The sequence below is a fragment of the Phacochoerus africanus genome, chromosome 11 (assembly GCF_016906955.1).
Source record: "Phacochoerus africanus isolate WHEZ1 chromosome 11, ROS_Pafr_v1, whole genome shotgun sequence".
In the NCBI taxonomy this organism is placed as follows: domain Eukaryota; kingdom Metazoa; phylum Chordata; class Mammalia; order Artiodactyla; family Suidae; genus Phacochoerus; species Phacochoerus africanus.
Window position 1 is genome coordinate 2,837,892 of NC_062554.1, and position 132,405 is coordinate 2,970,296.

At 42.9% G+C, this 132,405-nt stretch overlaps 3 protein-coding genes and 1 non-coding gene across 4 annotated transcripts; all 4 read left to right on the forward strand.

Moving 5' to 3' along the window:
* The first annotated feature begins 20,781 nt into the window (after positions 1-20,781).
* LOC125111668 (interferon-induced very large GTPase 1-like) lies at positions 20,782-24,282 on the forward strand. The gene is given in 4 exon segments (XM_047753691.1): positions 20,782-22,057; positions 22,059-22,612; positions 22,615-22,877; positions 22,879-24,282. Coding segments are annotated over 4 exon segments (1,452 nt in total). The 5' UTR covers positions 20,782-21,776; the 3' UTR covers positions 23,233-24,282.
* A 4,000-nt stretch (positions 24,283-28,282) lies between these two features.
* Positions 28,283-28,389, forward strand: LOC125112235 (U6 spliceosomal RNA). Its single transcript, XR_007131043.1, has one exon. It is a non-coding gene; the product is annotated as a U6 spliceosomal RNA (small nuclear RNA).
* A 32,848-nt stretch (positions 28,390-61,237) lies between these two features.
* On the forward strand, positions 61,238-104,088 carry LOC125111665 (interferon-induced very large GTPase 1-like). The gene is given in 5 exon segments (XM_047753688.1): positions 61,238-61,325; positions 93,614-96,427; positions 96,430-96,498; positions 96,501-96,878; positions 96,881-104,088. Coding segments are annotated over 4 exon segments (7,257 nt in total). The 5' UTR covers positions 61,238-61,325; positions 93,614-93,615; the 3' UTR covers positions 100,879-104,088.
* A 4,381-nt stretch (positions 104,089-108,469) lies between these two features.
* Positions 108,470-110,387, forward strand: MRPL17 (mitochondrial ribosomal protein L17). The gene is made up of 3 exons (XM_047753694.1): positions 108,470-108,684; positions 108,969-109,037; positions 109,866-110,387. Exons 1-3 carry the CDS (start codon positions 108,511-108,513, stop codon positions 110,130-110,132), a joined length of 510 nt encoding a protein of 169 aa, XP_047609650.1. The 5' UTR covers positions 108,470-108,510; the 3' UTR covers positions 110,133-110,387.
* Positions 110,388-132,405: the final 22,018 nt, after the last annotated feature.

Consider the following 132,405-nt stretch of genomic DNA (forward strand, 5'->3'; position numbering starts at 1 on the left):
CATGATAGGAGTACTGTCCTTGGAAGAAGAGTCACCAGAGAGATATCCCTCGCCCTCCACCAGCATGAATCAAGGAACACTCTTGTGAGCACACTGCAATAGCACAAGCCTGGACGAGATCTCATCAGGAGCCAAATCACCTTGAGCTCAAAGGCTCCATAACCATAAGACATAAATTTCCATGGTCTAAGACACCCCGTCTATGGAGTTTTGTTATGGCAGCTCAAGCTGAGATTGGGTGTGTTGAAAAAATCCCCTTCCCCATTAAGATGTGGGATGCTTTTCCCTTAGACTATGGAAAAGACAGAGGAGACACACAACTATTCATTCTATTCAACTAGAATGAATAGTTGTACATCTCTTCAATCACTCCCCTGCATCATTCTGACCCTTCAGGAAGGTCTAAAAAGGCCATACAGTCCTTCCCATCGCAGTGGTGCCATGACACATGGGTGGACAAGACAGGGAAGGAAAGTGTGAGCACTACCATTAATGGTACCATGACAACTCCGAATCCTGGCATCTCTGCAGTAGTGGTGCCTGAGTGCCTGAGACATCTCGGGCAGGTAGTTTTACTTCTCCGTGTTCACCTGCTCTGTCTGTAAGAGTGCATTTCTCATTCTGCTCTGGGGAAGATTTCCCATACAAAAGCAGTTAAGACAGAAGCATATCTCAGGAGTTTATAAGCAGAAGCTATTATCATGTTACACCATCACGCCCAAGTTCCCTCTTACTTTGCATTTGAGTAACATTTTATTAGGACTGCAGTGATGAGTTGAGGCAGGCTCATCTGAGATTCACTGACATGGCCCCTTAGGAAGTCACAACTGAGAACATGGTATGTTCCCAATAAACACGATGATAATACATAGCTCAAAATGCATCTCAATATATCCATGTCCTGCCACACTTTATCTGTCGGCACGACTATTTCAAACACTCATCAATCAGTCAGACACGTACGCAAGGCACCTTCGCGATTCTTTAGCAGCATGGAAGATGATATGTCTTAGGTTCCTCCAATGGCCCGAGACATGACTTCACATGCAAGTGATTTCTTAGAAAAGCTTTCCCAGTAGGAAGGCACAAGGGGAAGCAACAGGGAGAAGGTCACTTCAAGTGAGGGAATAAATTAGTAGGGACGCAGGTCTTGAGAGGTACACAGTGTCATCCTGCAGTTCTAGTTATGACAAACACTAAATTCAAAATTAGGTGGTTCTATTTTGAATAGGACGTCCAACATTTAGTAGCCATGTGATTTTTAAAGAGTTTCCTCACCTGTCTCTGCTTCATTTTCATCCATAAAATGGGGCCACCTTACAGAGTTGTAAAGGTTACTTGAGATATGCCAGACACAGAGGATATCTTCCAATAATGCTGGATGCTTGCAGTAATAACAGTATTAGCAGTAACAACAGCAGCAGCAGAAAAAGCAGAACAAGTCTTGTTAACAGAAGAAATTACTCTACTTATTAAAATTATCGTTGTCATTATAAAGAAATGTGGTTATGCCTGCAACCCATTCTCAACTGGCTGTTCTCGAAGAGGATTCATGTCTTATTCATGTCCGTATGTTCATCATCTAGAATGGTGTTTACCCCAATACAGGTGATGAATCACTGCTCTTAAGTACAATTAAGGACAAGCTTACTAGATATTGAGTTGGAGGTGGAGACCTTCCAAAGGAAAAGAGAGAAATCAAAGATGATGCTGGTATTGCAAACCGGGATAATGCAGCTGACATCAACTCAATAAAGGTCACCAATGGCCTCTAGGCTAAATCCAACCTTTCATTCTTAGTCATCTACATGACCTACCAGCATCATTTTGTCACCCTCTCCTCCCTGAAATGCTTCCTTTACTTGGATTTGAGAATACTGCCCACTTGCCTCTGTCTTCCTAGGCCATGCTCCTTTGCTGACTTTTCCTCTTCTATCAGTCTCTCAAGGGTAATATACCCCAAGGACTTAATCTTTGGGCTTCCCTCTATATTAAGTCCCTCTCTCCCTCTTGTTGCAAGACATGTTTCCTTGAAAACTCCATCTTGTCCTTCTTTACTTTATCCCATCTTCTTGTCTTACTTTATCCCATCTTCCTTCTTGGAAAAACAGTCACAGTGCTGGTAAATGACTTAAGCTTAAGAACAAAGACCTAAAGGCATAAGTGACTTAAGCTTAAGAACTGTTATGTGCCTAGAGGTCAGAGTAAGAGCTTAACCTTTTACCACCTAAGTGGCTTTTTAAATAGTAAAAGGACTTATATAATAGTAAACAAACCCTGTATCATCCACCCATAGCCACTCCTCACTTGATCTCATCTAAAGAGCACAATAAAAGCAGTGTGGATGCTTGAGGGCACTCTTGGTCCCTGAGACCTTGAGTCCCCCGGCTCCCACCTTTACTTAAGATAAATGTCTCTGTGTCTTGTTTTATGTTAACTATTTTTCCTTAAGTTCCACAGCACCCGTTCTTCAGCCCCATCCTGCTGAGCTGGCCCCCGCAAGTGGCGCCCAACGTGGGGCAGGCTCACAAACAGGCAGGCACAAGGAACGAAGGACCGTGACTACAGCAGAAATTTTATTCACCGGAAGTGCTGTGGAGCCCTGAGAAGAAGGGAGGAATTTTGTGTGGCCACGCTAAAGAAATCCTGCAGATAAGTTCCCTCTCTCAGGTATTTATGGGGTAAAATGGGAAACTATAATCCTTACACTTGTTTGTTTGGACAACTCCTTAAAAAGGGGGGTGCAAAAACAAGTGAAAGTAAGCTTTTGGAACTTTTTCAGACTATTGAGAAACATTGTGATTGGCTTTTTACATCAGAAACATTATATTTAAAGATATGGGAAACGATAGGAATGGAACTTAGGATATTGCATGATGAGGGCATTCGAATTCCTGTGTCCATTTGGAGTACATGGAACTTAATTAAATCAGTTTTAGAACTTCCAGAGACCACAGAGGACTTAGAGGAAGAAGAAGGGGAGTTTACACCTTTGTTGGAAGAATCTAAATATGCAGTCCCTGAACAAAATTATCATAGAGAATATTTGGCTCCTAAGCCTTCGGCTCCAATTGTTGATTCTGATATTCCTCAATTGCCTCCTATTAGGAGTAAGGTGACGAGTACTCATCAAGCCTCTACTTCCAGGGTTGTAAAGAAAGTGAGCGCTATCCCTGAACACCACCTATCATCCATTCAACAGGGAATTTTACAGGCTCAAAGGGAAGGCGATTTGGATGCCATACACTTAGCCTTCCCAGTAACTGTCAGGGAGACAGTGGCTCCAGGCATTGATCCCGCCAACCCTGATGGAGTTTACGAGTTCATTCATGAGCCCTTTCCTTTTAAAATTCTTAAGAATTAAAACAGGCCATTCAAAACTATGGTGTTAATTCTCCCTTTACAAAAGGAATTGTGCAGGGCGTAGCTGAAGGAAATCGTATGATTCCTGCTGATTGGCATAGCTTAACCCATGCTGTGCTATCACCTAGTGAATATTTACAATTTAAGTCTTGGTGGCAAGATCATGCCCAAATTACTGCTAGTCGTAATCAGGTTCGAAATCTTCCAATTACAATTGAACAATTGTTAGGGATTGGTCCTTGGAGTAATCTTCAAGATCAATTAAAAATGAATGATTTGGCTATTGAACAGATTAGACAATGTTGCTTAACGGCATGGGATAAAATTGAAATAAATATTTCTTTTCAAAAGATCCTACAAGGCCCTAAGGAACCTTATACTGAATTTCTAGCTCGTTTACAAGAGGCATTAAAACGTTTACAAGAGGCATTAAAATGACAAGTTACTAACTCTGAGGTGTCTGATACTATTTTTCAATTGTTAGCATATGAAAACGCAAACATTGATTGCAAAAAGGCCATAGGATTTTTAAAAGGAAAAGCTAACATAGCCAAATATATTAAAGCCTGTCAGGGAGTGGGGACAGAGTCCTTCAAGGCCTCAATGCTAGCCCAAGCAATGGCTAATTTAAAAGTTAAAGACAAATTTTCAGGAAAATGTTTTAATTGTGGCAAGACAGGACATATTAAAAAACAATGTCACGCTCTTCCATGAGCCCGACCTTTCTTTCACGGAGCTTCAGCACCTTCTAGTAACAATAGTAAACAGCCCAGACTATGTCCAAGATGTAATAAAGGAAATCACTGGGCTAACCAGTGCCGGTCCCTCTTTCATAAAGATGGAACCCCCTTGTTGGGAAACTACCCTCGGGGCAAGCTTCCAGCCCCATCAACCAAGGAAGCTTTCCCCATTCAGAACAAGAGCCAGACTCCCTGAGACTACGCTCTGCACCAGCGTTCGACATCACAGTAGATCTCCCTAGTTTACACGATTTAATTCTCCTTCCTAGGGAAACTCCTACTTCTATTACAACCAAGTTGGAAAATCCATTACCATCAGATACAATAGGATTGATAATAGGAAGGGCAGAGCTAACAGAACAAGGAGTTTGAGTTCATACCAGGATATTGGATAATAACGGGGATGATAAAGTACAAGTGATGGTTTCCACTGCGATTCCTTGGAAAATTAAAAAAGGGGATTGATTGCTCAAATCTTAATTTTACCTAGAGTCCAGAAGAAAAAAGACAGGAATAATTTTAGACAGAAGAGATTCAATACCACAGGAGGGGCAGGAGTGTTTTTATCAGAAAAGGTCCTAGAGGAACGACCCATTTGTCAAGTTATCATAAATGGAAAGTCTTTTAGAGGACTGATTGATACTGGTGCTGATGTTTCAATCATTAGCCATTTACACTGGCCAGACACGTGGCCTCTTCAGCCAGCTGATATTGAAGTCACTGGGTTAGGAAAAGCAGAGGGTCTCAAAAAGAGTGCCCAATGGCTTAATTGTGAAGGACCAGATGGGCAGCCAGCTAGATTGAAACCTTATGTTGCTCAACTCCCTATCAATCTATGGGGGAGAGATTTATTACAACAGTGGCATGCAGACATTTACTTACCACCAGTAGATCAATATAGTCATCAAAGCCAAAAAATGTTGCAGAAACAGGGTTACATTCCTGGATTGGGATTAGGAAGACATCATCAAGGGAGAGTGGAACCTATTGAATCTGAGGTTAAAATGGACAAATCTGGTTTGGGATTTCGGCCTTTTCATTAGCGGCCACTGCTTGTAAAAATAATTGTTTCTCCTGAACCTATTCGACTGAAATGGACTACAGAAAAACCAGTTTGGGTTGAGCATTAGCCTCTTTCTTCAGAAAAATTTAAGGTTTTAAGTGATCTTGTCCAAGAACAATTAGAGAAGGGCCATATAGAAGAATCAAACCATATCATGAGCAAGCTTGTGAAGCATCCCTCGACTCCAGACCCCAGAAGGAGGATGATAAGGGCTCATCTTCCCACTTGGGGTCAAATCAAACATCTAACCTGAGAAGCTGAAACCTAGCTCTCCATCGCAGTGAGTATTCTCACAACTGGCATAGAAATCATTTTATTACCTGTATAGTACAGGGATTAAAAGCCTCATGAGTAAAACCCATTAAAAACTATTGAAGGTTTAACAAGAGAGTCCATCAGCTTTCTTAGCAAGACTCAGAAGGCATTGAGAAAACATACAAAGGAACCCGGAAACAATGGAGGGCCAAATAATTCTTAAGGATAAATTCATAGCTCAGTCGGTGCCAGATTTATGGAAAAAGCTCCAAAAATTGGCTTTTGTCCCTGATCAGGATCTGGAGCACCTCCTCAGAGTATGTTATAATCGGGGCCAGGAAGAATGAAAGGAGAACAAGAAGAGAGACTGAGAAAAGGCTGAGGCTCTAGTTATGGTGCTACAGGGAGTCAACCTGGGAGTTTCCAAGGTAACAGGACTAGGGCAGAGACCTATGCCCAGAGTCTGTTTCCTCTGAGGAAAAGAGGGACCCTTTAAATGGGAATGCCCCAAGACACAGATCACTGGAAGAGGGATTGCCCCTGAAGACGAAGGTCTCTGTGGTTGACCCCTCAGGTCCAGGATCAAGACTGATGGAACATTTCCATAATGGCTCCTGTCCTTATCACCACTCAGCCCTGGGTGACTCTAAATGTAGGAATACAGAGCCACTTTTCAGCCCTCCTCTCCAATCCTGGGCCCCTCCCTCATGAATCTGCCACATTTATATTTCTGGCAAGCCGGTTACAAAATTCTTTACACAACCTTTGAGTTGTGACTGGGAATCCATTTTCTTTTCTCAATACTTTTCTGATTGTTTCAGAGTCCAACTCCTCTTTTAGAAATTCTTAAAATATGGAGGGTAACTACATACACGTTGTTACAGTTGTCAACATTAGGTATAATATCTTATCGTACCTAGGTTTAATAGAAGTCAAATGAGACACTGAAACATCAGTTACTAAACAGAAACTCAAGGTCTTTAGAATGATGAAACAATATGATCAGTGCCACCCTGAGATGGTCTCTGTAAGAAATTATAAAAGTCAGTCCGTGGTTGCTTTAGAAAAGTAGGATGAGTGTGTTTCCAATATAGAAGGAATGAGGAATGGAATTGCATCTCATTAAGGCAAAAGAAAGATAGTCTGTCTTCAGCTGATTGCTCTGGTTGGAAAATAAGGGACAGACTAATATGGATACAGAAAAATATATAAGGTGTGTGGCAAGTGGACATTGAGAAGAGAATTTTGAACATGGTGGGGACTGTTTAGAATATATTTGAGTAAGTTAACTTTAAAGTGATGCCATAAATCATATTGTTCAAAAGGACATAAGGTAGCTTTCCATTGCATGCTGACCAAGGCATACAAATATTCCATAACCAGCCAGAGAAATCAGAAGAATCATGAGTTACCTGTGCTATTATAAAATCTAAATGTTGTATTCACAGAATGTGTCTAATTCCCTGCTAGATCATCATCAATAGATTCATTAGCTGTCAATCCAGCTCCAGCTTTTGGAGCTGCCCTGTGGAAGCAGCTGACCTCCTCCTGGTGAAAATATTTCTTTGAGGTATCCAAAGCAATGTTATCAAAGCCCACTTGACCATTCCATGAGTGGAGACCTAACTGCTTTCCCTAACGATGCCCCTTTTCAGCAGGAAGAAGTTAGAGCGGTCGTCGCCCCTTTTCCCACAGTTAGAGTCTCCAACTCAAAGGGGGGGAATTAAGGCAGATTTTTAACTCAGGTAGTCAGTGTAGGGATATGGGCTTTGATACATTCTTTGTGGCTATTTATTAACATTTGTAAACTGAGGGTCGCATAGCAAGCCCAACTGCTATAAAGGTTGCGGGTATTGCCCCATGATCCATCACATCAGAGTGAAGAAGGTTGCATCTGCTGCTGACATGGACACCGGGGAGGCTGTACAGCACCTCGAGAATCTCTTCATGGTCAAGTTCGAGACTCCCTTTGCCATCATCAGAGTGCTAAGCCCTGCTCTGGCCACCCCTGGAAGCTGGTCAGTCTATGCACAGCGGAAGCCAGAAGAGTTCCACGTGAGACTTAACTTGAACTCTGAGACTTAGCTTGGACTGTGTTCTGTCTAAGCAAATAATTCAAGAAGAAATGAAAAAAGTTTCAAGACCTATTTTTGTCTGCCAACAAAAACAAAAAGGGGGAGATGTTGCAAGACATGTTTCCTTGAAAACTCCATCTTGTCCTTCTTTACTTTATCCCATCTTCTTGTCTTACTTTATCCCATCTTCCTTCTTGAAAAACAGTCACATTGCTGGTAAATGACTTGTTTAAGAGCAAAGACCTAAAGGCATAAGTGACTTAAGTTTAAGTACTGTTATGTGCCTAGAGGTCAGAGTAAGAGCTTAACCCTTTACCACATAAGTGGCTTTTTAAATAGTAAAAGAGCTTATATAATAGTAAACAAACCCTGTAGCATCCACCCATAGCCACTCCTCACTTGATCTCATCTAAAGAGCACTATAAAAGCAGTGTGGTTTCTTGAGGCAGGGTGCTCCTTGTCCCTGAGACCTTGAGTCTGGCTCTTGGTCCCTGAGACCTTGAGTCCCCCGGCTCCCACCTACACCTAAGATAAATGTCTCTGTGCCTTGTTTTATGTTAACTATTTTTCCCTAAGTTCCACAGAACCCGTTCTTCAGCCCCATCCTGCTGAGCTGGCCCCGGCACACTCTCTCTCCCTCTCTCTCTCTCTCCCTCTACCTATCTCTCTCTGTCTGTCTCTGTCTCTCTGTCTCTGTCTCTCTGTCTCTCTCTCTCAAGGTCACCCTCACACTACATTAAATACCACCTACCTATCAAGGATTCCTAATACATTTGTCACACCACACCTCTCACCAAGTACCAAACACCTGCCTACTCATCATCTCCACTCACATGTCTTAAAGACATCCCAAGCTTACTATGCCCCAAACTGAATTCTGAATATTCTCTCACCCAAACCCTGCTCTTCCTCTTCTCAGTTAAAGGTAAATCCATTACTTCAATCCCCTGGGCAAAAAAAAAAAAAAAAAAAAAACTCTAAATCACCCATAGTTCTTCTCTCTCACTCACTCATTGGGAAATCCTGTGGAATGTACTGTCAAAATACATCCAAAATCCAACCATTTACCACCACTCGACTGCAGGCGCTGAGCTACATCACACTTATCATAGCAGTTGGAAAGCTTTCTCAAAATGTAAGCTAGATCAGGAGTTCCCATTGTGGCTCATGGTAATGAACCTGATTAGCATCCATGAGAATGCAGGTTGGATCCCTGGTCTCGCTCAGTGGATAAGACACTGGCATTGCCATGAGCTGCTGTGTAGGTCACAGACATGGCTCGGATCCTGCGTTGCTATAGCTGTGGTGTAGGCTGGCCGCTGACCCCTAACCTGGGAACTTCCATGTGCCATGGGAGCAGGAATACAATGACAAAAAAAAAAAAAATTAAGCCAGATCATTCCATTCCTTTGTTCAATACACTAGTTTAGCTTCATTTTTCATCCAGCGTGAAGGTCAAAGTCATCACAAGAGTCATCAAGGCTCCATGGGTCGTGACGTGATGTGATATGGCCCTGTATTACCATTCCAGTCTACTTCTACCCTTCTCGGTAACTCACTACAGCCATTCTCAAAACCACTGACTAAGAAGACAACTTGAGTCCCAAGGTTTAAGGACTCCCCAGCACTGCACCAAATACACACTTTAATTGTCCCTAAGGAACCTGGAGATACTAATTCAGATAAACATACACTGGGGGAAGGAGAGTTTCCAGACATTTTCGGAAGTACATTGAAACAGAGTTCTCAGTTGATATTGACACCTAGAGAAACAAAGTATCATTTTTCATAATTGGGGGCTAGGTAATAACCAGGGTCCTAGCTAAGCCAGGCACACATTCAGTCAGCAGAGTGGTCTGTCCCCATTCCCAGAATGTATAGTCAAGGAATGACAAACTTGGCAATTAGACTAAACACTACATGGAGTCCCTGTCCTGTGTGGTAAGTGCTATAATAATGAGAAAAGCTAAACAGAAGCCTGCAAATTTGCCTTCCACCCTGACATTTTAATAAATCTTTTCTTAAAAAAAAATCACAGTGCAGGGGGTGGTAAAGACGAATACCAGCATTAAAGACCTAAACCGATGGTCCTCCCCATCACATCTCCATTTAATTCACCAGTCTGGCTTCTGGAGTAACAGGGGGATCCTAAAAAATTCTTGTAAGTGGCTGCACGTTCAACCAATGGTACCCCTGCTGCAGGTTCAGTACTGGCCAGGTAATACCGCTAGCGCTAAGAACTAAGGCACAACGTACTTGCCACTGACTAGACAAACGCATTCTCTTCCACGTCGTGGTGAGAGACTACTAGAAACACTTCCCATTCATGGACAAAGAAATTCATTTACAGTTTTGGACAGCAGAGCTTTCTCTTCTTTTTTTAACAAATAAACCTAAAGGAGTTCCTGTTGTGGTGCAGCAGAAATGAATCCGACTGGGAACCATGAGGTTGCGGGTTTGACCCCTGGCCTCGCTCAGGGGGTTAAGGATCCCGCGTTGCCATGAGCTGCGGTGGAGGTTGCAGAAGCGGCTCAGATCTGGCATTACTACGGCTGTGGTGTAGGCTGGCAGCTGTAGCTCAGATTCGACCCCTAGCCCGGGAGTCTCCATATGCCGCGGGTGTATTCCTAAAAATAATGCTGCTGATGATGATAATCATCCTAAAGAAAGGGGACCATCCCACAGAACATCACGCGGATCAGTTACCTGAGGACATCATGTCAACTGACTAGGAAATGCAAGAGGCGGATAGAAGCTGGTGGCCTTCTTAAGACACACGCTTCAGAGAGTAGGAGACACACCTACACAAGTTCAGGGACTTGCCATAACAAAAGATTTTAGGTCTCCAATGGTCACGCTAGCCCCTCCAAAGTCAAAGACAAAGAACTGCATCTTGCATTTTAACTACAGTAAAAAATAAAGCACAGCACCTGGTAGGCCTCCTTAAGTTCTGGAAGCAACACATTCCACATCCAGGAATACTCTGCTGACCCATATGTCGCATGACAAGGAAGTCTGACATCTGTGAACAGGTCCAGGGGAGGAAAGGAGTCTCCAACTTGTTCAGGCTGTGATGCAAGTCGACCAACTGCTGAGCTACGGGAGCCGGCAGAACCTACGGGCCTTCAATTTTGATAGAAGATCCACTGTGGAGTTCATGGCAGGGATGAGAAAACCATGGCCCATGGGCTGAACTGATATGCCATCATTTTTGAACAAAAACATGTATAAATCTACAGCCATGCTCATTCATTGAATATTGTATAGAGATGTTTTCACACCACAAAAGCAGGGTTAAGTAGTTGAAAGAAAAAGAATGTATGGTTGACTAAGTCTCAAACACTTAGTATGGCTCATCTTAGAGAAGTTTCGTTTCTGCTCCGTTTATGGTAAGCCCCAACAGGAGAGTCATGGTGCAGTAGTTCTGGAGTAAGGCTGTGTCATCTGCACCAGAGAATGACATGCATTCTGAGGAACAGCTCCCCTCTGCCACTGGTCCCTGGAAGTTACGGCACGCTTGACCATGAGGCACAAAGAGATCATATGACTGAAACTGCCACATGAGCTGGGCCACGTTGGGCCCACCTAGGCATACTGTCAGAAAGACCCAGCAGCAATCCATGGAAAGATGCAACTGGTATAGCCAAGATCAAATTTGTTCAGGAACAGAGGACACTAGTAATCATGAGTAGAGAGCCTGAACCCACGTCACCGACAATGGCTGCATCAGGACCACTGTCCCAAATCACATCTGTAGCTTTATGGGGGTCACATACAAACAGTTAAAACAAGAACAAAAAGCTCAAGCTTCATTGGTGGCAAGTCAGCTTGAGACTGAGTACAACCGGAGACTTGAAGTAGCTGCATTAACACCGTATTTGTAAATAGCCTTGAAAAGCAGTAGAGAAAGGAAAATCTTCCCTTTAGAAAAATCCAAATGTTGTTCTTAGTCCTTGGCTTTGTATGCAGGGCAGTGGCAGGAGGCGAGAATTTGTGTAGATTCCTGGGCAGGCGCCAGTAATTTTGTTGGCAAGCCCATGGCCTAAAAAGAACTAGATCAGAAATAAGAAGGCTTTGGCTAGAGCATGTGCATGGATACACAGCAGTGGGCACAAACAGCGAAGATCTTTATGGCACGCGTGTCCACCAGAAAGCACCCATCACTGAAGAGACCTCGCACAATCGGGTTGGAAAAACGACTAGACCAGTTCATGTTATCTGTTCTTCCTCATCAGCCCCCCAGGACCTGACACGCCAGGCACATAAATGAACACTTACAACAGGAGATATGTAGGCTATGCATGGACCCAGTAACAGGAACTTCCACTTAGCAAAGCTAGTGTAGCTACTGTGGCTGCTGCATGTTCAACGTCTAAGAAAAAAAGACCTATGGGGAGCCACCAACAGGGCACTATTCCTCCGAAAGGTCAAATGGATACATGTCAGCAAGTCAACTGCATTTTACTCGCTCCATCCTGCAAGGCCCAACACTTCATCAACATGGGAACTGATACCTATTCTAAGTGTGTGTTTGCTTTTCCTGCTTGCAGAGCCTTGATCAGCACCACTCTCTAGAGAGTTGCAAAATGCCCGATCCATAGCTACGGCATCCTGACAACCGAGGGTAAGGGAAATCTAGAACTCATGATAGAAAAGGGAGAGATCGCCTCAGGTCACATCCCAAGGACCAGCTGAGGTAGTGTCGGCTAGAGGTCACGTCTAACCCTCCTCTTCTGAGTTCCTTCTCAGGAAGAGAAGACCCCGAGCATCAAGGAAGAACTGCCCCCAAAGATGTTTGGAAAAGTAAATCCACATGGCCTGAGAAGGAGACGGTGCTGGTTGTGGAGATGCGCCACTTAGCTCTTCCAGAAAACCTCCTCACATGAGAGCTGACCCAGAGTCGCCACCCGCCACCTGTTTGGATCTACAGACTGTTCACGCTGAGGCCACACCTCCCCCAGCCTGGCCTCAGTCAAGGACTCAGCACCAAAAGGCCCCATCCTGCCCATCATGGCGGTCCCTCAACTAGCAATCCTTGCTCAGGATTCCCTAGAGGCCTCCCCAGGAACTCCCCTCAACTTGCTGTGGCTTAAGCCTCTTTTTACCCCATCCTTCCTTCCTCTCGGCTTCCTCGGCTGTCAGACCAGCCCCGGGTCTCAAGGATCTCCTTGCCTGTTACTGCTTTCTCCCCTATACTCCTCACAGGCATTTCCTGCAACAAATCTCTTACCTGTCTAATCGCATCTTGGCACCTGCTCCTTGAAGGACCAAACTGACGTACAACCCCTCCCATTTTTATTCACTTAAACTATTTTGGAGATCTTGCATTAGCAACACATGACGAGCTGCTTCATTCCATTCCCTGGCTTCACTGATACACAGTATTTTATTTAACCGGGTGCTGATGAGGTCATCTAGATGTATCTCCTAATGCGACTGCAATAACATTTCAAGTGCTGCGATGGTGAATTCATCTGAAGAACGGTTTTCATTTTTTAGGTAAAATTGGTGAATCACACGGTGAGCGATTTTTGATTTTCATAGATATTACGGTTTCTAACACATCCTTCGGCTTCATCCATTTTCACACCCTCATCAACCCCTGTGAATGATCACAGGTTTTAAAAATAATATCTCACTTTTTAAGTTTTGCTGTTATTTGTTAGTACTACTAGGATCTTTTCACTTATTTACAAGACGCTTATATTCTTCCTACTGTCTGCTGTTGTCATTTGCTTTTTATATTGAGCTGGTGGGATTTTTTTTCATTTGTAAGACCTTTCATATGTTAAGTAAATTGGTACTCTACCTCACACAGCAGTTGAAAGTATTTATTTTACAGTTAATACTTTTCTTCTGGCTTTGTGCAAAGCATCTTTTAGCTTACAGAAATGAGTTTTACAGTCACACGCACGGGTCTTTTCCTTTCTGACATGGAGTCGTCTCTTGCTCAGAATGTCATTCTCCATATCAGTAATAATAACACCACTCACAAGAATAACAATGATACATTTCTTTTTCTTCTAGTACATTTATCAATTTTTTGACTTTTTTTTGAAATGTTAGCTGTCTGCAAAATAAAGAAGGTAGATAGTCAATATTATTTTCTTATGGCCATGTAGTTTTTGAGTAAGCCATTTAAATATTTTTTCAATATACCAATTTTAAATAACATTTTAACCATAGAGTCAACAGGACTCCCTAATGGTCTTTTAAGTATTATTTTATTTCAGGATTTAACTTAACTATTGCTTTTTCAGAGTAACCTAAACATCCCCTAACCCCCAGCCCCGACTAATGTATGACCAAAACACCATATTCCATCATCGTCATAGAAGAAAAGTCATTTGAATATTTTTATTTGGGGGATATTGTCCTTCCCACACAGCCCAGTACCCCAGCTTGTCCTGGAATGACAGTTCTTTGTAGAAAGGGATTCTGACTCTCTTGTTCACAACTGAATATCCAGCACATGGATTACGGCATGGTGAGTGGTAGGTACTACACAATTATTTGATATACTTTTTGGTGCTGAAAATAAGAAAGAAATAAATGAGCTTTAAGTGATATTTTTCAGAAATGTTTGGGAATAAACAAAAGTTAAATCTTCTGACAATTATGACTATTTTTAAAAAGCATTCTGCTATGAACTGAAGCATACACAATGAGAAGTAATACACTCTCCATTGGAAATGTGGGAAAACCATGGTTTTAGAATTGGAAAACTTCAGTTTGTGTTTTCATTCTTCCACAGACCAACTACGGAAACTTGGAAATCTTATTCTGTCTCACTCTTGGTTTTGTTACCTATACAATGAGAGAACACCTCATTTTTTGTTAAAAATGAATGAGAAAAGCTGTGCAAAGGACCTGCCAGAGTGCTCATAATGCCAACGATGCTCAGTCTAGGAGTTCCCATGATGGCTCAGCAGAGGTGAACCTGAGGAGTATCCATGAAGATGTGGTTCAATCCCTGGCCCCGCTCAGTGGGTCAGATGCAGCATTGCTGTGAGCTGCGATGTTGGTCACACATGTGGCTGGGATCTGGCATTGCTGTCGCTGTGGCGTAAGCCGGCAGCTGCAGCTCTGATTTGACCCCTAGCCTGGGAACTTCCATATGCTGTGCCTGTGGCCCTTAAAAAAAAAATGATGCTCAATATATGTCCGCTGTCCATTTAATTAACAGTGTTCTCAATCTAACAGAGGAAAATAATTGAAGTACATAGACAACGACAATAACAAGACAAAAGAGAAGTGTAATAAGAATTGTGAGAGTTGAAGACGTTAGGTAGTGTTGGCGAGGAGGAAATATCACCCTCTATCCCTCCTGCGTTCTTGTGGCTGGACTGATAATAAGATCAACATAAGACAGATTAACAGGAGAAAAAGAAACAAATGCTAATTTGTGTTAATGAAGGTCTCATGGAAATGGGACCTAAAAAGTGGCCAAAGCAGGTAGTTTCTATACAAAGAAAGAATAAACTTGTAAGGAATTGACAAGACAAAGAAAATTAGGTTCAGGGTGGTCAATTTCTAAAGAATCTAAACAGATTTGTGGCTTCAGGTCGTAAATTAAAGAAGTTACAAGGTTCGTTTATACAGGCTTCTTGGCCCCAATTCCCCTTCTCTGGCAATAAGGTCGTTCTTCTACCCCAGATACAGGGAGTGTACCTTCCTCAAGAGGGGTTTATTCTCTGCTTTCAACAGGGGTGGAGGGAGGGACAGAGCGTCCCTCTTGTACTGGCTCTTTCTTAAGTAACCTTAACTTAAAATAACAATTAATACATCATTGTGACATATTTTGCCCTGAGCCCCAGAGAAGCAGCACAGTTTTTGAGGAAAATCCAAACAGCTGTTGGAAAGGAAATGACGTTCAGGAGTAACTTCAAGAACAGCCAGGCTTTTCATGGAGAGGGATGAGATATATTGGAGAGGACAGAGATTTTGCTGATCCCCTAGATGGTGATGGTAATAATGGCATTAGCCTCAGATACTTGCCTACCTAGAAACGTTATTTTGCAGGATAATGCAAAAAAGTGACTGAAAGAAATAAGAGGCAGAGATAAAGGTTGAGGACCTGATGGTTACAAAAGAATTAGAACAGTGATTTTTCATATCCCTATCATTTGCACTAATTTGCATGAGTGAATTAAAATCTTTCAAAATATCTCTAATCCACCTAAAACACACAATGAAGTATTCAGTCCTCTTTCAAACTTTATTTCACTGTAACTGCCTATAATCCCCTCTTTTTTCCTACCTACTGGAAAACAACGTCTACCTTTCTCCTTCCTTTTTTCAGCATAACGCACACCTCTGTATTACTCCTTCCCACACCTTCAAACAGAACAGAGAATCTTGGGAGCGCCAGAGGTGGAGAAGGAGTGCTTTGAGGAGCATCCTGTGTGCAGGGAATATGAATCACCTGCACACACCGGGGGGCCCGGGGGCGGGAGGGGGGGTGGTCCAGCAGGACAGTCTCTGCTCTCACCTCCTCTTCTTTCTCTCGCTTCTCTTACACTGTCTACCTTACACATGTTTTTCCATCATTTTCCTGTGATTATCCATAGTCCTCTCTCCATTCCAGCTCAGTCACTGCAGGTCATCGGTTTCCCAGCTGCACAGAATGAAAAGCACATGGAGGGCACACCTGCTTCACATCCCTGAGGATCTTTTAGAGGAGGAGTTGATAAAGTTCAAGTTCCAACTCACAAACATAGCTCTTGCTGAGGGATACGACCATCTGCCTTGGAGCACCATCCAGCATGCAACCCCAGTGAGACTCGCTGGCCCACTGATCCAGGATTACAGGGAGGAACACGCCAAGACTGCGACTCAGGAGGTCCCGAAAGCTATAAACGAGCAGCCTTGCAGAGAAGCTCCATCAGGCAACAGAAGAATGTTAGTCTAGACCTAACCTACCCCTCTCTTTTCTGGACATGACTCAAGACTTCCCCTGAAATCTTCCTCTGAATTAATTCAATACAGACATTGAGAGCATAAAGGATAAAAGGAGTTGTGTGTCACGGTGCTTGTAAAAATTATTTTGAGATAAAATTCATATCTATAATTCCAATTTAACTCCAACATCTTAGCCATACCGGAGTTTGAGTCTGATGTTTGCACTGCCTCTTCAAACTGTGGGGTCTTTTCTTTGTTTGCTTGCTTGTTTGTTTCTTTAGCATGCCTTGCAATTTTTTGTTGAAAGACAGCCATAATGTACTGGGTAAAAGAAACTGAGGTGGACAGGCCTTTAGAGTGAGGTTTTATATTTATCTAGCTAGGAGTCAGGCTGTGCTTACTGCTTGCTGTTTGTGTCAGAGACTAAAACTGCCTCTAGTGACTTTGTTTTTTGTCTCCTGTTGTCTTTGGGTCTCCCTGGAATTTTCTTAGATAAGGTCTGAGACATGTAGTCTTTTCAGGTGTGTTCCCCTATTATGCCACAGGAAATTTACTGACGTGGTGGGAAGGCAGGGAGGAGAAGTATATATTCTACAGTCCAGTGATTAGGGCTCAGTCTTCAGCGAGCCTGTGCCACTTGGCTGTGATCTCTACAGTCTTCATTTCTGCCCATTATTCAAGCCCCAACTGAAAAGCTACCTCAGGAAGCCATTCCCGTTTCTACCTCGACTGAAAGTACTAGCCTTTTCACCTAAACTCACTGTGTGCTTTTCTCTTTAGCTCTTATTGACCATGTGGTTTTTTAACTGTAAAAATAATTTGTGTTCAATAAACATTGAGAACAATTTGAAAAAAAAAAAAAAAACAGTCATGTCCCCACCAAGAGACTCACACAACAAACAATGTGGCACACGTTATCTTTATCTAGATTATTTTTTCACCTAGCTTATACTTTCTATATAATTTTATATCATTAGAGATTGGGGGGGCTTAAAACATATAATAAGCTTTCCCCATAGTATTAAACAAAAATTCTTAAGTTCTACTTTAAACCCTTTTATTATCGCATTCTGTTGGTGCTCTGTAAATAATTTTGCCAGAATGCCATTAAGACATTTTGTTGGAGTTCCCGTCATGGCTCAGTGGTTATAGAATCCCACCAGGAACAATGAGGTTTCAGGTTCAATCCCTGGCCTTGCTCAGTGGGTTAGGGATCCGGCATTGCTGTGAGGTGTAGGTCGCAGACGTGGCTTGGATCCCACATGGCCGTGGCTGTGGCGAAGGCCAGCAGCTACAGCTCTGATTAGACCCCTAGCCTGGGAACCTCCATATGCCAAGGGTGCAGCCCTAGAAAAGACAAAAAAAAAAATGTTTTGTTGTTTCCAAAATATAAACATTATGAACATTTTCAACATTTTGAGAAAAATCATCTTCATGTAGATCTTGATGCTCGTTTTATTTCATTCTCTTAAATTCCTAAACTTGAAACAAGTCAAAGGGTATGAATATATTCATTAATATTCATATGTGAATATATATATATATACATACATATACACACACACATATTACCAAGTAATTTTCTAGAAATACTATGCTAACTTAGTTATATACAGTATATGAGCACGGCCCTCTTATTGCATGCTCAACAGCATGAAGCATAGAAATTTTTAAATCTTAATTTGTAAAGGAGAGTGTTAATACTCAAATTTTTTTTGGTTGTGCCCATGGCATGCAGAAGCTCCTAGGCCAGAGAGCAAACCCACTCCACAGCAGCGATAATGCTGGCTCCTTAACTGCTAGGCCACCAGGAAACTCCTAAAATATTTTTAAAATATATTTTTTCAATTTGCTTGGTAAAATAATTCATGAATGCAGTTAAATTCGAAGCATACAGAACATTACCTTGACCTTTCTCTCACAAAATAAATCCTTTCAATTCAACTTTTCTTTGGGGATGACTGCCGTCTCTCTGAATAGCAGCTTCTACCGCTCGTGATAGCTTTATAATATTAGGTCTGTTAGTGCCATTACTATATCATTATCAATATTATCCATTGACATGCTGCCATTACTCAGGTAAGCCTGCTGCTCAGTCATGCCACCTCTTGCTTCCTCTAATCTCAGTCATTAGCTGGGTGTTAACCTTATTCTCAACCAAATCTTAATCCGTATCAGCCTGACTCTCATTTTTTCCCAAGGACTGATTATCACATGGCCCATCCTGATCCAGGAGACTCTGGGAGAATCTGTGGGCAGCCTAGAAATATGAGGTGCCGATACAGAGGATGCTCAAGATTGGGGAGTGGTGTGGGAGAAACGTCTGACCACTTTAAACCACCGTTTTTAGCAACAACAACTACAACAAATATATATGTATGTGTATCTTCATCCAGAGGGGAGTCTCTCTGACAGCTTTACTTAGACCTCCCTTCTCAGTAAATTTAAAAGTATGGAGATGAAAAGAACCTAATTATTAAAAGCCATCACACCCCTATCCAACTCTCACTTACCCCCAGGTCAGTCAGTGTGCTACGACTGCCAGCGCTCTGTGCATCAGCAATACTCTTAAGAGTTACCTTGACTCATGCCCTTTAATCACTTTTCTCTTTGTGTCATTTTACACCTCAGACTTCTCAGTCCATGAGGTAGTTTTCGCTATTTCCCGCTCATTCCCCTAGCGAAATAGCCCTATCTTTTCTTGGGTCACACCCAGGACAGAGACGCTAATGTGGAGCCTACTGATGTGATGCTGCTGGCACCAAACTAGCGGCTGCAAGTGGGAAAGAGGCTAAGCTTCAGCAACACTACAATTCTGACGTCATGCTTTACTAATGATGAGAATAAGGAACATTATTTTCCCTCCAAAGCTGGATCTTCCACTGAAAAAGGTGCAGAAAAGACAAATAAAGAGGAAGCAGGAGAATGAAGCAAGACCAAATGAGGATACACCACAACTAACACTGTCGAAGGTTTGTAATCTGCCCTGGGGAAGGTATTTTTGGCTTGGAATAGAGTGGAGTGTCCAGATCACAGGCTGCTCAGAATCTCGGAGGTTCACTGGCTTCCTAGCCCATGTCACAGCATGGTCTTTCCACATGAGCACCAAGATGCCTCCAAGGTGCTTTGGAGAAGAGAAGGATCCCAGAGGGATCTGGCCAGGACTCCTGTCTCTGTTGCTCACTTCTGTGTGGCCACGGACAGTGGCTTGATTTTTATGAGCAATTCTTCTCCAAAATGGGAATAATAACCATAATAATATGGGCATTGTGAAAAGTAGTGATCATGCAATAAAAAAAAAAATTCATTTTCTTTTTACTTCCCCTCACTGTCCTCATTCTCTGCTCTGCTCATATATACTAGATTACTTTCTGTTTCCTAAATACACCCAACTTTCACACTCCTTTGCCTTGGCTTTTCTGTTCTCTTTTTCTAGAATGCACCCATCTACCTGCTCCTTTGCCTGATAAAATTCTATTGATTCAAAAATGTAGTATGTACAAAGCAGTCAACATAATATCCACCTTGTGGCAATTTCCTTTCTATTTCTTTTTAAATTCTCTTTTCCTCCTAGCTCCCTTTCATGATACATGTTTTATCAGTTTGGTAATGCTTTTCCTCATTTTGCATCCCAAGAAGGTCTATCAACTTCTTCAAATGTCCGGCTAATACATCTTGAACTTGCTACCATGTATATAACTTCAGACTCATATCACAAGGCAGTATAACTGGCTACTTATCTCATCTCTCTAAGGTGGGCCCGGTATTGTACCCCACTGCTTGGTCATCTCATGGCCTCCCACATAAAAGGACTCAAGTTATTTGGGGGAAACTGATAAATATACTCATGCCTACTCATAAACGATAAACAATGAAACCGCCTTGCTATAGAGAGAAGAAAGTCTTTATCATTATCTCTTTTTCCTTCCAGAAACTTAGAAACATCTTTCTCCCTAACTCAAAGGAAACACCCGATGAAGCCTCTTCTTATCCCGGGGATCCTCAACTGGGCAATAAAAAGGAAGAAATAAGCAAAAATCAACACTTTTCTGACTTGATCAAGTGGCTTAATCTGGAGAGTTGTTATCCCAAGAAGATGACCCAAGTCAATTCTCTTTTGATAAATAAGACCTCCCTCCATGGCACTCAACCAAGAGGTGAGGAGGAGCTACTATTTTGTTTTCTAGACAAACGTTTGGTATTAGATTACCATTTGTGGTGTCTAGTTTACAGAGGTAATATAGACAGACTACCTACTGTTTCCCAGACACTAAGAGCCACAGAACTAGGAAAAACACTTGAGGACTTTTTTTATTGCCAAGGAAATACAGTCAACTACAGCATCAACTTGCATCTACCCAATGGACTATACAGATGGCAGTTCTTCACTGCACAGATGACTTTACAAGACATATTTTAAACAAACGTTCCATTTGTCAGTTTGCTCTCCCAGTTTGGGTGCCAAATCCTTGCAGTTCCCTAACTGAATTCCCTCTTTGGTCTCTCAGGCAAATCAGGAGATGCTGGGGAGAGGTGGAAAAAATAAGATGAGAGAAAAATATCAGGAGTTTTAATAACCAGCTGATCAGTTGGCCACCTACACACACTGTACCTTTCATAAGGACTGGAAATCCTGTCTCTACTTCCAAATCACAGATTTTGGATTCACTCCTAAGTAAAGGCAAACATGACCGTTTTTTCCTCCATCACTCTCGGGAAGACAATAATAGATGTCTGTTGAGAGAAGGTGTGGTGGGAACTGCTGGTTCTGCCCAGGTGGGAGAGCTGAGGACAGATCTGAAAACTACGGTGCCTTCACCAGCCTCCACGGAAATGCTGAAATACATGAGAGGCAGGTTAAGTTCCTGCAGGAGGTCTCCTCGGTCATGGTTATTCCCCTAGCAACTTCCGATTTTGACGAAACGAATAGCTCCCTTCTACTTGAATTTTGGAATTCACCCAAACCTCTCATCTGTTTGTTTGAAAATGTAGAAAATTTTACAGATGAGAATCCTGCTCACAAAGGGAGAACTGGAATCAAGAATCTAAATAAAATAGAATTAGCTGATAAAATTGCAGCTGCCTTAACCCAGTTGCTGAAAAAAACTCTGGATCTCCCAATATTGACTGCGACAATATTGCTAGGAAGTATGAGCTTATTATTGATGAGGACCAAAGAGATGGCCAAGAAGCAGGAAAAGCAGCTGACATCCTTATGGACATCTTGAGAAAAGTAAAATTATCTGAGATAAAGTAGAAGTTAATATCTCTTCGGAGAAGTCTATGGCATGATTGGTGTAAGAAGGATGCGGAACTTCATCAGCTGAGGAAAAACGGAAACAGGAGTACCAGAAAAAGACTGAGGAGGAAAAGCTGAAAATGCACCGTGAACAGTATCTCAAAGTTATTAACCCTAATGACCTGATGAAGTCCCTGCTTAAAAGTCTTCTGTCTCCTTTCTGCAGGGCTGGGTATGTTAATGGACCAACTAACCACATCAGAGCCAGAGAAGCTCCACCAGAGACACAGTTCCCTGTTGGCTCAGGTGCGAACAGAGAAGCAGAAGCGTCAAGGAGAGACTTCCTCAGATGCTGGGAGGCTGAGCTAGAAGCTGTCTCCAAAGAGATCAGGGACTTTGCCCTAGGAACTGAACATCGCTTGAGAGGTGGGTCAGATCTCTGAAGCTCTTGAAGAAGGTTCCTCCACAAAAGACACCTTGTTTCTCTCCCTTCCCCACATGGCTGCAGATCTGATGCTATCTGGTGTTCCCACTGAGTTGGTGGATGGCGATGCTTCATATGTGCCCCTGAGGTGGGTGGCAGCTGCTTCTGACAAGGTCTCTGAGAAACTTGGAGACAAAAAGGTGTTTGTTCTCTCTGTCCTTGGCCTGCAGAGCTCAGGGAAGTCCACCCTACTGAATGCCATGTTTGGGCTGCAGCTGAGCCACAGGGCTGGGAGGTGTACTTGGGGTGCCTACATGCAGCTTCTGAAGATGGACGAGGCACTCAGAGAACAGCTGGGCTTTGATTTTATGCTCATTGTGGACACAGAAAGACTTCAGCCTTTGGAGCTCGTAAACAAAGCACAGAATGAGGAAAATGAGTGGGCAACTCTTGTCATTGGACTTGGAAACCTAACTGTAATCAATATTTTTGGGAAGGATTTATCAGAAATAAAGGATCTTCCACAAATAGCTGTCCATGCCTTTCTCAGGATGAACAACTGAGTATCTCACCAAGGTGCTTATTTGTTCATCAGAACATAGAAGAAACTATAGACACAAATCAAAGTATGGAAAGGGAGAGGTGGCTGCAAGAGATACTAGAGGAAATGACAATTGCAGCAGCCACATGTGAACAGTGCTCAGAGGTGCGCCACTTCAGTGATGTCATTACGTTTGATGCCAAGACCCACACCCATTACTTTGCTCACCTCTGGGAAGGTTCTCCCCCAAGGGCACCTCCTGATGTTCAGGAGCTGAAAAGGCAGGATTCCTAGAAATGCCAAAGAAGAATCCAAAGGAAGTATTTTGAAGATATCAGAACTTAAAGTCAGGGTTCGGGATTTACAGATGGCTTTAGTGAATCAGAACTTCATTTTCAGGTTCAAGAACACTCAAGAGGTCACAGCCATGAATAAACTGGAGATCAAGTACACCAGCTGGACCTGGGACCTGAGAAGCCAAGTGCTAGACTTGCAGAATCGGCTGACCAACCAGATTCAGAACAGAGAAGTCAAAGAGATCAAGAGACGCTCAGTTGAGATTCGAGTCGTGGAAAAACATGGAGTCATTAAGCAAGAATTTAAACGGTATTTTCGAGAAGACAGAAATTGAGATATCTCGGCTCAGTGGAAAGGAGTATTTGACGTTGATTTGAAGAATCTTAAAGAGGATCTTATAGTAGAAACTATGAAAAATGTGAGGATTTCATTAACAGAAAGAAAACACAAGACCTTCTGAAGGAGCAAAAAGTAAAACTGGAACATAGGTTATTGGAAAAAGTCAGAGGGACGGCTGTGTCCCCCAACAGGAATGAATTCCATGATAAGGAGCTGAGAGGTACATTCAACACGATCTGGGAGAAGAACGTGCCCATTCAGTTGCCTCCCACACTCCCACATCTGACGACGGTCCTGATACTGATATTGAGCTAGAGAACATTCTCCTGGAGCATTTTAAACAGCATCCCAATATTGTGAACAAAATACAGTATCACCAATACAAAGAAGCCATCTTCTATCAATTATCCTAAACACTCCATCCCCTGTCAAAAGTCCCAAGCGTACTGACCCTCTGTGGAAGAGTTTGAAGAGGATATCATAGAGAAGACAATAGCTCAGATTAGGAAGTTGGTTAAAGATATCACACACGGAAGAGAAGAAGAGAATGAGGGTTGCAGTTGTAGTTACTCATATGAAATTCTGCAAGTGATCCATACTGAGGCTGAGGCTGCATCTCAAGGAGTCAGATTTAGGCTGACAAACAGATACAAACTAGATCTTGCCCAAGAGCTACTGCAAGAGGCAGCATATCATTTTAAAAAGATGCACATTGCATTCAAGGGAGCAAACAACCCTGTTCTGTATTGAGAAAGCAAAAGAGAAGAATTTTTTACTAATTTTAAGTTGACCTACAAAAGCTGCCACCATATTGACTGACTTCCTTTGGTGTAAGGAGTTTCTGCTACTTTATGAATTGGGATAAACAGCCAAGGAGTTTGTTCCTCACCTAGCTTTTCTCTTCCTCTATTGCACTGCTTTCTGTAAAGAGCACTTTTGTAACACAGATACTCAAACCCATCCAAGTAAACACTACAGTTTGCATCTTCTCTGGGAGTTTTACAATTAATACATGGTTCTGTAAACAAATCTCCAAAGTAGTGTTTTGCCAAAAACTTAAATATTTGCTAGAAATAACATAAAATATGTAATTAACTTTTTCGATTAACCAACATCTCAAGTAACAAAATCATGGAGCAAAGGAAAATAAAAAGGAAAATTTAAGAACTGAGACCATAATGGACTTTTTTCCCTCCTTCCTTCTTTCCTCCCTTCTTTCTTTCCTCCCTTCCTTTCTTGATATATTCCTTCTTTCATTCTCATTTTCTTAATTATCAACTGAGTCCCTGCTATGATCCAGGCACTCTGCCAAATGCTAGAGATACGAGCAATAGAAGACATGGCCTCTGGCAGTTATATAATGAGCAAAAGATAACCTCTTTATACTGGCTCTTACAGGTTGTTTATTTCTTCATGGCAGCCTGAGACCCATTAGCTCAAAATCCACCGGTGCCACACTAAAAATTTTACACAGTCAGTTGTTATTATAGCCCCAATATGCATAGTTTTAGCCATTTAATGACTGCCTGCTTTGCAAAACTGTACAAAATTGACCCCCAAATCTGGAAATTTCATTCGCTCCGATTCACATAATATCCAGGAAATAAGCTGACTCCGAGTAAAGTTTGGGGCCTCAACAGTCTCTCTGAGAGCCTCCAAGAGCCATGGCACAACTGGGTCCTTTGCAACACCACAAGTTTCATGCTCCAATTCTGAATGTGTCTAGAGCCACCAGACAAGGTGCCTTTGGCAAAAGCCCACGACTGCCATCTAGCGGCAACAACAGGGAGTTTGGACTAGAAAGCTACCTACTGGCTCACTTGCAAGGCCTGCTGGCCTGTTATTACGCTTTAACCGAAACCTCTTCTGTTGTGAAAAAATGTAAAATATTTTGAGATGTGAAATATACATTAAGTCCTAGGTTATGACGATCATCAGTCCAACAAGGAATGAAACGCATGAAAGGTTTCTGTCATTAAATGGGAATGGTATATCCAAGAACTCTAGCCGCGGAGTTGACGGGGAAGACCCACGTGTACTTGAACAGGGGCTTCCTTGACGGTGGCCCCTGCCTTGCATCCCCTAAGGACTGCCTACCCTCAACGGAATAGGTCACTCTCTATGATTTTCTTCAGACAACTGCAAATAAGAAGTGTAGTTAGCAAACGGTAGCTCAGTGTTGGAAAGCCAGACCTCCAACCTAGAAAGGTTCTACACTGCAGGTGGTTGATGATTGTACTTCGGCTGAAAAGGGTAGAGAAAAATCTGCTCGATGGGCAAAATTAAGAATAATTTTCCAGGAGTTCCCTGGTGGTCTAGTGGTTAGGGTTTGGTGCTCTCACCGCTTGTGGCCCGGGTTCAATGCCTGGTCTGGGAACTGAGTGCCCACATCAAGCCACGGTATGTTGCAGCCAAAAAGAAGGAGGGGGAGGAGGAGGAGAACGTTCTTCTGGCATCAGAGGAAATAAATAATAATAGTGATCTGTTGTGGATTCCTGAGCCCACTGAATTGACCGAGTTTTCTGGTGGCTCATTCAGTTTCCTCATGTCAGTCATTTTTAGTTCTCTATCAGTTAGACTGCAATATTCTGTGACATTAGATTTGGTTTCTGTAGAGCCGTGTGTGTGTGTGTGTGTGTGTGTGTTACAGTGTTACCATGGTTCTTCGTGGCGCTTGATGAGTTGTTCCTCTGTCTATGCATTTAAAGTAGTGAACACTTTTCTTCTTTAGCAAAAACTGTAAAAAAAATTGTTTTTACTTGATTCTAACAATTCATTAGGTTAGAAATAGCGGGATTCCTTTGCTCTTTGGTAGGTGACACCACAGCCCAAGGTCACCTGGGCTGCCTGTGGTTATCGTCGAGAGTAGGTGGTTTGCACCCTCCATCGCTCACCGCCTCTACCAGAGCCGCTGCCCAGCACCCTTGTTATTGTCGCTGGGGGCATCATTTGTGTTTTGTTTTGCTGATGTCACTGGCATCACACAGGGGGTTGGTGGGTGTTTTCACCCCGAAGCGCTGTGGTGGGCCGCAAACAGGATCTCGTCAGTCACAGGCTCCACTGCCCCGGGGGATGGGGGCCAGGGTCATGGCCGCTTCTGCCATGTCCAGAGCTGTTGGGTTTGTGGGCTCTGCCTCGGTGGGCAGGGCTTGGGGGCTGGAGTCACGGGCTGAGGGATGGGATCACAGGCCCTATCGCTGCTGCTGCCGCCTCCCAGTGACTTGCGGCCGTGGGCACTGCTACGGCCCAGAGGCTAGAGTTGTGTGTTTGCTCTCCCTGCTACTGCCAGGGTTTCTGGGCTTCGGCTGTTTCCTTAGCTGCCACAGCCAGAGGAAACGGCTACCAGGACTGCGGGCACTGCCTCTGCGTGCGCTCAGTTCTGCTCCTGTGACTTCAGCCCACCCACCTTTAGATGCAGGGATATGTGGGGCTCTCCAGCATCCCTGGATGTTGGACAGAGGCACCTCTGTTTAGTTAGGGATGTTTTACTGGTTGTAGGTTGAAGAGGAGAGACAAAAGGAGTGCCTCACCACATCATGATGCTTATAGCACCCATCCCAACAAAATTTGTTTTATAAGGCCACTAGAACCTAGCCGATGCAAAACATAAAATCACCCTATAAGACAGTTACAATCTATGACTCTCAAAAACCTCACAATTAAAATCTACAAACATCGGAGTTCCCGTTGTGGCTCAGTGGAAACGAATCTGACTAGTATCATGAGGATGCAGGTTTGATCCCTGGCCTTGCTCAGTGGGTTAAAGATCCAGCATTGCTATGAACTGTGGTATAGGTCAAAGATGCAGCTTGGATCCCACATTGCTGTGGCTGTGGCGTAGGCCGGCAGCTGTAGCTCTGATTCAGCCACCAGCTAGCCTGGGAAACTCCATATGCTGCGGGCGCGACCCTAAAAAGATAAATAAATAAATAAATAAATAAGTAACCACAGCTGAAGATGAGCACAAACTGAAAAATGTAATTTGGAACTACATATTTAAATTAACCACCATGAATGTATAATTACCACACACAATGAAAAGGCGAAACATACATACTAGAAATAAAAGAAAACTCCAAAATGATCGCAGATACACAGGTTTAAAATGACTAACATGTAAAGATGAAAATGTTAACAATAATGAATAAAGAAGGGGGTATTAAAGCAAAATGATCTTAAAAAGGACCAAAAAAGAAAAAAGTGAAAAACATTACTAACGAATCAATGGGGCAGGAGATAGCATGAAAACTAGCCAATGTGCGAAGTGATCACTGCCGAGAATTTTCCAAAATTAAAACAAACAAACAAACCAGAATTTCTCATTTTCAAAAAGCACACTGGGGGTAAATTATAAAAACAAAAGTGATACAATTCAGAAATATTTTAGTATAGTGGGAGCGATAGTAATAATCCTAGTATTACTACCTAATATTTTAAAGCATTTGGTCTAAGCCAGGTATTCCTCTAAGTTGCGTATACATCTGACTGATTACATACTGGCAACACCGTAAGAAGTAAGGCCACTGTTATCTCCCTTTACAGGTGAAGAAACTGAGGCACAGATAGTTTAAGCCATTTATCCAACCTCCGAAAGTACAGTTGCCACATATTGAAGACAAAGAAAACCTTTACGTACAAAAAGAAAAGAGCAGTTCTCTCCAAAGTAAGGGAAATTAGGCTGAAGGCAGACTTCTCCTTAGGAAAACAGAGGGCTGAAGACAATGAATAGTGTTTTTAAAGAACTGAGATAAGACAGAGATCAATATAGAAATTTATACTCTATTTGGGCTGAGAGAGAAACTGCACTTAAAATTTTTAAGGACTTGTGTCGTTAAAGAATAGAATGGAAATATTAATTAATTTTAGACTTTACTGAAACAAACAGCTATATTTAAAAACGCAAGCATGGATATTAAAAGAACGAGCAGAGTTTGTAATTTCAAGTTAGTAGACATAAAAGGGGATATAAGGAAAATCTGACCCACTCAGAAACCAAGACGTAAGATTTTATGCAGAAAACTATGTGACAAAAAATTCAACCCAGTGCTTCCAAAAATACTAAATTTATACTTAAACTGGGACCACACAGAGACGATTAGCACAGACCCTGTGCAAGGACTGAACACAAATTCATGAAGCATTCCATGTTTTTCTGCTTCTGATCGAGAGTCATATTCACAAGTCGACTCCATATAAAACCAAACAAGTCCTCTCCCTCAACTGAAAATACCAGTCCTCCACAGCCTCTTCCCTGGTGCATAAATCTGTCTATGTACACACGCAATAAAACCATGATTTAACCAGAAAAAAAAAATCAACACGATTCATAATAAAATTAACACCTTGAGAATATAAAGTGTTTAACAAGGAACAAACATCTACCACAAATAGAGCAAACACTGCATTTAATGATGAAAGTTGAAAATAATCTCCTTAAGGTCAAGACTATTAAAATATGCCCTGTATCAGTATTCTGTTCCACAATGAATTATAGCTCTGGTGATCACTGTAAGATAAGATAAAAATTTTAGCACTAAGGATTAGAAGGCGAGAAACAAAATATCCATTATTTTCAGATAGTATGATTACTTCCCCAGAAAATCCAGTAATATCTACAACAAAATTATTATAATTAACAAAAAAATTCAGCAAGTTTATTATGAAAAAATCCTGATGCAAAATGTGCGAAGCTGCCCTAAGAAGCTGCTCCTAACAAACGGCACCGGGAGAGAGACTGTCGCAGATATTTCATAATTAAACTCACAGGGGCTTTTAGGAAAATTCATAAACCAAATTTTTTTTTTTTTTTTTGGTCTTTGTCATTTTAGGGCCACACCTGTGGCATATGGAGGTTCCCAGGCTAGGGGGTCTAATCAGAGCTACAGGTGCCAGCCTACACCACAGCCACAGCCACGCAGGATCCGAGCCACGTCTGCGACCTACACCACAGCTCATGGTAACACTGGATCCTCAACCCACTGAGCGAGGCCAGGGATCAAACCCGCAACCTCATGGTTCCTAGTCCGATTCTTTTCCACTGCGCCATGACAGAAACTCCAAATTCATAAGTCAATTTTGATGATTCCAGGGAGCGACGGGCCTCTTGGCTTGCTAAAAAGCTAATTTTTTTATTAATAAAAAGAAAAGCAAGACTTAAGTAATACCAAACTTTTATAAATCTGCTTTTGAATTTGCTCACTGACAACAGTCTAATAATTGTGTCTACCACATACAAGTAAATTTGCATGTGAGTAAATAAATTACCTAAATTATTTTTTCCACCTGGACATAAGCTAAATTTACTAAACTGTATGCAAACATACATATGCACACAACCACACAAAACGGAATCCTAAACCGTGTTATTAATGTTAACCAAAACAAAAACAGCTAAGCATCAATCCGCCAACATTAGAACTTTACTCAAGAAAACTGTGCAACTTCATCGACGTATACAAAGAAACGTCTAACTACTAGGAGACAACCACATTCATGGAAGAGAAGTAGCAATAACAAAAAGTGGCCGTTTCCCCCCAAATTAATTTTTTTTCATTTTTAGAAGTTCTATGGAAACGTAGTTGATTTACAAGGTTGCGATCATTCCTGCTGAACACCGAGTGATTCGGTCACACAGGTACACACACCCATTCGGTTTCAGGTTCTTTTCCCACGTACCTGATCACAGAAGACTGGGCGGAGCTCCCGGTGCTATGCAGCAGGTCACTGTGGGCCCTTCCAGCTACCACCATGTGCACAGGCCAGTCCCAAACCCCAGTCCATACCCCCCCAAGCCTGCCCGCTTTGGAAACCGTAAGTTTGTCTTCAAAGCCTGTGAGCCTGTTTCTATTCTGCAAATACATTCATTTGTATCTTTTTTTTTTAGATTCCACATATAAGTGATAAGAGACGATGTTTGTCTTTCACTGCCTAACTTCACTTAGTATGATAAAGACAAAATTAATTTTTAAACTTGATGTAATTATAGCCATAAACCTAACAAGCTTTCCATGAAACTAAAAGTTTATCTTTAAATAATGATGAATTATGAATTTCCAACTAAAGAACCAAACATAGCCAATACTGCTCGAAGAAGAAAGATTGCCCAACCAGATAACCAAATCTTTTTTTAAAAAATTCATACTATTTAGAATAATTTACCAATGACAGGGAGTAGACAAATACAGCAAAGGCACAGAACAACAGACTAGACCCTTGCATGTAACACAAATCTGTATATACAAAGGTAGCATTACAAATCAGAAGGGGAGCATGATGCTTAGATAAATGAGGCTGGAAAAATCAACTCTGTGGAAACTCAAGTTTTTCTGCCAACAAGAGGCAGGGACACATACCGTCCCTTACCAGATTGTAAGATAATTGAGAAACTGTACAATACCTCATATATTTTCAAAAGTATCATCATAAAATGCGCACGACAGACATTTAAGAAATTTAACAGTTTGCTGTACTGCTTTATGGATTTTTATAGAACTAAACATTACAGATACTTTTATAATACTTTTGTATAACCCTAGAGTTCCTTTCCTTTCACGTCTGCTTATTAGCCACTCTTGGGAAGTTTGTATGTGTTTTTCCAAGTTGAGATACTTTTACTACGTACACACTTGTCTATAATAAGTGCAGTGCTGTGTTTATGTTTCAAAATCGACATACTGTTTCCATGTTTGTGCAGCTTCCTTTTGGAACAGCATTACATTATGGAGATTTATCTGTGTTCATATACACAGATCTCACTTGATCATTTTCTCTGTATGAAAACACAGTGTCTGAATTTCACTGTACGAACATACCACGAACATGCTGATCTGACAGAAGTTCTCTGCATGCTGACCACAGCGCACAGACCCCAGACCAGCTGGTACCAGAAGATCGATGGTGTTGACTCCCAGTTACCTGAACACCAACCAGTCTGCCTGTTCACAAGCTGATCTGGCACCCTGCAACCCTCCCACTCACCCTGTCTTTAAAAACCCTTCCTTAAATCCACCGGACAGCTCTGGTCTTTTGAGCACTAGCCACCCATACTCCACGCATGGCTTTGCAATAAATGCTGCTCTTTCCTTTACCAGTCAGGGTTAGGACACTGACTTCCCTGGGCGCAGGCAAGCAGCCCCAAGTCTGCTTCGGTAACACCAGTCGTACCTAGCAGTAGTAAACGTCCTGCTCCTCACCGCTGCTGGTGACACTGCTGTTCTACTGACAAAACGACAGCATTACCAGTGGTGGCAATTACTGACAAGGCTGCCCAGAGTGTCTGCCTCACTCGTCCCACCTGGCCAAAGGACAATGCACGAAGCCATCTGAACTGCCCCTAAACAATTCAAACTGCCAAACGGATCAGGTGAGCTCTGGCCAATATATTTCAAACCACTTTCTCTGTCTAATGAACAGGTGTTTTAGTCAAGAGCTGGATCTATCCACACCGGACTGAAGCCCTCCCTTGAAGACAGGCTCTTTCTGTGGCCAAAGTCCTTGGTAGGGAAAGGATAATCCCTACCCAAGGAATTCCTCTCAAACTTAAGAGCCATCAAGAAACCCGATTTTACTGGCCAGGTACTTCAGCAACTCTGTGTTTTGTGGCCAGCTTTACAACACTTTCACTGTGTTTAGCACTTTCAACCCTCTGGGTGAGTCAAACACACTAATGGCATGATCAAGACTCAACTGGCAAAATGTGCAGAAGCCTCCAATTACCTTGGCCAACAACACTGCCACGAGTCCTTCTACATCTCAGACCCACCCTTTCTGAACTCATAACCTCACTCTTCGAGATAGTCACAGGGTGTCCGATGCTTCTTTTGACCCCAAACTGATAAAAACAGAGACACTCTTTCATTACAAAGGCCTAGTTCTTTCTAATAAAAGTAACCCTGTTTTGGCACATCGGTCATTTCACAGGGCACTCTCAAGCGATGAAGAACTTAAGCATCGCAGCCAGCACACTGGAGATTTCATCTCCTGGAAAAGATGCCTCCAGAAGAGGTCTGCTCAAGCTAGTTGGAGAGACCTCTCTCAGACCCTGCTAACCACCCCTATCCCACCAAGCTCCAAGGAAGAGATAGACTCTTGAATTCACACGACATGCCTAAAGAGGCACTGAAATCTGACTGGATCTGCATGTGATCTGGGGACCTGAAATAAAGATTTCCCAGAACTGAAGCAGATGACATCAAATGAGATGATTCCCTCAAGAAATCCAGATTAGCTTTGTTGGAATTTTGTCACCAAAACCGTTGATGATGATATAATGCTTCATATGATCCCCGATGTCTAAATTCTTGATAACATCTGGGGTCTATATAAAAAGTGCCAGAGAGTTCTCCCTCCCACTCCTTGTTACTCAAATGTAACTCCAACAGCTTTCCAATCTGTGCACTTTTTCTCCAACGTGACACTCAACTCAAGAGAGGCCCTTCCTGGCACTGATGGACCAAAAAACTACTGAAATTGGAAAACCTAACCCCTGATCAGAAACGCTTTCAGAGGAAGACGTTGACAAAGAGGGTGGAAAGTGGGGAGTTCCCGTTGTGGCCCAGTGGAAACAAATCCCACTAGGAACCATGAGGTTGCAGGTTCCATCCCTGGCCTCGCTCAGTGGGTTAAGGATCTGGTGTTGCCGTGAGCTGTGGTATAGGTCATAGACTCGGCTCGGATCTGATGTGGCTGTGGTGTACACTGGTGGCTGTAGCTCTGATATGACCCCTAGCCTGGGAACCTCCATATGCTGTGGGCGTGGCCCTAAAAAAAAAAAAAAAAAGGCTGGAAAATGTAAAAAATTAAAAAAACAGAAACCTCAATTAAATAGAGTCAAGAGACCAGAGAGGAAGCTCTCACATTCTGGACAACAGCAGAGTCCAAAAGCAAGAAGGTTCTTCTTTGTTCCTGGCAAGGACACAGACATGAAACGCCATGGGCTCGTTGTTTGCTCTGGCCTCTCAACCTCCTTACTCCTTTATACTCCTTTATTCTCCTTCCTCTGCTGTGAGGGGTCTCACACATGGCCTGCCAAGCTCTTAGACCCCAAATTACAATTCTCTGGTGATCTTGAATAGACCCATCCTTCCTGGAGAAATGGCCAACAGTCTGTTTGTTTCGGGTTAGCACTCTTTAATAATCCATTTATCATTAGGTGTTTATATCAATTTTATACTACATCTTAATGAGTTTTTTCCTTTCAAATAAAGTAAATAAGTTATAAATCACATTTGATGGTGAAAAGTACTAAGGTAAAAAATACATCAGGAATAAAAAGGGTACGCGATTAAGAGATTCAAACTACTGCGTATAAAATAAATAAGCAAAAAGGATATATTTTACGGCAGAAGGAAATATAGTCATTATTTTGTAATAAGATTAGAGTATCATCTATAAAAATATCAAATCACCATGTTGTACACATGAAACTAATATAATATTGTAAATCAACCATACTTTAAAAAACACATCAGGGAGGGTAAGTAGAAGTAGAAAACGGAGTAGCAACTTCACATAAAGTGATTAGAAAGATCTTCCTAAGCTATGCTGGGTCCAAGACCTCAAGCATTTGAAAGAGGAAGTCATTCAGTCATCTGAGGAAAGCGTCTTCTAACAAAAGTCACAGCAAATTTAACATTCTAAGGAATTTAGGAGTTCCCCTCATGGCGCAGCAGAAATGAATCCGACTAGGAACCATGAGGTTGCGGGTTCGATCCCTGACCTCGCTCAGTGGGTTAAGGATCCGGTGTTGCCGTGAGCTGTGGTGGAGGTCGAAGACGTGGCACGGATCTGGCGTTGCTGTGGCTGTAGTGTAGGCTGGCAGCTGCAGCTCCAATTGGACCCTTAGCCTGGGAGCCTCCGTATGCCACGGGTGAGTCTCTAAAAAGACAAAGGACAAAAAAGAAAAAAAAGAAGAAGAAGGAGCATGAGATACAGTCAGAAGGAGGCTGTTGAAACTGTATGAGAATTAACACGTCGAGGTGCGGGCTGAAGGGTAGGTCGTGGGTGTCTCCAGTGTGTGACCCCATCTTCACTAAGTACATCTGCAACCGACTATTTCCAAATAAGGTCCCATTCTGAGCATCCGGGGGTTAGGATTTATCAACATATCTTTTAGGGGACGCAGTTCTACCTGAGGTCAACCTTTCAGGCACAAAGTGTACAGTGTGAGCTGTGAGTTTGGGAAACTGTGAGACGCAAAGGGACCGTGTCAGGCAACAGAGCTCTGAGGCTCCCTCTTCACTCGTGCAGGTGGAAGCACGGAGGTCAGGAGGACGGAAAGTTTTGTCCACATACTTGGTAAAACCTGAGCACGCCCAGAAGAGATGGGGACTCTCCATGTTCCAGTTTGCAGGAAAATGATTGCTCCAAGTCATCCTTTTAATAGAGAAAGATTTATCATTTCAATAATTTATACTTCCCAAGAAAGCTAGTAACCACAGTTGTCTATGACAGTTTAAGGCAGCTACTTCTCAGGGCTAAAGACACGACTTCATCATATTCCAAATACGTGTCGGGAGACACATCTCTACCATCTTCTCTTAGCCTCTCTGCTTCTATTTTCTCTGCTGAAAACTCCATCTTGTCCTGCTTTACTTGACCCCACCTTCCTGCTTGAGAAGCAGTCGCAGTGCTGGTGAAGGACTTAAGCTTAAGAACAAAGACCTAAAGGCATAAGTTACTCATAGGGTCAGCTGAGTGAGGACATTATGCGGTGGTCCCGGCACGCTGGACCTGTGCAGATTGCAACACCGTTTGCACAGCATGATAGGTCCTGTTAAAATAAGAGAAAGAGAAGCCTCATGGCCCCAGGGGGTTTATGAGCGGCCGATAGCGGGATATACATCAGCAAGGAGAACGAGGTGCAAACCTAGGCCTGCTGGGTTGCTGCAGAAAGGCTTGCGGGTCTGAGGAATTCTCTAGATGCTCTGCAGAGACAGCTGACACCAAGCTTCCTCAATGCTAATGACTGTTAAATGCCTAAAGGTCAGAGTAAAAGCTTAACCAGCTGCCAGCTATGTGACTTTTTTTTTTGGTCTTTTTGCCTTTTCTGGGGCCGCTCCCTCAGCATATGGAGGTTCCCAGGCTAGGGGTCTACCGGAGCTGCCGGCCTACACCACAGCCACAGCAGCCCAGGATCCGAGCTGTGTCTGCCACCTCCACCACAGCTCACGGCAAGGCCGGATCCTTAATCCACTGAGCAAGGCCAGGGATTGAACCCGAAACCTCATGGTTCCTAGTTGGATTCGTTAACCACTGCGCCATGACAGGAACTCCAGCTATGTGACTTTTAAAATAATAAAAGAACTTTAAAAAAAAAACAAAAAAAACCCATATCCTGCACCTCCAACCCCCTCCTCACTTGACATAGGCCTAAAGAGCACAATAAGGGCAGTGTGGTTTCTTGAGGCGGCGCTCTGGGTCCCTGAGACCTTGAGGCCCCCGGTTCCCACCTTTAATTAAGATAAATGTCTCTGTGTCTTGCTTTGTGTTAACTTTTTCTTAAGTTCCAAAGCACCCGTTCTTCAGCCCCGTCCTGCTGAGCTGGTCTCGGCAAATGTGTCTCTGAACCATACTGAGGAAGAGGTCACTTCTTGGAAATCCTCCTAAGTGTGTTAATTCCATGCATGGAGTACAGATTCAACCAACGTTCGCCACCTCCGACATGGCTCGTCTTAGAGTAGTCTGTTCCTCCTCTGGTTTCCTTCTTTCCTTGGATTGTTCCTCAAGTCTTGAGGTACCCATAGGCCTTAAATGATCGCTATAAATGTAAGGCAGCCGTCTGAGATAAACTTCCTAGCTTCGGGCCACTAGCGTACCTATCTGGCCTTTAATTCCTTTTTAAACTTCTCCTATTCTCCTGAGAATGATGGAATACAGACTCACCAAAGAGAACTTTTTTAATTTTTATTTTGTTGTCTTTTTAGGGCCATACCCACGGCATGTGGAGGTTCCCAGGCTAGGGGATGAATTTGAGCTATAGCTGCAGGACGGCGCCATGGCCACAGCAACGTGGGATCGAAGCCGCGTCTGCAACCCACACCACAGCTGACTGATGGCAACACCAGATCCTTAAACCACTGAGAAAGGCCAGGGTTTGAACCTGTGTCCTCATGGATGCTAATCAGATTCGTTTCCGCTGAGCCACAACCGGCATTCCAAAGGAGAACTTTTGGGACAGAAAGAAAGGACACCCTTGGAGTTCCCTTGAGGCACTGTGGGTTAAGGATCCAGTACTGTCACTGCTGTGGCTCAGGTCGCTGCTGTAGTGTGGGTTTGACCTCTGGTCCCGGAATGTCTGCATTCCATGGGTGTAGCCAAAAAGGAAAAAAAAAAAAAAAAAGGACAATCTTACTTAGCAAAGGAAAGATCCACTGAACTCAGGAATTTCCAACCACCTATCTCTGTTCTGAAAACATCTTAGAGTCAGATGCTCCTCTGAGATCAAAAGCTAATTAAAAACTTTCAAATGTGAATTTGAAAAAAACTCAGCTTTTAATCACCAAAAAAAGGTGATGTAGTTTACGTGAACTCCAGAAATCATGGTGCCCCCCTCAACTTAAATTACAAGTACACTAAATCTACAGACTGATTTAAAGACATCGACAAAGACGCTTAAATTCATTTAAACGGAGAGGATTCCATGGGGAAAAAAGGCAAAAGTCAATGGAAAACAGAAAAATAAGAAAACAATATATGTAGAGCTCATTATTATAGAGACCATCAGAGCAGAAGACTTTAAAAGCCAGGGAAGAAATTTTGGTTGCCATGGAAATGTGTCTCTTTAATACGACTTAGCAGAACGTCAGGGTAGGATTACAGCAAATAAGAGTACGCCTGACTAGCATCAAATACTGCACTTAAGGGAAATACTCTGAGAGGTCCAATCTAGAGCAGATAACTTGCAGGTTTAGAGTTCGAGTCCTGAAACAGAGTCTGGATTGGTGTGAGGACTTTAGCACCTGCTTCATCGCCGTTCACTCTCTGAAGTGCCTGAGTTTCAAAGCAAAGTATGTGGTCACTCTAGTTTTATGGGTCTGGAGTTCAAGGCCTTGGGTGGATTTGTCCTGTGTCTACTTAGCTTAACTGAAACTACATTTTCTCGAGCTTTCTTCCCTGGGTAGTTCAAGGTTAGTGTAGGCCACGAAGACATTCCGTTGGGATTTAGAAAGCAGAGGTGAAGCAACAGCTATCTTCTTCTTAGTCTCCTCTGCCCAGGGAGGTGATAAGGGACACTGCTGCAGCTCGCAGACGTCCTCGCTGACTCCCCTGGTGGCTGTGGGGCACTGGTCCAGCCGACAACTCCTTCAGTTTCCGGTCAGCTCCCCTCCTTCAACCTCCCTGATTTGAGGGCTTGGCAGGAGGTGAGTGTTGTGAGAAAAATCAGCAGCTTCTTTTGCAGCTCACCTGCAACATCGAAGTGAGGTGACTGGATGATCGGAAGTAGTAAGAGACCAATGCAGTCCCCCGCTCATCCTCATGGGTTTCAGTTCCTCATTATTCTCCCCAAGTCTTCTTGTTTGTTTGTTTGTTTTGTTTTGTTTTGTTTTTTTAGGGCCGCACCTGCAGCATATGGAAGCTCTCAGGCTACGGGTCAAATCGGAGCTGCAGCTGCCAGTCCACGCCACGGCCACAGCAACACAGTGTCTGAGCCACATGTGTGACCTACACCACAGCTCAGGCAACACCACATCCTTAAACTGAGCGAGGCCAGAGATCACACCTGCATCCTCATGGATACCAGTCAAGTTCATAACCCACTGAGCCACAACGGGAACTCCCTCTCCCACGTCATATTCATCCTACCTCCCCACATGCCGGCCCTGATGACTGCAGGCCCAGCACCGATCACAGAGAGAACAGTCATATTATTGCATGAGAGCAAATCCCTATAATCGATCCCAATTCCTTATTATTCCAAGTAACAGTTCTGCTTCCTGGATAGAACTCTGATACAACACCTGACAGACAGATAAGAAACTAACTTCCACAGGGTTGGCCACGTAAGCCAAGGGGTCATTCAGAGTGAAAGAATAAAGTAGATAAGGAAGGTTTACAATGAGGCCACAGTGACTTACAGCAGTGCATGCCTGTGTAGAGTAGCATGAACCCGCAAGGCCCACAGAAGGGAAGTGCAGCCAGAGTTGTAAAGGAACAGAAAAGGTGCTGTGTCATGAAATTCAATGGAGTTTTCAAGAAGAAAAATACTGTTACATGTGCTTTTATATATTCTATTTTATTTTGTCTTTTTTAGGGCCACACCCACAGCATATGGAGGTTCCCAGGCTAGGGGTCCAATCGGAGCTGTAGCCACCGGCCTACACCACAGTCACAGCAACTCGGGATCCGAGCCGCGTCTGCGACCTACACCACCGCTCATGGCAACGCCGGATCCTTAACCCACGGAGCAAGGCCAGGGATCGAACCCGTGTCCTCAAAAAAAACAAGACAGTAGGCCCAGAACTGAGTCACTCATGCTAAGCCCACATCACCAAAATGAAACCTCATTATAATTTTGATTCTCAGAAATGAGTCTAATACCAGTCACTAACCTGATCAGCGCAGGTTAGTTTACCTGCCAGATAAATCCTTGCCATCTCCTATCAGGACAGTAACTTTAGAACAACCCGCCTTCTTCTTTGCCTGGTACAGCTTTCTTGTTCCTTCTCCCCTCTGTCTATAAAATTCATTCACTGTATAGCTCGGCAGCAATCCTTTCCATCTACTAGATTTGACTCTGACCCACAAACGAATCCTTGAAGAAAGCCGCGAAGATTTTTAAAATGCACTCGGTTGAATTTTCTTTTTTAGCATTTCCTAAGGGTAAGCAGAACACTCTTAAGATGCCTTTTGAGCAATACGGAAGCTACTGCTGGCCGTTCAAGTACAGTGACATGGCTAGATATCCGCCAGGAGCACGCTGGAGAGAGTGGGATGTGGAAAGGTAAACAGAGTGGGCGGAGTAATGCTCTCGCCAAGTCTCTGAGACGCCGGGGACAAAGGCAGAGCCGTATGTCAAGGTATGTGAGGTGGAGATGAAGGGATTTTTTAAAAGGAGAGAGATGCTGGCCCGTGTGATGGTCACAGGACTCCAAGGAGAGATAATAGCAGGTCGGACTCACGTAAGTGTTGCCTTCCCCTTCAGAGACCCTGCGAAACTGGATAGTAAAAAACAAAGAAAAAAAAATCTTTTTAGTGTAAATTGGTAGCAGTGAGAACAGAAGAGAGTCTGTGAGGGGATGGGGTTTTGAAAATGGATGGAAGACTGATGACGGGTAGAGCGGCCAGGGCAAAAGCCACAACCCAAGCCATCTTCTTGTTCACAGAAGATGAGCAGATTCACCCACACACACATACACATAAGAGAATCAGCTGAGTCAGAAACTCAGGGACAACCCATCTAGTGAAGAATGGGCCCTCCTGCTCAGAAAGCCTGGAAGCAGAAGTTCCACAATGTGAATTCTAACCCCTACCCAACACAATCTTCTAGCCCCCCAAATCCTGGCAGTGGATGCGGGGAGGGTGTGATGGAGGAAGAGAGGCAGGTGAAAGTCCAGGGACCCTACGTGTGAGACAGCTCATGGCTGTAGTCTTCTAACACCATCAAAACCACAAATGGGAAATGACTACACTACCTGGTGGCTCAGATCACAATGTCCATATTTCACATATTAAATGACATAGATAATCTCCATCTTTCCAGATGCAATAACCTTTATCTTTCCAAACTCTAACTTGGTAGAAAGGCAACTATCACCGGATCAGTGTTTGCCGTTTGTTCCCTTCTCCGAGATGTTCTGGGGTTTATCAGCTGTGAAGGAAAAAGCCCTATCTTAGAAAAATAATTTCTGCTCTAGCCAAAATCCCCACAGACAGTAAAAGTTGGCTTACTTCTGGACAGGGATGGAATATACACTAGAGGGTCCTTTAAGCAAGACTTGAATGGAAAGAATTAAATTTTTGAGCCCCTACTTCATGTTGGGCACTAGAATTGTCTCCTTTGATCAACTCAATGAAAACCAGTGACGTGAAATGTGCAGTAAAGCCAGTCTAATGACACCACGTTGTGGCGAAGGAAAGGGCGGAGCTTATTGCAGGGCTAAACCAGAGTATGGGCGCTTAAGGCTCAAGAGACCCAAACTCCCCTGGGGATTTCAGGAAAGGCGTTTTTTTCAAAGGCAAGGAGAGGGAGAGAATCACAGGGTGGGTGATCAGCTCATGGACAGTTGTCTGACTGGTTGACAGTAGCAGGGCCGCGTCACGGGAGTGTCACATCATCAATTTCCAGGCTCTGGCTGATCTGGGGAGCTGCGTGCTCGTGGTCCTCACGCAGTTAGCTTCTTCCGTCCGGTGGGGCTTTCAGTATCCGCAAAGCAACTCAGGAAGGTGTTATTTACACACTTCAGGGAGGAACTGAAAACTGTGTGCCTCTGCTCTATGGCTGTTCTATTGTTTCCATTGTCACCAGTTCTCCTGGCCCAGCTGCTATTTTCACTACCTGCTCTCCTTCTTTCAATCGCTAATTCTTTTTTTTTTTTTTTTGTCTTTTTGTTGTTGTTGTTGTTGTTGCTATTTCTTGGGCCGCTCCCGCGGCATATGGAGGTTCCCAGGCTAGGGGTTGAATCGGAGCTGTAGCCACCGGCCTACGCCAGAGCCACAGCAACGCGGGATCCGAGCCGCGTCTGCAACCTACACCACAGCTCACAGCAACGCCGGATCGTTAGCCCACTGAGCAAGGGCAGGGACCGAACCCGCAACCTCATGGTTCCTAGTCGGATTCGTTAACCACTGCGCCACGACGGGAACTCCTCAATCGCTAATTCTTGAGCCAGGCTTTTGTGACTACGGTGAGGCCTGGGAGACTAAGGGTTCTCTAGAAACAAGAGGCGGGGGAGGACATGCAGAGGGAGGGCATTCTGTCCCAGGAAGGCCCCACAAAGTCTCTCCTGGTTCTAGAAGAGCTGAGAGACTCAGCGAATGGCCCAAGGTCACAAGTTAGAAAGTAGGGACAATGGCGTTCGAGTTCACTTTCCACGTAAACACATGACTTTAAGGCAAGGAATAGCAATGGCTGTCTCGTAAGCAGACACATCAGCCCAGATTCTCACACCATCATCTGCAAGGCATGAGGCCACCTGATAGTCTACTCAGACACAGGTATTTTCTAGCAAGTAGGATGATCCTGTAGGCAGATAAGGCAGAGGTTCCCTGCACAGAGAGTCGGGAATGGCTTTCTTCATGTGAGAGAAGCCCTCTCAGCCCTAAACCCTTTGGATTTCGAAGCCACAACGCCTGCCCTTGCATCCAGCATCAGTAGTTAATAATCTTCAGGGAACGAAAAAAGGAAAGCAAAGGAAAAGCAGTCAAGAAACAGTAATTCAATGATAAAGCAGCGTCCTAGTTCTTCCACAAGGGACATACGTCACAATTTGATACCTATCTTCGGGTTGTCCTATGGGAACTACGGCCCCCACCAAAGTGGAAGACGGTGGCTGCAGGCCAAGGTCCCAGAATGCTGGGATCCCAGGCGATGCGGATCTTTCCTGACCCTCATGATTTCAACCGACCCAAGTCTGGACTCTGGCAGCCTTTGCCCCTCCCATGCTACGCACGCCTCTGCTCAAGCCCATTCATGAATATACACAGACCCTCAGCTTACAAGTTCCCCGCGCTCTCCTTACTACAACAGGTCAGGATAATAAGCGCTTCCTTCCTGCTTTGTGCCTTTGGCGCAACATTCACCAAAAGGTAAACTCGGCTTTTCAGGTAACGGCAGGAAACTCTCAGGATTCGGAGAAGAAAAGGAGGCCCTTCCTCGCTGCCTCCTCTGGCGAGGACCGCCCTCCTGCTGGCAGCCGGGTAACGGCCTGAGAGGGAGGGAGAGAAGTCCACTGGAGGCAGGATCTAGTGTGGTGTGATGTCGTCAATTATAATACGAAATACGTACTCCATCTTCATCTCGTTGACTAAAAAATAATATTCACAACCTAAAAGTTGAGAGGTATGAGATTTATTTGGTGAACAAGACGGAGGACTTAATCCTGGGAGGCAGCACCTCAAGCAACCCTGAGGAAACTGCTCCCAGGAGGTGAGAGGGCAGCTCAGACAAATAGGACTTCTGCAGCAAAGGGCAGGTAGTAAGAGCAAAAGATCACTGCTAATAATAAAAAAACCAGATATCTCGGAGTTCCCGCTGTGGCACAGCGGAAACAAAACTGACTAGGAACCATGAGGTTGCGGGTTCGATCCCTGGCCTCACTCGGTGGGTTAAGGATCCGGCGTTGCCGTGAGCGGTGGTGTAGGTCACAGACGAGGCTCGGATCCGGCGTTGCTGTGGCTGTGGTGTAGGCTGGCAGCTACAGCTCCGATTAGACCCTTAGCCTGGGAACCTCCACATGCCTCGGGTGCGGCCCTAAAAAGCAAAAACAAAACAAAACAAACAAACAAACATATTTTCAAGCTAAGGAATTTAGCACTTTTCTATGTATGGGAAGACGCAAGGGTCTGGGCTCAGTGACCTTAGATATGCACCCCAGTTATCTGAGGCCAGCATCCTCAGGACTCACAGTTGGGGGGGCTGCGGTCTGGTGGCTGCTAGATGGCAGGGATTCTGTGCTTCCTTCCTGAGTTCCCTCAGGGCTCCCAGCTCTGCCCACTGGCAGCAATCACTAATGACTGTGACATCCTTTGTTTACTAAGACGGCAGGCAATGTTTTATTTTTCAGTCCCATTTCCTGACACAGGGTTCCTCAAACTCTCATAAATTCCTTAGTTAAGAGAGCAGTAGAAGCATCTTTGGCTCCACTCACGCAGCTCTGGGTGGGCTCCCCAATGGGGGATGGTCACCTAAAGACAAAGCCATGATGAGAAGGTTTGTATTTTCAGGCCTCCACTCCACCCTTCTCCAGAGAGGAAGGAGAGAGGGGCTGGGAGAAACAAATCCTATGTGAGAAAGCGCCCATAAAATCTTAGTAGCATAGGGTGTGGAGGGCTCCCAGGTTAGTGAGCACGTCCGTATACCAAGAGGGTGATGGCCCCCCACTCCACAGGGACAGAAGCTCCTGCACTCAAACCTACCCAGACCTCAACCTCCACGCACCTCCTCATTTGGCTGTTCATCCACGCCCTTTATTATTCTTTCATTAACTGGTAAACAGAACTACAAATTTCCTCCGCTCTATGAGCTGCTGCTCTAAGAAATTCAACAAACCCAAAGAGGTGTTTGCGAACTGGAAACTGGCACTTGCCGTCACTCGCCATCTGCCCCTGCACGAATTGAATCATGAGCCACTGCAGCTGCCCACCCACAACCCCCCCTGAAAGGAGCTCGGGGCAGAGGTCAGGAGGAAGACCCTCTGTGCTCTGGGACGACTGGCAGGACAGGTCCTCAGATAGTCAGATGTTTTTAGGAGAAGATTTCATGAGCCCAATTCCTGCATCTCCTCGTATCTAGAAAAGCACCATCCTTCATGGTGATGTCTGCTCCTTGTGACTAGTGGTGACCTCAACAAGACCAGCAGCAAACGTCTGCAAAACGTGAGCATGACACCTGCCATCTAGCAGCCACCAGACAGCAACCACTCCTCACAGCGAGTCCGGAGGGAACTCTGGCCATAAAAGCACAGGACACTGGCCCTGGAGAGCTGGGGTGTGTATCAAAGGAGGGATTTCAGTGAGCTCAGACCTTTGCACTTTCCCACAGAAAAGCACGAAACGCCTTAACTTGAGCTAGCTAGGCTTCTGTTGGCAGCAGTCATCTTTTGTTCCTACTACCTGCCCTTTATTGCAAAAGCTCCTAAATATCCTAGCTCCCCCCATCAGGTCCCACAGTTTAAGGGCTCAGTCCCAAGTCTGAGACCTACACCACAGCTCACAGCACCACCGGATCCCTAACCCACTGAGCAGGGCCAGGGATGGAACCGAGTCTCATGGATTCTATTCGGGTTCGTAACCCACTGAGCCACAAGGGGAACAACATCTTTCAGTTGTTGAGGGTTTCAGTTCTGCAGAAGATCTTGAAGACATTACTAAGTGTATCTCTTGTGGAGCGGGTGGGGGGGAGCCAGGACCCTGCCCCTAGGCTGCACTACTATGTGCCGGCTCCTCCCTGGCCTCAGCGTCCTCTCCCTTCTCTGACGAGCAGCTCTTTGAAGTTACCCTTTGGAACTCAGGGAAGGTCGTGCGGCTGAAGTTTATTCCCTAAAAATAAGTTGGGGGATGCAAAGGCTTTTGTGCCCGGGATCCCCACAGGGCCCTGCTCGGTTTCACCAAGGAAGACAGGGTTTTTACTCAAACACCTGGGTTATCTGACTTTTCTTCCTCTTCTCCTTCTCTTTGGATGGCACTCAGGCCAGGCCAGGCTGAGCCACTCTGGCATGGAGACTGCCTCGAGCTAAGAACAAACAAGGCCAAAAGGCCAGAAAGAACCTTGAACTTCCACCTAACTGCTTAAAAGAACTGAACACAGGATTGAGGATTAAGGTGGCGGATAGAAGGACTGGAGCTCAACTTCTCTCCTAAAAACAACAAAATTCACAACTAAAAGCTGAGCAATCTCCACCCAAATGGACCAGAAACCTTAAAAAAGATACCCTACTCCAGAAGACAAAGAGGAGGCCACATCAAGAGGTAGGAGGGCCGATTTCGTGATATAAACAACCCCATACCTTCTGGGTGGGAAGCTCCACAGACTGAAAACTAACTGGTTCACGGAGACTCACCCATAGGAATGAGAGTTCTGAGCCCCACATCAAACCCTCATGTGCGGGGATCTGGCACTGGGAGAAAGAGCCCCTGGAGCATCTGGCATTGAAGGCCAGTGGGGCTTGTGCACAGGAGTGCCACGGGACTGGGGGAAACGGAGACCCCATTCTTAAAAGGTGCACACAGATTTTCACGTGCACTGAGTCCCAGGGCAAAGCAAAGTCTCCAAGGGAATCTGGGTCAAACCTGATCGTAGTTCTTGGAGAACATCCTGGGAAAACAGGGGTGAATGTGGCTTGTTGTGAGGGAAGGACATTGAAAGCAAAGCTCTCGGGAATATTCAGCAACCTTGCCTTTCTCTGGAGGGGGCCATTTTAGGAAAATCTGGCCCCACCCATCAGTGCTGAGAAGCCCCAAGCCAAACAACAATCCAGGTGGGATCACAGCCCCACCCATCAGTGAACAGGCTGCCTAAAGAACCCACAGGCACACAGCTGCCTCTAATCTCATCCAAAGACAAAGCCCAACCAAGCACAGAGGGACAGGAATCAGCTCCACCTACCAGGGGGCAGGCATCAGCGCCTCCCATCAGGAAGCCCACAGCAAGCCCCCACACAGACTTCAGCCACAAGGGGGGCAGACACCAGAAGTAAGAGAGGCTACAACTTTACTGTCTGCAAAAAGGTCACCACACCAAAACCTATAAAAATGAAAAGACAGAGACCTATAACTCAGATGAGGGAGAAACCAAAAACCCCAGAAAATAAGCTAAGTGAGGAGGAGATTCTCAGCCTCCAGGAGAAAGACTTTAGATTGTTGATGCTGAAGATGATGCAAGGCATTGGAAATAACCTGGAGGCAAAGATGGATAACTTACAGGACACACTGAGCAAAGAGATACAAGATATAAAACTTAAGCAAGAAGAAATGCAAAATACAATAACTGAAATAAAAATTCATCAGAAGCAGCCAACAGCAGAATACAGGAGGCAGAACAATGAATAAGCAAGATGGAGGACAGATGGGTGGAAATCACGGATGCAGAACAGAAAAGAGAAAAAAGATTGAAAACAAATTAAGAGAGTCTCAGAGAACTCTGGGACAACATTATACACACCAACATCCGTATTATAGGGGTGCCAGGAGGAGAAGAGAGAGAGAAGGGGACAGAAAATATACTCCAAGAGATAATAGCTAAAAACTTCCCTAACATGGGAAAGGAACCACTCACTCAAACCCAGGAAGCACAACGAGTACCATAGAAAATAAACCCAAGGAGGAATACACCCGAGACACATATTAATCAAACTGACCAAAATTAAAGACAAAGAGAAAATCTTGAAAGCAGCTACAGAAAAGAAACAAACAACATACAAGGGAACCCCAAAAAGGTTATTGGCAGATTTTTCAGCAGAAACTCTGCAGGCCAGAAGGGAGTGGCATGATATACTTAACAGGATGAAAGGAAAAAACCTCCAACCAAGATTACTTTACCCAGCAAGGCTCTCATTCAGATGTGAAGGAGAAATCAAAAGCTCCCCAGATAAGCTAAAGGAACTTCTCTAGGCAGAAAAGAAAAGACAGCAACAGGAAACAAAAATACCACAAATGACAAGGCCCACCAGTAAAGGTATATATACAGTAAAGATACAAAATCATCCATGCACAATTATACCACCAAAATCAGAAATCATGAGAACAGGTGGGTACAAACGCAGGACACTGGAGATGAACTTGCAATTAAGAGAACAACTTAAAACAATCTCATATACATATAGACTCTTATATCAAAACTTCAGAATAACCACAAACCAAAAATCTACAATTGATACACAAACAAGGAATCTTTGAAGAAGTATATCTCATAGTAAATAAGCGCATAATCCACCATGAAGGGGGTCATTTGACATCATTCTGGGAATGCTGAAGTCTTCTTAGATCTGATTCTGATTTCCTCTCCATCAAAGAATTTATGATAAAAAAAAAAGAACTTATGACAATTATAATTATATAATGCAACTGTACAATTAAATAATACAGTTCTGCAACTGTATTATTCAAAACCATTTCTCTCCATGGTACAATGTAAGGTCTATAATGTCTTGTTTATCACATCACCTAGAATGGTGTAATGCCTACATTGAAGAATCAATAAGATGGAACAAATTATGAGGACATATTTATATAGTTACACTATTTTTTGACCAATTTATGCATTTTATATTTTATTCTCAGAGGGTGTATTATTTTTGTTATTCTTACCAGTTAAGTTATTCTTTTCACTATGCTATATAAAATATTTAATGGTATATATAGGCCTTTCTTCTTTATAAATTTTAGTTGCATAATATACACAATTTTAATATAATGCCAATTTTTAAAGAAAAATTGAAATGTAATAGATAATACTAAATAGTAAAGATGAAAGCCATACAAAATGGGATAAAGTATAGAATAAATTTCCTACTTGTCTCAGGATATTTTCCATTCCCCTTCTCCAGAGGGAGTCACTTAATCTGTTTCTTGAGATCCACGATATAATAATCTGTGTGAATGTAACTGTGTTTAAATATATGTATTTTATTTTGTAAAAAAATAAAAATAAAATTTCACAGAAAAAAAAAGAAAAAAAGAAAATTAAATCAAAAGATGGTTTAAAAAAAAAAAGAAAAGAACTGAACACAGGGAGTTCCCGTCATGGCTCAGCAGTTACGAACCCAACTAGTATCCAGCAGGATGGGGGTTCAATTCCTAGGCTCGCTCATGAGTTAAAGGATCCCGTGTTGCCGTGAGCTGTGGTGCAGGTCACAGACGAGACTTGGATCCTGTGTTGCTGTAGCTGTGGTTGTGCTGTAGGCTGGCAGCGACAGCTCCGATTGGACCCCTAGCCTGGGAACCTCCATATGCTGTGGGTGCGGCCCTAAAAAGACAAAAAAATAAAGGAACTGAACATAAACAGCCTGTTCCACAAGGGAACTATCGCCATAGCTCATGTTCTCATGCTCATGTTAATTCTCCTAAGAATGCCATATATTATCACAGTGATGTTCTACTGTTTAATCTGTCTTATGTCATTTAAATTATTTTACTAGCCGAAAGAACCAAGAAGGGAAGGGGAACAATATTCCTGTCCGCACACTTTCTTTGTTGGCCAGGATCACCAGAGATTTCAGAAGAGGTTTCTATAGTCCCATGAGAGATATATTCTCTTAGCTAAAGATGAGCCAGCTGGAAGGAGAGGGGTGGGGAAATGCCAAGCACCAGAGACCCAGGGACCTCCGCTGCCCTCCTCTCTGGAATCAATGGATTACAAATGGCTTGGCCAACGCCTTGGGATTTCCAGTCAAAGCTGAAAGGAGGGCTGCAGTTAGGGTGAGGAAGCACCTAGACTGCAAAATTGAAACACTCTCATTGTAAAGTTCCCTGGGACCCTAGGCTCCCCTCTGGCCTGAACCAGTTAGGACCCCTGGATGGGTCACTGTCTCTCTCTAGTCTCACTGGGGAGGGCTGGGTCAATTGTTTTCCCTCAGGGTTTTCAGAAAAGGGTTAGAACTTTTCGAAGAGAACTCAAGTTAAAAACTGGCAGTAAGAAAAGAAACCAAAGCTCAGAAAAAAAATCTCACAAAGAACATTCACTAACCAATGTTTAACCAATGTTCATTTAAAAAAAAAAAAAAAAGCATTTCTTAGAAGTGAAAGAAAACCAAGAAGTGAAACTGAAGGTGTGCTGGCTGTATTGGGGGTCGATCTGAGCATTGAGGGTGGAGCCGCGTGGTGAAAGGAACTTGTGGGTGAAGCTGATTCTGAGCCCATGGGATTGCTTTACCACCTTTCTTAATTTATACAGTTACTGAAACCTTGCCACACACGGAAAACTGCTGACGCTGTGGGAGAACCCGAGGTGGCTCAGACACAGACTGTCATCTCTAGACCCAGAGCACAGCAACAGAGAAGACAGGGGTGCTGATACAAGGCCCAGCACACGAATGCAGAAGAAACTGTACTCAGGTCCCAGGGAAACACTGGGGGGAACACGGCAGCTGCACACACTCCACTTGGCGTCCCGGGTTCTGATAGATTTGACCTTCAGACCAATTACGCACCCGGGAAAAAAGAATTCATATCTGACTATCTGCTTTCGGCTACGTAAGCACTGGGCGAGATGAACTGGTTTTATCCGCGTTAACATCAGGGGTGGTAGCCAGTGCCCCTGGCACACACTCATGCCATCACTTGGCCGCTTCTCCCTTATTTAGCTCACCCTCCCGCCCAAGACTCAAGCAAATGTACCAGTAACTGTCGGATCCTGAACTCAAACTAATGACAGACATTAAAACTCTTGCTTATTAGAAAACAGCTATGCTCTTAATCTAAAAGTAGGAAAAAATAAGTCTTATTGGAAGGACACCATGCCAGCCCCCCTATACCTTCTTTGTGCCTCATGTCAACTCACTAAAATACCTATTAATATCCGCACATATCACTGAGGAAACAAGCTCAGCAAGATAAGCTAATTTCCTTACTTAATCACCATACCTTTTGTTCATCTATATATTTCATGTCTGGGGTATAAAGACGAATAAGACTGACCCCGCCCCCCCCAACTGGCTGGAGCATAGGGAGGTAGGATGTTTGAGGTTTGGGGGATGGGAGGATATAAGAGACCATCGAGGGCTACCACGCAGCACCACGTGGTGGGAGCACCGTGCGAGCGTGATAAATGCTCTGAGAGGACAGCAGTGAAGCGATCGGGAGCGGTCCACGCAGGGGGAGTTTTGCAGGTGTACTGGGAGCAGGAGGGGGAATTATGGGGTGATATGGGTAGGACTTCCCGGAGAATTGGAGAAGATGAATGTGGGTTTACCCGGAAGACTACATGTGTCAGACCTGGAAAGCTTAAAACAGAAGAACAAGGAAGCAGGAGGTACTGATCTATGAGCAACATTATAATGAATTAGATCATGGAGAAATTTAATAGTCAATGAAACATAATGCTTTACATAGGATTTAGGTGTGAGAGAAAACAGTCAGATTTTTAACATTACTAAAAACTCTAATAGGAAACGGAAGAGTGAAATTCTCTTTCCCACCATAAACACACAAACTGCTTTCAAGAGTTTAGCTCCCTTTAATGCTGAATCGTCCAACTCTAAACACTGTCGGAAATTTGTTAATTTTCAGATCAACCACAAGGAAAACAGCTAAGTCTAGCAAGAAGGTCTTTTATGGGAAATAGAGAGGAACAAGTTTCACGAGCCCTGGGCACATGCTTCCCTGTTTGTCCTCCGGTGACTGGCTTGAGAACTAAAAAGAGTTACAGCAGGTTCCCTGAGGAAGACAGCCTAATGCGCCCGCATCTCTTCTCCCAAATTCTTTCCCAATCTTGTTTCTGCCATGCTCTTCATGCAGAATTCACCCCACCCCACCATTCCCTCTCTCTCTCTCTCTCTCTCTCTCTCTCTCTCACACACACACACACACACACATTACTCTTCCATTTGCAGTAATTTCAACACCTAGGAATCATAACATAAATAAATAAACAGCAACCGATTCCTTTAAATCAGCTGATTTTTTTTTTAAAGACAATAAAAGCAAAAGTGAAACCAGTTTTTCACTTCTGGCTTGGAGGGGAAATAAGGCTCTGTCAGCACAGAGGGAGCTGAAACTCCCAGACTCCAGGAAGGAACCTTCTCTGCTTTCTCTCTAGTCTCTTTGGAGCACCTTGAGGACAGGAGCTTGGCTTCAAGAAGACAGGTAGGTGAAGGCAAAGGAGGGAAATGAGGTGGACAGAGAGAGAAAACGGCATACTCAGAGACCAAACCAGAAACAGAGCTCGATGGAAACAGGCATAGAGACCATCAGAAACACAGGAAACACAGGCAGGTTAAGGCATGCCAAGAACAGAAATATGAATCTGGCATTCTCAGGACTCCAATAAGCAGCTCCGAATCTGGCGGAAAGGGAGTGCGCTATCGAAAAACAGATTAACAGCTTGGTAAATTAAACAATTTGGTAATTCATACTAAAAATAAAAATAAATCTAGACAGGGAAAAAGGGACTTTCAGAGAATTATTGCAATACGGGGAAGGAGACCATTGCAATAAATAAAACAAACATAGAGCTGCAAGCATCTCAAAGGCCAGGCAGAAGGAATCTTCTTCCACTATGGGAAAGGGGCATCAAAGAACATACCTCTAGGTAGTGAGATGATCAGGGGCTGTTGTACTCTTAGGAAGAATCACGAAGGGGAGGTTGTATGCTGGGTCAGGAGATGGGGCTCAAATTAAGGGGACTAGAGAAAGGAGAGAAGCTTTACTTATGTTTAGTTTCAAGCACCTTGTAATTGATCAGGGGGGCAAACAGCTCAGCTAATCCTTTCTGAGTCCAAGAATGGGACTTCAAAGGTCTGCGTCTGGCCTCAAGATAAGAAATAAAGGGACACGTGCGTGAGTCTCATCTAAGTCTTACGGGGAACAGCGGTTCTTTGCGAGAAGCTAATTCTTAGAACACAAAAGGGTGGATGGACTTCCTTAACCATCACTGCTTTCCAGGAGTAAAGGATTCAGGAAAAGTTTCACACTGTCCTATGATTCATGAAAGGAACAGGTGCTATGGTAAGCACAGAGAAGAGGGCTATTAACGCCATCTGAAGATGAAGGCTTCACAAATAAGAAACTTGAATTACATTAGGGGTATAGGGTCCTGGGAAGCACTCCTGTAATATGTTATAGCAGAGGGAAAGAAATTCCCTTCTAGATTTCTTTTGGCTAGTCTAACAACTGAACTGATATAAGACATTAACAGGAAGGAGTTCCCGTCGTGGCTCAGTGGTTAACGAATCCGACTAGGAACCATGAGGTTTCGGGTTCGATCCCTGGCCTTGCTCCGTGGGTTAAGGATCCGGCGTTGCCGTGAGCTGTGGTGTGGGTTGCAGACGCGGCTCGGATCCCACGTTGCTGTGGCTCTGGTGTAGGCCAGTGGCTACAGCTCCGATTGGACCCCTAGCCTGGGAACCTCCATATGCCGCGGGAGCGGCCCAAGAAAATGGCAAAAAGACCAAAAAAAAAAAAAGACATTAACAGGAAAAAGCCAAATTTAATTACATGCTCACAGGAACCCCGCCAAAACAGGAAGGTCAAAGGCACTCAGGCAATTGAGGCTTATGTACCATCCTGAGCTAAGGAGAAGGAAGCTTCAAAGGGGAGGATGGCCATTCACAGGAAGAGGAGAGACCAGCACAGGACTGGTAAAAAATGTTTACCATGCCATGCAGACAAACACCTCTCTGATATCAAAAGTTATCTCTGGTGATAGCCCTTTATGGACATTTAGGGTACTTCCAGTTTTTTGGCTGTCATGAGAAAAGCTGCTGTGAAATCCATACATAAATCATTGCGTGGACATATATTTTCGGTTTTCTTAGATAGGTATCTAGTAGTGAAGTGTCTGAGTTGTGTGGTATATGCATGTTTCACTTCTTAAGAATTGCCAAACAAGTTTTTAAAGGGGTTACTAATGGGAACTCCCTGGTGGCCTAACAGTTAAGGATCAGCATTGTCACTGCTGTGGCTTGCCTTTGATATCTGGCCCTGAGAACTTTTGCATCCCCTGGGTGCACCCCCCCCCCAAAAAAAGTGGTTACCTCCAACAGTGATGCATGTTCTAGCTGCTCTGTACCCCCTCCTGCTACTTGATATTGTTAGTCTTTTTTACTTGAGCCTTTCTGATGAGTGTGTACCATTTCCTTGTCTATTCAAACTCTGCCCCTTTCTTTCTGCATTATCTCACATTTTATAACTGTAAGAATCTACAGAACCTAGATACCAGTCCTTTGTCAGATATATGCATTGAAAATATTTTCTGGATTTCCCGTCGTGGCGCAGTGGTTAACGAATCCGACTAGGAACCATGAGGTTGCGGGTTCGATCCCAGCCCTCGCTCAGTGGGTTAAGGATCCGGCGTTGCCGTGAGCTGTGGTGTAGGCTGCAGACACGGCTCGGATCCCACGTTGCTGTGGCTCTGGCGTAGGCTGGCAGCTACAGCTCCGATTGGACCCCTAGCCTGGGAACCTCCATATGCCGGTGGGAGCAGCCCAAGAAATAGCAAAAAGACAAAAAAAAAAAAAGAAGGAAAGAAAGAAAGAAAAAAAAGAAAATATTTTCTTCTATTCTTCAGCTAGCCTTTTAATTTTCCTAATGTGCTTTTCAGAGAGCAAAATTTTCTTCACTTTGGTTAGGTCTAATCGATCAATTTTTTCTTTTCTGATTCATGATTTTAGTGTCCAAAGACAGTTTTGCTCACTGCAAGGCCATGAATTTTTTTCACTCTGTTTTCTTCCAGAAGTAGAATAGTTTAGCTTTTACATTTAAGCCTTTGTTCTACTTGGAGTTATTTTGGGAGTGGTGTAAAGCAGGGTGAATGTTCACGTGTTTCCTAATGGATACCCAGAGGTCCTAGTAGCACTGTTTGTTGAATAGATTTCCTTTTCCCTTTGAAAATCAATGTAACATATATGAAGGAGCATATTTCTAGAATCTGTACTATTTCATTTCCATTGACCTATATCTGTCTTCATAAATACCATCTTGTTCATGGTAGCTTTATGGTAAGTCTTAAAATCAAACAATGTAGTGACCTCTTTCTTTCACTTTTTTTTTTTTAAAAAATGCACATGTAGAGTTCCCGTCATGGCTCAGCGGAAACGAATCTGACGAGCATCCATACGGATGCAGGTTTGATCCCTGGCCTTGCTCAGTGGGTTAAGGATCCAGCGATGCTGTGAGCGGCTGTATAGGTCACAGACACGGCTCAGATCTCACATTGCTGAGGCTGTGGTGTAGGCTGGTGGCTACGGCTCCGATTCAACCCCTAGCCTCGGAACTGCCATATGCCAAGGGTTCAGCACTAAAAACAAAACAAAACAAAACAAAATGCACACCCAAACCACATATACATATGCAATTATATAGGACAAATCAATCAAGAAACATTTCCTAACTCTGAAAGAAAACACCTTGAGTTATGAATTCCTTAAATTTTTCTGGTAATCTCAGTTGCCAGAATTACCAGTTTTCATGAACTTTAAGATGATAGAGATCAATGTGGGTTAGAAAAAGAAGCTTCGGTAACATCTATGCAATCAAATATATCCCTTCTACAACAAATTTCTGCTGAAGCCAGCTGGGAGGCCTCTACTCTTGAATGCCTCTTTATTTTTTATTTTTTATTTTTTTTTTATTTTCCCACTGTACAGCAAGGGGGTCAGGTTATCCTTACATGTATACATTACAATTACATTTTTCCCCCAGCCTTTCTTCTGTTGCAACATGAGTATCTAGACAAAGTTCTCAATGCTATTCAGCGGGATCTCCTTGTAAATCTATTCTAAGTTGTGTCTGATAAGCCCAAGCTCCCGATCCCTCCCACTCCCTCCCCCTCCCATCAGGCAGCCACAAGTCTCTTCTCCAAGTCCATGATTTTCTTTTCTGAGGAGATGTTCATTTGTGCTGAATATTAGATTCCAGTTATAAGTGATATCATATGGTATTTGTCTTTGTCTTTCTCATTTCACTCAGGATGAGATTCTCTAGTTCCATCCATGTTGCTGCAAATGGCATTATGTCATTCTTTTTTATGGCTGAGTAGTATTCCATTGTGTATATATACCACTTCTTCCGAATCCAATCATCTGTCAATGGACATTTGGGTTGTTTCCATTGTCCTGGCTATTGTGAATAGTGCTGCAATGAACATGCGGGTGCACGTGTCTCTTTTAAGGAGAGTTTTGTCCGGATAGATGCCCAAGAGTGGGATTGCGGGGTCATATGGAAGTTCTATGGATAGATTTCTAAGGTATCTCCAAACTGTTCTCCATAGTGGCTGTACCAGTTTACATTCCCACCAACAGTGTAGGAGGGTTCCCTTTTCTCCACACCCCCTCCAGCAATTGTTATTTGTGGATTTATTAATGATGGCCATTCTGACTGGTGTGAGGTGATATCTCATGGTAGTTTTGATTTGCATTTCTCCTATAACCAGAGATGTTGAGCATTTTTTCATGTGTTTGTTGGCCATCTGTATATCTTCTTTGGAGAAATGTCTATTCAGGTCTTTCGCCCATTTTTCCATTGATTGATTGGCTTTTTTGCTGTTGGGTTGTATAAGTTGCTTATATATTCTAGAGATTAAGCCCTTGTCGGTTGCATCATTTGAAACTATTTTCTCCCATTCTGTAAGTTGTCTTTTTGTTTTCTTTTGGGTTTCCTTTGCTGTGCAAAAGCTTTTCAGTTTGATGAGGTCCCATGGGTTTATTTTTGCTCTAATTTCGATTGCTTTGGGAGACTGACCCGAGAAAATATTCATGATGTTGATGTCAGAGAGTGTTTTGCCTATGTTTTCTTCCAGGAGTTTGATGGTGTCCTGTCGTATATTTAAGTCTTTCAGCCATTTGGAGTTTATTTTTGTGCATGGTGTGAAGGTGTGTTCTAGTTTCATTGCTTTGCATGCAGCTGTCCAGGTTTCCCAGCAGTGCTTGCTGAATAGACTTTCTTTTTCCCATTTGATGTTCTTGCCTCCCTTGTCAAAGATTAATTGACCATAGGTGTCAGGGTTTATTTCCGGATTCTCTCTTCTGTTCCATTGGTCTGTCTGTCTGTTTTGATACCAGTACCACCCTGTTTTGATGACTGTGGCTTTGTAGTATTTCTTGAAGTCTGGGAGAGTTATGCCTCCTGCTTGGTTTTTGTTTCTCAGGATTGCTTTGGCGATTCTGGGTCTTTTGTGGTTCCATATAAATGTTTGGATTGTTTGTTCTAGTTCTGTGAAAAATGTCATGGGTCATTTGATAGGGATTGCATGGAATCTGTAGATTGCTTTGGGTAGTATGGCCATTTTTACAATACTGATTTTCCCAATCCAGGAACATGGAATATCTTTCCATTTCTTTACATCTTCTTTGATTTCTTTGATGAAAGTTTTATAGTTCTCGGCATATAGGTCCTTTACCTCCTTGGTCAGGTGTATTCCGAGGTATTTGATTTTGTGAGGTGCAATTTTAAAAGGTATCGTATTTTTGTATTCCTTTTCTAATATTTCATTGCTGGTATACAGAAATGCAACTGACTTCTGAATGTGAATCTTATATCCTGCTACTTTGCTGAATTTATGAATCAGTCCAAGGAGTTTTGGGGTTGAGTCCTTCGGGTTTTCTATGTATAGTATCATGTCATCTGCATACAGTGACAGTTTGATCTCTTCTCTTCCTATATGGATGCCTTTTATTTCTTTGGTTTGTCTAATTGCTGTGGCTAGGACTTCCAAAACTATGTTGAAGAGCAGTGGTGAGAGTGGGCATCCCTGTCTTGTTCCAGATTGGAGTGAGAAGGCTTTCCGTTTTTCCCCATTGAGGATTATATTTGCTGTGGGTTTCTCATAAATGGCTTTGATTATATTCAGGAATGTTCCCTCTATACCCACTTTGGCGAGGGTCTTGATCATGAATGGATGTTGGACTTTGTCAAATGCTTTTTCTGCGTCTATTGAGATGATCATATGATTTTCGATATTTTTTTTGTTAATGTGGTGTATGATGCTGATTGATTTGCGTATGTTGAACCATCCTTGTGAACCTGGGATGAACCCAACCTGGTCATGGTGTATAATTTTTTTGGTATGTTGTTGGATTCGGTTGAATGCCTCTTTATTTACACGACTCCAGAAGCTTTTCCTGAAGGGAAATTTTGAGTTAGGGATGTCAGAGAAGATCTCCAAACACAAGTTCTCAGCTCATGCAATGTTCTGTCACATGGGGGTACATGCTACTTTATCTGTGTATTTCTTTTTTTTCTTTTTCTTTTTTTTTTGTCTTTTTGCCTTTTCTAGGGCCGCTCCTGCAGCATATGGAGGTTCCCAGGCTAGGGGTCCAATCGGAGCTGTAGCCGCCAGCCTACGCCAGAGCCACAGCAACGCAAGATCTGAGCCGTGTCTGCAACCTACACCACAGCTCACGGCAACGCCGGATCCTCAACCCACTGAGCGAGGCCAGGGATTGAACCCGCAACCTCATGGTTCCTAGTCGGATTCGTTAACCACTGCGCCACGACGGGAACTCCACATCTGTGTATTTCTTAAACAAGAAATTAAAGAAAGGATTATGTGCTCCTTTTTAGAGGGGATAATGTAAGTCAATTAATAATAAGCCCGTGTTTACCTGCCAGTCTCTGAAAATCACCACTTTCCTGTGGCCTGACTCTTCTTCCAAAGGCCTACAAGTCTTGTCTCTACTTCTGTCCAACAGTATCTTCAAATCTTTCTCAGACTGACCATGTCCAGGCTTCTCAGACAGCTCGAGAAATGACATTCAGGCTCTTAGGGGCTTCTGCATATAAGGTCTGAGATTTCTGCTCTCTGTTTATGTGATTACAAAAGATTTGAGTCCCACGACCAAACACAAGTGCCTGCAACATTACCCTAATTGGGAAGGACACTGAGTGACTTGACTCTCCTCCCGGGACAGAACAAAGAGTGCTTTGGTCTTTTCTCCTGGTCTCTGATCCTTCCTCCATCTGCCGATGACTTCTTAAACCACAGAGTAGCTCACACCATTAGACTAGAGCCTACTAGCACTTACAGTTTAATGAAGTGTCCCGAATTGAGTGACCATGCAAGCATGCCCAGGTGGGGCATGAGAACACGGCCTATGTTCCAATCTCTCACAGCCCCGTCTACTTCTCATCATTATCTTTTCTACTTCCCAAAAGTTTACACGGGTCACCACTCGGACTTCTGATGTTATAAGTTCATTTTTGCCTGTTGTTCACCTGTCTTTATGTGGACTCATATTATTTGCATTATTTTGTATTTGGCTTCTCTCAAAACTTAAAATTAGGAGATTCACCCCTATTGTTGTGTGTTGCCGTGATACTTGTTTTCATTATGGTATAACATTTTATTGTGTGAATGGACCCATTTGGCTCTGAATGGACATTTCATTTCACTTTATTATTACATTAGTGAGGGTGTGATGCCCCTTCTTAGGTCATAACTAACCTTCAGTCTTAGCTGAAACCTTCAGAAACAATTTTCCATCAGTTTGGTACATATTCACCTTCATCACCAACAAACACACACACACACACACCAAATAGCCTCACCTATACCATCACTTCCTATAATGAACTAGCTTGAATTTTAATTACAATTTTTTCACATTATACAACAATAGTTAGTTGCACGAGTAGCTTTACTTTTTCCTTTGCTAATTGGGTTGACAGATAATCTTAGGTTCCAAATCATATTCCTTACGAATATTAAAAATAGTACCGTGGTATCACGAACTAATACCATTCCACTGCTGGAAACTCTGATCTCAGTTGGCTTTTGACTTAGCTGTAAATAACCCAGTCTGTTCATTTGGTTAATGTTTAAACTCTTTACTCTTTACTCTAAGAGTATAAGAATATTTCCAGAATATATTTAAATAGAGTCATTGCTGTTGATGGTGGTAGTGGCGGTGGTATTAGTTTTTTATATCTGATGTATATTTCCATTATGAAGAATCAGGTCATACTGCAGCTCTAAGAAACATTCTCCTATTGCTTCTTTTCTGATTTTTCTCCAGCATTCTTTCTGATCTTTCCTTCTGGAAACCATTTTAGAGTCAGTCTCTAAACATGTTAGCAGCACTTCTAGATCTAGGCTGCATATCTCCTTAAAGACGTGGAGAGCTCTTCATAGCCTTTTCCATTTCTCCCTCCTTTGAAGCTAAATTGTGAAGAACATCTCTCATTTGAACATTCTAGCACACTAGCTGAACCTTCAGGTGTATTCATTCAAATACTGGGACAGAAAGAATACTTCAGTTGGAAACTAGGAAACGAAAAGTCTCAAGTGAGTTATCTTCATGTTCAGGCCCACAGGAACAGCAAATTTATTTTTACGCGCTCACTTTTGCTCCACTAAAAACGTCTCCTTACAATAGGGTTTTTTGCAGGATATCCCATTGTGGCTTAGTGGATTAAGAACCCAACCAGTATCCATGAGGATGACAGTTCAATCCCCGGCCTTGTTCAGTGGGCTAAGGATCCCGTGTTGATGTTGCTGTGGCATAGGCCGCCAGCTGCAGCTCCAATTCGACCCTTAGGCTGGGAACTCCAGATCCTGTGGGTGCAGCCCTTAAAAAGATTAAAAAATAATAAAATAAAATAAAATAAAATTCGGAGTTCCCTTCATGGAGCAGCAGAAATAAATCCGACTAGAATCCAGGAGGATGTGGGTTCAATCCCTGGCCTTGCTTAGTGGGTCGGGGAATCCAGTGTTGTTGTGAGTTGGGGTGTAGGTTGCAGACATGGCTCAGAGACTACAGTTGCTGTAGCTGTGGTATAGGCTGGCAACTGCAGGTCCTATTCGACCCCTAGCCTGGGAATTTCCATATGCTGCGGGTGTGGCCCTAAAAAGCAAAAATAAATAAAATAAAATAGGGTTTTTTCCAAATGTAATTTATAAAATGAACATTAGAGTGTTTATAAAAATCATAGCACCTGAGCAATGAGCTAGACATCTCATGTCAGAATTTCTGTGAGTGGGGATAGGAATCCATATTTTAAAGGTGTCCTCAGGCAATCATTATGAGAAATGAACTGTGAGAACAACCACTTTGAAAGATTAACCCATACCTTTAACTCTAAAGTGGGTTAAAACCAAGGCCAGTTTAATCAGTCAGGAGAGTGAGGCTATCTCAATCCTTAACAGATTCATTAATTTGCTGCAATTTTTGCCTTTCTTGGAATAGATCTCTGCCTTTTTAAATCCATCCCCATAATTTTACATTCAAACAGACCGAACTGCATTATAAGCTAAGAGTGGAAACTACTGTCAGACTCTTTCCAGCACTTCGAAGTTTGGGCAAATACTCGACCTCCCACGCACAAGTCCTTCTCTGTAGACAAGAGTAAAGCTGATGAGAACTAAGGGCCATGTTTTTCCTTCTCATCTCTCTCCCTACTGTCTATGTCTCTACTTCCTTTTCATTTACACAAGCCCAGTATCAATTCTGAGACACAAAAAGCTACAATGAACGGTTAGTGAACTTGGAAACTACCAGAACAAATGCTTTATACACAGTGCTCGGATATGCACATTATTTTATGTCTTTTTCTTAGAGAATAAGTCAGCGAAAAGACAAAATGTGATCTTTCTTGTCTTTTTGTGTGTGTGTGTGTGCGCGCCAGATATGTTCTGTGTCAAGCAAACTATGGTCTTGAACAAGGATGTAATTGTGTGACTGTTATTAGATCTTGGCTGGAACTGACAAAGTGGACTTTCTATGTGACCTCAGAGGACTTCTTCCCAGACAATCTAGCTGAGGATGGGAAGGAGGGGTTCTGGTACATTCCTTAACTGAAAAGCTGATTTCTTCCTAAGGAAAATACTAGTGTGTTCTGTCCCTATCTATACCTACCAAAGGCCTTTGCATTAACCTCCAACAGAGATCATTTTATTAGGTGACCAGAGACTAAGTTTTTAGCAAGGACTAAATACATGAATTGAGTTTCACATTACACTTTCTCTAGTCAATATAAAATCTTATTCGTACTTTTCTAAGCTGGATGACTAAAATCTGTGTCCATTCAGGTATAAACCCAAGCTCCCAAGTCACCGGCAGATCATCTCCTAATGTGGGGATATATCAAGAGTCCGCCAGCTCCCTTCAGGGAAGATCATCTTGAAGAAAATCTCATGACACATTCAACTCCTACACAATGCCCTGCAGAGCTTACTCATTTAGAAAGAACGGTGACGACAGCCCGACTGTGTAACAGGACACACACTGACTCCACAGGTCCCAGAGGCACAGGCATATTCATCCAAACCTGAACCACACTGTCCAGGGGAGGCAGTCATCACTGAGGAGTCTACTCTCTTCCCTACATGCCTTTGTCTGTGTCCTTGAATTGACAGCTCTGAGAATTCTAGCTCAACAGGCTTAGTCCTTAGACTTAGAAAGAAAAAGCAGCTGCAGCTTCTGTCCTACCTTTCTGGTTCCTTCCTAACCTATTTGGAGGTCAATGGCTATGAGATTTCCAAGGCTGAAGAGGCCTTCTTTGGGATCACAATCTCCCACATCCCCTAGAGGAAAGTCTCCCTCTTTTGAGACAGCAAGAAAACAACAGGACTTGCTAAAACATTAGCAGAAAAGAGGCAAAGCATCTGCCTTAACTTTCAGTCTGTTCTGAAATGATGAAAGTTATTTTCCATGTTGTAGCAATTTCCATGGCTAATATTTCCTCTTACCTCACGGCAGAAGCACCAGGAGACGGGAAGATACCTCTGAGAGTTAACCTACAGGATCGGCATTCCTGACTGCAGCTGTGGTATGTAGTTTCAAGGTAAAGCTGAAAAAAAAAGAAAGAAAAGCAAGGCCTTAATTTAAGTCCTTCTGTCTTTTTTTTTAATTACTCAAATGAATTTATCACATCTGTAGTTGTATAATGATCATAACAATCCAATTTCACAAGATTTCCACCTAGGCTCTTCTGTCTTGATCATTTCTTTCACTCCCCAAGGTAAGTTTCCCAATATTTACTGGAACTTGACATACTGTCGTCATAACCGGTATTTATGCTCCCTGGCAGGTCTACTCTCAGTCTTCCTGATCTCCTAGAGTCTGGAGAGGACGCCTCTGTCTCAGAGAGCTTCTCTTTCTCCTGTACTTCCATTTCCAATCCTATAAGATCCTCTGGGCCTCTGGCCTTATTCATCTCATTCGAGCAGCCCTTGTCCCTTTCCATGCTGTTTTCCATACAACAGATTTTAGATTATTTTAGTTGGTAAGCCAATTTTAACCGGATATCTTCTCTGAAAAGTTTCCTCTACCACCTGGAATAGGGATAGGCACCAAATGAATTCCACGTACAGAACAGCCCAGCTACAATTCCTGAGCCACCTAAACTCCAAGTCCTCTGGGCCAACTGAAAGGTTTTGTTGAAAGTTACTCGTGTATCTCCAGATAACAGCCATTCTACTTCTTTCTCAATTTCCTTCTGCACTCTACCTTGTCACACTGAAAAATTCCTTGGAACCTAATCTGAAGAGGTATTCCTTCTAAATCCTCTGGATTAGCTCTTCAAATCCCTGATAACAGTTCCTTGCTCCAGATTTTTCTAAACTATGAGGCATGCTGTTATCACCAGGAGAATCATATGTCCCTTGACTTAGTGGTAGCAACACCCTTCACGAGGATTTACCTCATCAAGTCCCACATCCTCCTGGGCACAGAGATTATGGTTCCTACGGGGCTTTAGAAAAATTAAAAGATAGGAGTTAATATTTACTGAGCCCTTAGTGTAGGTCAAACACTTCACATGCGTGGTCACTTGGCACACAGGCGAGGGCAACGTCATAATTCAAGGCCTCTACAACACCCTCCCGTTGCATCTGGCCAACAGAATGTGGCATAGATGAAGGCATTTTTCAGATGTAATTAAGGTCTCAAGTCAGCTGATTTTACGTTAACCACAGGGAACAGCACCCTAGGTAGGTCTGACACAATCAGATCAAAGCCCTTAAAGAGAGATGTGGTCTTTTCTTACACTTGATCTTAGCCAAAAGGCCGAAAAGCGATGATGCGGTCTTTTCTTAGGTCAGATACTCTTCCCAGCTGCTGGCTTGAAGAAGTAAGCTACCACATTGAGAGAGGGCCTGTGGAAAGGGTAACATGGCAAAGAACTGTGGATGGTCCTAAGCCCACAAGGAAATGAATTCTGCCAACACGTAAAAGCTTGAAAGCAGCTTTCCTCCAGTTGAGACTCCAGAGGAGAATAAGGGTCAGTCACCACCTAGATTGCTGCCTTGTGATACTGTGAGCAGAGGACCCAGCTAAGCCATGCCAGACTCCTGAAGAACTGTGACATAGCGTATGTGTTAAGAAACTAAGTTTGTAGATTCTTTTATACAATCGAAAAATAATACAGACTTGGGTGCCTAGAAGTGGAAACGAAAAACATGGGAGCAGCTTTGGAATCAGGCTAGAAGAACTTTGAAAAGCATAAAAGAGAATGCCTATGTGCCTTCAACAGACTATTAGTATAAATCTAGGCATTCGTATGCTATAGTGGGGGCTCAGAAGAAATTGAGAAACATGTTATTAGAAAAAAAAAAAAGAGGATTCTTGTCATGTAGCAGTACAGAGCTTAGCAAAATTATGTCCTGGAGTTATCTACAAGGAAATACTTAAAAGCTGGTTATATAATTAAGAAGGCTTCCAAGTAAAGTGTTAAAAGTGCCTCCTGATTTTTTTCTTGCTACTTACAATAAAATGGGAGAGGAGAAAAATTGAAAAAAAAAAGTAAAAAGGGAACAAAGGCTTCATAATGTTGAAATTTCTCAGCCTCTGCAAAAGGCAAAAACCCATAAACATTGAGATTCACTGTCTTGAATCTCTGCTGACTGTACAATCTTTTCCTAAAATCTCAGAAAGCTCAAAGGTAAAGTAATTAGACAAAAACAAAACAAAACAAAACTGCCCTTTCAAGAGAATAACGGTCTTCCTCACAGATATCATCCAACCTAGAAGTCCTCTGGGAAGTGTGAGGGCACTGTCCCTTAGCCAGCTCAGCTGGAGGCCAAAGCTTTCATGGGCTTATCTGAAAAAGACCTATGGATGTGGCTTTTGTCTAAAGGTGTGAACTCCACTGAAATCTACAGAAGATCCACAAAGTTCTTGAGAGAATTCGTCCAGCAGAAATAGTGCCAGCTGTTGTCAGATGGAGGATCTGCTTATGTCTGTCAGAACTGGTTGGTTTAGAGTATTGTTCAAATCCCCTGTTTCCTTACTGATCTTCCGTCCAGATGTTGTATCCACTGACAGTGCGGCATTGAAACCTCCAACTATTATTTTACAACGCTGTATTTCTGCCCTGCTTCTCCATTTCTGCTTCATATGGTTTGGAGTTCTATTGTTAGGCGCACACATGTATAACTGTTACATCTTCTTGATGGGTTGACACTTTTACCAATATCCAGTGTTCTTCCTTGTCTCCTCTTAACAATTTTTTATTTCCTCTGATCTTAGCATAGCTATCTCAGTTCTCCTTTAGTAACTATTTGCCTGGAATGACTTTTTCCATTCTTTCACTTTTGATCTATTTGTCTTGGATCGAAAATGAATCTCTTCTAGACAGCATTTAATAGCATTTTGTTTTTTAATCCATTATGAGCATATTTACCCTTTAAGAGGAGAGCTTAACCCATTTACCATAATTACTGATAAGCAAACACTTATTTCTGGCATTTTTATCTGTCCTTTTTTTGTGTTTTATACCTTTTTGTTCCTCAATACTTCCATTAACTTCTTTCTTTTATATTTGATTTTTTTGTAGTGGGTCATTTTGATTCATTTCTCATTTTATGCATATTTTTAAGTCATTTTAGTAGTGGTTGTTCTGGAGCTTACAATAAACCTATTAAACATATAACAATCTATTTGGAATTAATTCCACATTAGCTTCCATAGGTGTACAAAAATTCTGATCCTGCGCTGCTCCATTCCTCCCCCTTTATGTTGTTTTTTCACGAATAGCATCTGTATACTTTGTGTGCCCACCTAACATAGGTTTATCATTATTATTTTATGCATTCATCTTTTCAATCAAATTGGGAAGGAAGAAGGAATCACACATGAAAAAGAACCAGCAAACAGTGCCTTGTATTTTCCTTCGCCTGTGTTATTTTTTTCGCAAGGCTTCAAGTTACCGTCTAGTACCCCTTCATTTCCACTTGAAGGACTCCCTTCAGTATTTCCTGTGTGACGTATCTACTAGAGACGAACTCCCTCAGCATTCGCTTACCTGGGAGTGTCTTAACTTCGCCTTTATTTTTGAACATAGCTTTGCAGATATGGGATTACAGTCTTTCTCTTCCCTCAGGTCCTTTAAATACGTCATCCTACTGTCTTTTGGCCTCCATGGTTTCCGCTGAGAAATCTACTCTTTTTCTTGCTGAGGTTCCCTTGTACCTGACAGTCACTTCTCTTTTGCTGCTTTCAAGACTCTCTCTTTGTCTCTGGCCTTTAAAACTTTTACCACAATGTGTCTCAGTGTGGATCACTTGTGTTTTTCCTTCCTAAATTTCACGGAGCTTCTTGAATAGGTGGATTCATGTATTTAATCAAATTACGATGTTTTAAATCTTAAAATTTTATTGAAGTATAGTTGATTTACAATGTTGTGTTCATTTCTGCTGCACAAAAATGTAATTCACCTATACACACACCAGATTATGACTCTTTAAACTATAGTTTCTTCAAAACCCTTTTACATCCCCTTCTTATGCAACTTCCATTATCTGTATGTTGTATGATGGATAGTGTCCTACAATTCTCATGGTCTCTCTCTCATTTTAGCTCATTCTTTTGTCTTTCCGCTCTTCAGACTGCATAATTTCAAATGACCTATTTTCAAGGTCTCTGATTTTAAAAAAAAAAACTAATTTATAATGTTCCTTTAATTTCTGCTGTACAATAAAGTGATCTGGCCATACATATACATGTTTTTTCATAGTATCTCCCACCATATTCTAACCCAAGAGACTGGACACAGTTCCCTATGCTATACAGTAGGATACCATTACTTATCCATTCTAAATGTAGTAGTTTGCATTTACCAACCCCCAAACCCTGCCCATCCCCTTCTTACCACCTCACCCCCGCCCCTGGCAAACACAAGTCTCCTCTCCATGTCCATGATCTGTTTCTGTTTTGTAGATAGGACCATTTGTGTCATATTTTAGATTCCAGATATAAGTGACAGCATATGGTATTTGTCTTTCTCTTTCTGACTTACATCACTGACTATGAGAATCTCTAGTTCCATCCATGTTGCTGCAAATGGCATTATTTTGTTCTCTTTTAATGGCTGAGTAGTATTCCACTGCATATATGTACCACTTCTTCTTAATCCATTCATCTGTTGATAGACAATTAGGTTGCTTCCATGTCTTGACTATTGAGAACAGTGCTGCAGTGAATACAGAGCTTTATGTATACTTTAGAATGAAAGTTTTGTCTGGATATATGCCCAGAAATGCGACTGCTGGATAGTTTCTGTGAGATTACTGGGAGTTCTGTTTTTAGCTTTCTGAAGTACCTCCAGACTGTTTTCCATAGCGGGTGTACCAATTTACATTTTTCCCAGCACCACTTATTGAGGAGACTATCTTTCCTCCAAGTTCTCTGATTTTTAATTCTACCCGCTCAAATCTGATGTTGAAATTCTTAGTGAATTTAGAATCTGAGCCACAACCGTGACCTATGCCACAGCTGCAGCAATGCTGGATCCTTCAGCCACTCTGCCAGGCAGGGGATCAAACTGGCACCTCCTCAGAGACAAGCCAGATCATTAACCCACTGTACCATAGCAGGACTCCATATGATTTTTAAACTTACGAGTCATTATTCAAAACATAATTCAAGGTTCTTGAGCCTTCACAAGATAATAATGAATATTAAAACATGGTAAAACCATTTTTTTAATTTACTTATCTTATTATTTAAACCAGGCCTTCTGCCACACAGGAAGCCAAAGCCTAAACTAAAAGCTGTGAGCCATAACTCTAAGAGACTCGGAGAAGGAACCCACTCTATATCCACATATTTCTAGAGCAATCTGAAAACAGGACCTTGGCTTGAAGAGACAAGTTGGTGAGAAGGAAGGGAAATGGAAGAGAAAAGGGGTATAAGAATTGATATAGAGATTAAAAAAGCAGCAGTGATGAAAAAAGTCAAAAGGAGCAAAGACTAAAACAGAGACAAAAGGATAGACTGTTAAGACTTGTAAACAACAAAATATGAATTTGACACGGTCATTGATCCAAAATAGTTACAAGCATGGAAAGAAGAGTAGTACATGATCTAAACAGATAATTAAGAAATGGTTAGAAAATCTATATAGTATATATAAGGTACTGCTGATGCTATGGAAAAGAAAGCTAGTTACTAAAGATTAATAAAAGGCTTCACGGATAAGGAGAAACAGTTTTTTTATACGACTGCTCATTTTTATTCAATACACACCACGATTTTTTAGCTCTTTACCACTGTACTTTTCCCTAGGATATCTCTGCTATCTTTCTCTTTTTTTAATGATTTTTTCCATTATACCTGGTTTACAGTGTTCTGTCAATTTTCTACTATACAGCAAGGTGACCCAGTCACACATACATATATACATTCTTTTTTCTCATATTATCCTACTCCATCATAAAGGACTAGACATAGTTCTCAGTGCTATACAGCAGGATCTATTTGTTTATCCACTCCAAATGCACTAGTTTGCATCTACTAACCCCCAAATCCCAGTCTACCCCACTCCCTCCCTCTGGACAACCACAAGTCTATTCTCCAAGTCTATGAGTTTCTTTTCTGTGGAAAGGTTCATTTATGCCATATATTAGACTCTAGATATAAGTGATATCATATGGTATTTGTCTTTCTTTTTCTGACTTACTTCACTCAGTACGAGAGTCTCTAATTCCATTCATGTTGCTGCAAGTGGCATTATTTTGCTCTTTTTATGGCTGAATAGTATTCCATTGTGTCTATATACCACATCTTCTCAATCCATTCATCTGTCAATGGACATTTGGGTTGTTTCCATGTCTTGGCTATTGGGAACAGTGCTGCAATGAGCATACGGGTGCATATGTCTTTTTCAAGGCAAGTTTTGTCTGGATATACTCCCAAGAGGGGGATTACTGGCTCATGTGGTAGTTCTGTACTTAGTTTTCTGAGGTACCCCCATACCATTTTCCATAGTGGTTGTACCAATTTACATTCCCACCAACAGTGCAGGAGGGTTCCCTTTTGTCCACACCCTCTCCAGCATTTGTTCTTTGTGGACTTATTAATGATGGCCATTCTGACTGGGGTGAGGTGTTATCTCATAGTAGTTTTGATTTGCATTTCTCTAATAATCAATGATGTTGAGGATTTTTTCATGTGCTTATCGGCCATCTGTATATCTTTGGAGGAATGTCTGGCCAGGTCTTTTGCCCATTTTTGAATTGGGTTGTTGGCTTTTTTTACTGTTGAGTTGTACAAGTTGTTCGTATACTTTAGCAATTAAGCCCTCGTCAGTTGCATCATTTGAAACTATTTTCTCCCATTCCATAGACTGTCTTTTTGGTTTTGTTTATGGATTCCTTTGCTGTGCAAAAGCTTGTCAGTTTGATTAGGTCCCACTGGTTTATGTTTGCTTTCATTTCTGTTGCTTTGGGATATTGATCTGAGAAAACATTTGTAAGGTTGATGTCAGAGAATGTTTTGCCTATGTTCTCTTCTAGGAGTTTGATGGTGTCTTGTCTTACATTTACATCTTTAAGGCATTTTGAGTTTATTTTCGTGCATGGTGTGAGGGTGTGTTCTAGTTTCACTGATTTACATGCAGCTGTCCAGGTTTCCTAACATCACTTGCTGAAGAGACTGTCTTTTTCCCATTTTACGGTCTTACCTCCTTTGTTGAAGATGAATTGACTGTAGGTATCTGGGTTCTCTCTTCTGTTCCATTGGTCTGTCTGTCTGTTTTGGTACCAGTACCACACTCTCTTGATGACTGTGGCTTTGTAATATTGCCTGAATTCTGGGAGAGTTATGCCTCCTGTTTGGTGTTTGTTCCTCAGGATTGCTATGGCAATTCTGGGTCTTTTGTGGCTCCATATCAATTTTTGGATTGTTTGTTCTAGTTCTGTGAAAAATGTCATGCGTAATTTGATAGGGATTGCATTGAATGTGTAGACTGCTTTGGGTACTATGGCCATGTTTACAATATTAATTCTTCCAATCCAGGAGCGTGGAATATCTTTCCATTTCTTTGTATCCTCTTTAATTTCCTTGATTAATGTTTTATAGTTCTCAGCATGTAAGTCTTTTGCCTCCTTGGTCAGGTTTATTCTCAGGTATCTGATTTTTGGGGGTGCAATTTTAAAAGATATTGTATTTTTGTATTCCTTTAATATTTCATTTTTAGTTTACAGAAATGCAACCCATACCTGAATCTCAATCTTGTATCCTGCTACTTTCCTGAATTTGTTGATCAGTTCAAGTAGTTTTTGGGATGAGTTCTTAGGGTTTTCTATATATAGTATCATGTCATCTGCATACAGTGACAATTTTACCTCTTGTTTTTCAATTTGGATACCGAAAAGGAGAAATTTAAACTCGGGCAGAAGGAATATAGAGCTCCTGGCAGAAAAGGTAGGGGACAAGGTTTATGCAAGATAATATTTAGAGTCGAGGATGCCATGAGAATGAAGGAAGCTAAAAGCATGTGATTTCTAAGAGAGAGAGTCAGGCAAGTATTGGGAAAGAGAAAAGGAGTGGTTTTGAAAGGAACTGTAGAGTTTGATCCTTGTTAAATTACGAGGGCCTTGAATGCCAGGGTAAGTAGAATTTTCAAAGTTTTCCAAACAAGGCAATACATAATTTAAACCGGGATTCAAAAGGATGACTCTGTATGCAATGTGGAAAAGGACTTACAAAAGAGAAAGACGAAATTATTGAATACACCAGAGCAAAGATGAAGACTCAGTGGCAGTGTGTATATGGAATCAGTATTAGATTTATGGCCACACTGATACAGGTGAATATATAAGATCATCTATGTCGACTATATAGTAGATGCCCAACAAGAAATGAAAAGCTATAGGTGAATAATTATGAAATAAGGTGTCCAGAAATAATGTTGCCCATATCACTATTCTCCCATCATTCCTGGGGGATACATGCAGACTAAAGGAGAATCTACACAGCAGCCAGACCTGAAAACGAGTCTCTAATTAGAGTGAGACATATTCCTAGTTAATCCAATAAGATCAAACATGAACACCAAGTCCAAAGTGAAAGAACAGAGAGAAAGTGAGCAACCCAAACCAAATGAAACTCTAAGAGGAACTGTAAAAGTTAGAAACGATTGAGGATGCCTCTAAAGGGTCTCATGATTAGCACCATAACTATCTTTCATGACATCAACGTCATCCTCTCAAAGAGGCACTGCCTAACCACTTAACTGGCCATGTTCCCTCTCCATAACATCACTCTTTCCACTCCTTCCTTAGCATGAATCACAAATTATTTTACTGGTCTGTTTATTTTTGTGTGAAATATCTGAAGAGCAGAGGTGCAAGGACATCTGTGTCTTATTAAGCAAGTAACCTAGAACACTACTTGGCTAAAGGTCAGTATTGGTAAGCATGTGAAATAAATGTTGAGACATCTTTCTTTTATTTTTGCTAAGTCTAATCTATGGCATCTAGGTGTATCAGACCAGCGTAGATAAACATAAGAAAGAAGAAGGGGTTTCATTTGTGTTAATGATCAGTAAGATGAAGACAGAGTACCAAAATATGCTGTTTAACTTGGTGACTAGAGCTTGAAAGACAGGACTGTGGAAAGCCCCTTTACAGAAGATGGAAATAGAAGTCATATGGCACAATGTAAACTGACGAAGAAATGGACAGTGAATGTTCATTAATTAATTTAGCCATCACACGGTCATGTTTATTAAGTCAAAAGTTTTAATTTTTGAAATATTATACTGACGGGAATGAAGAGATTGGGGACTTAAGGAGGAAACAAACTCCAGCCTGCATTTATTTAAGATGGGAATACAGGAACTTGTTTGGAGGTTGGCGTGAAACAACTAGGGGAGTAAGATAGATGCAAGGTATGAAAGAAAGGTGAAATAAGAGAGCAAGGCTCAAAAGGGTGGATAGATCTTATGTATTCTCTAGAGAATCAAGAAGTGAAGTCATCTAGTAAGGATTAGAGGAGCTCCAACTAAAGCTCTGTTTCTCCCTCCTCTGAGGCTACTCGCACGATCTTCCTTCCTCCTAGACTGATGCAGAACCCTCTAGGACCATGTCTTCTTCATGCCTGTAACCCCATTTTCTGGCAGATTACCTGGAACATAGCTCTATGATATACACATGGGTCTGGAAAGGAAGGAACAATTTGAGAATATGATGTCTGGTTGTAGTAAGCTAAAGAGACAAAGGTCAAAGATGCCTATTTAGAGCCTGAGACACTAGAAAAATTAGAATAGGATGAGTGTGATGGGAAAACAAAAGGAGAAAGAGGTTTGGAAATCAAGGGGTTAGTGCAATTTAAAATGTCCTGTTTTAATCCACACTCATGAGGAGTGCTGGCTGGTGAAGACCACATCTCTGCCTTAGGCTGACCTGTAGATTGACTCTCCAAATGCATATCTTCAAGTCCTCACCCAAGTATTCAACTTCTTCTCCTCTCTCCTCAGCTATTCACCAACAATCCCCAAACACGTGGCTGTACCCATCTACATAAGCAGTTCCTTTGGGTCCAGCTTAAAGGTTTTCTATAACCATTAGAGTCACAGTGAAAACATGTGAACAATGTTCTCCATGGTTCGCCATGTGGACATCAGGTTGAGTTGTCAATCATATTGTTCAAGTTCTCCTTAGTTTTTTCTAAATTTTTTATTGAAGTATAGTTGATTTACAACATTCCTTCCGTGTCTGTTGTATAGCACAGTGACCCAGTCATACATGTATGTACATTCTTTTTTTTAAATACTGTCTTCCAACATGTTCTAATCCAAGATATTGGACATAGTTCTTACTGATTTTTTGTTGGTTTGTTTTATCAGGTACTAAAAACCATACTAAACCTTTCCTAAAGTAGTTGTGAATTATCAATCTCACCAAGTAATTCTGTACATTTTGCTTTATTTTTAACATACTTATTTTTTAGAGCAGCTTTAGGTTTACACAAAATTGAGCAGAAGTCACAGAGATTTCTCATATACCTCCTACCCCCAACACATGCGCGGTCTCCTGCATTATCAACATCCTCAAAAGAAGTGGCACATTTGTCACATGGATGAACCCACACGTTGACACGTCAACATCACCCAAAGTACAGAGTTTGCATTGGGATTCACCTTTGCTTTGCACATTCCATGGGTTTTGAAAAGATATCTAATGAAGTGTAACAAACCTTTTAATATGCAGAATAGGTTCACTGCCCTAAAAATCCTCTGTGCTCCTTCTACTAATTCTTTCCTTGTAACCACTCATCTTTCTGCTGCCACCATAGTTTTATCTTTTCCAGAACGTCACACAATTGGAATCATACCGTATGACGCCTTTTTAGTCTGCCTATTTACACTTAGTAATATACATTTAGGTTTCCCCATGTCTTCTCAGTTCTTTTCATTTAATTTCATTTCCTTGTTCTCATTTTTTCAACTGAATAATATTTTGTTGCCTAGACATACCACAGTATATTTAATCCATTCACCTGCTGAGGAATATCTTGGTCACTTCCAAGTTCTTGAAATTATAAAAAAAGAAGCTTCGGTACACAACAGTGCGCCAGTTTTTATGAGATATGGATGCTGACTTTTAATCACATTGAAAAATGAATTTAAGTGTATAAGGATGAACCAAGATGTCTTCCAAAGTAGCTATTCCACCTGCATCCTCAGCAACAACAAAGAGGTGTTCCTTTCACACTATATCCTTGCTAGCAACTGGTATTGCCGGTATCTGGGTTTGGGCCACTGTAATAAGTATACAGGAATATTCCATTCTCCTGTGCTTTGCAGATACTGTGCTTGTGGCAACAACTATTGCCACCAATTTCTCTTCCCTCAACCCCTGGAGCCACTAATCTTTTTACAGTCTGCATTGTTTTGGCTTCCACTATGTCATATAACTGGAATTTTAAAGTAAATAGCATTATCAGACTGGTTTCTTTCACACAGCAAGATGATTTAAGATTCCTCCATGTCTTTTCATGGATTTATAGCTCATTTCTTCTTCTTGCTAAAAATAATCCACTGTATGGATAGGGAGACAGGATTGAAATGTTGGAATAGAAGGACTGGAGCTCAACTTCTCATAAAAACAACAAAATTACGACCATATGCTGGGAAACCTTCAACCAAATGCACTGAAAGTGTTCAAAAAGATATCCTACTCCAGAAGACAAAGAGGAGGCCACATCAAGAGGTAGGAGGGGAGATTACGTGATGTAAGGAAGCCCCACAGACTGGAAACTAACGGTATCACAGAGCCTCACCTACAGGAGTGAGAGTTCTGAGCCCCACGTCAAATCCCCATGCCTGGGGCCTGGCACTGGGAGAAAGAGCCCCCGGAGCATCTGGCATTGAAGGCCAGTGGGGCTTGGGCGCAGGAGCTCCACAGGACAGGGGGAAACGGAGACCCCATTCTTGAAAGGTGCACATGGACTTTGCATGCACTGGGTCCAAAGGCAAAGCAAAGGCTCCATAGGAATATGGGACAGACCCGACTGCAGTTCTTGGAGGACTCTCTGGGAAAAGAGGGGGTGACAGCAGCTTGTTGTGAGGGAAGGACATTGGAGGCAAAGCTCTCGGGAATATTCATCACCATGCCTTTCTCTGGAGGGGGCCATTTTAGGAAAATCTGGCCCCACCCATCAGTGCTGAGAAGCCCCAAGCCAAACAACAATCCAGGTGGGATCACAGCCCCACCCATCAGTGAACAGGCTGCCTAAAGAACCCACAGGCACACAGCTGCCTCTAATCTCATCCAAAGACAAAGCCCAACCAAGCACAGAGGGACAGGAATCAGCTCCACCTACCAGGGGGCAGGCATCAGCCCCTCCCATCAGGAAGCCCACAGCAAGCCCCGTGTACCAAATTCAGCCACAAGGGGGGCAGACACCAGAAGTAAGAGAGGCTACAACTTTACTGTCTGCAAAAAAGTCACCACACCAAAACCTATAAAAATGAAAAGACAGAGAACTATAACTCAGATGAGGGAGAAAGAAAAAAAAACCACAAAACCAGCTAAGTGATCAGGAGATTCTCAGCCTCCAGGAAAAGGCTTTAGACTGTTGATCCTGAAGATGATGTAAGACACTGGAAATACCCTGGAGGCAAAGATGGATAATTTACAGGAAACACAAGCAAAGAAATACAAGGTATTAAAACTTAAGCAAGCAGAGATGCAAAATACAATAACTAAAATAAAAAATTCATTAGAAGTAGCCAACAGCAGAATACAGGGGGCAGAAGAACAAATAAGCAAGATGGAGGACAGATGAGTGGAAATCACTGATGAGAAACAGAAAGGAGAAAAAAGATTGAAAACAATGAAGAGAGTCTCAGAGAACTCTAGGACAACATTAAACACACCAAAATCCATATTATGGGGGGCCAGAAAGAGAAGAGAGAGGGAAAGGGACAGAAAAAAATATTCCAAGAGATAATAGCTGAAAACTTCCCTAACATGGGAAAGGAACCACTCACTCAAATCCAGGAAGCACAAGTGCCATATAAAATAAACCCAAGGAGGAACACCCCAAGACACATATTAATCAAACTGACCAAAATTAAAGACAAAGAGAAAATCTTGAAAGCAGCTACAGAAAAGAAACAAACAACATACAAGGGAACCCCGATGAGGTTATCGGCAGATATTTCAGCAGAAACTCTGCAGGCCAGAAGGGAGTGGCAAGTTATACTTAACATGATGAAAGGGAAAAACCTCCAACCAAGATTACTTTACCCAGCAAGGCTCTCATTCAGATGTGAAGGAGAAATCAAAACCTTCACAGATAAGCAAAAGTTGAGAGAATTCAGCAACACTAAACCAGCTTTACAACAAATACTAAAGGAACTTCTCTAGACAGAAAGGAAAAGGCCACAACCAGAAACAAAAATACCACAAATGACAAGGCTCACCAGGAAAGACATGAAATCATCCATACACAATTATGCCACCAAAATCAGAAATTCTGAGAAGAGGTGGGTACCAATGCAGGACACTGGAGATGCACTTGCAGTTAAGAGACCAATAACTTAAAACAATCTCGTCTATATATATACAGAGCGACTCATATCAAAACTTCAGAGTAACTGCAAATCAAAAATCCACAACAGATACACAAACCAAGAAGAAATATCAGCTCAATTACAACACTAAAGATAGTCATCAAACCACAAGAGGAGACAACAAGAGAAGACAGGAAGAATAAAGAGCAATAAAAACAAATCCAAAGCAATTAACAAAAATGGCAATAAGAACGTACATATCAATGATTGCCTTAAATGTTAATGGACCTAACGCCCCAACCAAAAGACACAGACCAGCTGAATGGATACAAAAAAGAAGACCCATATATATGATGTCTTCAAGAGACCCACATCACTTCAAGGGACACATACACATTGAAAGTGAGAGGATGGAAGGAAATACTCCACACAAACAGAAATCAAAAGAAAGCTGGAGTACCAATACTCATATCAGAAAAACACAGACATTAAAATGAAGAATATTTTAAGAGACACAGAAGGTCACTATCTAATGATCAAAGGATCAATCCAAGAAGAATATATAACAATTTTAAATATCTACACACCCAACATAGAATCACCACAATGTATAAGGCAACTGCTAACAACCTTAAAAGGACAAATCGACAGTAACACCCCACTCACAGCAATGCACAGATCATCCAGACAGAAAATCAATAAGGAAACACAGGCCCTGAATGAAGCATTAGACCAGATAGATGTCATAGATATTTATAGGATATCCCCTCCAAAAGCATCAGAATACACATTCTTCTTAAGTACACATGGAACATTCTCTAAAATTGATCACAACCTGGGCTACAAATCAAGCCTCAGTAACTTTAAGACCATTGCTATCCTATCAAGCATCTTTTCTGACAATGCTATATGACTGGAAATCAACAACAAGAAAAAAACTGCAAAAAACACTAACACGTGGAGACTAAACAACATGCTACTAAACAACCAAGGGATCACTGAAGAAATCAAAAAGGAAATTAAAAAATACCTACATGCTAATGACAACAAAGATATGACACTCCAAAACCTATGGGATGCAGCAAAAGCTGTTCTAAGAGCAAAGATTATAGCAATACAAGCCCACCTCAGGAAATAAGAAAAAGCTCAAATAAGCAAGATAACCTTACATCTAAAGCAGTTAGAGAGAGAAGAACAGACAAGACCTAAAGTTAGTAGAAGGAAAGACATCATAAAGATCAGAGCAGAAATCAATGAAATAGAAACAAAGAAAACCACAGAAAAGATCAACGAAACAAAAAGCTGGTTCTTTGAAAAGATCAAGAAAATTGATAAACCCTTAGCCAGACTTATCAAGAAAATAAGAAAGAGGACTCAAATCAATAAAATTAGAAATGAAAAAGCAGAAGTAACAATGATCATCACAGAAATTCAAAGGAGCATAAGAAACTACTATATGCACCTAAACGCCAATAAAACGGAAAACCTAGAAGAAAAGGACAAATTCGTAGAAAAGTACAATCTTCCAAGACTAAACCAAGATGAAATAGAAAAGATGAGCGGACCAATCACAAGTACTGAAATTGAAACCATGATTGAAAAACTTCCAACAAACAAAAGTCCAGGACCAGATGGCTTCACAGGCGAATTCCATCAAACACTTAGAGAAGAGCTAACACCTATCCTTCGGAAACTATTCCAAAAAAAAATGCAGAGAAAGGGACACACCCAAACTCATTCTATGAGGCCACCATCACCCTGACACCAAATCCAGACAAAGATACCACAACAACAACAAAAAGAAAATTATAGGCCAATTTCACTGATGAACATAGATACAAAAATCCTTAACAAAATACTAACGAACCACATCCAACAATACATTAAAAGGATTGTACATCATGATCAGGTGGAATTTATCCTTGGAATGCAAGGGTTCTTCAATATCCACAAATTCATCAGTGTGATACACCACATTAACACACTGAAGAATAAAAAACCATATGATCCTCTCAATAGACACAGAAAAAGCCTTTGACAAAATCCAACACCCATTTCTGATAAAAAAAAAAAAAAACCCTTCAGAAAGTGGGCACAGAGTGAATCTACCTCAACATAATAAAGGCCGTATATGACAAACCTGCACCTGACATCATTCTTAATGGTGAAAAGCTGAAAGCATCCCTGCTGAGATCAAGAACAAGGCAAGGATGTCCACTCTCACCACTACTATTCAACATAGTTTTGGAAGTCCTAGCCACAGCAATCAGAGAAGTAGAAGAAATAAAAGGAATCCAAGTTGGAAAGGAAGAAGTAAAACCATCACTATTTGTGGATGATGTGATACTCTACCTAGAGAATGCTAAAGACTCTACCAGAAAACTGTTAGAGCTCATCCATGAATTTGGCAAAATTGCAGGATACAAAATTAACACACAGAAATTGACTGCATTTCTATATACTAACAATGAAAGAGCAGAAAGAGAAATTAGGGAAGCAATCCTGTTTACCATCGCATCCAAAAGAATAAAATACCTAGGAGTAAACCTACCTAAAGAGACAAAAGACCTGTACTTTGAAAACTATAAGACACTGATGAAAGAAATCAAAGACGACACAAATAGATGGAAAGATATACTATGCTCTTGGATTGGAAGAGTCAATATTATCAAAATGACTACACTTCCCAAGGCCATCTGCAGATTCAATGCAATCCCTATCAAATTACCAGGGACATTTTTCACAGAACTTGAAGAACATATTTTAAAGTTTGTTTGGAAGCACAAAAGACCCAGACTAGCCAAAGACATCCTGAGAAAGAAAATTGGAGCTGGAGGAATCAGGCTCCCTGACTTCAGACTATACTACAAAGCAACAGTCATCAAAACTGTATGGTACTGGCACAAAGACAGATACATAGATCAGTGGAACTGGATAGAAAGCCCAGAATTAAACCTGCGCACCTACAGTCAACTAATCTATGACAAAGGAGGCAAGATTATACAATGGAGAAAGGACAGCCTGTTCAATAAGGGGTGCTGGGAAAACTGGACAGCCACATGGAAAAGAAGGAAATTAGAACACTCCCTAACACCATACACACAAATAAACTCAGAATGGGTTAAAGACCTAGATATGAGACCAGATACTATAAAACTCTTAGAGGAAAACATAGGCCAATCACTCTTAGACATAAACCACAGCAACATCTTCTCAGATCCATCCACCTCTTAGAGTAATGACAGTAAAAACAAAAATAAATAAATGGGACTTAATTAAACTGAAAAGTTTCTGCACAGCAAAGGAAACCCTAAACAAAACACAAAGACAGACCACAGAGTGGGAGAAAATCTTTGCAAATGAATCGACTGACAAGGGATTCATCTCCAAAATTTATAAACACCTCCTAATGCTCAATACCCCAAAAACACAAACAACCCCATCAAAAAATGGGCAGAAGATCTAAACAGACAATTCTCCAAGGAAGACATATGGATGACCAAAAAACACATGAAAAGATGTTCACCATCACTCATGATTAGAGACATGCAAATCAAAACCATGATGAGGTACCACCTTACACCAGCCAGAATGGCCATCATCAAAGTCTGCAAACAATAAGTGCTGGAGAGGGTGTGGAGAAAAAGGAACCCTAGTACACTGCTGGTGGGATTGTAAATTGGTGCAGCCACTGTGGAAAGCAGCATGGTGATGCCTCAGAAAACTAAACATAGAACTACCTTTTGATCCAGCAATCCCACTCCTGTGGGCATCTATCCAGAGAAAACCATGACTCAAAAAGACATATGTGCTCCAATGTTCATTGCAGCACTATTTTCAATAGCCATACCTGGAAACAAACTAAATGTCCATCGACAGAGGAGTAGATCAAGAAGATGTGGAACATATACACAGTGGACTATTACTCGGCCATTAAAAGGAACGAAATACCAGCATTTTTAGCAACATGGATGGAGCTAGAAATTATCCTGCTAAGTGAAGTCATTCAGACAATGAAACACTAACATCAAATGCTATCACTGACACATGGAATCTAAAAAAAGGAAACAATGAACTTCTCTGCAGAACAGATACTGACTCACAGACTTTGAAAAACTCATGGTTTCCCAATGAGACAGGCTGAGGGGTGGTGGGATGTATTGAGGGTTTGGGATGGACATGCTGTAGGGTTTGGTTGTGATGACTGTTGTATACCTGTAAATGTAATAAAATTCATTAAGAAAAAAAGAAATAAATAAATAAATACTGGGAGCTATAAGGAGGAGCTAAGAATAATTAGAAAATTCATTTGCAGAGACAAGAGCTGTCACGAAATGTCCCTCTAAAATCTCAAAGAAGATAAGAATGCCCACTCTCACCACTTTTATTCAACATAGTGTTGGAAGTCCTAGCCACAGCAATAAGATAAAAAGAAAAAAGAAGTAAAAGTTATCCAAATTGGAGTGGCAAAATTCTCACTGTATGCAGATGACATGATACTATAATATAGAAAACCCTAAAGACACCACACACAAAGTACTTGATCCAATCAATGAATTCATCAAAGTAGCAGGATACAAGATTAACATTCAGAAATTGGTTGCATTTCTGCATATTAACAATGAAATATTAGAAAGGGAATATTAAAAAAACAGCAACTTTTAAAATCAAAACCCAAGGAAATAAAATACCTACAAAGAAACCTGACCAAGGAGGTGAAAGGTTTATATTCTGAAAACTATCAAACATTAAACAAGAAAATTAAAGAGGATTCAAAGAGATGGAAAGATATCCCATGCTCCTGGATTTGAAGAACTACTATTGTTAAAATGGCCATACCACCCAAAGCAATCTACAGATTTAATGTGATCCCTATCAAATTACACTTGACGTTTTTTTCACAGAACTAGAATAAATAATCCAAAAATTTAAGGGAACCGTAAATGACCCAGAAAAGCAATCCTGAGGGGAAAAAAAATCAGAAGGCATAATTCTCCCAGACTTCAATCTTATAAAGATACTGTAATCAAGAAAGTGTGGTATTGGTACAAAAACAGACATACAGATCAATGTAACAATAGAGAGCTCAGAAATAAACACAGACACCTACTGGGTTAATTAATCTGTCAATTAATCTTTGACAAAGGAGGAAAAATATAAAACAGGTAAAGACCATCTCTTCAGCAGGCAGTACTGGGAAAACTGGACAGTGGCAGGTAAATCAATAAACCTAGAATATACACTCACACCATGCATAAAAATAAACGCCAAATGGCTCGAAGACTTAGACATAAGATATGACACCATAAATCTCCTGGGAGAGAACAGAAGCAAAACAGTCTCTGACATAAACTGTACAAGCATTTTATCAGGTTAAACTCCCAAGGCAAAAGAAATAAAAACAAAAATAAACCGATGGGAACTAAAAATTTGCAAGCTTTTGCACAGCAAAGGAAACAATTTAAAAAACAAAAGCAAAAAGACTACATATGGAATGGGAGAAAATAGTTGCAAATAATGCAACTAGCAAGGGCTTAATCTCCAAAATATACAAACAACTCACACAAATCAACAACAACAACAAATCCAGCCCAATCAAAAAATGGGTAGAAAACCCAAATAGACATTTCTCCAAATAACACATACAGATGGCTAGTAGGGACATGAAAAAATGCTCAACATCACTAATTTTTTTTTGTCTTTTTGCCATTTCTAGGGCCACACCCGCGGCATATGGAGGTTCCCAGGCTAGGCGTCCAATCGGAGCTATAGCCGCCGGCCTACACCAGAGCCACAGCAATGCAGGATCTAAGCCGCCTCTTCGACCTACACCACAGCTCACAGCAACGCTGGATCTCCACCCCACTGAGCAAGGCCAGGGATCAAACCCGCAACCTCTTGGTTCCTAATCGGATTCGTTAAACACTGCACCACAACGGGAACTCCAACATCACTAATTATTAGAGAAATGCAAATCAAAACTACAATGAGGTACCACCTCACACTAGTCAGAATGGCCATCAACACATCAACAAATAACAAATGCTGGAGAGAGCGTGGAGAAAAGGGAACCTCCTGCACTGTTCGTGGGAATGTAAATTACTACAACCACTATGGAAAACAGTATGGAGGCACCTCAGAAAACTAAATATAGAGCTACCATATGACCCAGCAATCCCACTCTTGGGCATATACCACAACAAAAGTCAATGTAAAATATACATGCATATTCCCTATGTTCATTGCAGCACTATTCACAACAGCCAAGATGTGAAAACAACCTAAATTTCCATCAACAGATGAATGGATTAAGAAGTGGTACATACCGGAGTTCCCATCGTGGTGCAGCGGAAACGAATCCGCTAGGAACCATGAGGTTGTGGGTTTGATCCCTGGCCTCGACTAAGTGGGTTAAGTTGCCAGCATTGCCGTGATCTGTGGTGTAGGTTGCAGACACAGCTGGGATCTGAGTTGCAGTGGCTCTGGAGTAGGCTGGCAGCAACAGCTCCAATTCAATCCCTAGCCTGGGAACCTCCATATGCCGTGGGTGTGGCCCTTAAAAAAAAAGACAGAAAGACAAAAAATTTTTTTTTAATTTAAAAAACAGAAGTGGTACATATATACAATGGAATACTACTCAGCCATTAAAAAGAACAAAATGATGCCATTTGCAGCAACATGGACGGAACTAGAGATTCTCATACTAAGTCAGAAAGAGAAAGATAAACACCGTCGTGATATTTATGCTTGGAATCTAAAATGTGGCATAAATGACCCTATCTACAGAACAGAAACAGACTCACACACATAGAGAACAGATTTGTGCTTTCCAAGGGGTAGGCAAGAGGGAGTGGGATGAACTGGGAGTTTGGGATGGTAGATGCAACTATTACATTTAGAATGGATAAGCAATGAGGTCCTACTGCACAGCACAAACTATATCCAGTCTCTTGGGATAGACCATGAAGGAAGATAATATAAGAAAGGGAATACACACACACACACACACACACACACACACACACACACCCACACACTCTCACATGACTGGCAAAATTGGCACATTGTAAATTACCTGTACTCTATAAGAAAGTTTAAATTAAAAAAATAAAGCTGTCAAAGACATCATGGGGAGTTTTTGTGTAGATATAAGTTTTCAGCTCATTTGAGTAAATACCAAGTAGCTCAGTTGCTGATCATAGGATATTTGTATGGGGGGCTAGTAAGACACTGCCATAAAACATTTTGCATTCCTACCAGCAATCCCATCAGCATTTGGCAGTGTCAGTGTTTTGAATTTTAGCCATTTTAATTGTTATGTAGCAGTACCTTGTTGTTTTAATTTATAATTCTCTAATGACAAAGATGGTGAGCATTTTTTCACATGGTTATTTGCCATTTGTATATAACATGTTTTTGGTAAAATATCTGTTCAGGAATGTTGTACTATTTTTAATTGGGTTGCTTGTTTTCTTATTGTTGAGTTTTAAGGGTTCTTTGTATATTCTGGATACTAGCCTTTTATGAGATATATATTTTTCAGACTTGCTACTAGTCTTTGGCTTATCTTGCCTTTTTTAAAACAGAATTTTCCATAAAACAGAAGTTTTTAAAATTCATGAGGTTCAAATGAATAAATTTATCAATTTATTCTTCATGCATCATGCTTTTCATTTTGTATCTAGAGCCATCATCAATTCCAAGGTCACCTACATTACCTGCTATGTTATCTTCCAGGAGTTTTAGAGTTTTGTACTGTTTTGAGGCAATTTTGTGAGGAGTGTAAGGGCTATATCTAGATTCATTTTTCGCATGTAGATGTCCAGTTATTCCAGCATCTGTTGTTAAGAGTTATCCTTTCCCCCACTGGATTGCCTTGACTCCTTTCTCAAGATCAGTTGACTATATTTGCGTAGGTCTACTTCTGGAACTTCTACTCTGTGCATCAGTTCTATTCTTTTGCCATTACCACACTGTCTTGATTACTTTTTATAGCTTTATATAATCTTTTTTTCTGTCTTTTTGCCTTTTCTAGGGCTGCTCCCGCGACATAAGGAGGTTCCCAGGCTAGGGGTCGAATCGGAGCTGTAGCCACCAGCCTACGCCACAGCCACAGCAACACAAGATCCGAGCCATGTCTGCAACCTTCACCACAGCACATGGCAATGCCGGGTCCTTAACCCACTGAGCAAGACCAGGGATCAAACCCGCAACCTCATGGTTCCTAGTCGGATTCATTACCCACTGCACCACATCGGGAACTCCTAGTCTTTTTTTATATCCGTACCTGCAACATATGGAAGTTCCCAAACCAGAGACTGAACCTGAGCCGAAACTGTGACCTATGCAGCAGCTGCAGCAACACTGGATCCTTTAACCCATGTGCCAGGCCAGAGATCTAACCTGTGCCTCCAAAGTGACCCAAGCCACTGCAGTTGGATTCTTAACCCACTGTGCCACAGCAGGAACTCCTTTATTCTAAGTCTGGAAGTCTGGGAGCGTCAGCACTCTGACTTTGTTCTTCCCCCAGTGTTGCTGGCTTTTCTGGGTCTTTGGCCTTCCTTGTAAACTTTAGAATCGGGTTGTTGATATCCACACAGTAACTTGCTGGGGTTTTGATTGAGATTGCATTGTCTCTGCACATTAATTTGGGAAGAACTGATGTCGTAACAACATTTTTGGTCTTTCTTGGGGGGCCGTTCTGTGTGCGGGTGGGTATGTGTACATGTGTGCATATCATGTCTCCTTCGTCCATTAAGCCATGGACTGATGATTACATTGTTTCCATATCTTGGGTATTGTGAATAATGCTACAATAAACAAGGGAGTGAATACATCTCTTCATTATTCCTCCTTTTACTTCCTTTGGATATATACCCACAAGTGCAATTGCTAGATAATATAGTGATCCTATTTTTTATTTTTGAGGAACATCTGCAATTCCATAGTGGCTGAACCAATATACATTCTCAGCAACAGTACACAAGAGTTCCCTTTACTCCACAGCCTCACCGGCACTTACTATCTCTTAGCCTCTTGATGAAAGCCACTTTAACAGGTTTGAAGTGGGTTCTCATTCTGGTTTGATTTACATTTCCCTGATGATTAGTAACGTTGATCACCGCATACCTATGATCGTGACCATTTTACCTCTTCCTTTCCAATTTGGATGTGATTTTCCCTACATTCATTCCTAGGAGATGTACAGTATCAAGTCTTAAGTTTAACTATTTAATCCACTTCAAGTTAATTTTTGTAAAATAGGGCCTCATTTTCATTTTTCTGCATGTGGTCATCTACTTTTCCCAACACCATTTGGGAAGAGAGTAGACCTTCCCCATTGAGTGTTCTTGGCTCCTTTGTCACGTATCAGTTGACCATATATATCCAACAGTTTATTTCTGGGATCTCCATTTTGTTTCATTGGTCTCTGTGTCTATTTTTATGCCAGTACCACAAGGTTTTAATTAATACAGCTTTGTAGTATACTTTGAAATCAGGACGTGTGATGCCTCTGGCTTTGTTTTGCTTTCTCTGGATTTCTCTGGCTATCTGGAGTCTTTAGGATTGTTTTTTCATTTCTGGGGAATATGCCATGAGGATTATGATAAAGGTTGCACTGAGTCTACAGATGGCTTTGAGTGGTAAGGACATTTTAACAATATTAATTCTGATGCATGAACATGGGTATCTTTCCATTTGTTTGTGCCTTTTTCAATTTTTTTCATCAAAATCTTGTAGTTTTCATTGTAGAGGTCTTCCACTTCCCTTGGTTAAATTTATTTCTAAATATTTTATTGTTTTGGTGCTACCAGAAATACAATAGTTTATTTCTTTTTTAGATGTTTTTAATGTATATGAACACAACTGATTCCTGTATGCGTCCAGCCTATGGAAGTTGCAGGGTCAGGGACTCAACCCATGCCACAGCAGTGACTCAAGCCACTGAAGTGACAATGCTGGATCCTTAACCCACAGCACCATAAGGGAATTCACCTTGTTATGTTATTTATATTCTGCAATTTTATTGAATTCATTAATTGGCTCCAACAGTTTTCTGGTTAGTCTTTAGGATTTATAATATTGCATCACCTGAAATTTTATTTCCTCCTTCCCAGTTTGGACGCTTTTATTTCTCTGTCTTGCCTAATTGCTCTAGTTAGGACTTCCAGTACCATATGAAAGGAGAGTGGTGAGAGTGACCCTTGCCTTATTAATAGTAGCTGTGGGTCTGCCATATATCATCTTTATTATGGTTGAGGTATGTTCCTTTTCTACCCAATTTATTCAGGATTTTTATGATGAAACTATGTATTTCATCAAATGCATCTATTGTAATGATCATGTGATTTTTATGTTTCATTCTATTAAGATTATATATCCTGTTTATTGATTTATATATGTTGAACCATGCTAGCACCCCAAAGAATAAATCCCACTTGGTCCTGCTATGTAAGCCTTTAAATGTGTTCTTCAATTCAGTCTGCTGATATTTTACTGAGAATTTTTCACCTACATAATTGGGGTATTGATAGGTAGTTTGCTAGCTGTGTCCTCATCTTTCCTTGTTATCAGGGGATACTGACCTCTCAAGATGACTTTGGGAGTATCCTCTCCAGTTCTGTAGAAGAGTTGGGGAAGGCAGGTGTTAATTCTTAAGGTTTAGTAGAATTTTCCAATGAGGCAATTTGGTCCTAGGACTTCCTGTGTTAAGAGATTTTTGATTACTAAGTCAATTTCCTTACTCATTATTGGTCTATTCAGATTTTCTGTTGATTCCTGATTGAGTCTCGGTAAGTTGTGTGTTTCTAAGAATATATCCATTTCTTCTAGGGTATACAATTTATTGGCATATAATTACTCACAGTAGTCTCTCATGAATCTTTGTATTTCTGTAGCATGAATTTTCATATCTCCTCTTTCATTTCTAATTTTGTCTTCTCTTTTTCTTTGTTAGTTTAACTAAAATTCTGTCATTTTTAGTTATCTTCTCTAAAAAACAGCTGTTTCATTGACTATTTTTCTACTCTTTTTCTGGTCTCTATTTATTCTACTCTGATCTTCCTTCCTTCAGCTAACTTTGGGCTTAGTTTATTCTTTTTCTAGTCCACTGAAGCATAAGTTAGATTCTTTTGAGATTTTACCCAATATAAACATGCATTGTTAAAAACCTTATTTTCAGAACTGCTTTTGAAATATCCCATAGGTTTTGGTGTGCTATGCTTCCATTTTCATTTGTTTTGAGATTTTCTTTTTTAATCTACAAAAGAAAAAATAAAAAGGAGTATCTTTTTATTTTTCCCTGACCAGCTGGTTGTTCAGGGGTGCATTATTTACGTTCCACACATTTGTAGATTTCCTAGATTTCCTCTTGTTGATTTATAGTTTCATTCCATTGTGGATAGAAAATGTACTTGGGGGACTGAACCTGGGCTTTGGAGAGGAATGCACGTAAGGGCCGAGACTGGAGAGGGGTGTTCACTCCTCAGATCCTGAGTGACTTGGGCACTTTGCTTTCCATAGCTCTAACTATTAGGACCCTCAGAGCATGAGGTGGCCCACTTGCTGCTCTGTAGAGCTGACAGTCTTCTGAGGCCACCCACAATAGGGAGTTGAAATGAGTCAAGCTGGGGTGCCAATTAGGCCCAAGTCAAGAGGGAAGAGGAGAGTTCATCCCCCATGGCCTCAGTAATAGTAGAGTGACCCTTGAAAAAGAATGGTGTGAACTGCATGAGTTCACTTATATGTGAATTTTGTTCAATAAGTACACAAAAATAAATGTGTAGAACATCACGAGCAAAACTTGTATTAAAGCAGATAGCCTATCCTTGCACAGGCTTAATTAAGATTTACAGAAAGTAAAGAAAAATTTCCATGGGAAAAATGACAAGAAACAGCAGTTGAGAAATATCAATGATTATTGACAGGAGCATTTCCATACCCAACATGAAAGAAATCTCAAGGTGTAAGAGATCAAGATAAGCTTGATTGATTTAGGGGAATTTTTCTTTTAATTTCCTAAAACTTGGAGTTCCTATCATGGCTCAGCGGAAGCAAATCTGACTAGCATCCATCTATCTCTGGCCTCATTCAGTGGGATAAGGATCTGGCATTGCTGTGAGCTGTGGTGTAGATCACAGATGAGGCTTGGATCTGTCATTGCTGTGGCTGTGGTGTAGGAGAGCAGCTACAGCTCTGATTCGACCCCCAGCCTGGGAACCTCCATATGCTGCAGGTGCAGCCCTAAGAAGACAAAAAAAAATTTCCTAAAACTTATGAAGATACCACTAAGACTAATCAAAGTGATCAGCCTAATGAAAGAATTCAACAATGTCACAAAAAAATCACAACTTGTAAAATGTTTATATTGAATTAGAATGCTATTCTCACTAGAATGAATGCTAACCTGGCTGATTCATCATTTATGATGAATTAAATATGTGTTTACTTGTTTTCCATCTTTCAAGAGATAGAACATCATTTTTAATGATAATATCTGCCAAATTATAAAGATAACTCCCCTCTACCCTTATTATTTTTGTAGTCACAGAAAAACAGACTATCTGGGTTAAAAATCCCAGATCTACATTAGTTGTAGAGCCTTGAATATATCATTTAATTTCTGTGTGCCTCAGTTTCCTCATCTATGAAATGAGAATATCAGTCCTATCTCCTAGGACTCTTGTGCAGATTAAATGAGTTAATATAGAGAAAGCATCAAAATATCTCCTACCAATAGTAATAGTACATATTAGTTGTTATTTGTTATTGATTTTTTATCAGAAGAGCTATGAGTTGGCCTCTCTGACCTGCCTCAACCATGCCTCTGATGCAGAGTCAAAAAGTAGTACTTAAAACTGGGAACTAGTTTTGAAAAAGACTATATATGTATACCTGAGTCACTTTTCCGTGCAGCAGAAATTAACACAACATTGTAAATCAACTCTTCTTCAATAAGATTAAAAGAAAACAAAACTTAGAGCTAGTTAATTCAGGGAAGCATAAACAGTTATTTTGAAATATTTAGGGAGTTCCCGTTGTGGCTCAGTGGTTAACGAATCCTACTAGGAAACGTGAGGTCATGGGTTTGATCCCTCACCTTGCTCAGTGGGCTGAGGATCTCGCGTTGCCATCAGTTGTGGTGTAGGCTGCAGACATGGCTCGTATCTGGCATTGCTGTAGCTGTGGCACAGGCCAGCGGCCACAGCTGCGATTGGACCCCTAGCCTGGGAACCTCCATGTGCCATGGGAGTGGCCGTAGAAAAGGCAAAAAGACAAGACCGAGAGAGAGAGAGAGAGAGAGAGAGAGAGAGAGAGGAAGGAGGAAGGAAGGAAGCCCGCGACGGAAGCGACGGACGTAGAATAGACGGACTGAAAGAAGGACAGCCAGGCACGCGGATACCGCGCGCGGAGAAACAGCCAAGAATCGAACGCAAGAGAGACAGCAAGAAAGCACGCACGACCGCAAGACAGCCCGCCCGCCTCGACAGAGAACGAAGAAAAGCCAGGGACAGGAGGACGGTCCTGAAGGCCGGACGCGACGCACGCGACGGACGGCCGGCCGCGAACGACCGAACGAAAGAAGAAAGACACGAACGACAGAAAGGAAAGACCGCCAAAAGAACGCACGAAAGGCCAGGCAGGAGCGGACGGCAGGACAGGAAGTCGGACGGTAAGGAACGTCCGGGAAGGGAGCGGCCTAAAGAGCGAGAGAGGGACGACCCCCCCGGAGCGAGCACGCCAGGCACGAAAAGAAAGAACGGGAAAAGAAAGAAAGAAGCAAGCATCGCACAGACCGAACAAGCACCGCCGACGGCGGAAGGACGGACGGAGGGACAGGATCCAGGAAGGCTCGCGTGACGGCCTAGAGAGCTGGCGATGCCTGAAAGAACCGACGAACAGAAAAAAGAAGAAAGAAAGACAGAAAGACCGACCGAAAGACCGCACGAACGAAACGCCCGCCGCAAGCAAGAAAGAAAGAAAGAAAGAAAGAAAGAAAGAAAGAAAGAAAGAAAGATTTAGGTAGATTTGAGTCAAATAAGTTTTTATTTTTCTATTAGAACATAAGACGCCTTCTTTTAATAGACTGAGATTTTCCCCTCTGTGATTCATTTACAATCTTAATTTGGAGAAAGCTGTTAAAATTTTAGAGAGGAATTTTAAACATTTCACATTTAATTTAAACATTAAATATTCTGAACTGTGCTATGAGAAAAAAAATTATAGAGTTGTCTTACAATCTTTCACAAATTGTGGCCACTGATAAACGAACCCTCCCCCCGCCACTAGCTTCTTCTGAGTGAAAAGAGTCATATTTTTAATGTTATTGTATTGGAAGATCAATAATAAAAATTATGTATCAATGAAGATAACTATTATTATTCCTTTAATAAATTACTTAGTTTAAAATTGATTCTGGCGTAACAAAAAGACCCCTAAATTAGAAAAAGAAAATATACTGGGTATCATTTCAATATTTATTATGTACTAAGTTTTGTTTTGTGTCCTATAATGGGATCTATCCTGGAAAATATTTTGCACATACTTGATAGCAATGTTTACTCTGCTACTGTTGCATGAAATGTTCTATAAATGTCTGCTTGATCCATTTGTTCTAATATATGTTTCAAATCCAGTATATCCTTGAGGATTTTCTGTCCAGATGCTATATCCATTAGTGAAAATGGAGTACTGAAGTCCTACTGTTATTCTATTGTTGTCTATTTCTCCCTTCAGATCTCTTAGTATTAGCTTAATATATTTAGGTGCTTTGATGTTGAATCTGTATTATTTATGATTGGTGTATCTCTTGATGAATTGATTCCTTTATCATCATATACTGACATTCTTTGTCTCCTATTACCATTTTTAGCTTAAAGTCCATTTTTTTCTGATGTAAGTACAGATAACCTCCATAAACACACCTACTTTTTGTTTCCACATCCAGAGTATCTTTTTCCACCCCTTCACTTTGAGCCTGTGTGTCTCCTTGAAACTGAAGTGAATCTTTTGCAGGCACTGTATACATAACTGAAGGGTTTTTTTTTTTTTAATTTTTCAAGCCGCTCTGTGCTTTTTGGTTAATCCATTTATATTTACAGTAATTAATCACATGTAAGGACTTGTTAATGACAAATTTATCACTTGCTTTCTTGTATTTCCATCGTTTCTTTTTCCTTCTGTTTCTGCATACCTTCGTAAATTGATGATTTTCTCAGTGATATGCTGTTTCCCCTTTATCATTTGTGAATCTACTCTAGGTTTCTGCTTTGTGGTTATCCTAAGTCTTACATAAAAACATCTCATAGATCAAATAGTTCAGTTTTTATTTTTTTTTCTTTTTAAGGCCACACCTGGGGCATATGGAAGCTCCCAGGGTAAGGGTCAAATTGGAGCTGCAAGTGCTATGCCACAGCCACAGCAACACCAGATCTGAGCCACATCTGTGACCTATGCTACAGCTTGAAGCAATGCCAGATACTTAGCCTGCTGAGCAAGGCCAGGGATCAAACTCATATCCTCAAGGACACTACGTCATGTCCTTAACTCACTGAGCCACAATGGAACTCCTCAAGAGTCCATTTTAAGTTAATAGCAACTTAATTTTGTTCACCTATAAGAGCTTTATGCTTTTATCACCCTACCCTTTACATATTTAATATTATAATTTACATATTTTTATTCTGTGTATTTATTACTATAGTAGCTATAGTTACTTTTATACTCTCTTCCATTAACATATACTATAGTAAAGTGGTTAACACTCCATTCTATCACAGAATTATATACTTCTAAATATTTACCTTTAATAGCAGACTGTATGCTCCCATATGTTTTCCTTTCACTAATTAGTCTTTTAGTACCACCTTGAAGAATTTTCAGCATCCTTGCAAGTCAGGTTAAGTGGTGATAAACTCCCTCAACTTTTGCTTGTCTGAGAAAGTCTCTACTTCTCTTTCATATGTGAAGGATAACTTTACCAGATAAAATATTCTTGGCAGGCAATTTTTTTCATTCAACACGTTGAATATGTTGTTCCACTCTCCCTGGCCCCTAGGGTTTCTGCTGATTGCCTAATGAGGGTAGTTTTATACAATACAATCTTTTCTTCTGGTTGCTTTTCAAATTCTTTATTCCGATTTTTTTTCTTTATAAAATATCTTCTTTGGAAAATTGTCTATTAAGTTCTTCTGCTCCTTTCTTAATCATGTTGTTATTCTGATATTGAGTTGAGGAGTTCCTATTGTGGCTCGCTGGGTTAAGGACACAATGTTGTCTCTGTGAGAATGCCTGTTTAATCCTGGCATGGCTCAGGGGATTAAGGATCCAGCATTGCCGTGAGCTGTGGTGTAGGTTGAAGATGTGGCTGGGATCCACATTGCCATAAGCTGCAGCATAGGTAGCAGATGCAACTTGAATCCAGTGTTGCCATGGTTGTGGTGTAGGCCACAGCCACAGCCCCAATTCAATCCCTGGCCCAGGAACTTCCATATGCCTCAGGTGTGGCCAAAAAGAAAAAAAAAAAAAAAGACATTGAGTTGAATGAGCTGATTATATATTTTGGACATTAACATCTTAGCTGATATATTATTTGCTGATATTTTCCAGTAGGTTGTCTTTTCATTTTGTCAATGTTTCTTTTGTTTTTGTTTTTGTTTTTTGCTGTGCCTACAAGCTTTTAGGTTTATTTAGGTCCAATTTGTTTATTTTTGCTTTAGTTTCCTTTGCCTCACAAGACATATGCAAGAAATTTTGCTATGACTTAGGCCAAAAAGTATTCTGCCCAAGTTATTTCCTATGAGTTTTATGTTTTCAAGTCTTACATTTAGATCGTTTTGATTTTATTTTTGTATATGGTGTAAGGAAATACAATAATCTCATGCTTTGTTTTTATTGAAGCATAGCTAATTTACAATATTGTGTTAGTTTCATGTGTACAGAAGAGTGATTCAGGACATATATATATATATATATTATATAATAACCTACAATCAAAAATGTTAAAATATACATATACACAAAAACACATACATACATATATGTGTGTATTTTAACATTATTTTCCATTGTATATTATTACAAGATACTGAATATAGTTTCCTGTGCTAGATAGCTAATCTTTGTGGCTTTTCTGTTTCATGTATAGTAGTTTCTATCTATTAATCCCATACTCGTAATTTCTCCTTTCCCCCTTCCCTTTACCATTTGGTAAACACAAGTTTATATTCTATGTCTGTGCATCTGTTTTTGTTTTATATATATAAATATACATATTTGTATTTTTTAGATTCAACATATTGGTGATATCATATGAGTTTCTCTGCCTGATTTACTTCACTTTATGTCTATCCATGTTGCTGCAAATGGTAATATTTCATTCTTCTGATGGCTAAATAATAGCCATGTTTAGGCTACTTTTTTGCATTTTTAAAGATTTTTATTTTTTTCTATTACACTTGATTTACAATGTTCTGTCAATTTCTGCTATACAGTGAAGTGACCCAGACATACATATAGATAGAGAGATAGAGATAGATAGATAGATAGATAGATAGATAGATAGATAGATAGATAGATTCTTTTTCTCACATTATCCTCCATCCTGTTCCATCACAAGTGACTAGATATACTTCCCTGTGCTATACAGCAGGATCTCATTGCTTATCCACTCCAAATGCAACAGTTTGCATCTGCTACCCCAAAATTCCCAGTCCATCCCACTCCCTCCCCCTCCCAGGGCTATTTTAAATAGTTCATGAACAATGGGGTGCATGTATCTTTTTGAATTATAGTTTTCATCTTCTCTGAATACATGCTCAGGAGTGGCACTGCTGAATCATATGATAGCTCTACTTTCAATTTTTTAAGGAACCTACATGCTGCTTTCCATAGTGGTTGCATCAATTTATGTTCCCACCAACAGTGAAGGAGGGTTCCCTCTTCATGACACACTCTCCAGCATGTATTATTTGTACAATATTTGACACAGCTTTCTGACTGGTATGAGGTGATACTGCATTCTGGTTTTGATTTGAATTTCTCTAAAAATTAGCAATGATGAACATCTTTTCAAGTGCCTGTTGGCCATCTATATGTCTTCTTTGGAGAAGTGTCTATTTAGATCTTCTGCCCAGTTCTTGGCTAGTTATCATTGCTTCAATATAGTTGTTCACTTTTCCCAGCACCACATATTGAAAACACTATCTTTTCTCTATTGTGTTCCTGCCTCTTTCATACAACTACGTGTATCTTTCACCAAATATGTGTAGGTTAATTTCTGGGCCCTCTATTCTGTTTCACTGATGTATGTGTGTGTTTTTATGCCAGTATCATGCTGTTTTGATTAGTTTAGCTTCGTCATATAGACTGACTCAGGAAACATGAAAACTTAAGATTCATTTTTTTTTCTCAAGACTGCTTTGGCAATTGTGGTCTTTTGTGGTTCCAAATAAGTAGCAGGAATATTGGTAGTACTTCTGTGGAAAATGTCGTGGGTATTTTGATACTGACTGCATGTAATCTATAAATTACATTGGGTAGTATTATTTTAACAACATTATTTCTTCTAATTCAGGAACATAGATTATTTTTCCATTTCTTGGTATCATTTCCACATTCCTTCATCTGTTGATAGGTTTCAGCGTATAGGCCTTTCACCCTCTTCGTTCAGTTTATTCCGAAATATTTTATTATTTTTGATGTTAGCATAAATGGGATTGTCCCCCCAATTTTTTTTCTGCTGGGAAAAAAAAAACAGTTGCTAGCAATTTATCACAGATTTCCAGATATTAATTACACACAGGCTAACTTGGTGTCTTTTCTTCCCACAGCCATGGACATAATAGAGTCTACAACTGATGAGCCACTGCTCAGAGGCAAAAAGGGGCAAAGTCTCCAAGAGATGCTGAGAGAAGCAGGATTGGCAGTTGAGTACTGGTTGCCAAAGCTACAGGAACACCTGGGTGTGACCTCTGCCCAGGCCTTACAACACCTCGAAGAGCAAGACCTCCAGAAGCTGAAATCCCAGGCACAACATCCCTGGGAGAAAAGGGCCCTGGACAAGCTGCTTAACCTGTCACACTCGAATAGGCTACAAGAGTTTTGGGAGTCTCAGGTGGAAACAAGAATGAAAACACACAAACAGGCAGAACAGGCACTGCAGGAGCTAAGAGGCTTGCTGTCAGAAGGGAGGCAGCGAAATGCAGAAGCAGTGAGGAAAAAGGAGGCAGAGCTGAGGCAGGCAATGGAGATCCCCAAAGAGTTCTGGCCACCACCTGAAAACTCCCTCAAAGAAGTCATAGAAAACATGCAGAGACAATTACACCTCGTGGAGGGGAGACTGGCTCATAGGCAAAACCTCCCGGAGAGGGAGCTAGTGAGACATGCATCTGGAGGACTAGCCCTGCAGGGAATTTACAAAACCAGTGACCAAAATGGCCTGATAGAGAAAAGGGAGGAGCTACTCAGTGTCCCTAAGGAGTTCTCCCTCTGTGGCCCCCAGCAGGGTACACGGATGGAAACAAAACAATTTACATCTTCTCAAGCAGAATCCATGTTCACAAAGACTATGGAGAAGCTGGGCTTCAGTGTAACTGCCTCAGCAAAGGGTGGAGCTTGGGGATGGAGCCTGGAATCTAGTACGGATCACAGAAAACATTCAGAATCCAAGGAAACCCAACAGTCACAGGCTGAGCTCCCTTACTTCTGCTCAACCAAGTTCAGCTACATCCCACTGGCCTCCTGCCACTTTCCCTTTGATCAGCTCCACTTCTCCAAGGCTGCGCTCCAGGAACTGAAATGCATTGAGGACCTAATGGGTCAGCCCGAGGACCCAGACAGACTCCCCTTGCTGAGGCGCAGGACTGAAGCCTTCTTCCGCAGGTTTGGCTCTCATGCTGACCAGGGCCCTCTGCACCTGGGAGGAATCTACTGGTGGAAAGCAGTTTCAGAGGGTTTCCAAAGAGAGCAGCTGGAAGAAGTGAAGCAGCAGTCAGCACAGGCCCTGGATGCTTACGTAACAGGCAGCTACAGTGGCTTTGGGGTGAACGTTGCTGCAGGTGTGGATGTGTCAGACGCTCATTCAAAAACAGGCTCTCAGAGAACAAACGTGCAAAATCTTCAAACCAAGGTCCACTTATCTGTGGCCCACACAGGTGGCCCACCTGAAGCAAACGGTCTGCTGGAGTGGAAAGCTGGCCTGGTCGCCAGTAACCAAACCTGGTGCGTCATTGACCGGGGACTTCAGCTGGTGCCCATTTGGGACATGATCCTCTTTAACCACAGAAGCGACTTTAAGGATCCTCTTCAGGTGGCCAACTGCCTGAAAGACAGCTACGCCGCGCTGACTGGTCTGACTGCCCAGATCCAGGAGGGAGAAGAACTACTGAGTGCGGAGGAGGAGGCCAGGGTTTTCCTAGAGGATGTGAGATCCTGGGAGGTATCTGATCCTGAAGAGCAGCTTAAAAAGCTAAGAAATTTCAGGCAAACCTTGAGCCACAAAACCAAAAGTCATGACACTTGGACTAATACATGCCTCACAGATTCGGGTCTGCAGAATTTTCTGGTGAACACTGTCAACTTTTGCAAAACGTCTTCCATTTCTGAGACGAAATTTATTAAATCTCAGTTGTGCAGCCTCTTGGATCCTCACGTCTACAGAGGGTCAAACTTTCCGCAGGTTCACTCCATTATGCAGTGGATATATCAGCCAGAACCAGAGCAAGAACCTGTCACCATCACCCAGTTCTCTGAATTAATTAAAACCTTTAAAAAAACCCAGGATGACCTACTGGAAGTGAAGGCCACATCGGAGTCCACAGAATCCCTGGAGGAAGCTCAAAGAAAGGCAACTTACGAGGTCAGCATGTCTCTCGGCTGCTTCTTCAATCACCTCCAAGAAATGGGGCAGGCAGACACATACATCCTGCTACTCTCCATTGCAGCTGGGGCAGGATATCACGTGGTAAACAATACATTTCAGTGCCTTCTGGGCTACGATGACATAGACTTCCTACTGCACACAATGCAAACTGCCCAAGATAAGTATCAAGAGCTCAAAACTATTTGCGATTATAGGGCTCAGGCTTTCCTGGTGCTCACAGGTCTGACAGCTACAGCTGGCATCAAAGCCGTTTCTCCAGAGGAGAAAAAACAACGCTTGGCATTCATACGACATCACATGGGACAATCGTTCTCTAAAGAAGTCATTCACGTTCTCACCAAACTGGGAACAGATTCTAATTGGGAAAACCTAGAAAAAGACTTGAGATTGCTCATTGATGGAGATTATGAAGCCACTGTCTCTTCACTGCAAATGGAGGAGGTGAGAAAACAACTGCAAAGTCTCATCCATGAAGACAAGGAGCCCAACAGACCGGAGGTCATAGAGAACGGAGCCTTCCTAGAACTACTCCAGCGTCTAGGCCTAGAACATTACTACCCAAAAAAGATGAGCAGATCTAACTTCCACCTGATCTAGTAGACTTCCGTGTACAACACCCAGCCCTGCTCTGAAAGAGAGCTTCCTTTCTACTTCCTGCAGAAGCTGATGATGCTGGATTACGGCCTGAGATACCTGGTCATCAGAGATGAGGAGTACACAGAGGAGCAGGTGTGCTCAAGCAACACAGGTCAAGAAAATGCAGACTTGATCCGTACGAAGACCTGGTGGAAGACAAGGACGGTCCCACTCATCCTTCAGCCACTGCTGTCAAGCCCGTGTTCACCCTATGGACATTCAGATGGCGATCCTTCACTGCGCAGATGACTTTGCCAGACAGTATATTTTCGCCAAACTTGCCATCTGTCAGTTTGCCCTCCCCCTCCTCATACCTCATCCCTGCAATGCTCAAATAGAATTCTCTCTCTGGTCCCTCCGTCAAATTAGGAGGAGCTGGCAGCAAGCAGGGAAACCAACAGAACAGGAGAAGGATAATTACAAGAATCAGCAGATGTGTGGAGTCTCTACCCCCATTGTGTCCTTTCTCAGAGTCGGAAAGGGCTTCTCTGCCTCCAAATCTCAGATCATGAACTGTCTGCTCAGTCAACGGAAGCACGATGTCTTTTTTCACCGACACTGCAAAGGGAGCAGCAGGGACGTCTCTTGATGGCAGGTGTGGTGGAAGTCACCTGGTTCTGTCCTGGGGCGGGAGATGAGGACAGGTTTGACAACTGCTTGACCTTCACCAATCTCCATGGAGATGCGAAGGAACACAAACAGCAACTCACCTTTTTGCAGGAGGTCTCCTCGCTCATTGTGGTCCTCATGTCAACTTCTGATGACAGTCAAGAAAGCCGAAAAGTTGTCCGGGCGCTGTGTCAGTCGCCAAAACCTTTAATCTGTTTGCTTGACGATAAGGAAAAAGCCATGTCCAGTACCTCTGGCCCGAGAGTGAGAATTGGGATCAGGAACAGAAATGAGGCAGAATTCATAGAGGAGCTCGCAACTACAATCAGAGGGTTGCTAAAACCCTCTGACACTGCTCTCAGCTTGGAAAACTGTGCTCAAGTTGCTCGCAAGCAAGGAATGCTTATTGATGAAGACCAGGAAGACTGCAAGGAAGCCAAAACCAAGGCAGAGGTTCTAATGGCCCTACTGGAAGACATGGAAATAGCTCAGTTGAAGGAAAACCTACTGCCCCTTCAGGGAGAACTGTGGCAACTTTGGTGCAAAAAAGACAAAGAACTCTATCACCTGAGAGAAAAGGGGAATCGGAGCATTGAACAGCACAAGAGTGACATCGAGACAGACAAACAAATGATACGATGTCGACAGTTGATGAAAGCCTTTCCTCTCAATGACTTAATGCATTCTGTCCTGGGAATTCTCCAAAAACATTCCGAAACTCACACCAAACTCTACTTCTTGCAATGGCTGAGTGTGTTTTTAGACAACCTGACTGCAGGACACTTGGAGAAACTAAATGAGAAGAAAAAGCAACTGTGGTCACGGGTCCAAAAAGAAAAGCAAGAGGCACAAGAGAGCAGCTCCCTGAAAGGCCTGCAAAATGAGTTGGAAGCTATCTCCAGAAGGATTAGTGACTGTACCTTGGGAGTTGAGCAGATTCTCAGAGAACTTGGCCAGATCTACGAAGCTCTTGAAGAAGGTTCCTCCACAAAAGATGTCTTGTTTCTCTCCCTTCCTCACATGGCCGCAGATCTGATGCTATCTGGTGTTCCCATTGAGCTGATGGATGGCGATGCTTCATATGTGCCCCTGAGGTGGGTGGCAGCTGTTTTTGACAAGGTCTCTGAGAAACTTGGAGACAAACGGCTCTTTGTTCTCTCTATCCTTGGTCTGCAGAGCTCAGGGAAGTCCACCCTACTGAATGCAATGTTTGGGCTGCAGTTCACTGTCAGTGCTGGGAGGTGTACCCGGGGGGCTTACATGCAGCTCCTGGAGGTGGAGGAGACGTTCACAGACGAACTTGGCTTTGACTTTCTTCTTGTTGTGGACACGGAAGGCCTTCGGGCACCTGAACTCAGCAACAAGTCCCAGAATCGTGACAATGAGTTGGCAACTTTTGTCATCGGCCTTGGCAACTTAACTGTGATCAATATTTTTGGGGAAAATCCATCGGAAATGCAAGATATTCTACAAATAGCTGTCCAAGCCTTCCTGAGGATGAAACAAGTAAAAATCTCTCCCAGCTGCCTCTTTGTCCATCAGAATGTGGGCGAAGTTACAGCCAAAGACCACACCATGGAAGGACGGAGGCGGCTAGAGCAGAGACTGGATGAAATGGCAGCCACAGCAGCTGAGGAGGAACAGTGCTCTGACGTCGGCCGCTTCAGTGACGTCATTAAGTTTGATGTCCATACTCACGTCTACTACTTCGCTCACCTCTGGGATGGCAACCCCCCAATGGCCCCTCCCAATCCTCGCTACAGCCACAATGCCCAGGAACTGAAAAGCAGGATCCTTGCAACTGCCAAACAGGAGGCAAGGGGAAGCATCATGAAGATATCAGATGTCAAATTCCGAGTTCAGGATCTGTGGAAAGCCCTGCTGAATGAGAACTTTGTTTTCAGCTTCAGGAATACCCGAGAGGTTACGGCTATGAGCAAGCTGGAAACCATGTATAACAAATGGACGTGGGAGCTGAGGAGTCATGTGCTGAGCCTGCAGGACCAGCTGATCAACCAGATTCAGAATGGAAAAATCCACACACTTGAAGCACACACACTTGCGGCTCCCGTCACAGACAAGTATGAGGCCATCAAGCAAGAACTTGAAAAATATTTCAGTGAAGATCCAGATAGTGAAGTGCTGGTTCAATGGAAGGGAAATTTTGAAAATAAGCTAATGATCCTTAAAGAGTCACTAATTTCAGACAGCCAAAGAAAAGCCAAAGAACTTATTCGTTTCAAAAAAAATCAAGAAAAACTGGATAACAAAAAATCAGGTTATGAAAAGGAATTATTGGAAAAAAGCCGAAATTTGGCTTTAACTGTAAAAGGCACAGAATGGAGTGAGGAAGAGCTACGTAAGAAATTCAACCCACTTTGGAAAAAATGGGTCTATGATGTGTCCTCGACTCTCCCTCCAGTCACAGAGCCTGCGATTGAAGTGGATGCTGAAAACATCCTTTTGGATTATTTCAAAAAGGAGAAAAAGATGGTGGATAAACTGAAGAAAGCCTGGGGAAAAGAGTTTATGATTAAATATGATAAACATGTCCAAATGAAAACAAAATATTGGACCTTTTCTAAAATGACATTAGAGGCCCAGGATGAAGCATCCATACATATGACTACTGACCGCATTCTTTCAAAATTTAATGAGACGATTAACAACATCTGTAGGCAAAAGCATGATTATGATCCAATCTATTTCCATGAAATCCTGAGAATAATAGATGAGGAGGTGAAATCTGCACCCACTCAGGAAAGATACACATTTACAAGAAACTATGAAATAGATCTGTCATTGTGTTTATTCCAAAGAGCATCGGTGAAGTTTAAGGAGATGCACAAGGCATTCAAGAGAGCAAATGATCCTGTCAACTATCTGGAAAGCAAGAAAGATGATTTCTTCATGAGTTTTAAGATCTCCTGTCAAGGAGCAACCTCAATCAAGACATTTGTCGATTTTCTGTGGAACAAACTCACCCCTGCTGTCTCCAACACCATAAGGAAAAAAATGGCCCCCCAAATTGCTGGGGACATTCGAGCCACCTGCCCAGCATTCAGTGGAAACAGGTCTAACCTGGAGAAACACATTCTCATCTCTCTGGCACAAGAGGAAAATTTTAATAACTACTGGCAGTACCTCCATAATCCTCAATCGTTTTTTAAAAATTACATCGAAAACCAGATTAAAAGCTACTGTTCTGACGAAGGGAGTGAAAAAATGAAGACTTTTTTAAAAATGAGTGTAGATGCCATCAAGAATGACATCCTCTCAGCTATTCACGAAGCCACAGAAATAGCTAAAGATAAAAGGAGCCCCGCGTCTGGGTGGTTGGATTTGTTCTGTGATAAACTGAGGAGTGACTTGATCTTTCCACGAAAAGACCTGGTAAGCATCGAGCACCAGGAGATAAAAGATATGGAGTTTCTCAAAGAAGCCATGTGTAAAGCTTTGGATCCTGAAATGAACAGAGTAGAACAGAACTGTCTGGATGTGCCTGTAGAAGAAATGGTTCCTGAAATCCAGAAAATGCTCTCTGAGCATCTCTCTGGCTGCTGGAAGCAGTGTCCCTGCTGTAGAGCAATTTGTACAAACACAATCCCTACCCATGACGGAGACCACAGTGTTCCCTTCCATCGTCCGCAGGCTGTCAATGGAATGTTCTGGTACGAAACAAACAACTTTGTCCTTGATTACTGCACTAGTTTGGTGACAAGTGATTGTTTCTTCCTTTTGGACGATGGTAGGCGCATCCCATATAAGAACTATCGACAGGCGGGAGGGGACTATGCCACGTGGAGCATCACCCCAGACACATCCGACCAGCCATACTGGAAATGGTTTGTCTGCCACTTCAGATCAACACTTGAAGAAAAATATCAAAAGGGATTTATAGGTAAAGGTAAAATTCCTGATGCATGGGAAGAAATCACAAAACAGAATGTGCTTGATGACTTGAAATAAAACTAATACTCAACACTCCAAAGAGAGCCCCGGGATCTGAATAAAAGAGGCACCTTAACTGATCAAGGCGAAAATACCACCTCCTCATCATGAAAACCTTCATTGTACCTATTTTTCAAATGAAACATCCGAAACTAAAACAATTAACAAGAAGAAGTTGAAGATTTGCTCTGAAAGGATTTCATTTCCTTTCTCTCAATTCCTTCTGGTTTAAAAACATGTTACTAAAATATATGAACACATGATAATATCAAATACAATCCACTTAAAATACCTACTTCATATTTTAAACTATTATGAGAATTTTTTATTTTTAATGTATAATGTTATATGAAATGTCAAATGATTCATTTTCATAGAGGGACATTAAAAGCACTGCAGACTGCTACAAATTCTATAGAATAACTATATGACTATTTCAACAAATATCCAGTTCTTGACTGGAAGCTACAAATTGTCTTCATTTCTAAGTATATTTTTTTGCCCTTTGTATTTGTGAGTAAAAGTTATTAATGCTTTAATGCAAAAATATTCCTGGAAAGTTCATGATTCCCACATATTGTGACGTTTTGGCATATTCTGTTCTAGGGGGAAAAAAGCTGAAACTGGATCAGCAAAGAGTCTGCATAAATTCAGGAAATATTATCAAGCAAATATAGAAAATAGAAATCAAATAACAGGTTTTCTCATCTAACCATAACCCTCTTCTTCCCTGGTACCTTGGCAGTTTCCTCATTTTAAAAAAAAGGAGAAGAAAAGGAAAGCAGGAAAAATAAAAGAAAAATTCACCAAAGCTTAGGTCTTAAAAGCCTAAGGCTATGTACAAGTCTGGAAAGGACTGGCTTTGGAATAAGACTTAGGACCAGGTAAAAAGGACATTTTAATCAAGGCTGTGGACAAGGTCAAATGTGATTAAATGATTAATTTTTTAAAAACTATCTCCTCAAGATTAAAATATAAAAGAATATATAGTTTTTACATGATGATATTTCAATAAGAAATGTTTTTTATATATTGCAATGTAAGCAAATGCTTATCTCCAAATTAGGCAAACGTGGCTTTTCATACTATTTGAGCCATAGGGTCATGAGCAGAAGTTAAAATGAAAAACATTCTGAAGCCAACCAAGTGCCTGAGAGGAGAAAGAAATCACCATTCTGCAAACCTATACCTTCTGAAACAATGACTTATGCTATATTCTCAAAGCTGATGATCCAAAGAATCTTGATGTAAAGGAAATTTCTTCATGCCTAACATAAGGACATTCACTGGCTTTCATATAAGGCCACAGTCTCTATCCCTCCTTAGCCAGTGAAAACAAGACAGTCCAAGGAACAGCAGTCAATGGACTTGAATCTTCAGAGCTGGAAGATAGGTGTGTCGGCTCTGTTGTCTTTGTGCCCTCAAGAACTTCAAGCCTTTTCTCATTTTCAAGTCAAATGACCATGTCTCCAAAAGAAAAAAAAAATCCTGGAACAGAAAAATTATAAGGGACATAGATGTTCCTGAAAAGTAGGGTTTTCCTTTTGGTCTATAAAAAATAGTCTCAGTGAGAGTTGGAAGCACCTTCTAATAGGATAAAATTTAAATAGTGATTTAAATAGAACTCATCATAACATAGCATCTATCTCTGGCATCACTGCATCCTTGAAAAACTCCAAAGTTAACATTTCTTAAATGCCTTTCATATTTGTTTAATGAATCCATAAAAACTCTTAACTAAGAATAGTACACATTATATGTAAACTTTTATTTTCAAGCCAAAATTGTGGTATATAAATAAAAACATTTTGGATAAATCCCTCAAGTCTTTAAGCAAGTGATTATTAAATGAAATTCAGAGGCTATGGTCAAGAACCCTCCTCCTCCCAAAAAACTGGCAAGAAATAAGTTGGGATGGAGAGAAGATGGCTATGTAGGAATGGTATTTTCTGTGATAGCAGTGGAGAGAGTAAAGTTGCCATCAACATAGGGTCAAGATTAAGGGAATACAGGAGTTCCCATCGTGGCTCAGTGGTTAACGAATCCGACTAGGAACCATGAGGTTGCGGGTTCAGTCCCTGGCCTTGCTCAGTGGGTTAAGGATCTAATATTGTCATGACCTGTGGTGCAGGTTGCAGACATGGCTCGGATCCCGCGTTTCTGTGGCTGTGGCACAGGCCGGCGGCTACAGCTCCAATTCGACCCCTAGCCTGGGAACCTCCATATGCCATGGGAGCGGCCCAAGAAATGGCAAAAAGCCCAAAAAAAAAAAAAAAGATTAAGGGAATACAGGGTAAATGGGCTGGAGTCACTGAGGGAGATCTCAGGAGCAGTGGAGTGGGTGGAATGGAGTCAGGAGGGATGAGAATCATATGATCATCAGGAATAGGAGGCACTGGGGGTGCAATCAATGGATACAGAACTCACATCTCCCCACAGACTCCTCAAAAATGCATCTACATATGGCAAAATTCTCATCAAAAACTTACTGGAGACTGGCAGAAAGACTCTTGCACAACCAAGGTTATAAGAAAGATCCACATGCAATCAGGCAGGAAGGGAAGAGAAGGAATCAGGTCAGGACTTCGGCCCTGGGAGAACACTTATAAGAGGACGGGTGTTACAGATCCACAGTGAAAGCTTGCCCCAGCTCCTCTTGCTCCAGTACTGCCACCCTCTGGGAGAAGGGTGCTGGTGGTGGGATGGGAGAGAGCACACTCTTGAAGGGAATGGAGCCAGCTTGGACCCATCCCTTAGGGTTTCTGCTCCAAAAATTTGGAACATGGCCCTGCCCCCAATATGGTAGTGCTGGCCAGTGCACAGAGGAGAAGCCCCAGCTCACACCTGGCTCCACCCCAAGCCCTCCATCTCCAGCCCCACCTACTTACAAGCGGACAGCTGCCTGAACACACAACCTGGGGAAAGACATAACTCATGCTCATATCACATCCAGCTCTCCTACCAAACCCACTGGGCAGAGGTAGACTGAATAGGGACACTCCCACACAAGGGAAAACTTTAGGACCATGACAGATAACTGTTTCACCAAAATCATAGAGACAGAAAGCAAAATAACAAGACAGAGAATTTGTTTCAACTAAAAAAAAAAAAAAAAAAAAAGGAAAAAGAAAACCCCTGAAGAAAACAACTAGTGAAATGGAATAAATAATTTACCAGATAAAGAGGTGAGAGCATTAGCAATAAAAATGCTAACTGAATTAGGGAAAACAATATATAAACACAGTAATAAATTTATAAACACCTTCTGCAGCTCCACACACAAAAAAAGCAAACAACCCATCAAAAAATGGGCAGAAAATCTAAACAGACAATTCTCCAAAGAAGACATACAGATGGCCAAAAAACACATGAAAAGATGTTCAACATCACTCATGATTAGAGAAATGAAAATCAAAACCATGATGAGGTACCACCTTACACCAGCCAGAATGGCCATCATCCAAAAGTCTACCAACAATAAGTGCTGGAGAGGGTGTGGAGAAAAAGGAACCCTAGTACACTGTTGGTGGGATTGTAAATTGGTGCAACCACTGTGGAAAACAGTGTGGCAATGCCTCAGAAAACTAAACATAGAACTACCATTTGACCCAGCAATCCCACTCCTCGGCATCTACCCAGAGAAAACCACAACTCGCAAAGACACATGTTCTCCAATGTTCATTGCAGCACTATTTGCGATAGCCAAGACATAGAAACAACCTAAATATCCACTGACAGAGGAGTGGATCAAGAAGATGTGGTGCATATACACAATGGAATATTACTCAGCCATTAAAAGGAACGAAATGCCAGCATTTTTAGCAACATGGATGGACCTAGGAATTATCATGCTAAGTGAAGTCAGTCAGACAATGAGACACCAACATCAAATGCTATCACTGATATGTGGAATCTGAAAAAAGGACAGACTGAACTTCTTTGCAGAATGGATGCTGACTCACAGACTTTGAAAAACTTACGGCTTCCAAAGGAGTCAGTTTGGGGGGTGGGGGGAATGCACAGGGGTGTGGGATGGAAATCTTATAAAATTGGATTGTGATGATCATTGTACAACTATAAATGTAATAAATTCATTGAGTAATAAAAAAATTGTTATCTTCAATATTCTAGTGATTCAAGTGTGGGAAACCCATTTTAACTGAGCCTAATATAATCACAGTTCCATCTAATACCAGAGACAGGTTCTGTCTTTGTTCAATTTTTCCTAGAACGCTAGATCCAAAGAGGTGTTTAGACCCTGACCTGAGGAGGGAAAAAAATCCAGAAGGAGATAGTCCCTGTACTTCCAGACATTCAGGATTCTAGGGATAGAAACAAAGGTTGGCTTGGGGTCCAATCAACAACCGTTTCTCACCATCATCACTAAATCCCTGATTGAACACTTACTGAGCTCCCTGTACTGGCTCCCAGGGCATCACTTCATGAAGACATCAGCAGGATGGGATGCAGTCAGAGTAAAGGAAAAAGCCTGTTTATCTACTTACAACATTTCTGACATGCAAGCAATTCTCCTACTCTCAAAATTTCCCAAAGCCAGTGGGTACCGAGGGTTGGGAGGTATAAGTAGCCTGCCCCAATGTGAGCCTAAGAAGGTGAATTGTCTGTAAAGAACTTTAAAACAGTAATAAAACTAACTATAAGTCAATCTGACTTGTATCACATCTACTAAATAGTGTTAGTGATACAATAACCCTCAAACAAAAGCCTTTTATTGGTCTAAATTATAAACAGCCAATATGGTTACTGTTGCATTATAATAAAATATATGCAGGCTTCAAACTACCACTTTTTAAAACTAATCCACTAAAACATATTTTATTCTTCATGAATGCTAATCTGAAAAACTATCAGTTACACAGTCAGATTCAGCCGCATAATATCACTTTTTATAGTAAATTCATAACAATTTGTGATCTTTCAAGCTCACTTTAGGCACATTTTGTGCCTCTGACCCTTGTGGTAGAACATAACCCTGCTCCCAAAACTATAAATTTAAAATAAACAATCCTATTTGTATAAGATTTTTCTCTTTCTTGAATTTTTTTTATATAAAGGTAAAGTTTCAGACGAGGTAAATCAGACACAAAAATAACTGCAAACAGCCAGAATGTGCCTGAAACAATATACAATAAGACACTACGGTTTAAAATTCCTTGAACGTCAACCCACAAAAACTGTAGAGAAAGCCATTAATTATGCAACAACAAAATGTAAGGAAACTGACATATAAAAAAAAGAATCAAAGTTTGAATACTGCCAGGAGAACAGACAAGAGATGATGATCTCACATAACCAAAAAAATAAGGACAAAGTCTGACACTGTTCTGTATGTTTTCACCACAAGGACATGCCTTTTTTTTTTTTTTTGGTCTTTTTGCCTTTTTTCTGTTGTTGTTGTAGTTGTTGTTGTTGTTGCTGTTGCTATTTCTTAGGCCGCTCCCGCGGCATATGGAGGTTTCCAGGCTAGGGGTCAAATCGGAGCTGTCGCCACCGGCCTGTGCCACAGCCACAGAAACGCGGGATCCGAGCCGCATCTGCAACCTACACCACAGCTCACGGCAACGCCGGATCCTTAACCCACTGAGCAAGGCCAGGGACCGAACCCGCAACCTCATGGTTCCTAGTCGGATTCGTTAACCACTGCGCCACGACGGGAACTCCAGGACATGCCTTTTAAAGCAATGGATCAAATAACACTAGGGTCAATTTTCATTTGCTCTGACTTCTGAGAAGAACAAAATTTTCCCAAGTCTTTATGAATAGAAATTTATGATGAATTTTCAGATGATGATATTAACAGTGGAATGTGAAGATAACTGAAAGCTGTAAAAATTGATCCCAAAAATGGAGCTCCCGTAGTGGCTCAGTGGTTAATGAACCCGACTAGTATCCATGAGGACCCAGGTTCGATCCCTGGCCTTGCTCAGTGGGTTAAGGATCATGAACTGTGGTGTAGGTCGCCACTTGGATCCAGCATTGCTGTAGCTATGGTGTAGGCTGGCAGCTATAGCTCCAACTCAACCCCTAGCCTGAGAACCTCCATATGCAACAGGTGTGGCCCTTAAAAAAAAAAAAAAAAAGACAAAAAAAATAATTGATCCCAAAGAAACAAGGCACAGACAACATTGTAATTTCTGGGGCTTATTGTGAAGTGCGGTGTGTATAAATCTCTACCAACATATCCATATGTTTAAGACTTTTTGTATTTGTATGTGTGTTACTTCCAACAAAAGAAACTTCAAAATTAAAATTAACAAGCCTTCTCTGCTAACCTAAGAGAAAGACAGAAGAACAAATCTAAATATGCGTTATCAAAAAAAAATGTAAGTGAACCTGTCCACTGGCTGCATTCTCTGAAGGATCCAGGGAGCAATCTGTTCCAAACCATGCTCTTAGTTTCTGAGGTTTGCCAGAAAACCCTCGACTTACAACTGGACAACTCTGTCCTCTGCCTTCTCCGCCACATGGTATCCCCCCTGTGGGTCACTGTCTCTCCTTAGAGATTCTTTTTCTGAGACATCAGCCATTTGGGATTAGGCCCCCACCCCAGCCCAGTAAGACTTGATCTTAACTAATTACATCTGATCTGCAGGGCTCTATTACTTTTCATGTTTTTTTGTTTTGTTTTATTTTTGGGGTTTTTGTTTTGTTTTGTTTTTTTGTCTTTGGTCTTTTTAGGGCCACCCCTGCAGCACATGGAGGTTTCCAGGCTAGGGGTGGAATCAGAGCTGTAGCCACCGGCCCACGCCACAGCCACAGCCACAGGGGATCCAAGCCACAGCTCACGCCAACGCCGGATCCTTAACCCACTGAGCGAGGCCAGGGATGGAACCCGCAACCCCACGGTTCCTCGTCGGATCCGTTGACCCTCGAGGCCACGAAGGGAACGCCAGGGCTCTCTTTCATTTTTAAAAGGGCATCTCCTGAGGCCCAGAGGGGCGGGGCAGGAGGTGTGGGGACGGGGTAGGACCCGGCACAGCCTTCGCGGAGGGGGACGAGGGAATCCACAAGAAGCAACTGTGACGAAGGCACCGCCAATCGGCAGAGCACGAAGGCTCAAAAGCACCAGCCGCAGCGGTACTGAAATTCTTCTGGAACTGGGATGATGACACGCACTTCAGAGAAAAGTTTCGCCGTCTGGGTCTCTTTCCTCTCACCGTTATTCCACTCACGGCACCACGACCACTGAAAACAATTTTCTTTAACAAGGGACCGCTCAGGGGGTCAGACCTCGCCGCGGCCGGGGGCGGGCAGGGCGCCAGCCCGAGAGACCGCGACCCGGCCCGGCGCCTTCCCCTCAGGTACTCACTTTCCGAGCCGGCTGCAGGCGGAGCTAGCTTCCAGCGCCCTGCAGGACGACGGACGCAGCACGCGAGACACCCGAGGCCGGCTCCCTCACACCAGGCGGCGCTCCCGGGCCGGAGCCGCGCCGCCCGCCTCCTCAGGGAGAGGTCGACGCCCCTTCCCCGCCCTCCCCGAGGCTGCCAACGAGGCAGTCTCCGCTACACATGCGCAAACACGTCCGCCACGCACCTGCCTACGGCGCATGCGTCCTCTCGGCTCCGCCTCTCCGCGCACCTCGCGGAGCTTCCGGTTCCGGCCTCCCGGGGGCGGGGAGAAGCCGGGACGATGCGGCTGTCGGTGGCCGCCGCCATCTCCCACGGCCGCGTCTTCCGCCGCCTGGGCCTTGGTCCCGAGTCCCGCATCCACCTGTTGCAGAACTTGCTTACGGGACTGGTGCGACACGAACGCATCGAGGCGTCATGGGCACGCGTGGACGAGCTGAGGGGCTACGCGGAGAAGGTGAGCGGAGGGACCCTCTTGCTCCGGGTCAGGTCGGGCCTGCGGGGGCGGGTCCGGCGGGAGCTGGGGAAGAATTGAGACCGCCTCGTAAGCCCTGCGCGAGGTCTGAGTCCGCGAGTACCGCCAGCCGAGTCCACCCCTCTGACCCCGCACGTGGAAGACCGGTGAGGCCCGCCTTATCCAGACGCTTTGCTCGTAGCATGATGCGTTGCAGTCTGGCATTCGGGAGGTAAGATGGGCCCCCTTTTCTTGCTCGGGTTGAGTAAGTTCTTGTGTCCTCGCAGCTCATCGACTATGGGAAGCTGGGAGACACCAACGAACGAGCCATGCGCATGGCTGACTTCTGGCTCACGGTGAGCGCATCCTGTCTCCCACATGTGTTCCTTGGCTCCCTACGTCGGAGGAGTTGTTAGAGGAGAGGGAACCGGGCAGGAATAAGCTTAGTCATGCCATGCCCTTAAGGACAGATGTAAACTAGAGATGTGTGTCCTGAGATCATTGAATTCAATGGGAATCTGAATCTACACAACTGCCTGTAACTAATTCCCTCTGTGTTTTTCTTGCCTCTTTTAAAAAAAAAAATTTACTAGAGTTGATTTACAGTGTTGTGCCAATTTCTGCTGTTTAGCAAAGTGACCCAGTCTCATGTATATGTGGGAATATATATATATATCCTCCTTCTTATATTTTTTTTTCTTTTTTTTTGTCTTGTCTTGCCTTTTCTAGGGCCGCTCCCGCGGCATATGGAGGTTCCCAGGCTAGGGGTCCAATCGGAGCTGTAGCCACCAGCCTACACCACAGTCACAGCAACACAGGATCCGAGCCGCGTCTGCGACCTACACCACCACTCACGGCAACGCCGGATCCTTAACCCACTGAGCAAGGCCAGGGACCGAACCCGCAACCTCATGGTTCCTAGTCGGATTCATTAACCACTGAGCCACGACGGGAACTCCTCTCCTATATTTTCTTCCATCGTGGTCTACCCCAAGAGACTGGGTATAGTTCACTGCGCTATACAGTACCCTCTGTAGTTTTTGACAATACACAGAAGTTCTCCGTGAGGGAAGTTTGGGGCGGGGTGTTGGTGTTTGGACCCTACCTTTGAGAATGCTGAAAGTGAAATTTCTCTGCAGTGTGTGCCTGACTCTCTGCTCTCTCCTGGATAACTCCCCCTTTAGGAGAAAGACTTGATCCCAAAGCTGTTTCAAGTACTGGCCCCTCGGTTCCAAGGTCAGAATGGGGGCTACACGAGAATGCTGCAGATCCCAAATCGGAATGAGCAGGATCGGGCCAAGATGGCAGTGATCGAGTATAAAGGGAACTGTCTGCCACCTTTGCCCCTGCCTCGCAGGGACAGCAACCTTACACTCCTAAACCAACTACTCCAGGGACTGCGGCAGGACCAGGAAGCAAGTAGCCACACAGCTCAAACACCAGCAGTTTAACTGGAGCCAAGAGTGTGCGGCCCTCATCAGTGCCCAGGATCCCAGGGCTTGGGAGCCCTTTTAATCGCTAAGAACTGGAGCTAGCCTTGTAAGACAGACCATCTTATTGGAGCCCAGAACCTTCTGGGAGCCAGATAATCTTCTTTGCAAAATAGATCAAGTTCCTTGTATGAGTATATGTAAACTGATTTTTTTCTCCCCTCGGGATTTCTGGAGAACCAGAACACGCTCGGTCTCTTTGAGACAGTAAATTCATGGTGCTTGTTTCTGGCTCTTAAATCTGGGTTGAGTTGGCACCGTTTTCTTTTTCTTAATGCCAGATTATGTGGGATGTGTATCCTGTAACTCCAGGCTGGCCCCCAAAGGTGATTGAGTCTTAATATCTAACACATAGACACTGAGCCCCTGCGAATTCTTAGAGAAAGATGACTTCCTCACGGGTGGGAGAGTGAACACCTAGAAGCAAACTTTCCAAAATAATCTGGTACCCTAGGAACCTTCAGGGAACACTCTAGCCATTCCTCGGTTTCTAGGCAGGAGCACATACACTCATGTCTCCCTTCAGTCTCTGAACGGGCCTCAGGAAACGACTCGAGAACCCAGATGTACCACCACCCTGGTCAAGTAAGTGGAAGAATTCAGTAGAGGGTCTGATCCAGGATAAGCTCCTTCCTCTTGGGGTGGGAGTGGAGGGGTGAAGGAGAGGGGTGAAGCGGGAGGAAGATTAGCAAGTTAAACCTGTGGGAATTTCCTGGACATTTTCATTGTTGTCAAATCCGAGCCTCTCTGGGAATTCAGAAAAGGGAAATCCGGCTTCAGGATGGTCAGGTCATGAGAAGTAGGAAGCCCCTTTTTGTGCACTAATTACTACGAAGCCAGCCCCGCCAGGCTGCTCGTCCCTCCCTCTCAGGCTTGACGAGGGTGGTAGTCCTGAGAAGACGGAGTATGAACCCTGACTGAACACTTGATAGGTCTCATCTCTAAAGAGAGTCTAATATTTTGGCAAATATAAGAGAACATGAATCCTAGAACATTCACCAAAGGCTCGGATAACAGAAGGGAAACAATGCAGCAGTTTTACTAATCTGGCCTATAAATGGTAACTTTTCGCCTCAATTGGTGGAATATGTCCTCAAGTCCATCTAAGCACCTCCTTAATAAATTCTTCACTCCCAAGAAGAGGGCCCAGATACACTGACTACTTTCAAAGGTTGTCTTGAACTCCGGTTCTCTACTACACGGGTCACAGGGCCATCCATGCCCCTCGAAAGATAAACTTAATTCCAGCCTCAACAGCTCAATGACAGCATCCACAGAAGACACACCTACAAAAGCCAGGGACAGTTGCCTCGCCCTCAACTAGAGTCAAATCAGCAGGTCATGTTTTTTATTTCCATAGTTTCTCACATCTGTAGTCCCCTCTCCCGAGTCTGAAGTCCAGTACCCTGGATTATCACAACAGCCTCTAACTGCCCTCCCTCCACACTGCAGCCAAGGTAATAGGAATCTGCTGTGGCTTTTTTTTGGGGGGGGGGAGTTCTTTTCTAGGGCTGCAACCGCAGCACATGGAGGTTCCCAGGCTAAGGGTCCAATCGGAGCTGTAGCCGCCAGCCTACACCACAGCCACAGCAACACAGGATCCGAGCTGCGTCTGCAGCCTACACTGCAGCTCACGGCAACACCAGATCCTTAACCTGCTGAGTGAGGCCAGGGATCGAACCCGCAACCTCATGGTTCCTAGTGGGATTCGTTAACCACTAAGCCACGACAGGAACTCCAGAATCTACTGTCTTAACTCTCGGCTTGATGACCTCCAGTGAGTCTTCCTTTTCTGTGGGGAAAGGATCCAGATTCCACCAGGACTCCCCTCACTGAGCAGGAGTATGCTCATTGCTCCAGCTTCTTCCCTTGCTCTAACTTTATGCTCTGGAAGCTTGGGGGGGGGCCTTATTTTTATTATTTCCATATGCACAGCTCCCCTTACCACCTTTTTACAACCCAGAGAACCCTCCCCCTTTTACCTTCCTGCCTTGTACACAAACCTTTGGCATCTCCTGGGTGACTTCTCTAACCATCTCCACACCTAAGTGGATAATATTTCCACATACTGGATTTATATTATAATTCCCTGCAGCGGGCTGATTCCCAAACATCCACCCCAGATTAGTCTAGGGCAGTCAGGGTACCTCTATCTCATTGCTGTTGTTGGGGTCAGGGATGCACAGGCCTTAACTAATCAGAGGCAATGAGAACCCAGGCTCTACTCTGCTGGATAAGAGTAAGAGTGCATGTTATTCTGACAACCACAGGGACCTGGCTTTAGGCTGAGTGACATTGAGGGGGACAGCTCAGAACTAAAAGATACAATATAGTAATAAGATTTTGGCACAGGGAATTCTGTTCAATGTTCTGTGATAACCTAAATGGGAAGAGAATCCAAAAAAGAATAGCTATGTATGTATGTATAACTGATTCACTTTGCTGTACACCTGAAACTAACATAATGTAAGTCAACTATACCCCAGGGAAATTTATTTTTTGGTTTTTTTTTTGGGGGGGGGTTGCTTTTTAGGGCTGCACTGGTAGCATATGGAGGTTCCCAGGCTAGGGGTCTGATCAGAGCTAAGGCTGCCAACCTACCCCACAGCCACAGCGACTTGGGATCTGAGCTGTGTCTGCGACCTATACCAGAGTTCACGGCAACACTGGATCCTTAACCCACTGAGCGAAGGCCAGGGATCGAACCTGCAACCTCGTGGTTCCCAGTCGGATTCATTTCCACTGTGCTGCAACAGGAACTCCCCCCATCCCAGTGAAATTTAAGTTAAAAAATATTTTACATCAGAACATGATATTGACATGTATGTATTTGAAGCAAAATCATCACAAAACATTTTTTACTTTTACAAATATATGCACTAATAATTGTCTATTATTTTCTAGTTCACTTTTTAAAAATCTCTCCCAATTCACTTAGTTAATTTTGCAGCTTATGTTTACAACCTGCTCTGAGAAACACCCACCTCCACCAGCATTACAGTGATTCGCCCTTGCCTTTACTGAATAAAGTCCAGGCTCATCTCACGGCACAAAGGCCTTCTATGGCCTGGTCTCAGCCACCTCTCAGCCTCCTCTCCTGTCATCAGCAGCTACAACCCTTCGTGGGAAGCTACTTGTTAGTCTCTGAGTGTATCACACCTTTGCACACGATGGGGTCTCTGTTGTGGCTCTTGCCCTCTTTCAAGTTACCTCCAACATGTCATTCAAATCTCTACTCCAAGTCACTTTTGAGGCCTTCTCCAAACTCCTTATCACCCTCCAAACGGAGCCAGGTCCCTCCCTGGGTGCAGTTATAGTCCTCCGAGCATACGCCCATCAAAGCATCCATCACAGTCTACTACACGGCTTGTCTGCTTGACGGACGCCGTCCCTCCCTGAGCTCCCAAAGCCAAGAACTGGGACCCATTTTTCTGGGTAATTCTGTTCTTACCATGGAACCTGATTCAACATATGCTCAATATTTGTTCATTAAATGAGGAGTAAGATATATGTTGTCTGTGACAGTCAACTCTCTGGCTTAGCTTTATGAAACCATAGACGCGGGACTGCAGGGACAGTGCTAAGCTACACTGCTGAGTATGTCAAGGCTGAAGAAGTGGGCTCCTTTCTCTCCAGGGACTTAGGTGTTAATCATGATGGTCAAGGAGTTCCCATGATGCTCAGCGGAAAAGAATCTGACTAGTATCCCTGAGGATGCAGGTTCGATCCATGGCCTTGCTCAGTGGGTTAAGGATCCGGCATTGCCGAGAGGTATAGTGTAGGTCACATGCAGCTCGGATCTGGGGTTGCTGTGGCTGTGGTGTAGGCTGACAGCTACAGCTCCAATTCGACCCCTAGCCTGGGAACTTCCATATGCCATGGGTGTGGCCCTAAAAAGACAAAAAAAAAAAAAAAAAAAAGATGGTCAACAATGTAAGCACATATCTAGCTCATTTCCCACACATTTCGTATTTCAATTTCCTGAATTATTTCTAACCAACCTACAGACAGAAAATACCTGTACGTTTTCCAAGACATAGCTAAAAGCTGATCTGATGGCTCTTCTGTGAAGCATTCACTGACTCTGCAAACGGAGTCAGGAATTTTCCAGTGGCCCAGTTTCACCCGGCACATCCTTCCGAATAGCAATGGCACCACCACACAGTTCCACACCTGTCACTAGCTGGTGACATCCTTGGGGGAAGGGGACACAGTTAATCAACTCTTGGCCCCCCAGCAGAGAACATGGGACATGATAGGCATCTATAAATGTCTAAACTGAATCAGTGCATTGTACTAAGTTCTTCTGCCTAGCTCTGCATTTTAGGTTTACCAACTCCGCCCTTCCCCAGTTTCCTCTTACTTCATCTGAAAATGCACTTCCTGCAACACTGATTCCCCATTGTTCACTACTGGGTAGGGTAATATCTGTAGTCTCTGAGGCCGTCCCTCCATGCCCTGAAATGCTGGACTGCAGCTCTCTGACTCAGGCACAGGGATTTGGTAGCTAAACTTGCAATGCACTAATAATTAGAATGGTCTGTGTGTTTGTATTTCAAGAAAAAGATTTTCACTTTTTCTGACATTTTGCATTGTATTCCACAATGTATCCACAATATATCACATTAAAGTGAACTAAAATATTAAATATTTAAATACTGTACACTGTGCATAGACACAGACTTCTATCCAAATGGATGATGCTCCAGAAAGATGGGCCTTCCACCGCGGCCTCACATACACTGTGGCGCCATCATGCAGCCCCGCATAGGAAGCACAGCATTAAAGTTTTACCGCTACTCACTCCAAGGAGGTGAAAACACAAAAGCTGTACCTAGGATGGCACTGAAAGCTCAAAACCATTGTCCTGACTTGATTTCTCACTGCTTTTCCTTAACATGGTCTCAGAAGCTTTCCTACAATTATCTTTTCCTTTTATCTCAGAAGGAACAAAAGAAAGGAAAAATAGTTCAGTTTTATATGTGCTGTTTTTGAGATGCCTGGGAACATGTGGCGTTTAGGAAAGAGTTCTTCACTGGGAAAAGAGATTTGGGAGTTCTTGGCAATTAAAGCTAAGGAAGTGGAGGGGGTGACTCAGAGTGTATGTGTAGAGAGAAAGAAGGCTGAGGTCAGACGTTCGGGGACAGACAGGATACAGAATCTATGAAGGAGACTGAGAAATTGCCTTTCCAAGAGGAAAGAGAACCTGCAAAATCCATCAGAGTTCCCAGTACTGTGTCTTCCTTATGACACTCAAAAAAATAATTATCAAATGAATTTAGCAAGCATAGCCCTTCTCCATTCAAAGTGCTTTGCTGGTTCAGAGACTACAGGGATGATTCCTCCAGGACCCAAGAGGCCAGTTAGAGGGACAGATCAGGAACATACAGTGGAGTGAGACCCAGCTGAGAAAGTGGCACGCCCCAGGCACACAGGGGGACCAAGGAGGAGGTCAGCAAGGAACTTTTCAGAGGAAACAACGCTCACGCTGAATCTTGAAGAAGGAGCAGGCATTCATCAGGTGTGGGGTAGAGAGGTCCTCTGGGAGGGCCTTCCAGCAGAAAGACCTGCAAGGAGACGTGCACTAAATTAGGAAGCAGGATGGAGTGGTCGAGAAAGTCCAAGTAAGTAATTTGGTACAGCTGGGATTTAGCATTTGAGGAAGAAGTGGAGGAAATGAAGCAGGAAAGCCAGGCGAGATCAGGTTACAAAGGGCCTGTAAGACAGGATAAAGTGCTTGGGGACTTCCCCTCACGGCTCAGTGGGTTACGAACCCAACTAGTACATGAGGATGGGGGTTCGATCCCAGGCCTCGCTCAGTGGGTTAAGGATCCGGCAAGGCCGTGAGCTGTGGTGTAGGTCGCAGACAGGGCTGGGATCTGACATTGCTGGAGCTGTGGTGTAGGCCAGCAGCTGCAGCTTTGAGTCACCCCCTAGCCTGGGAACTTTCATATACTATGGGTTTGGCCCTAAAAAGACCAAAAAAAAAAAAAAAAGTGCTTAGACTTTATCCTGCAGAACAGGGGAAACCACCAAAGGATTTTTTTAATGGAGAGAAAAGGAATAATATTTACAATTCGTAAAGTTCATTCTTGCCTCAGACCAGAAGATGGACTAAGGGCAAGACTTGAAGCAAGGAACCCAAACAGAAGGCTAGTTAAGGAATCCAAGGGGAGTTGAGGGAATAGTCAACGAGGCCAGAAGCAGAGGGGATGGAGAGAGGCTGACAGATGGGTCAGGTATGGAGGAGACGGAACAGGCCCGACAGCGTGTGTGACGACGTGAAGCAGAGGAAGACGTTAAGGGTCAAGCATGGTACCAAGCTTCTGCCTGGGGAGCTGGATGGAGCCATTCTGTTCACAGAGAACAAGGACAGGAAGGAGAAGCAGATCTGAGATTCTGTGAGGAGCTTTGCTGCAAACACGCTGACGTTACGGAGCTGTCTCTCGAACAGTCGTTCTGGACCTCAGAGGTGTGTCAGCTAGCGAGATAGATGTGAGTGCACACACGTGGGGATTGAAGCCATTGGACTGGATGAGCTTTCCCGGACAAAAAACATATAGCGTAAGAGAAGAAGGCGGCCTAGGACAGAGCCAACGTTCAAAGACTAGACAGAAAAAGAAAAGCCCTCTGAGGGGGGTGAAAGGAAGGATTACAACTAGAACACTGGTGACCAGGGAAGTGGGGTCAAAACCATCTATTTGTGTCTGTCTCCCCCCAGAGAGTCTAAGTTCCTGGGGGCAGACACTAGATGAAGTTTGTATTCTCAGAAACTCATGTTGGCCAGGCCCCAGAATAGTGGTTTAATGAGTATATCTGACCATTGAACTTGAAAATTAGGAAGGTCACTGTTGACCTCTGATGGAGCCGTCTCCTGAGAGGAGCAAAAGCAGACACCGGAGGAGTTCCCGTCGCGGCTCCGCAGTTAACAAATCTGACTAGCATCCATGAGGATGCAGGTTTGATCCCTGGCCTTGCTCAGGGGTTAAGGATCAGGCGTTGTTGTGAGCTATGGTGTAGGTCACAGACGTGGCTCAGATCCTGCATTGCTACGGCTGTGGTGGAGGCCAGCAGCCACAGCTCCGATTCGACCCCTAGCCTGGGAAACTTCCATATGCCATGGGTGCAGCCCTAAAAGCAAAAAAAAAAAAAAAAAAAAAGACACCATAAGGACAACTAGAAAACTTTGATGACAATAAAAAGGGAGGCTAGGGCAGAGATAAGGAAGCAACTTGAGAGGAAAGCAGATTTTAAAAGGGAATTCTGAAGATTGCTGCATCCCCTTTTGCCATGGTCTGAGTGTTTGGGTCCCCTTCATCCGTCTCAGCTCCTATTCTGAAATCCTAATGCCCAACTTGGTAGTAACTGGGAGGTGGCGCCTTTCAGAGGTGCTTCAGTCGCAAGGGTGGAAGCCTCATGAATGGGATTACTGTTCTTTTTTTTTTTTTGTCTTTTTTGCCATTTCTTGGGCCACCCCCGTGGCATATGGAGATTCCCAGGCTAGGGGTCTGATCAGAGCCGTAGCCACCAGCCTACACCAGAGCCACAGCAATGTGGGATCTGAGTCATGTCTGCAACCTACACCACAGCTCATGGCAACACTAGATCCTTAACCCACTGAGCAAGGCTAGGGATTGAACCCACACCATCATGGTTCCTAGTTGGATTCATTAACCACTGAGCCACGATGGGAACTCCTGGGTTTACTGTTCTTATAAAAGAGCCTCACTCTCGGAGCTCCTTAAACACACCCAAGTACTTCTCCACACATCCCCCAAATCTTTGTCTTTTAAAAGAAAAGAGGTGGACTCGCACTTCCTCATTTTAAAACTTCTACAAAGGAATCAAGACTGTGCGGTACTGGCTTAAGGATAGACATGTAGATTAATGGAAGAGAACTGAGAGGCCAGAAATAAACCCTTTACAAGGGCTCCTGCTGTGGCACAGTGGGTTAATGATCCAGCTTGTCTCTGGAAGCATCAGTTTGATCCCCAGCCCAGTGCAGTGGATTAAGGATCTGGCATTGCTGCAGCTGTGGCGTAGATCGCAGCTCCAGCTCAGATTCCATCTGAAACCTCCATATGCTGCAAGAGCAGCTGAAAAAGAAGAAAAAAGAAAGAAAAAAAGAAATCCTTACATTTACGGTCAATTGTTGTTTTTGTTGTTTAAACAAGGGTGACAAGAAAATTAAATAAGGCAAGTCTTTTCAACAAATAATGCTAGGACTAGCTATCCACATGTAAAAAAAAAAAAAAAATGGAAGTTGGACCCCTACCTCACACCACATACAAAAATTAACTCAAATGATCATAGACCTAAATGTAAGAGCTAAAACTATAAAATGATTAAAAAATAGCAATAAATCTTGACTTTGGATGAGACCACGCTTAGATATGGTGCCAAAAGCACAAGCAACAAAAGGAAAATAAGAAGGTGGAGAGACAGTATAGGGGTGGGGAAAAGGGGTTATTATGGGATTATATGAAAACACGTCTGTGAAACTTCTGAAAATTGTGAAGCACTATAGAATTTAAAGAATTTTTCGTCTATAGGAAAAGGAAAACCAGATCATTTTTTAAGGAACAGAATATCCAAGAACTGTGGGGCAGTAACAAAACAGCATATAATGGAAATACCAGAGAAGAAGAAAGAGAATGAAACGGAAGAAGTATTTGAAGTAATAATTGCTGAGAATTTTCTGAAATTAATGGTAGACCAAACCACAGATCCAGAAAACTCAGAGGACATCAAAATATATACCAAAAAAATCTATACCTTGGTGTAGAAAACTGCAGAATATTCAAACTGCAGAAAATATTCAACCCACAAAAAATCAAAGACAGAGAAAATATTGAAGGAAGCCAGAGAAGAAAATATACAATGGCCAATACGCATATAAAAAGAAACTGAACATCATTGGTCATTAGAGAAATGCAGATCATAACTACAGTGAGATACAACTTCATACCCACTAAGATACTATAATAAAAAAGATGAACCATAACAAGTATCAACAAGCATATAGAGAAATTGGAAACGTCATACACTCCAGGTAGAAAGGGAAAGTGGTGAATCTGCTACAGAAAGGTTTGGCAACATTTCCTCAAATATTTCTTCAAAATGGTAAACACAGTTTACAATACATAGTTACAATATGCATTGTAATTCCACTTCTAGTTATATACCCAAGGGAATTGAAAAGGTGTGTCCACACAAAAACTGACAAGCAAATGATCACAGCAGCATTATTCATAATAGTCTAAAAGGGCAAAAAAAAACCAAAAAACTAAACTAAATGTCCATCAACTGATGAATGAAAAAAAAAAGAATGTGATAAATCCCTAGAATGGAATATTATTCCACCATTAAAAAAAGAATGAGGGTGTTCTCTCGTGGCGCAGGGGTTAAGGATTCAGAGTGTCACTACAGCGGCTTGGGTTCCTGCTGTGGCTTGGGTTTGATCCTGGGCTCAGGAACTTCCACATGTCACAAGGCATAGCTGGGAAAAAGAAAAAGAAGAATGAAATACTGATGTATGCCGCACACGCAGCATAGATGAACCTCAACAATAGCTAAGTAAAAGGAGGCAACGCAAAGGCTGCATCGTGTATGAGTCCATTTACATAAAACATCAAAATAGGCAAATCCACAGAAACAGAAAGCAGATTACTAAAGCAGAAAGCAGTTAGTTGCCAGGGGCTGAAGGGAGGAGCAAATGGGGAGTAACTGCTAGTAGGTATGGGGTTTCTCCTGGAACAGGGAAAATATTCTGGAATTTGATGTCAGTGACAGGTACACAACTCTGTGACTATATTAAAACCACTGTGAACTGTACACTTTAAAAGGATGAACTTTATGGTATACACATTATATCTCAATAAAAATGTTTGTTAAATAAAATCTAAGTAGAAACTTTATTTAGAAGTGGTAACAACTACACAGTCAAGGCTAAGGAAAAGCAGAGCCTTCCTAAAGTACGGTCTTCCTATTGTGATAAGAATGGGACGGGCAGAAATTCTACAAATGTTCCCTTAATGTCACTATGGCAGGAGGCTCCTTTATCAATGGTCGTCATAATATCTTAGAACAATTATCTTGAACTAATGAGTTTATAATAGAATGTCTACATTGATTTCATCACTTACTGTAATAACTATTCATATCATTTACCAACCAGTATGGAAATACAGTTTGGCCATATTTCAGCCCATGTCTACATACCTATTACACTTATAAATGCACACCAAAATGTGTTTTTTAAAAGGCAAATGATTGGACTGAAAATGTTTTGGAATAGAGAGCCCACTCCATGATTGTTTATAAAAGATCTGACATTTGAGTCACAGCACAACACTTGTAGAGCAAAACACACAAGAAATTCTCATTCTCAAAAGTCACAGAGTCAAAGTAAGGAAAAACTTAGACTACATTGAACTTGGGCCAGCCATGGCAAAATGACTTCAGTGAAACAGCAGCAAATAAATTACAACTAAAATTGAGCTAAACTACACTTCAAAATAGTCAACTGAACTTTGCAGAAATCTTCAAAAGTAGTTGGAATACAGACAATCGTGCAAATTATTATAAATGTTACACACAATCGAATGAAACAAAATGTTGGTAAGTTGACAGATTAGTGAATTTCAGCACATTGATCACTCTGGGACTTGAAATTGGGAGACCGGCTCTCCTTCCTTCTCATCCCAGAGGACGCGAGTCCTTCCTCTTTTCCACGTTTAATCCCCCCACCTGGGTTCTAGATCCCATCCAGCTCTGCCTTCTCTGGCTTCTGCTCCATGAGAGAGAATCAAAAGTCTCCTTTTTTCTTTCCTAGAGTCTCTACAGGGAACTGAAATCCTTCAGAGCCTGGAAAACACACTTGCTCTTGGAAGATTCCAACTCAAACAGTGCTGGACTCTGGCCATTTTTAAATACTCCTGCTCACTTTCTCCAGGGCTAGACTCCCCTGGGGAGCTCTGATGACTGTGGCCTCTCATTGCACTGGGGTCTAAGTCCTGGAGCAGTCTGAAGCCAGGCACTGATGCCACCCACTACCTCGGCCGGCACCAAGAAGGAACAAATGAGTAACAGGGCCAAGGAGAATTGTCAGCCGCCCACCCTGTCATTCCTGACCACTGTTCACAAGGCAGGACTTTGGGGTCACCTCTCCTTGCCCACGGGCCACCCCCACACTCATCCGTCCTTTCCTGCTTCCCTTCCCACCGGAGACCCTCCTCTGGGTCCTTCCTGTTCTGAAACCTCCCTTTCACAGTGACAAACCCCTAAATTCCCAGCCCCTTTAGAGCCCTCTGAGCCTCCACTTCCTCTTAGAGAGCCGGCTTTAAGTACATCATCTCTCCCTTTCTTCCACGTCTGGGGAGGAGAGGGAAGTAGCCTCTGCTCTCGGGGCTCCTTAAAGGCCCAGGCGCGCACAAGTGCTTCTCCACATCTCCCCCAAATCTTTGAGAACCACGCCACCGAGTTCCTCAAGCCTCTACCCTCTCTAGTGTTGTCACGAAATGACCCTTCCTCTTCTTCAAGGACGTTAGCATAGCTGCGCTTCCATCATTTGTTCTCTCCCCAGCATCCTTAACTCCATGGTCCTTTGGCCTCTAAGGCCGCCAGCCATTATTCCTCTTAACAGGGTCTCCACTCCTCCAACACTTTCCTCAACATCCCTAACACCTGCCTTCCCTCATGCCCCATTTTTTGCACAAAACCAAGTTCTCTCCAGAGAGAAGGGGGGCACCAGGTATGACAGCCTCATATTCCTGCCCTGTCCACCTGCCTCCTGCCATCGTACCCCCGCACACACACACCTATCTGCATCCTCACCCGTCTTTCTGTTCACTCTTTTTTTTTTTTGGCTTTTGTCTTTTTTGTCTTTTTGTCTGTTGTTGTTGTTGTTTTTGCTATTTCTTGGGCCGCTCCCGTGGCATATGGAGATTCCCAGGCTAGGGGTTGAATCGGAGCTGTAGCCACCGGCCTACGCCAGAGCCACAGCAACGCAGGATCCGAGCCGCATCTGCAACCTACACCACAGCTCACGGCAACACCAGATCGTTAACCCACTGAGCAAGGGCAGGGACCGAACCCCCAGCCTCATGGTTCCTAGTCGGATTCGTTAACCACTGCGCCACGACGGGAACTCCTCTGTTCACTCTTGAAGGAGGTCCCTCTCTAGGTGAGAACCCCGTTCCTTCCTGTAGCCATGGTTAATCCCTCAACTCTTCTCTCTCTTCTGGGGTCTTGCTCCCCTAGCCCCCGCCTCCCCATCAGCTCCTTTCCTGCTGCTTTCTTCCCAGCAACTGTCCCTCAAGCCTTCCCTTCCCCGCCCCTCCTCTTAGCCTCTTACCTACCCCTTCTCTCTTTTCTTGCTTCGCTCACTGGGTCGTGGTCCTTTTTCCTGCTGTCTCACTGCCCTTCTCTCTTTATTCCGGAAGAGCAACCTCCTCCCTCAGTGGCTCACGTAGCAAATACTAAGGGAACATCACCTGTGAACACACCAGGAGTACACAGACGTGTAATCAAGTATTTACCCACCGGGACCTTGCAACTGTGATACCGGCCACAAAGGAGAAATACCAGGCACTAGGAGAACCCATCATATGGTGATCTGACCTAGTCGGGTCAAACTAGGAAACAAGGAACGAAATAAAACAAGGCAAGTCGGACCTAGAGAAGTCAGGGCAGGTGTCCGTGATGAAGTGATGCTTCACTTGAGCACTGACGGTTAAATGAGAGGTCAATTAATGGAGCAACTGAACCTGCAACTTCATGGCTACTCGTCAGGTTCATTACCGCTCATTACTATGTGAACTCCCTATGCCAAAGGACTTTTAACAATCAGTCTGAGGCGGAGTTGCCATCTTCTTAAGGGATCTTGCCCTCTGTTCCCAAGATTGTTCCCATGGACACATGGTCAGCCCAGGCCAACCGGAGCCTCCTCAGGATTTCTGAAATTGCTAGTGTTGTGATAAAGCCTATCTAGCTCTTTTTTGGACTATTTGTTGAAGTCCATAGATAATATGGATTTTTTTGGCTTTTTTTTTTTTTTTTTTTTTTTTAGGGCCGCACTGGCAGCACAAAGTTCTCAGGCTAGGGGTCGAATCAGAGCTACAGCTGCCAGCCTACACCACAGCCACAGCAATGCCAGATCCAAGCTGCATCGGCGAGCTACAGCACAGCTCACGACAATGCCGGATCCTGAACCCACTGAGCGAGGTCAGGGATCAAACCCGCAACCTCATGGTTCCTAGTTGGATTCATTTCTGCTGTGCCACAACAGAAACTCCTGGATTTTTAGGTTATTTTAAAACATCAGGAGAGAGGCTAGAAGTTCGCCCAAACAGAAAAATTCTAAATATACTACATATGATATTATAATATCATATGTATCCCCCTCCAGGAGAAAGAGCTTAACCTCCCCCTCCCTGAGAATGGGACTTAGTAACTTATGTCCCAAAACCAGAATATACAGAAAAAGAAGAAAAAAAAAAAAAAAAGAGCTTTACAGTGGAAAGTAGCAGGCACAACTTTAACCAAGTGATCAAAATTAACACCACCAGTGATGATTCACGTTGATAACATACACCTGTTTGATGAGACGAGCCACCGCTCACTTCTGCGGCTCTCCTTCCCAGTCTAATCATCAGCGCAACATCAGAGAAACCCAAACACAGGGACATTCCACAACGTGCTTGGCCAGGACTCTTCAAAATTGTCAAGCTCATGAAAAAACAAGGCAAGAGAAAAACTGCCATAGACCAGAAGAGACTAAAGAAACTAAGGAGCTCAGAAGACAGCATATGCCACGTGGCTCCTGCACTGAATCCTGGACCAGAAAAAGGACATCACTCAAAAGGCTGCTGAGATCTGAGCAAAGTCTGCAGTTCGGTTAGTAGCGATGTGCCGACGTTAACTTTTTATTTTTGACGAAGGTATCGTCATTATTTATGATGTTATCATCAGAGGAAACTGATAACAGGTAGATGGGAACTCGCAGTGCTACCTTTGCAACTTTTCTATAAACCGGAAGTCACGCAAAAATAAAAATTTAAAAATTCATTGGGAAAGAATTAAGCAAAATTAAATAAAAAGAAACGGAAACGAGAGACACCAAGTCTTGAGTGTCTGGTTCCACTTGCCAGTCGTCTCCCAGATTTGGGAACTGGGTTGATCAATCTGCTCTTCTTTCCTAAAAGCTAATTCAGTTGGGCTTCTTTCTCTCTTACACACTATCCCTACTGTTTTATCTCTCTTTCCTCCTCCTTATCTCACTGTGCCCTGGATTCTCTCCCCTCCTATCTCTTCATAAATTTCATTCATATGGAGTTCCCGTTGTGGCTCAGCAGGAACGAATCTGACTAGCATCCATGAAGACACAGGTTCAATCCCTGGCCTTGCTCAGTGGGTTAAGGATCTGGCGTTGCCATGAGCTGTGGTGTAGGCCTTTTTTTACAGTTGCAATTCAACCCCTAGCCTAGGAACCTCCGTATACCGAGGGTGCAGCCCTAAAAATAAATAAACTTTATTCATACAATACACTATTACCAACTACAGGCATCAAGTTATACATTGGATCCTCGAACCTTTTTGATCTTATAACTGAAAGTTTGTACCCTTTTACCAACCTCTCTTCATGTCCCCCATCCCCCACCCCATGGCAATCGCCCTTCTGCTGGCTGTTTCTCTGAGTTTAACTTTTTAGATTCCATATGTAAGTAATATGGTGCAGTACGTATCCTTTCCTGTCTAGCTTACTTCAGGTAGCATAATGCTCTCCAGGTTCAATCATGCCATCACAAAAGTTGAATATCCTTTATTTTTAGGGTTGAATAATACCCTAATATTATTAGTTTATCATATGTATATACTTTTAATTCACTTTCTTTCTTCATTCATTCAAGGACATACCCAGAAGTGTAATTGCTAGATCATATGGTAGTTCTACTTTTAATTTCTTGAGGAAGCTCCATAATGTTTTTCATACGGTCCGTACCAGTTTACACGCCCACCAGCAGTGTACAAGATTTCAACTTTCTCCACATCTTTGCCAGCATTTTGTTATGTCTTGGTTTTTCTGATGACAGTCATCCTAACGGATGTGAGGTGATAAGTCACCACGGTTTCGACTTGCAGTTCCCTGATGGTTAGTGATATTGACTGCCTTTTCATGCACCTGTTGGCCACTGGTATACCTTTGTTGGAAAAAATGTCTATTAAGATCTTTTGCCCAGGAGTCCCCATTGTGGCTCAGCAGTAATGAGTCCCTCAAGCATCCATGAGGATACAGGTTGGATCCCTGGCCTTGCTCAATGGGTTAAGGATCCGGCGTTGCCGTGAGCTGTGGTCGCAGATGCAGCTCAGTTCCCAAGCTGCTGTGGCTGTGGTGTAGGCTGGCAGCTGAGCTCCAATCTGACCCCTAGCCTGGGAACTTCCATATGTGCAGCCCTAAAAAAAAAATTAAAAAAAATTTTTTTATGTTGGGTTACTTTGTTTTTTGCTTCTGAGTTGTATGAGTTCCTTGTATATTTTGGATGTATATCCTTAGCAGATACATGGCTTGCAAATATTTTCTCCTTTTCCATAGCTTGCCTTTTCATTTTGTTGATGGTCTCCTTTGATGTGTAGAGGATTCTAAGTTTGATATGTTCCCACCCGTTAATTTTTGGTTTTGTTCTGTTTGCTTTTAATGTCAAATCAAAAAAGTCAGTGCCAAGACCAATGTCAAGCAGCTTTCTCTCTATGTTGAAGTGCCTCTAGGAATTTTAGGTTTCCAGGTCCTACTGTTCAAATCTTTAATCCACTTTGAGTAGATTTTCGAGTATGGTGTCAGATAAAGGTCTGGTTTCATTCTATGACCCATGGATATCCAGTTTTCCCAACACCATTTACTAAAGGCACTACCCTTTCCCCATTGTGTATTCTTGGCACCACTGTTAAAAATTAATTCACCATATATGCAAAGGTTTATTTCTGGATGGGGAGTTCCCATCATGGTGCGGTGGTTAACGAATCTGACTAGGAACCATGAGGTTGCGGGTTCCATCCCTGGCCTTGCTCAGTGGGTTAAGGATCCAGCGTTGCCATGAACTGTGGTGTAGGTCACAGATGCGGCTTGGATCCCGCATTGCTGTGGCTCTGGCATAGGCCTGGCAGCTGCAGCTCCAACTAGACCCCTAGCCTGGGAACCTCCATATGCCACAGGAGTGGCTCTAGATAAGGCAGAAAGACAAAAAAATAAAAATTAAAATAAATTAAAATAAAAATTAATTAACCATATATGCATAGGTTTATTTCTAGGTTTGCTATTCTGTTCCGCTGATCTATGTGTCTGTTTCTATGCTGGTATCATACTGTTTTGATTGCTATAGCTTTGTAATATAGCTTGAAACCAGGAAGTGTGATGCCTCCAGCTTTGTTCTTCTTCTTCTTTTTTTTTTTTTTCTTTTTTTTTTAGGGCCACACCCAAGGCATATGGAAGCTCCCAGGTTGAGTTGAATTGGAGCTGCGGCTGCTGGCCTACACCATAGCCACGGCAACTGTGGGATCCAGGCCATGTCTGCAACCTACACCACAGCTCATGGCAATGCCAGATCCCCAACCCACCGCATGAGGCCAAGGATGGAACCTGTATCCTCATAGATTCTAGTCGGACTTGTTTCCGCTGCACCACAAAGGGAACTCCCTCCAGTTTTGTTCTTCTTTCCTTCCTATATTTGAATCATTAAGTTCATCACCTACATCCTAATTTGAAAATCTAATGGAGATCTATCAGACCTCATCTTACTGTGATGTTTTTATGCGGTTGACAACTCTCACTCTAGCAGTTGTTTCCTTCCCTGGCTTCCATGATGACACACTGGACACCACTCTCTTGTTCAACTGCTACCTTGTTGGTTGCTTTTTTCCAGTCTCCTCTATGGCGCTTTTGTTATCCACCCTTAAAGGCTGCCCAGACTTTCCAGACTCTCTTCTCTGTGGGTGACCACGTCTGTTCTCATGGTTCCACCTGACTGTAGACTGACAGACTGATGTCTCCAAAATATCTATCCTCAGCTCACCTGAGTTCCACACTTTATACTCGACCACCTACTAGACATCTTCACTTGGAGTCTCACATCCATCTTAAAGTCATCATGTCCAAAACCAAATTCATAATCATCTCTCTCTCTTCTCAAACCTGCTCATCGTCTTCTTTCCCAGCATCATGAGTAACATGCCTAATCCACGACCCAGGGAGGTGGAAGGCATCTCACCCTCCGCCTTACGCCACCACTCCTGCTGCTCGTCAGCCGCCAGGTATTGTCTCTGTTAACTTCTCTAACACGTCACCCTTCTTTTCTAACCCTGTTATCACTAACTGAGTCTAGATCCTCATTAGAAGCTGGGAAATTGAAACTGACTCTCAGCGGAGTTCCCGTCGTGACGCAGCAGAGGCGAATCTGACTAGGAACCACGAGGTTGCCGGTTCGATCGCTGGCTTCGATCAGTGGGTTAAGGATCTGGCGTTGCTATGAGCTGTGGTGTAGGTCAAAGACTCGGCTCAGATCTGGCACTGCTGTGGCTGTGGTGAAGGCCGGCGGCTATAGCTCTGATTGGACCCCTAGCCTGGGAACCTTGCCGCGGGTGCGGCCCTAAAAAGACAAAAAAGAAAAAAAAAGAAAGAAACGGACTCTTTCTATTCTCCTTTGATCCTCATTTGGTATTTGCAGCCGAATGACAGTGATTCAGATAACCTGATCATCTTACTTCCCTCACTGAATAAACCTTACAACGACTCCCTAGAGCCGGAAGCATGAGCACGATCTCTGACGTCCACCGAGATCTGACCCATTTACCTGTCTTATTGTCTCCTTTGACACCAGGCCACATGCTTTGTGCTCCAGCCAAGTCAACGTACTCAGGAACCACCAGCACTTACCACCTGTACACCAGTCTCCATGGCCTAAAGCTATTTTCCTTCACGCCTTTGTAATTTGAACATGGTGCTGTGTATTCTGCCTGAATGTCCTTTCTCCAGCTTCTCCCTCTGCAAGGCTTCCACTCATCCTTCAAGATCTAGTTCAGCGTCACCTTTGTGACACCAGTTGCTGATGTTCCAACCCTGGGCTGGACTAGGAACCCCCTCTGTGCCCACAACCCCACGTTTCCTTCGGCATCACACCACTCGTGCCAATGTGCACATCTGTCTTCACAGCTGTGAGCTCCTGAAGTCCTATCTTGAGTCATAACTCAACTGTCGACGTTGAGTTAAGCATAAGCTGGCACCCAGTGGCACTTACATATATCTTCAACAAATAGAAGGAAGTGAGAAAATTCAGGTTCACCTATTTGAAAAACTCTCTGGACCCATAAAACACGTGTCCCCTCCTCCTGCTACAGATCCCTCTCCCTGCCTGGAGTCAAGCCTCTTTAAAGAACTGGCTCTGCTCTGCCGTTCCCATCGTGGCGCAGTGGTTAACAAATCCGACTAGGAACCATGAGGTTGCAGGTTCCATCCCTGGTCTGGCTCAGTGGATTAAGGATCCGGCATTGCCCTCAGCTGCGGTGCAGGTCGAAGACTCGGCTCAGATCTGATGTTGCTGTGGCTGCGGTGTAGGCCGGCGGCTACAGCTCTGATTCGACACCTAGCCTGGGAACCTTCACACGCTGTGGGTGCAGCCCTAGAAAAAGAAAACAAACAAACAAAATGACAAAAAACAAAACAAAACAAAACAAAAAACAGGCTCTGCTCCACGGCTTCAGTTCCTAATCCCTGACCCAACTGCTTCACTGAGGGCTGACTGGTTCCCACTCCTACCTCTCCACCTAGTCCATCGTCCCCCAGGTCCCTAGTGGTCTCCCTGTTGCCAGATCCAAAGGACACTTTTCAGTCCTCGCCTCACTGGCCTCCAGTGTGTCTCTCCACCCAGTGAACACTCCCCGCACCTGACTGCTCTGGGGGCCTTTCCTTGGCTTCACTGGCCCTGCCTCCTCCATCTCCTTCTTGTCCCTCTCCAGTCACTGCTTCGCTCTCTCCTTGGAAAGCTGTGCCTCCTCCCTCAACCTTTAAGTGCTAGAGCTTTTTAGGGTCCGTCCTAGCCCCCCTTCTCTTCCAGTGTATAGGCTGTCCCGTAGCTTCATTTACCATTTGCCACTTTTCCCATATAAGCCAGCCCAAACCTAAGGTGATTCCTCATTTTCCCAACGAGAAAAAAATCCAAAACTCTTTTTGACCAACCTAAAAGTGTATATCTTCCAGGAGGAGGAGAAGAAAAACCAAACATCTACTTCTATCAGTGAATGGACTTTATTATACATATATTTAATTTTTTTTTTTTTTTAGGACCGCACCTGTAGCATATGGAGGTTCCCAGGCTAGGGGTGCAATCGGAGGTGTAGCCGCCAACCTACACCGCAGCCACAGCAATGCGGGATCCGAGCCGCGTCTGTGACCTGCACCATAGTTCACAGCAATGCTGGATCTTTAACCCACTGAGTGAGGCCAGGGATTGAACCCTCATCCTCGTGGACGCTAGTCAGGTTCGTTAGATGTTGAGCCATGATGGGAGCTCCTTTAAATTGTTATGCCATCATGAAGTATAAACATTTTAAATATGGTACTGATTTATAAATATCGCTTTCTTCCCATGCTGATAATTCAGTAAACAATTTAAGGCATATTTTCAACATAAACCCTCCAAACAGTGCCTTTCTCATTACTGGGGTCACTTTTGCAGCCACCTTACCTCTTTTCCAGAACAGATGACCTTCTCTTGAGTCGAAGTGAAGAATCTGCGAGAGGACACAGCACAATGTGAATCCACGTGTGATGCAGTCATTGGAAACTTTATCCCAAGTCACAGGTCCCCCTTGCATCACAGGAAGGCAGTTGGGGTTTGGCAAGCAGCCTGCAAGAGTATATTCGTGACCTCTAAAAATCACTTAATGCTTTGCCTTTTACAAATGACTTTCTAATTGTTAATTTTTCACTGACGTAGAATATCATGCAGCAAAGGGCCCAAGTCATCACGCGTCTGGCTCAATGAATTGTCACAAAGTAAAACATCCACATGACATCACTCAGGTCAAGAAATCGAACATTGTCAGCAGCCTAGAAGCCCCTCCCAGGTACTACTGTGTTATTCTTTAAAGCTCTCTTTAGAAAGCATATTTAGGGAGTTCCCGTGGTGGCACAGTGGTTAACGAATCCGACTAGGAACCATGAGGCTGCGGGTTCGATCCCTACCCTTGCTCAGTGGGTTAAAGATCCGGCGTTGCCATGAGCTATGGTGTAGGTCGCAGATGCGGCTCGGATCCCGAGTTGCTGTGGCTCTGGCGTAGGCTGGTGGCTATGGCTCCGATTAGACCCCTAGCCTGGGAACCTCCATATGCCGCAAGAGCGGCCCAAGAAATGGCAAAAAGACAAAAAAAAAAAAAAAGAAAGCATATTTAGAACATCCAAGACACGCAGCTGCAAGGCTATATTACCAGGAGCAGTTATCAAAGCAATGGCAGCTTTATTAATGGATTCTGTAGCAAGTGACCCATAACGGCATCCGAAATAGCATGTTGAGAATATTTCAGGTTAATGGGTCTTTCCCAGTCTTTAAAAACAGTTAGCATTTATGGAGCCCTTAGCATGGGCCAGGTACAAAGTACTTTACAAATATTAATAATTAATTTAACACTTAGCCCCACTCTGTAGAAGCGAAAACTGAGGCACAGACAGGTTAAGTAACTTTCTAAAAGCCACACAGCTGGTAAATGGCAGGGTCTTGGACCCCAAGCCAGGCAGTCTGGCTCCAGAGTCCACAAGCTTAGTCACCATACCATACTGCCCTAGCCAGTGGTTTGCTGTTCAAAATAAATGAGAGCAAACCCTGTAATATGAGAGACTTTGTAAGGACTCAAATATAAGGTTACTCCCTCTTTCCTGAAGGATGATTTTGGAAAAACAAAATAGCAAAAGCCTCACCCTATATTCAAGCTTATACGGTATTTGCAGATGACTCCCAAATATTTATGTCCATCCCAGACCGCTCTCCTAAGCTGCAGACTACTTCCCAAAGGCACTTCAAAGTCAGCAGCCCAAATTGAAAGTCATCATCTTTGCAGACCCGCCTCCTGCAAGCTACTCCTGCTCCTTTTGTCCAACCTAGGGAAAAACCACCATCCACCCAGCTGCCCAAGCCAGAAACCTGGATGTTTCCAGGATTCTGCCCTCCTCTCCACTCCTCTCGTCCAAAATCACGGCTCCCTCTGCTTTAACTGAAACTGTGTTCTCTCTCCCCAGAAGCTCCTGGTTTCTTTGTACCATTGGCACCCATCTCAGGTCCAGAAACACCTGTGGATTCACAGCCTAGACTCAGTCACAAGGAAGGACAGAAGGGGAGGGGTCACAACTCTTCCTGGAGTTCTCCAAGACTGTCTGCTTCTTCCTGATTTCGCCTCTTCCCATTTGCTCTTCCAGTTGGCCCCTCAAGCCCCTTCCCACATCCCTACCCAGTTCCCATCTCGTTTTCCGTTTCTGGGGAGTAGACCCCGAGTCAGACCACCGTCCCCAAATCTCTTCATTCCAATAAGCCGCCATCTGGAGCCTCAACTTTGGGATGAAAAAGGAAGTGAGGGAAGGAGAAGGAGACGATGAAGAAGGGAAAAGGAACGAAGAGCAGGGGGTAAAGAGACGGGACTGGGAGGAGGGATGCAGATGTTAAGATGGAAGAAGAGGATGGGGAAAGAGGGATGACAGAAGGTTTCCGGGGAAGGACGGGGTGATGGGGAGGAGACAGGGAGAACGGGACGGGGAGAAGGGCTGGAGAGAAAGAGGTGAAAAGGGAGGGGGGGCGCCGGGAAGGGCGAAGGGCAGGCAGAGGACATGGGGAAAATCTGGTGGGGAAAACAGGCTGAGTTTCGAAAGAGGGTCCCTGAGGAGGACGGGGCACGGCGGCAGGCAGGAAAGGCCGGGAGATGGGGCCGAGGAAGGGAGTGGGGATGGAGAGAAAAGGCTTGAGCGGGACGGAGAACAGGAGGGGCAGGGCGGGAGGAGAGGGGACGACGGGGGAGAGCGGGTGGGAAAGACGACGGAGGAGCAGGGCGAGAAGGAGAAGGGGACGGCAAGAGAGGAGGCGGAGACCGGGCTGGGAAGGGGGTCGGGGCGCCCGGACCGGCGAAGGGAGGAGAGCGGGGACGCGGGGCCGGCGCCGCGCTGGGGCCGGATCCGGCCGGGGACTGGGGCCGGGAAGTCGAG

Bases quoted from the DNA above. Each gene is read 5' to 3' on its own strand.
- MRPL17 (XM_047753694.1), top strand. From the start codon at position 108,511: ATGCGGCTGTCGGTGGCCGCCGCCATCTCCCACGGCCGCGTCTTCCGC. The intron at 108,685-108,968 runs GTGAGCGGAGGG...GTGTCCTCGCAG, and splicing joins TGAGGGGCTACGCGGAGAAG to CTCATCGACTATGGGAAGCT. The intron at 109,038-109,865 runs GTGAGCGCATCC...CTCCCCCTTTAG, and splicing joins TGGCTGACTTCTGGCTCACG to GAGAAAGACTTGATCCCAAA.